General features: G+C 39.7%; 1 protein-coding gene across 1 annotated transcript; it reads right to left on the bottom strand.

Annotated features, from left to right (window-relative positions):
* Positions 1–5758: 5758 nt before the first annotated feature.
* On the bottom strand, positions 5759–80176 carry Cd2ap (CD2 associated protein). Its single transcript, XM_048442720.3, has 18 exons — positions 80039–80176; positions 60597–60757; positions 57793–57946; positions 49436–49536; positions 44431–44551; positions 38428–38612; positions 34551–34629; positions 34071–34165; positions 32172–32276; positions 30075–30111; positions 28688–28750; positions 24470–24635; positions 23987–24132; positions 17402–17514; positions 16651–16752; positions 14212–14387; positions 10780–10843; positions 5759–8988 (listed from the first exon to the last, which is right to left on the bottom strand). Exons 1-18 carry the CDS (start codon positions 80040–80042, stop codon positions 8947–8949), a joined length of 1914 nt encoding a protein of 637 aa, XP_048298677.3. The 5' UTR covers positions 80043–80176; the 3' UTR covers positions 5759–8946.
* Between the last annotated feature and the right edge of the window lie 46702 nt (positions 80177–126878).

Here is a 126878-nt window from a genome sequence, read left to right as displayed (position 1 = left end):
ATCACAAGTTCCAAAGTCATCATCGACTACATTGCAAGCTTGAGGCCGGCCTAGACTATGTAAGACCATGTCTAAAAGAAGAAAAGAGGAGAAGAGGAGAGAAGAAGAGGGGGGGAGGGGAGTGGAGAGGAAGGAAGGAAGGAAGGAAGGAAGGAAGGAAGGAAGGAAGGAAGGAAGGAAGGAAGGAAAAGAAAGAAAAAGATGTGACATATAGTGGGTACTTGAGAGGCCAAGGCAGGAGATTCATAAATCTGAACCCAGGTTAGGCAACATAGATGTTGTCTGGGGTGAAGGAAGTATAATTGGCCCAAGTTATTTGTATAATCATTGGTGGAATAAAAAAGCATTAGAAATCTGTGTAGTGAACTAAAATGAAAAACATAATTTTTATTTCATTTTTCTGTTTCTCATTTCCCTCTATAGCACTGATTATCATGGCAAAACTAAAGAAACAATTCCATTTACAACTGAACACTGTTCTCTGGGCTGTAACAAAATACACAACAGGAGCGACTTAAGAAAGGAGGGTTTTATTGGGGTGCAGGCCACCACAAGGAAGGCAAGATGGCAGTGTCGTATCTGCAATCAGGAAGCAGACAGGGCTGAAAGCTGCTGTCCAGCTACTGTCTCCATTGGATTCCTCCTGGGACCCCAGTCAGTGGAATGGTGCTGTTCACATTTGCTGATTCCTCCCCTCCTCAGTCATCCATCTCTGGAAACAGCCTCACACACGTGCCAGAGGTGTGCCTGCTAGGTAGTTCCAAGACACTTCAAGTTGACACTGAAGATGAATTACCACAAAATCCCAGAAACATCGTTACGAATCTCTGGTTTGACGTCCTGTGTAAAGCTCTGAGCCAATGCCAACTGATACATGTGGGAGTTTTCACTTTTCCAACATGTGTACTTCTGCTAACTAGTTGTGGCAAACTGTGTGACGTCACCTCACCTTTCTGGGTCCTCCTACACAGCGCACAGCATGTCTAGAGTCCCTTAGATGAGCATGTCATCTCTAAGGCAGACTTGTTTCTGACCTCTGTGACCCTCTGATTATAGCATCACCACAAGACAGAAGCTTTAATGTCCTATGGGGATTGGGTTTTTATTATTATTACTATTATTACTTTTTCTTTCCTCTGGGACACCATTTCACTATATAGCCCTGACTAGCCTAGATCAGGCTGGCCTTCTTGCCTCTGCCTCCCAAGTACTTATGTCCTCTTGGAAATGACAGTTATTTCCTACTTGGAATTAAACCAACAAATAAATGTGCTTCTTCTGGCGCTGTCCTGCTACCAGTCTCCACAAGTCACCCTCCCAGAACTGTAGGACACATTACTGTAGGTCCCTGGGAGAAGAAAGGAACAGAAAAACACAAGATGCCCTGTCCAGAAACTCGCCAAGAAGATACAGCATGCCTTATTGTGGGGTTATTACATATGGAATTGTAGAAGAGATGTATTTCCTCTTGGTCAATGCAGAAGTGCATTATATGACAAAATAGAGAAACAGGACCCAGTATGGCAGTGAAAGGTGGTAGATGACAAAGACAAGGCGGAGGAAGGACCGTAAGTCTCTGCGAAGCCTCGGGTTGAAGGCACCACACATCAACATGCCACTGGACTGACAGGACAGCCGGACAGCTTGCGGCTGCTGTGTGACTTGAATATTTTCCTCAAACCTCAGGGCACTTTGTCTGCCCTCTGAAGGCCAGTTTTCAAAGCCACATTGGTCTGATTCAAAGGCCCTCAACCCCATGTCTCTAGCAGTTCAATTTCTGTTTGGGGAGGTAGTCAGGCTGAGAACAAAAAGGCTGTGTTCAGATCTGGGTAATCAATCAGTAGCTGGAGCCCTCCATTGCTTTACATACAAGTACATGGTTTCGACAAGACACACCGAAATTGTTGGGCCTTGACTGCTGTCTAGCATTCATTAATTTCCTTTTAGAGACTGAGCATTTTATCTCTGCTGAGAAAATCATTTGAGTTTACAAAGATGTACATTGTAAGATAAAGAATGTTCTTTAATGCTCTATGTGTGAGCATGCCATGCAGAGTTATCTAAGCAGATTATTAGGACATGGCAAATAACCCTGACAAATTATGGAGGTTCTACCAGTGGAAGATTGAGTTTGCAAAGGATCATACAGAGCAAAAGTGGAAAAAAAGGAAATCTTCCTCCCTTCCTATTCATTCTTCCTCCCTTCCTATTCATTATCCACAGAGAGCAGTGTCAGTAACTTGTCTGATTAGGAGCTCAGGCTTCAAAGCCAGCTCAGGACTCAGAGCTACTGGAGTTCCATCAATTATCAGCTGTGTGGCCTTGGTCAAACCACTTAACTTCTCTGAGCCTGTTTCATTGGCACAGCTTTAAATACACTTCCTCCTTCACGGCGCAGTTAACTTAAGTTTTTCATTGTTAAGGGGTCATATGCGTCTTGGTGTTATATATTTGCAAAATTTTCCTCCTAAAGCATAAGAGATTTTAACAGATGCTTTTGTAGTAAATGAATGTGTTGAAGGAAAGAGACTGGGAGGAGAAACAAGGCTGAAGAAAGATAGAAGGAAAAAAGTTTTATGGAAGGAAAGAGTAAGCAGGAAACAACACTAAACAATAAAGGGAAAGAGTAAGAGGAAACAAACTAAACATAAAAGCACAGGACTTTCTCAAGCTAGCTAAAAACAAATGAGATAAATATAAGATTAGTTTATTAAGTTTACTGTGCTTATTATGTTTAAAGTGTTTTTAAAAATTAATCTCAAACAATTTAAAACTGGGAAAGAGACCCAAGCCAACAGCAGTATAAATTGTAATGTAACAATAAACTGTGCAAGGAACATGAAAAACAAGGCAGTAAGACTCCTAAACTCAGAGACTGAAACAAGTAAAATGGCAGAGTTTAAATGCTCATTGGTGAAAATGAGCAATAACCTAAAAAATGACACAAAAAAGCACACGTATTCATTCAGTCCAGGCCCTGGAGGGGAAAGTCACCAACACAGAAGACAAAGTTAGCAATATGAGAGAAAATTTCAGCAGAAACTGAGATTTTTAAATTTAAAAATGGTATCCTCTATTAATTTTAAGGAGAAAGCATTACTAAGATTCAGCAAGCTGAAGTATCAAGGATGCAGAATGAAGTTGATGAAACAAATATTCACACTGACACTCCTAACATAGTGACACCATGTGTACAGCATTGGGGCCCCTAACTTCACAAACACTCATGGGCATAGAGATGGTGACAATAGAAGGAAAATGGAGCCAGAAGTCACTATGCTAAGCAAAGTTAGGCAGACCGAGATTTTTATCTCTAAACACGTAGTTTAGATTTTAAAATTATGTACATTTGTATATGTATCTTATCATATGTGTGTAGGCCTTGAAAATAGAACGGGGGTAATAGTGTAATGGAATATGTATAAGTAGAAAAAGGAACTGTCTGGAGGAAGAAAGGGAACCAGAGGGGAGTGGTTCTGGGAAGAACAAGGGAGGGGAATAAATGAGAACAAAATATAATAAAATATTCTCAAAACTGTAACAAAAGCCAAGGAGATGGTTGACTCACTGACCAGAAAATCTGTGAGTTCTAGGCTCAGTAAGACACTATTTCAAAAACAAGGTGGATGGTTCCTGAGAAAGGGCTCAACACACATACACCTGCCCCCAAATACACTTACACATACACACGCACACACAGCCACAACGAAACCCATTACTTATTTCACTAGCCTCCAAATTAAAATTACGGTTATGGTAGTGGAATAGAAGGTCATAGAACCGATCCATTTAAGCTGGTGTCTGCTTTCCTTCCAAGAATAGAACTAGACCTAGTGATTCAATCTTCATACAAAAATCATCTGCACAAAGTTGAGTTAGATAATAAATTAATTACCTAACTCAAACCTTGCGCAGCATTTCTCTAAATAGCCAAATTTTGTCCTGTATTTATGCAGATCCAAGGAAGCAATCAGAATCCAAACATGGTGGCAGACCTTGGAAAAGCTGGAAGGCTTCAAATTCATGGCCTACTTGAGACACTGATTCAAAGGACTGGCATTGAAGTAGAGAAACAGCTCAGCAATCCCATGTTTATAGTGGTTCCCACCAGCCAACTCGCAACTGCCAATAAACTCAGGGAGATCCAATGCTCTCCTTTTGCTTCTGTGTGAAGCTACAAAATGCGCACACATAATACAATTAAAGCATTCTTTAAGATTTTTTTAAGGTATCAGGGGTACAGTGCTTGCCTAAAGTGTGAAGCCTCAAGTTTCAATCCTCAGCCTAAAAGCAAAACAACAAAGACAGAACTGAAATTTTAAACTAAGAATCCTCATTTCTAACTTAAAGGAGGCAGCACATTTATTTCCCATACTCTGAATGTTCAGTCTTCCAGCAAACATTTAAAGCGACCTTAGAGACCCGTTTTCAACCATGCCTTCTATGACTTGCTCTTCTCTTTCCGCCAAAATTTCTGCTGCTGGAGATTGAACCCAAACCCATGTAAATACTTGGCAATACTCTAAAACTAAGTGACTTTTACTGTCCATTTTTTTTAACATCTGAACTCTGGGAACTAAGAAATCAATAAACTTATGTGATGTGCTTCACGGGAGCCAAATGTACAACTGAAGCTTCAAGAATGACTGTTCTGAGTGGCAATCCTAGCTCCTCCTCACAACCCCACACTCTACTGAACTTCCTTCTTTCAGAAGAGCTCGCACACTTACAGCCATTCTTACTTCCAGTCTGAAAAATCCCGGACTGAGACCAACCAGAACAATCTAAGTTTTCTCTGAAGGGGCAGCTATCTTCAAATCTGTCCCACAAATGGCGTAAGGAGCCAAACCCCTCCCCCACCACAAAAGGAATGCTGTATTCAAAACCAGAGGAAGAAGCCTTTCAATCTCACCTCATCTGCATCACACTGACACTGGAAAATGCTTCTGAAGAGTAAGATGGCAATTTCCTTTTTTTTTTTTCTTTCAATCTAGTTCTGGACCAAGCGCTCTACAAGGTGCTTCACAGAACCTCAAATTCTGCCCCCATCCTATGAGGTAGGAACTATCTAAGCAGTTTCAAATGAAAGAGATACTCAGAATAGTTCTGTAAAATCCAGCCAGTCAGAACCTGCAGTGCTATAAAACCTGGGCATTTTTTTTCCTTAAAATTCAAAGTAATACAAATAATTCTCATCATCCTTAAAAACACAGCATATAATGAACAACATGGTGGTTTGAATAAGAATGGCCCCCACAGGCTCATATTTGAATGTGTGGTCCCCAGCTGTTAGACTGTTGTGGGAAGGACTAGAGGATGTGGCCTTGTTGGAAGACGGGGCTTGGTGGGTTCCCAGTGTGTGCCTCTCTTAGCCTCATGCTGTGAATCAGGAGCTCAGCTGTTTCTATGCCTTGCCTTTGCCTTGTCATCCATCATGGACTCTACTCTCTGAAACCATGAGCCAAAGCTGTCATTTGTAAGTAGCCTTGGTCATGGTTAACTAAGATAAACAACAACCAATAAAGACTGACACAAGTAGCAATACAATTCTTTTTTATTATTAATTTTTTTGGGAAAAACATGCTTTCATTTCCTTTTTATTCCTGTAAAAAACGAATATACTATTCTGAGAATATATATGTGGATTTTGGAATGTTAGATTGTCCAAACATCAACTGCATCACATTAATAGCTACTGAAGGCAAGGTAGGCTACACAAGGATAGAAATTTTAAAACTAAAAATATTCATAGCAGCAATTTTTGAAAGATGATTTTATTAAAGTCATTGCACTTGGTCATTGTATTGCTACAGCACAAGGCTATTCAACTATAACACTTCTTAATTCTGACTGTAAAGATTGTCTCATTCTGCTCATTTATTTCAAGTTTGAACGTAAGCATAAACATTCATCAAAAAAATCCAGAGTACTTGGAGCGTTTTCCTGTATGTGATCACCGTAAGGGAGTGTTAAACCAGGCCCCTTCTCTCTGCACCTTCCAGCTTCCCAGTGAAGTCTTGCACAGCTCTATGGAGGTGACAGCTTTATAGTAAGAAATAAGCTTAGGGGGTCACAAACACACCAAAATAACATTGAAATCCCATTAGAAACATAGTAGTATTGTGTTTCAAAGAACAGCAAATCTGACATTCATTAGTAATTTGGCAATGATAGATTCAGTGTTGTCTCTTATACATGTGGGGAGGATTTGCCTCAAAACAGAAGTTATAATTAATATCATTTTGTGATATTAACTTTAGGAATAGTAAAAGTTCCCAAATCAAGGGCAAATACTGGCGAATTATTATTTTGAGGAAATCATTTTTTCCCTTTAGTAAGTTCAAGCTTGTTTTTTTTTTCTGAATTCTATAGCTAATGTCAGAAAACCAGACATATAGAAAAAAGGAGAACAAAGTCAGTATGACTTCTCCATTCTGACTGAGAGGGCAAAAGTGTGCACTGCAGCACCCACTACCATTCTGACTGTACAGGCAAGTGCAGAGCACACACTATCACCATCACTGGCGCCAAAGGAAGATTGTTTCCTTTCTAACGGACACTAGGTTTCTATACCGTACAGGCTGGCCTTAAACTCAGTCCTTTCCTTCCTCAGTCTACAACCTACAAGCACGCACTCACCATACATGACTCCAATAAATTTTAGTAGCTCACAAGTATTAAAATATATGTGTTGTCAGGGCCAAGATCATCAAGCAGATAAATGATACACAATAGTTCAGAAAGGAATAAAACTGCACAAATTTAATATACAATAAGGGATTGTGCTTCTATTTTCCTTACTCATGCTTATATCACATAATTTCAGTTTTCTGTTATCTGTTTTTCTATAAGAATTATTTTCCCGATTTTTTACATTTTAATTAGCATCTATGAGCTACATGTTTGTCCAGAAAGCATACACTAGCCACTCGTCTACTGTTGAGTATTTATGTTATTTTTGTATTAAAATAACCTTCAATGGGAAAATAACAAAGCTTGAACTGCTGGAACCTTTTCCATCCAGCATTGTGGGGGAAGGCAAATCTCCAGTGCAGAAAGCAGGGGGTGATTTCTAAGACAGGATCATTTACTTTCATCTGAAAACTGTCATTAAGAGCTAACTTATTAACAAAAAGCAAATTGATTCATTTGACTAATCACTTAAAGATAAAATGAAATAATTCTGTCCACCAATAACCCCTCAGTAGATGAGCTGAGACTTGAAATGGTTAAAACGGCCAGGCACAGTGGTGTGGCTGTCATCCTAGCACATGGGGGGCAGAGGCAGGGGGATCAGAAATTTAAAATCATCTTTGCTACATAACAAGGTTGGCTACAGCCCAAGCATTATAAGACCCTTTTTCAAACAACCAAAAATGCTAAAAGGCACACTTGATGTAAAATTAAAGCTGTCCCCAGAAGTTAATCAAGTGTAGTTTTGTGTTGGCAATTCTACTATTTTCTACTTCAGTTCTCTTTTATTTGAAGTAACACAAGAAATTTCACTTAAAAAGACTAAAATGTAAAGAAAATTACTTTTTAAGAAGCATGATACCTTCAATTGATATTCATTTAATTTAATAAAGTAAACTTTAAAATCTAACTTGATTTTTAACAAATAATACTATTTCCTCATTGTTTTTAGACACGTTGCCCTACAGGTCTGAGCCATGCCACCCTGAATGTGGCTGATCTGGTCTAAGATGTTCCACTATTGATTTGTGATACTGAAAAATGATTAAGCATTCATTCTGAAATGATCTTCAACATGGTCAATTATATTTGATTTTCATAACCCATAATGTTACTATTTGTGAAATACTAACACTCTGTTAACATTTACATAAGTAATAATCCAAAATATTTCCAGGAATTAGTGTGTTCTATTTTGAGAAATTATGTCTGTAAAACTTGAGTTTATATTATAACTTTCCCAATATGGACTTTCATTCTAAAATTTTGAAAAGATCTGGGTTTAGAGGCTTTGCTTCCTAAGGTCATCATTAGTGAAAATTAAGGGAAGGCTACAAAGAGCTAATTATAAGATAATGAGATGAGTAATATTTAGAACTGTAGAATGAACACAAGAATACAGCAATAAGGCGGGTGCTTACATTATTTAACATGTGCTGCAGTGTCTAGACACAAATAAGAATTAGCATGACATTTTTAGATTCCTTAGGCCACATGAATTGAGAACAAAGCTCGTATTTTCCCAAAGATTAATCCAGTATATTTTAACTAACTTTCTTTAATGAATCCTATAGTGTGAGCATTGTAGAACACCCTAGAAGTTTAATTTACTTTTATTATTTCATTAATGATTCACTATGCATGGGTGAAGAACCTCGTAATTAGGAACTCCTATTTTACCACCCAATGTACAAACAGCACTGCAGACACAGGCACAACAGTGTAACCCTGGGTAAGAAGCTAAAAGTGTGTGTGTGTGTGTGTGTGTGTGTGTGTTGCATGTAGTGCATGTATACAACTTTATGTCCTTATGTATTACAGGAAAGCAGTGATTCTAGTTACTATAAACCTAACCCGTCCATCTCAAATAGTTTATCTTACAGCTTATTTGTAAAGATAGTACGATATTTATAGTATAGAACTCTTTAAAAATAATACAAGTTTCAATAAAAAAACTATTGTGAACTTTCATTCCTTTTTATACAGATTCAGTAGTATTTTCAAGCAAACAACATAAATGTTTGCTATCCCAGCACAGTAGGAAATAAGGCCTCTTTTTTTCATATTGGCAAAACAAAATATATATATATATATAAAAATTGTCACACTCCCTAACTTTCCGGTAGATTTCACAGTTCATGTCCTCTCATTTCTTTGTCGCAACACCACATCTGCTGTCTTAACAAGTCAGTTAAGTTCATAGTGTTGCTCCTAAATCACTGGAGCATTAAGAACACTGGATCCATACCACCTTCAAGAAGACAGAAGAACTTTCTTCAGCCTTGCAATTTCCACCTAAAAACAAAACATAAATTGTACAACATAAAACACCTTTAGCAAGGTTTAAGTAAGACTATCCGTACTACATGACCACATTTTCCAACCTCTGAATTCTGATTTCAACATCAAAGAGGGAGGAGGAGAGGGAGTGGGGGGAGTGGGAGGGTGTTGGGAAGAGGGGCGGAAATGGAAACTTTTATAATTTAATAAAATTTACTTTAAAAAAAAATCTAATTCTCCAGAATGCAAAAAAATAATACTGTTGAATAAGAGTGTCAGTACAAAACAGAGCAGTGCAGGTTCCTAAATGGCCAGAAATAAGAAAAAGTAGTGTATTTCTTTTAGCTAGAACAATGCTAAATGATACAAGCATTTAAAATAAGTACTGGAAGAAAACCTGACGTATGTATACACCCCTCACACATGAACACAAGGAAAAATCTCTTGAGAGGAAAGAGAAAATAGAAAGCGTACAGGACCACTGGACCTAGAAAACCTTTTATAGGTGATAATGGAAAAATTGTGACATGCTACAGAAACTGAAGAAGAGACTTAGATCTGCCATCAGCAAGCATAACCTAAAATGCACAGGGTTGAGGCTAGATGTGGTGGCCCATGTTTGTATTCTCGGGAGGCTGGAGTAGGAATATTGCAGGAGGTTTAAGGCCAGTCTGTCTCAAGAAATCAATCAATCAATCAAACAAACAAAAAAGACTGATTTCAAGGTATAGAATCTGAGATGAAAAATGCATGACATTTTTAGGGGTCAGAGTGAGATCTACGTCTGTCTTGTGGCAAATGAACCCCAAATAAAAAGTGAGAACAACTACAGCAGAGCAAGAAAGGCTTTGTCTTTAAATAAAGGGGCACAGGAGGAATCAATGGAGATGTGGTAACTAATAAAGCACCTTCAGGACAACATACACTGGTCCCGGAGAGCTATGGGTGATAAGGACTCCCACGGGGTGAAGGACGAGGGCCATGACTCTAGCTGCATCCCACTGCTATACCATGACTCTAAACCCTGTCTCATGTGTGTAGTAGGGTTAATAATCCTCATTGCTCCTTGCAATATCTAAGCACACTGGATATGGAGCTGAGAAGTAGCCCTTAGGTGTAAGTCAGGAAGTTTAGAAAACACACTTTCTGATCCTCTGGCAAGATAATGAAGTAAGGTAGGAAAGGGGAGATGGGGGTAGTGAGGAAGGAAGAGAAGGCTCAGAAGAGGCGGAACACAGTGAAGAGAAAAACAGGGAGAAAAGTTAAAATAAAGAAATAGTGTAATTTCCAGCTATCCCCAGAAAACAAAATAATGTAACCTCCCCAGTAGCAAATGGAAGTGAGTGACACAACCTGGTTTCCCCTCAAGGTGAGGTGGGGAGGGAGGAAGAGAGGGAGAGGGAGGGAAGGAGAGAGAGAGAGAGAGAGAGAGAGAGAACACGAAAGAAAACAACAGTATTTATTTACTCAGACCCCTCAGATACCAGGTGCTTCTCACATTTTCCTGAGTCAGTATTCAGAAAAATTTCTGAGCTGGGACTACAGCTCAGCACCCGAACCTTTCCTTAGCAAGCACAAAGCCCCATGTGTGATTCTCAAAAACAGCAAAAAAAAAAAAAAAAAAAAAAAAAACAAAACCCAATCATGAATAAAACAATGTTACCGAGTCCACAAGAAATGTAGGAGATTTAAGAAAGGCTGCAGCGCTCATTTGAGGCAGGCAAGCACAATCTGTAGCAGAAGCAAACACACAGTGAAGAGAGGGAACACAAAACCTCACACTTTCTAGAATTGGAAATGCATTACCTCTAGGTTACTCCGCATGGCCTTCTCTTCTTCCAATTCTCTGCGTAGCTTTTCCAGTTCTTTCCTAAAGGCAAACTTTACTGTTCAGTTTTACAGCTAATCAATCTATTTCACTGATGATAACTGGAGCTGTAACTTACACACACACACACACACATACACACAGAGAGAGAGAGAGAGAGAGAGACAGACAGACAGACAGACAGACAGACAGAGAGCGCACTGGGATGAATAATGACCATATTCATTTGAAAATTTTCAAATTCTTTGAGTATTCAATGTAAGATTAAAAACAAACAAAAATGGTACTTTCTACTCTTCCAGAGAATCTGGGTTGAGTTTCAGCACTTTTATGAGGGGCCTTACGACCACTCCTAACTTCAGCTCCAGCAGAATCTGATATCCTCCTCTGGACTTTGTAGGAAGCACAACCACATGCAGAAACATACATTATAATAAGAATAAATGTCTTTGGTGTTATTTTATCCCTCCCCATATAAATAACACTAAAGACCATTTGAAAAAGTCATATAAAGTTACTACTGTGGAGATTTCTAGCTGTGTGAAGGTAGGGGAGGGCATTAAAAGGTTAAAATGGGAAGATGGGGCAGGAAAAACAGCTAAGCGGTTAAGAGTACTTGCTGCATTTACAGAAGACCTGGGTTGGTTTCCAGCACCCACATGAGCATGGCAGAAAACCAGAGGCCTCAAACCAGAACTCACTGCAATGAACATTTACAAGTAAATATGTATGGACTAAAGGGTATACTTTGTGACTCACTGTATCACACTAAAGCTTCCATGATAAGATTTTGCTTTTCGTTTTTTTTTTTAATTTTATTTTTTCTTGGGGAGGGTTTCAAGGGTAGAGGGTGAATATAAAAGGATGGGGAGATGAGTGGGACTAAGATGCATGATGCAAAATCCACAAAGAATAAAAAGTTAAATACCAAAGTGACAATTGAACTTCAAGTTCCTCTCTGTTGCTTTGAACTAAATATTACAGTAAATTCCCCAAGCTAAAATATTCCAGCCGATAATCTATAATCTTAAATTCATGTTGTCACTTTTTCAATTCCTTCTAACCTACATTTTCTATATAGTATTTCTGGAAGTATTTTGGATCATGTCTACACAGCAATTCTATATGTATTTACTTTGTGTTTTTTTTTTCAAAAACTGTTTTGAAATATATTCAAGCTGTTAAATTTTACTTTTATTTTTCGTTCTTTCTTTTTAAAAAAGAGTACAAGTAGTTTATTTACAAAGTAAAAATTCATCCAGATCATAGATAGAGTAAGCAAACTCAAATTAGATAGAGAATAGTAACTGAATTTTTTCACTTTAAGCTGCTATTTGATACTTGAATATCTAGTGTTTTATTGGTTAGTTGCTCTGGGGTCATAGAAAATAAGAAAGGAGAACTCACATCCTAATAACATCACTAGGATACTACAGCAAATTTCTAAATTGACATGTATAGTTTTTTTGCCTTTTAATATTTCCTAGATAAAGTCTCCTAAAGAGCAACACAGATAAATGGTTTAAAAATTCTTGCAAAATGGGATGGAGAGGTGGCTCAGGTATTAAGAGCACTGGCTGCTCTTCCAGAGGACGATAGCTCAGTTCCCAGCACCCACACGGTGGCTCACAACTGTTTGAAGCTCCTGTCCCAGGGGATCCAATGTCCTCCTTTGGCCTCTTTAGGCACCAGGCACACAAATGATAAAGGCATAAAGTGGACAAAACATCCATAAAAGAAAAATAAATTGATTTTTTTTCAAAAATCTATTGAAAAATATTCTTAAAGAAAACATAAAAACCTGGATCTGGCAGTTCAATGTTCAACTTTGGGAAGTAATGACAAGATCAGAAGTTCAAGGTCACCCTCCACTATGCTATGGATATAGGTGTTGGTCCTGTTACTAAAAAAAAAAAGCAAGGGTTTGTTTTTCTCAGTAACCATTACAGCCTCACCGAGGAAGAAGTTCAGGAGCTACTGGCAATTGATGGCTGCTGAAAGAGCAATCAGTTCTCTTCAAGATTTTGGCCTGATAGCTTTTCTATGCTCCACTGGATGACCCTTGACCCTTGTGTACTAACTGGACCCAGTGAGTTACTAAAAATGAGTAAATAAAAGGGTATATAGTTGAGATAAGAACATGAAGGATGATGACTTAGAAAGGGATAATAAGAGAAGAGGTAAATATCATCAAAGTAGTTACATACACATACACACACACTCATGTATGAAAAATACATATAAAATAAAGGAGTGTTCAATTCCCAGATCCCATATGGTGGCTCATAACCATCTATAATTATAGATGTTGCATGCTCACAGTCTCTCATTCTCTCTTCCTCTCTGTGGTAGCCTGAAAGTATTTGGGGCCCATAAACTCATAGGGAGTGGCACTATTAGAAGGTGTGGCCTTGTTGGAGGAGGCTGGATGACGCGTCTTTAAGCCAGACCTTGAAGCTAGAGAGCACACCTTTAATCTGGGCCACATCTTCTGTTGCAAGCCTGTTAGATCCTCTGCCTATATACCACCATACTCCCCACCATGATAGATTGATCCTCTGAACTGTAAGCAAGCCCCCTGAAATAAATGTTTTCTTTATAGAGTTGTAGTGTCTCCTCACAGCAATAGAAACCTAACTAGCACCCACCCTCACCCTCCCTACAGAAAGCAGAAGACGGCACTGTGGAGTCAGTTCTCTCCTTCCATCATGTAGGTCTTGAACACCAAACTCTAGTCATTTGGAGACATCTCACTGGCCCCAAATATATCTTAAAACAGTTTTTTCTTGGTTCCATGTATTTTTAACTTTATATACAAGGAGTAACACTGTATGTATATTTCTGACTTGTTCCCACCTTTCGTTTTACAGACTGACTGATACTGATCCATGTAGCCACAATCATTCATCATTACTTACACACTGTGGACACAGGCCAATGGTAGAAGAGGGCATTAGCACAACAGTTAGCTTGATCCATAATACTAACAGACAGCAACGAATACTTTCAGAGTTAACAGAAGGGCTTTAGCGATCTCTTGTGAGTTGGCACCCATTCATTTTATAACCACCCACTGTAAGTCTAGCAGATATAGAAGTCAAAGTCCTCTAAGAGATAAGTATGAAGATCTGGATCCTACCAAAAATGCCAATGCAGGTTTCTCAGGATTTTCAAGACTGACATCTGTGCCTGGCCAGCTCCTGGCTAAGCACACAGGTATATAAAGACCTTCTAGAACTGAACCACTGGAACAAGGTTTCCAATCAAGGTTTTTGCTGAGAGTGCTATAACAAGAATGTCTTGGAAACATGTGCACTGCTTACTTAGGAGATTAGACCTTCCAATAACACCTAAAAGAAGTCTTTGAACATGTTAGGGGGGTGGCTTAGGAGAAAATAAGAGTTACTTACCCATGGTCCTTTTTCAGTGCCTCTACAATACACAGTAATTCAAGAATCTGGGCTCTAAGTTCATCCAGGGAACTTTTTTTCCCATCATCTGTTTCTGCTTTAGCTTTGAGTTCTAATGGAGTTAGGAAAGCAGATGTATTTACTTTAGAAGCACTTGAAGGTGTAGAAAGAGATGGCTGAAAAACATAAAAATTTTCTCATTACCCTTCTGTTTATATTTAATATTATATTTAAATTCAGAAAATTATGTTTTGTTCTGGTTTTAATTTTTAACACAGATCCACATGTAGTCCAGGCTGGCTTGCTAGCTCCAGATCCTCATATATTAAACTTCTAATCTTATTGCCCCCAACTCCCAAGTATTGAGACTACAGTTTATACATTACTGGGGATTAAACCCAGGACATGCTAGGCAAGCACTCTGAACTACATTCCCAGGTCACAATATTTTTACGAAAAGAATACAAACAATTAATGAAGTATATATTAAGCAGTCCTAATCTGAAAATTCCTAACTTTAAAAATTCTACACCAGACTTTGCTTCAAACTGCAGGCATGTTTAAATATAGTTAAGGAATTACATGAGACAAATTTTATGTTTACTCGTGAATCCCAGCCCCAAAATACATTTAACTACATATCTAAAATTTTCCAAATTTCTGATTTCAAACATTTTAGAAAAAAGATTTTCAACTATGCTTCAAGGTAAATGGGACTCACTGCTCTGGCTGTGGGACTGCTTACAGCATGACTGAGTTCCAACCAGAACTTCAGATTAGGGCATCACTCAAACCTCACTAGACAAGTTTCTTATTGTAAATGGCAATGAAGGCAGAGACCCATATACAGACAATGTGCAGAGAATAAGAGCTGCTGGAGTACTCAGTGCCACTTGGGATGTCTATGTGACACCCCTTCCCTCGTGGTTCAGGGACCTAAGCAGAAAAGGACGCAGAAAGATAACAGGAGCCAGGGGTGGTGATGACTTCAAAGACAGGAAGAGTTTTCCAGACCCAACAGGGCAGGTGCACATACAAACTCAGAGAGACTGGATAGCATGCACAGGACCTGCACAAGCTCAAGCCAGACAAAATCCCAGCTCAGGGCAGATGGGCATATAGTCCCACCCTGGCAAAGATGCTGTATGCAATTAACAGCTGCTAGGACATAGTGAAGCTAAGTGTATATGGACCACACTCCAGGGCAAGTCCCATGCTCAGGTGTAGTTGGCAACACAAACTGGACTCTTGTTTTCTTGTGGGTTGCAATAATTTTGTTATGACAGAAAAAATGTGAAGTTTAGTAGGAAGGGAGGTGGGTGTGTGTGTGTGTCTGGGAAGCGTTGGAGGAAAGACAAGAATATGATTGAAATGTACTGTACGAAATTTCCAAAGAATAAAAAAATTTTAAAAAAGGTAAATGGTAAAATTAAATTCCAAAAGCAGTTTGGCATATTCATTGCAGGGGACGGGTGTATGTGTGAATAATCAATAAAAAATAATCTGAAATCTAGCAGTTTTATTTGTTTAAAGGAAGGAGATAACTACGGGCTTATCTAATGGATTGTTTGCCTAGTGGGGCATCTACAAGTAAAACTCTTTCAACATTAAGGTGCTGTTTCAATCTTTACTGTTACAAATATCCAAAGCCTCTTAAAAGTAATTATGAAGAATTTAGTTCAGTCCACACGATTTCACTAAAATCAGTATTTCTAGAAAAGTTTCAAGAGACTGCTGAGAAAATAGAAAATCAGATTAAATATATTAAATTAATTCAAAAAGTGGCCAAATATTTTGGAATGAAAATAAGAAATAACTAACCTTACTTATATATGTAATTTATAACAAAACTATCTTCAATAAAAATAATTAATTTTAGAAAAGAAACATCACCATGAAATAAGACGGATCCTTCTGCCACTAATTCCAGCACATGCAGAATGCTTAAGAGAATGCCAAGAACCAACTAAAGAATGAATAAACTTTAAACGTAATTAGGCTGAAATTTTTTGGGAGTTGAGCACAATCTTACAGCCTACGGAGGTGGAGACAGGAGGAGTCTGAGGGAGCCTGGTAAACACATGAAGGGACAGACCCAGTCAGGGCCACACTGAAACCCTATCTCAGAACAAAAAAACAAACAAAAAAAAACAGGCCCCACCCCCAAATTATTTTAGGTTAACTAATTCCAGAGTGTATATTCAATAAGAAAATGAAACAATGTACAGACCTATACGTTGGAAATACAAACACAGAGTCCATTTTCTAAGGGCTTCTATTATGGAAAGAGCTGATATGACTGAAGCTAAATAATTGAGAATTACTTTATTTTTTGGCAGAAGACAGAAAATAATCTTTCTAAAACGACGCCTTAAATTTCCTGATTGATGACTATAACACATCTCAAAAATTAACAACCCTAGGCCACAGTGGGTCTACCTTTGCAGAGCAGCTTGTATCCTTTTTAAGTTCCAACGGCTTTAGGTTGCCACTATCTTCTTCTTTTGGTAACTTCAATGTTTTTTCTGGGCTTTGAGTTGGCTACATGTTTAACATAAAAAGAAAAAAAATCAAGACACAGATTTTATAAAAAGGAAATCTTAAGAAGCACGTCCACAATACAGCCAACCACTTAGCTACTGCTGTTCCCACTGCTCACGGCTGCACAAGATGTTATATAACTTCAGACTGAGTCATACTTTTGACATCTGAAGAGCAAAACCAGCTTTCCTCACAGAAACTTTAAAGTTACACTGTGCTGATGAACTAGTATAGTAACGCTGAAGTAGATCTGCATTCCAGACAACAAACAGCATAGAAAGCAGTTCTTCAGCTGTGAGAACAAATCCCAAGACGTGGGTGAGTACCCCTTCCCCGGAGTCTGGATCTGCTGCTCACTTTTCCTCACTGCCCCTGCTGTGCTGAATGAACAAAGTCCCTGCTCCCCGCTGGCCCTGTGCTCTGTGACTGTGGTCCTAAGACAACTCTGTTTTCTGACTCTGGAACCTTCCATGCAAGACTCTATTAAACTGATCGTATCTCTTTTCCTCTATTTTCTTATTCTTAAAGAATCACAAAGCTATCTTTCATCTTTCAAAATTAGATGTGGCTATAAATCCACTCATTCTTATCTTAAAGGGGACTCAGAACTTTCTTCTGTCTACATTTTCCTAAAGTAAGGGAAACTCACAGAATGTCCACCATTGAAGCGGCCAGGCAACCTTCTTCCAGGCATCTTGGGTCTATTTGCAGTGAGATGTAACAAGTTCTCTGAGGAAGCTATGTCATCAAAATTTACAGTATCTAAAATAAAAATAAGTATTACCAACTAAGAGAGTTACTCCTAAAAAGCAAAGAATAGTATTTCTGGTTTCTTACACTGAAAAAAGACACCACTAAGTCAAAAAAAAAAAATCACAAATTGATCAGTGCTTTATATATGCATTTGGAAAACAACACCCATGCTCTAAAAAAAAAAAAAAAAAAGTCAAGATCCTTTAAACCATATAAGACCTATTTCCAGCTCAATAACGTTCATACAGGAAGAATTCTGTACCATAAACGGCAGTAAAACAAAAGCTGTGATTTGAAGTTCTCACATTTTTAAAAACCTATTTAAGTTCTCAATTAATTACAACTTAGAGAAATTTTACATGTCCAATATTTTAAACTTTACATTATGGACTAATAAAAAATTTGAAGGACTATACTGTATCTGACACCCTATTACTTTCTATGCATTCTCAATGTAAAGTGAACTTATGATTTAATTACATGAATATATACGGGTGTTACAGTCAGGACTCAACCTACGACTTAAGAACCATAAGCCAGTTTTACATCTAAGGCAAGTAAGATGACAAGTGCAAGTGCTTCATAGATCACTAATACGTTTCTCTGCCATCAAAGGCTAGTTGACCTTTGACCAAATAAATTGTGTTTATGGGCATATAAGATATATATGGTAATTCATACCTTTAAACAATGGTTTGTAAAGCAGCTAGAAAACCTTAAACAAGTTGTGATTCCTCTGAAGCTCAGATGTCTATACACAGCACTGAATCTTTTATAAATTCCTGATCCAGCCCTGATTGGTCTAACTTCTTGTAGCTCAGATAAGAAACTAGGAATATTACTTACAGTCAAAATATCCCAATCTTCCAAAAGATTCCTTTTCCTTATTACCATTTGTCCGACAGTTGTAAAACTTATCAGACACTTACATGTCCAAATAAAATGATTTGCTGTTTCTTTATAAAAGACCTAAACATACTCATCATGGTCAACCTCTTAAGTTTAATTCATCAAACTTTATATTCAAAGTAATCTACAGAATATTCATTTAAGAGACGGAAAACACAAGGTAAAAAGAGTCATCACTTTGGAAATGTTCACGGTATAACTTGAGTACTAGTTTAATATTAAGTTTTTAATAGATTACTTTGTGTGTTCTACCTTGGACAAATACATCAAATCAAATGCTATGATTTTAAAAAAATCAGTTTAATTGTCTGGTCTTTTGATAATTTTAATTATAAAGAATAGCAAACCATAGAAAGAGATAAACAACATTAGTGAAAATGAATGACATAATCTAGAAGGTCTGGTTTAAATGTTGCATATCTCATTCTGTTTATGAATATAGTAAGAAAAATAATTGGTATAAAATATGTTAAACTGATAAATGTGCATTAGTGACCTATGGGAAAACTCTGAAAAGAAAACCCTAACATTTTGACCAAATAAATAACTTTCAAATGCATATTTAAGCAACTTGCAGAGAAAAAAGAGAAACAAAACAGAAAAATATGGAAGAAATTAAAATAAAATGAAACAGAAAGGGTAGACTGTTTTAAAATGTAACTTTATAAAGAACAGTATACTCATAAAATGCCTTTATATGTCCAATTTAGGGTTACAACACCAAGACAACTTTACCATTCTAAAACTCTCTCAGGTTCTCCATTTATGATATCAAATAAAAGATAATAGTGCACATTTTGGATTTATGACATACCTGAGCCTTTGTAAGTGATGCAAGATTAATTAAAAATGGATTGACACTGTGAAAATGGCATAAAGGCATCAACTCTAACAAGCAGATCTGTCACTCTGACAGAAACTTACACTTCTGTATATTCTAAGGAAGACAAGGACAGGCTTTTAAAAGCCAAGTGACACACCAATTGTAGGAGAAAATCTGATTTGTGTGGTTGTCAATTTTTTGGAGATATATTACCAAAAGAGTATTTTAAATTATAATCAAGAAAGGTTTTTAAAAGTGAACTTCAATTTATTTTAAAATGGAAAACCAAAAGGGTTAGAATAGACAAACAAACAAGTACACTTTTAGCAGAGTTACAAAGAAAAAGATTGTGTGCACCACCTACTTATATTGAATACACTACTTTGATTTCTTTTATAAATTGTTATCTTACCAAAATGGAGAAGGGTAGGATAATTTCCTGACACGTAAGAAGGGAGGAAACATGGCAAACAGGCTAGGAAACAAAATCTGGAAAGAAAAGTCAAGGATAGGAATGTCTAGAAAAAAGACTAAACCAAAAAAATTATTTTACAAAGCAGGAAAAAAAAGAACAGTTGTAGATGAATAGAAGCATATCAATGTCTAGCAACCAAGGTTATCTGAACTTATACAAAATGTGTACTTATTTTAGATTTATTCCTTTGTCTTTCAAAAAAATTTCAATTACTATTAATTTCAATATACATTAAGATTTTTAAGCCACATTATATTACAATACCAAGACAGTTTCTAAAAGGACAGCTTATTACTGTAAATGGCCAAGGGTAAAAACCAAAGTTCTAACATCTCCTAAGATAGTTGTAACTAAACAAACACCATCTTCCAGTCAATGTCTAGTGTTTGCTGCATTACAGTAATTGAGGTGATTTTAATTTTATGACATTTTAAAATTAAAAAGTGCCAAATAGCAAACAGTATCTTTAAATTCTTCACTATAAATGTAATTCAATGCAATCTGTGATACCTCTCATTTTAGAGAGAGAAAGACAGAGAGAGAGAGAGAGAGAGAGAGAGACACTAAGGAAGGTCTTAATGCTAGCTTTTGCTTCTTAAACATTGGTGTTTTAGAAATGTGACTGTTAACTGATAAATAATTGGTAATACAATGAGATTTTCCTTAAAACTAATTTTTGATGAAGCATTTGAAAAAAAGAATGAAATTAAGCACAGGTACTAACAGCTCTACCATCTGTAGTACAGATTATATATATATATATATATGACCACACTCGTAAGGGAACTGAAATTATTTCATGCCATGAAAATAAAACGAAAAAAAAATATTCTAAGAATGCCTTTCTCTTATTTTTTAAGAGTATATATATATATATACATATATATGTATGTATATACACATATATCAATGTTTTATATTATGAAAATGTTTAAATTATAAAATGAGGTAAAAAATCATGTTCTTCATAGATCAAAGCAGAAAAAGAATAAGATGAATTTAAAAACATGGAGGGGCTAAAGAAACAAAGCATTCACAGTATCCTCCACATCCATTGTCCAGGAAGACAGAGAATGAAGAGGCTAATTTGATCACAAGTTAAACAAGAAAAATGATCCGGGGGATAAACCTGCTTATTAAAGAAAAACCACAGTTTTAACACCAAAGTCAGCATGGTTTCAACTACACTATTTCACGCCAAATTATTTAAATGATAATGGTCCTCTCAATAAGGGTTTGTGTATATTCAACATTCTTTTTTGAAAAGATAGATATTTTATATGACTGTGGCTGTGTTGGTTATGTGCACATGAATGCGGTGCTCAGGGAGGCCAGAAGAGGATTTCCTATCCCCAGGGTTTAGAATTACAGGGAGTTGTGAGGGGTCTGATGTTGGATGCTGGGAACTGAACTCAGGTCTTCTTCAAAAGCAATACTCTCTCTTAACCACTGAACCATTATCTCCTCATCCCCTAACTTTACATTTTCTGAGACTTAAAAACCAGGCACTAGCCTAATGCCAAGTCCCAGGTTGTACTCAACCCAAACTCACAAGAGAGGTAGAACATTTATATATTATAAGAACGGATTTAAAAATCCCCCAAATTGAAAACACTCAAAAAAAAAAAAAAGAAAAAAAAGAAACAAGCCTTTGTTTCATGACTCTATCAGTGGAAATTTCACAGTTGGCCTCAAGGTACAGGTAGAAATCATAGTCAAAACAAATGTACACTAAAAATATTATCAAATTACCTTAAGAGAATCCATTTAAAATTATACAAAGAGTATATGAAACTAATTTTGTTTGAAATAATGTTTATAAGAAGCCATTTGCTGCCGGCTAGCCATGACACCTTTATCCTAGCAAAGAACATGTGTCTAGCATACTTCTAAGGCTGTAACAACTGCTAGGTAAAGAATTTGTACTTAATTGCCAAAATTTGTAACTACTGAAAATAGAGCAAAAGTGTGGAACACCAAAAGTTTGCCAAATTAAGTAAAAAGAATCAAAGACAGTTGCTTGAAAGTTTGCTAATTTCCTGCCTTGTGACCATTTTAGCATCTCTATACTACTCTTTACTTACTAAAGAAAATAAAAACTTAAACCAAAAATTTAGCTTTTCACATTCTATTCCACAAGACCTATTATATGAAGAGTAAATAACCACCACTGATATAAGACAAACATGTAGATTTTACTTTCCAACCAAGAGTTTAAAATTCTTACATGAACTGTTTCTGCAAACATTAAAATAAAAAAACTCTTAATAGATGTACATAGAGGAAAAAAAAGTGAAAACTTGAAGGCTTGGAGAGATGGCTCAGCATTAAGAGCTGTACTGAGGTTAGGCACATGCCTTTAAACCCAGCACTCTAGAGAAAAGGTAGGTGGACCTCTGTGAGGACAGCCTGGTCTACACAGCAAGTTACAAGACAGTCAGGGCTACATAGAGACCTTGTCTCAATCAACAAAGTAAGAGTATGCACTGCTCTTGGAGAAGACCACAGTTTCATTCCCAGCACCCAGAGGAGGCAGTTCACACACTACCCCACAACTTCAGCTACACAGGGCTCTGATTTGTCTCACCTCCATGGGAACCTGAACTCACATATGCATGCACACACAAACACACATACATATATGTAATTGAAATTTAAAAAAACAAGTCTTTTTTTAAAAGCTGAAGCTTATTTTATCTAAAGTGTTTTGAAACTTCTACTACTACTTAAAATCAAATATAACACAGAGTCAAGAGTCACACAAAGAAACATGAAAAGAAAATTCTACTCCCAAAGACAGCCATCAAATTTAAGATTTTGTGATAAAGATCACAAAAATTGGGGCAATCTGAAAGATAATACAAATGGATGCTTTTATTAAAAACATTAAATTTGTATAAGTAGCTGGATTTTCTTCAACTCTTACTTTTGAAAACGTATTTCTAGTTATATTTTGAGTAAACATAAAACATGAGCTGTAACAATTCTATCATTTTACTAACATCTATAGAAATAATGAATATTTTAAATCATTTTGTCACTTTTTATTTAATAGTAAATAAGGTCAATTTTTAGCAAGTAAGACACAGTATGTTTTAGCAAACTTTTCTAAGCTATAATTAGCATCACAATTCCCAAATATTTGGTAATGAATATAGCATCATCCAGAGAAGGAAGGATGCAAATAGGACAAAGGGATTTACAAAATATTTAAAGCAGACAAGCCTATGCATTGATGAACTAAAAAGACAAGAAAATTTTAAATTCAATAGCATATATTAGAAAATTATGGCAAAAAGGTCTAAGTGTAATCACCATTGAAGTTTAAATGTAAATATAAAATGTCAGCACTGAAGTCAAAGACTACTATGACACTAATCATTTATCCACATGCAAGGACTTCAGCACTCTCTCACCCACGATGTATACATTGATGTATCTGTACCTGTTTACAAATAAGATGGGGAAACAGCATCTATTTCCTAGGGCTACAATAAAAATAAGGAAAAAAATACATAAAAAGTCCTTTGAAAAATTTAACTAAAAATAATATTCATTACCATAGGGTAATGACTACCTAACACTCTTAGCAGGTAGAACTTCACCAGGATGTCTGTGCTTCTAGCTTTCCACCTTCCAATTATACATGGTTGTTTTAGGCAAAAAAGGCCTAAATCTTAAGAAACACTATTTAGCAAAAGTGAAGCTAGTTGAATAAAAATATTATCTTGTAGATAACAAAAGTTTCTCCAAATGAAGATAAAAATTTAAGTTTTATAAAATATAAATTTTTGCTAGCAATGAAAGTCTGTCATCCTATTATCACATTTTTAAAAGCATGCATGCAGGTGCAGATGATGGCCAGAAGAGGGCTTCAGGTGTTACAGACAGTTGTCATGTAGATTCGAGGAAAGGAGCCTCTCCTTTGGAGGAGCAGCCAGTACTCAGAACCATCATAGTCATCTCTCTGGCCCCTTGTTTTCAAATATTTAACACCAAAATGTACTCAGCTCTGACTAATTTAGGAGATATTGTCATTACATTATGAAGACATAATGAAGTACCAAGCATGTCAATCTTGTTCATTTTTTGCTCATTAGTAAGAAATCCCTGCTCAGACAGAATTATATTCTACCACCTTATTTTTCTACTCTTAGCTACAAAATTTTAAGTCTATTTCAACTAGTTGACATTATTTCATACACAAATTTTGAGTTTCTAAAATCCATTCTAACTCTTTTATTAAAAGCAGTATCTTGTCCATTCCAGCTTACCTGATTCTTTGGAATTTCTGACTATGAAAGCATCAAAGTCTACTGATTTTGGCCTGACTGGCAATTGTTCAGGGTCTAGCTTTGGTTTTGATACTGGCTCAGCTTCAATCTTTGAAGAAACTGTAGTAGAAACGTCTCCATTAATTCTGAAATGAGAAAACAAACATGCAAAAATTACTTGAAAGTAAAATAGTTGACTTAATGACATTAAAGATTTCTGTGTAACATAATACTAATTTCCATATGCTCTGTAGAACTATGCATGAACATAGACTTCTAAATCTAAAACTGATCACAACAAAATCAGAAATGCAAAAACAGTTTTGAAGTGAATTCATTTATCCTGATGTAAGATTAACATTTAAAGAACTAATAGTCTACAAAGAAATAAATATATAGAAAATAGATACTTAAAAAGGCAACAGAGGCCTTCAGGTCAAAGCAAGTAATGAGCATCTAATTTTAAATCAGGTTAAAGCTTACTTGGCTGCTGGTGGTGGAGGAGGAACTGGTTTGTCTGGTCGCTTTGGGTACACTGTTCCAGGAGACTTCAATAAATTATTGGCTTTGGTAGGTGGGGTGGGCTTTTTGGGTGGAACTTGAGGAGCAGCTGGTTTAGAAGGTTTCTGTTCCAGCAATGATTTTTCATCTGATGATTAAAAAATACTTAATTAGTCAAAATGATTTAGGTCTTTTTTTTTTTTCCCCGGCAAAGATTAGCCTTCACAATGCGCATGTGTACAAGCACACAGTTTGAAGGTTGCACTTTAACATGTCTAAGAATCTTTTGAAAAAATTTCCCACTGGAGCCAAAACTCATTAAAAACCTGATTACAATAATACATGCTTTTTGTTATGCTTCTAGCAACCTTGGTTTGCCATTAGGGGTGGTAACGCTATTTGAGTGATTTCTTATTTGACAGAAAAATGCTTAAATAACAGTATTATAATGGTTGTACACCGCATCCATTAAAACAACATCACCAAAAGAAAGGCAAGAAAACACATCCTACAGAAAGCATATCCACTTCCTTATTTTCAAGTACAAAGCACAAATACTTAACAGAACATCTGTGATTACGCACTTCGAATCCATATAGTGGTATGACAGACACAATTAAAAAACAATAAACTTGGGACCAGCACTGAATGACTATTTGTCTTCAAAAAATAATGCATATAAAAGCTTACAAATAATTTTATGAAATTTCCTTAGTCAGAAGCTGGTAAATAATAAACTTGAATCAGTATCACAAGACACAGCACACCTTCTTTAAACAAATTTCACCATAAAATAACAAAAATATAAAAACGTAGGGTCTGGAGAAAAGGCTCAGCAGTTAAGGGCACTGGTTGCTCTTATAGAAGACCCAGATACAGTTTCTAGCACTTAGACAATAACTCACTGTCTGTGACTCCAGTTCCAAGGATCTAATGCCCTCTTCTGGCGGCCATACATACATGTGGGCAAACACTTATTAAATCAAAACAAATAAGTATCTACCTCTATTCTACCATGTATAAATAGAGCTTGTTTTTTTAAAAAAGTAATCTGCTAAATTACTGATCATTATTCAGAAGTCTGTTGTTTTGTTTTTGCTAAAGACAAGGTGTCTCTATGTAGTTCTGGCTGTTCTGGAAATCACAATGTAAACCAAAATATTCTTGAACTCACAGACAGCCTTCTGCCTCTGCCTCCCAAGTGCTGGAATTGTAGGCATGTGCTACCATGCCTGGCCAAAGTCCATTTTTATATGGCCTCAAAATATAGCAATGTATCCCATCCCTATACCACCAGGAGAAAAAGACAAAACTTCCTATTTCTATTTCATAATCAAGTAGAGCCCTTTATAAAGCAACAACTAGCTAAATTTGAATCTCTAGACAATATTAAAAAATATTTTAAGGAAATTGCATATAGGGCTCTTAGCTTAGCCCTCCCTCTAGTCCACTCCCATCCTTGGACATCTTTCTCCTTTCTTAAGAAACTGTCCTATCCTATTCCTAACCATGTGTTCCTGGTGCAATCCTTTGCCCTGAGACACAGGAACCTGGAACTGGTTGCCCTCTGAACTCAGATCTGCAGCTCTGAACTAAGCATGTTTGCCCTGAAACTATGGTCTTTCTCACTGTTCCTCTGACCTCCACATCCACCTTAACCGGCATGACTTATTCTCCACCTCCCCTCTTCCTGGCAGCTGTCAAGACTCACATCATACAGGCAAAGCCTAACAGTAATTCCAAAGCAAATCTCCAAGTGTTCCTTTTGTGCAGAACCCCATAATACTCTGGCACTCTGCACAACTGACTTAAGTATCCCATCCTAAAGGTCTACTCTGTGCCTTCAAGAGCATCAGGTTCTGTCTGACTTTTTTCCTACAGCTTATAACATGCCTTTAGGATAGGCTAAGAAGCTAAACAAAACTCAAAACAGATCACAAACCTAAATGTGAAGACAAAAATATAAAATTTCCTACAATATAACACAGAAAAGATCAAAATCGTCTATTCAAGATAAACTTGAACTTGATAACTTGAACCAACGGTGATAAGGAGAGAACCGACTCTCAAAAGGTGTCCTCAAATCACATGTACAACTCTAGCACTGACCTAGAAATCATATATACATATAATAATTTCCTTAAAAAATTAAAACTTCAGTAAAAAATAAAATAAAAATAAAATTTCTGTTCTATAAGAGAAATAAGATACACAATGGAAAAAGAAATGTTTGTAAAAAACACATGTAATAAAGGGTAGCTACTCAATAAACAAAGAACTCTTAAACTCAGTAAAAAATGAACTAAAAATCTAACATGCATGTCACCAAAGTTGTCAAGCACATGAAAAGATGTTCAATATCAGATGTCATTGGGAAAGTGGAAACCATGTGACATCATTACACAGCTACCAGAATACAAACACAAAGCAGAGAAAACATTACATACTGCTGAGGACACAAAACAAACTTTCACTGCTAGTAGGAATACAACATGAGACTATTTGGGAATAGTTTGGCAGTTGCTTAGAAAACTAAAAATACCCTTACCAAAGGATCCAGTGATTTCATCACTGATATTTATTTAAATGAATTAAAATATATGATCAAACTAAAATCTGCATACATGTTTATAGCATCTTTCCTTATAAGCGCAAAAACTTAGAACCAATCAAAATATTCCTCAGTATACATAGGCAGTACACTCGGAAAATGAAGCAGTAGTAAAAGCAAATGAATTACCAACTCATGGAAAACCATGGGTAGATATTTTACATACATAGTAAATTAAAGAAACCAATAAAAATGATGATATACTACAAATAATGGGAGATGCAAAGGTATAGAAACAGTACGGTAAGGGAAAAGTGACTGCCAAAGGTTAGGATGGAGGAAAATCTTAGAGAACATTCAGAATAGTGAAACTATTCTGAAGACAGAATAGTGGATACACATCACAACGCGCTTGTCCATCCAACAAAATGTACAACACACAGTAAATTCAACTGTTAGAACTCTTGAAGATGATGGCATGTCAATTATAATTGTAACCACCAGTCATAACCAATACACTACGCCAATGAAGAATGTTTATAGTGGAGGAAAATGAACCAGAGAACTCATAGGGGGTTGCACATGGCACAGTACACGTGTGGAGGTCACAGTCAACCTCAATGCGGGGTGGTCCCATAAATCAAACTCAGATCATCAGGTTTGGGCAGCAATGTACTTTTGCCTGCTGAGTCAATCTTGCTAGCCCTTGGCTCAACTTTCTGTGACTTGAAAATTGGGAGGGAGGGAGGGAGGGAGGGAGGGAGGGAGGGAGGGAGGGAGGGAGGGAGGGAGGGAGGGAGGGAGGGAGGGAAGAAAAATAGAAATAACCCTGAATATGCTATGAAATACAAGCCAGACAAGGAGCTAAACTGGGAGAAATCAGTTAAGAAGACACATAATTCAAGCAAGAAACAATGACAGGTTAAACTCTAACAATAGCCAAAGAAATAAAAGCATCCTGAAGCAATATTCCAATTTGTGCCCAATCTATTAGAGACAGACATCATAGATCTTCTTGCACAGGAAAAATCTTATTTTCCCAAATTTAATAACATTATAAAATGTTTTTTGACAAAATACATGGTATCTAGGAAAAACTTCCCAAGTTCATGTACGAGATTTAAAAAATACCTAGTAATCTCTATAGTTAAAGTCTATTTTTTTTTAATTTTCATCAAGTACCTGTTTTTTTACACATAATATGAAACAGATACTACATCTTACTGAGGAATTAATTTACGTTTTGTTTTTTCTTGGGTTTTTTTTTTTTTTTTTTTTGGTTTTTCGAGACAGAGTTTCTCTGTAGTTTTGGAACCTGTCCTGGAACTATCTTAGCTCTTGTGGACCAGACTGACCTTGAACTCACCGAGGTCTGTCTGCAGCCTGCCTCTGCATCCTGAGTGCTGGGATTAAAGGCATGTACCACCACCGCCTGGCCTTCATTTACTTTTTTAATGAATGCAAATTATCAGTATGATGAAAGATTTAATTTTATATCAGTTCTATACAATATTCATTCCTACAAAGCTCTTAGCACTGCAAAGTAAGTATCAACAAGTACATAAAGACCGTGTAAATGACCTAGCGTGGTCATGTTTCTTAAAGACACAATCAAAGGATTTGTTGGATAAGGGAGAAATCGGCCTTACCTTTTTCTTCAGACTTTAAAGGAAAAGCTTTCTTCTCTGCAGCTAACAGGTCAGGCTTTGGAGCTGGTGGTAGGGAAGAAAGTGAATTAGTAACTTTTAAAAAGTATATGAGAAAAGAACAAAAAGATGGTCATTTCTGGTACTCAATTAAACATCAGAATTCAAATTTCTTCATCTGTACTTGGATTAACATGAAAAACCATTAACATTCCTTGATTTGGCATTTTTATCTTATGAATGCATCTATACTCATAAGATTACACTTTATTTCAGTTGCAAAGCCATATAATAGGGATGGCATGATCGTAACACACCTGAAATTGTGGCACTCCGGAGGTGGAGGCAGATCATAAGTTTGAGGCTAACATGAATTATATAGTTAGCTCAGGTTTCCCCTTCAGCTATACTGTGAGATCCTGGTCTCAAGAAACCAAAAGCAAAAACGCAAAGCAAAAGAAATGCACAAAACCGCCAAACTATATTTAGGTATCTAGGAAAACTTTGTGTAAAGAAGCATTTGTTCAAAAACTATGAATAAAAAAGTAGAGTATGGAGACAGGTGTCATGGCACGTACCTCTAAACTCAGCATTGGAGGGGCTATGGCAGGCAGGTCTCTCTATGAGTTAAGTCAGCCTGGTCTACATAATAAATTCTACACTAGCCAGATCTACATATTGAGACCCTGCCTCAAAACAAATAAATTAATCAATCAATTAATTAGCAAGAAAGAAAGCAGAGTAGAGGAGGGACTGATGGCTCAGTAGTTAGGTGCACTAGCTGTTCCTCCAGAAGACCCAGGTTCAATACTCCCACATATGTGGCAAGCTCTTTCAACCATCTTTAACTCCAAACGTAGGGTGGATCTGGTACCCCCTCTGGCATCCATAAGCACTGTATGCACATGGTACCCAGACATGCATGCAGGAAAAAAAATATACATAAAATTTAAAAGAATAAGTAGAATATATATTTCAGCCAAGTCATTTTAAAATAGGTTTAAACTTGATAATTTGTATTAATTCAATATTCCTATTACTGAAATATTCAAATTATCCCGAAGATACTTATTTTATTTTTGGAGACAAGTTCTAACTATACAGCCCAGGCTGGCCTTGAACTTCGAATTCTAAAAGTGCTGGGTTTACAGATATGCACCACCATGCCTAAGTAGGATCCTTATTTTATATAATTTGCACTTTTAAAAATAATGAATAATGCATGTGAACATTTAATTTTGCATAGATCTAAAATGCCTTAATACTAACTTTAATTGGTTTTGCTAATAATAAAATTCAATGGTTTACATTAAATTAAACCTTATTATTTTGTAACTTAAAAATATGAAAAGTAATCAACTAAACAATGCATTTTTTTTTTTTTACAAACCTGGACCCTTTACAGGAGGAGGTGGTTTCTTTGGTTTCTGAAGGGGAAAAAGTTAAAACTGATTAGTTATTTAGAATAAAAATAAATTAATATAAATTATACTGTTTCTCATCTCATGCTTGCCAATAATAAAATACTAAGAACCTAACAACTAGGAAAAGTCACTGAAAAAAGTATTATTACAACAAACAGATTTCTGGATCAAAAGCTAGTCAAATACTTTTTTAAAAAAAGAATTAGTTAACCAAGTAAAGACAAAGAATCTTGGTGAGCAAAATTTTTTCATCTTCATCTAATTAGTCTTAGATTTCCAAACAAAAATCTGCCCCTTCTTCACAGCTCAGGGACAGAGAACAGAAGGGTTAACAACGTGAAGGAAGGTAAGGCCTTGTGCCCACTAGTGCACTAGTGGCATGACTGTATGGAGGTAACCAAGAACCTTCTGCTTAGATTTATGTCTGCTCTACCAGAGGGACTCATGCCTAGTACTACAAACCTGGTCAAAAACACATGGAGTGGGAGGTCATAGGCCCCACAGGGTAAACTACTACTAATATTTTCTATACAGACATGATATAAAACTGTCCTGCAAATATTTCTATTTATACTCATAGAGTAGTGTCATTCTCTGCCTCAAAACAGAGTAGCTTCTGCTTTCAGTAAGTCATAGATAATGCAGAGACTCATAACAGGATAAAGTGACAAGAATAAATGACTTTTCAACACTCAGAACTAAGTTGTCCGTGTACATCACACCCACCAAGGCTCAGAAACATCAAAGAAGTAGGTGCAGAAAGAAAGACCGTAAGAGATACGAGGTGGGAAGGGCATATGTGAAGAGCTGGCTTTTGGATATGAGGAGGGTATTCATCCCATCAGCATCGCACCCATCATGCCCCACTCCCACTGAGGAGCAGCTACAGGCAGTGATGGTTCCTGGGTGTGAGGTGTCATTCTTCTGTGCTGGAGCCACTGGTAATTTGCCCTTCCTCAAGGCAAAAGCAAATAAACCCCCATCCACAGTCAATTCTAATTAAATACAGTTGCTTACAAACAAAAATGAAAATAAAAAGGACTTCTTGGGATGGAAAAGGATTTGCTGAGAATGGGGATGTGATTAAAAAGATAAGAAGGGGAGTGTGATCAATACTTACATGTACAAAACAGGAAAGAATAAGTTAATAAAAACTTAAAATAATGAGAAATTAAAAATAAAAGAGTAATGATAAACCTAGCTATAATTCTTAAGTCTAAAGACCTCTCATAGATAGTTAAAAGTAAAGGCCTCCTTTCCCCTCATTTTCTAAGCTTTCAATTCACTTTGAAGACTTAATTTAGTGTCTTAAAAAGTTTCTAACATTTTTAATTGTGTTGCTCCAAATAACGAATAACTAGTAAGTTATATAATAAAAGCAGGAAAAATGCTCATTAAAGAAAGAATAGAAGTAGACTGGAAGGTGAACCAAAACTGAATGCAATATAGCAAAGGAAAGAACTCAGACAGCCTAAGCTTCTGTTATATAATTGCCAATAATTTACTTGATTAAAGACTACAAAGATTAGCATGCTCTGCATCGGCCTGAACTGAAGGTGACAGCCTATTTTGCTGTGTGCACCTAACTGCTCTGCCTTCTAATTGGTAAGCTCAGGTAACCTCGCATGTGGAGAAAAATGTCAAGGCACAAAAAGGCAAAAGATCTAGTACTAATGAATGATTAGTTTTCTCTTGAGAATTCATACAGAAATATTACATGTCTAAGGAGGCAAGCACCCAGCTTCACAATACCATACAATAAACTGACACTTTTCACTAACATTAAATTTCATTCAGAAAATTAAGAATCTATTCAACTTATATAAACCCAACTTTTTTTGTGAATCAGAAAAGGTAAAGAAGGCACAGCTGGTTTTCAGTAGACATAGAGCCAATATCAAGAACAAAATACAAGACTGAAATAAAATGTTTCACAGCAAACCAAATTTTACTTAAATACACAATTTTATGAAATTTACTCAGCAATATAAAAACTCTATTTTTGAAAAACTATCTGCAAACGTTAAAGTATCATCATCATTAAAAAGCAAATAGACTCTTACTGGAAAGTCTTTATCTAGTTCACTTATCAGAACAGCGAAGTTATCTGGAAACACTCCTTCTTTGCCATTAAGTTCACCCTTCCACCAGCCTGCTTCTCCAGTGTCCTAAAACACAAACCAAGCAGTCACACTAATGTATCACATTTTCTTTTCTTTTTTTTTCTCTTTTGCAGTGTGGACGGGGCGGGGGGGGGGGGGGGGGGGGGAGCTAACCAGGTAGCAAAGGCTGCCTCAAATTGAATATCCTCCTGCCCTTAGCTCTGCAGGTACAAACTAGTAGTTATTAAAGGGGAAAGTTCACAAGAAGCTAGGATGACTTCTTATTATCTTTAAAGGAAACAGATTGTGATGGGAAGTTTTCCCAGAAAAACTATGCCTTGCATACTACTTTTGGTGGTAGTTAGAAACTGGGCTTAATACCTAGGTGTGGTGGCACACACCTTTAAATCCCAACTCAGGAGGCTGACGCTTACAGATCTCTGTGAGAATGAGGCCAACCTGGTCTACACGCCAAGTTCCATGCTAGTCAGAGTGAGACCCTGACAAAAAATTTAAAGTCAAAACAATTTTAAAATGTTTTGTTAAAATGTTCTCATGGGGACAGGGGTGGTAGAGAAGAGAAAATTACAATGGTAAGGAGAAACAGGAAAAACCTAAGAATTCCTAAACTTTTACTATCTTAACATTTTATATGCAATACTAAAAAATCACTTATGCAGCTTCAGAAATTAGCACTTTTAATGATCACCTGTATTAAATTTTATCAATATAAACTCTATGAATATTAAAAATTATATACAGGGTGATGTTAAATGAGTGAACTACAGCTATTTATCATGTAAGCAGGTGGTTAAGCGAGGTGTTGAACATACTCCTTTCACTAACCTTTTTGCTATCTTTTTAGATTCATAATTTATATGCTTTAAAATGTACACAACAAAATATATTACTAAAAAAGGATCACATATACTAACCCAAATGCTAACAGTTAACTTAAAACAATAAGAACTTCAAAACAAAATACTCCACAAGGCTACAGCAAAAGTAAATACTTTTATTCTCTCATAAGTAATTATTACTATATTATTCTGCCCAGACCTAAAACCCAGGAGGTTTTATTTTTGTTTTGGCGGCAGGGGGTTCTTGTTGCCTTAGAATTTATCCTAATTTAGACAATCATTTTGGTCTTTAAAATAGGTGTACCAAGGTTGGTGAGATGGCTCAGCAGGGAGAGGTGCCCGCCATCAAGTCTGATAACCTAAGTTCAAACCCCAGGACCCACAGGGCAGAGAACACCAACTCCCACAAGCTGTTCTCGGACCGTTCCCACAGCAAGTCGAGTCTCATGAATGACGTCAGTCTTACTAATGGACATTTAGGATGTCCAACTCTTGTAGTTAATAAAGGAATAAGAATAAGCAATGTAATCACTGGTCATTTCTCTCTTGTATTCCTTTTTAAGATTTATTTAAGTGTTTGAATATTTTGCCTACATGTATGTGTGTGTATATATATGTGTGTGTGCACTGCACGCATGCCTGATGCCTGCAGAAGTCAAAGGTGTCTGGTCCCCTGGAAGTAGATGTACAATGACTCTAAGCAACCATGTGGGTGCTGAAAACTGAACCCTGGTTCTCTGCAAGAACAGCAACTGCTCCTAGCTGCTGAGCCTCTCTCTAGACTCTATCACTGGTTTTTAGTGTATCAATTAAAAGCAATACAAACAATAAAAACTTTAAAATAAAATCACTTTAAGAGCTTATATTTATGTTCCCAGAACCCAAAATCAAGATAAATCCCAACCCATCTGAAGCTAATATCCTACAGGCACTAAAAGAATTTTGAAAGATATTTCTATGAATGATGATTCTCACACACACACACACACAAAAACCTTACCTTACTTATCAAATAGATTATCTCCCCTTCTTTAAAAGTAAGTTCATCTTCATTGGTTCCTTCATAAGCAAATAATGTTCTACAATATTCCTTAACTGAAATAAGGAATATAAATAATATGACTATATAAATAATGTGACTTATATAAATTGATTAATGCAGCAGATACTTATTAAGCCTCTATGTAAAGTAATATACTCATTAAGCTATTAAAAGTTAAACTATTAATTTTAAAACTTATAATCAATGATAAGAAAAGTTTACCTGTCATTCAAATAATACTCAGTGTCTGAGATGTACAAAATACAGTTTTAACTTCAGAGATTCTTAAATGAACACAGCACTCCAGAGTTCTCAACCTCGTGTGTTTTTATCCAGAAGGATTTAATATTCTGAGAACGACTACAGTGTAACAAGTCCCTCTAGTGAGTTAGCACTATACAGCGTATTTAAACCAGACTGGTTTGCTGTAGAGCTTACCTTTACTCTTACCATCAGTGTCTGGTTTTGTCACCTCCACACTTTGGGTTCTGGATCCCAGTGACGGCAGAATTGAGGGCTAGAAGAGAAAAGGACACTATCAACTAGCTTGAGCTAAAATAAAAATAATAGTTTTAATTAATATTTTTACTTTTCAGGCTCAAGAGACAGCTCAGTGTTTAAGAGCACTGGCTGCTCTTCCAGAGGACCCAGGTTCAATTCTCAGCACCTACATGGTGGTTCACAACCAGAACCAGGAGATCCAAGCCCCTTTCTGGCCTCTGAAGGTACTAGGCACATACTTGGTACAGATACACATGAAAACAAAACACTCAAACACATAAAACAAAAATAAGTAAATCTAAAAGAAGATTGTGTAAGATTTTACTTTAGTTTGTAAATTTATAAGTGTCTGTAAGGTGGGAATGTTCACATGAATTCAGTTGCCCAGAAGACAAAAGATGGTGTTGATCTCTGGAGCTGAAGTTACAGGTGGTTTTAAGTCGCCTGACATGTATATTGGGAACTGAACTGTGGTCCTCTACATGACCAATATGTATTGTGAACTGCTAGGCCATTTCTCCAGTCCAAGAATAATAGATGTTAAACCAAGTTTTCCTTTCCACTTGCCCAGTCCTCTATAATGGTACTTACAGCTAGGTTTAGTAATCTAAAGGTTCAGCAATAAAAATTTAACAATCTAAAAATTTCCTCAAAACATGTATTTCTGTTTTATCTGCATTTACTTCCGAGTGTATGCAGTGTCCATGGAGGCCAGAAGAGGGCAGTGGATCCCCTGGGACTGGAGTTACAGAGGGCTGGGAGTCACTATGCAAATTTAACTAGGAATCTAACCCAGGTCCTCTGAACACCATCTCTCCAGACCCAATAGCCATTAATTTTTTTAAATTATTTTATTTATCTATCTATCTATCTATTTATTTTGATTTTTCAAGACAGGGTTTCTGTGTTACAGCCCTGGCTATCCTGGAACTCGCTTTGTAGACCAGGCTACCCTTGAACTCACAGAGATCTGCCTGCCTCTGTTTCCTGAGGGCTGGAATTAAAGGTGTGTGCTACCATCACCTAGCTAACCACTAATTTTTAAAACTATATTAAAATAATAAATATACTCAGGTATCTACTATCTATTTAATAATAGAAATTCTAAAATAAATAAAATAACCACTTTATATAGACTGAAACTTAATCCTTACAAATTTCTGTAACAAGTAGGGATTGTCATTCTTTTTTATATTAGGAAGCAGTTAACCCATTAAAGCAAAGATTTTAGTTCTGGAGCCCAGATCTGAATCTGCAAAAATGGATACTTAACTCCAAACCTTAAAACTGGAGGAAACTTTTCAATTTATTTTATGTATTATTTGAGAATTTCTTACATGTGTATACTGTAGCTTTGGTTTTCATGTGAGTATTGCATCTACATCATTCCTACCCCACCCAAACCCTTAGATACGAGGGAAATTTAAAAACTTTATACTTCATTACTATCTGAATGAAAATATTTAGGTACTGTTACAACTCTTATGTAGACTACTTAGACATTTCTCCATAGAGTATGGTCCTACACCACCTTCAATGAGTGCTTCCTTGAGTTCTCTACCCACACAGAACAGCACATATGACATTAGACTTCAACAGTTAAAAATATGAATACAATAACTAAGCTACCAATACGTTTATGCGCCTTCCAAAAAACTCACTTTAATTTCTCAAAGTTCTAACCATACCTTTCAATAAGATATCACCTAAAACATAGCAAGTGCTCCCTACTTTATTAAATAATGTGACTTTGAGACTATTCTCACTAATAACTGCGTAGTAGACGTTATGAACTGTGACTGGCAGAATACAAATACAATGTCATTAATCAAAGAAATTATTCAGTACCATCATACACTTTTAGAGCTCAAAGGGACCTATGATCATTTAGTCCAATGTCCCTCAAAAGCAAAAAGCTGTAGAACACCATATCACAAAATTGAGACTCTAATCCATTAATTCATTATACCCTACCCGTTAATCCATTATACCCTAAAGTCTTTTTTGTTTGGGGGGGGGGGGCAGAGACAGCATTTCACTATGGAGCCCTGACTGCCATGGAAATTGAGATGTAGACCAGACAGGCCTCAAATTCACAGAAATTCATCTGCCTCTACCTCAAATGCTAGGATTTAAAGATATATGCCATCATACTGGACTAGATCCTAAAATCTTAATGCCAAGAGTCTCAGAGGTAGGAAAGGGCAAGGCAGGAAGCAGAGGTGCTCTTTCCTAAATCCAACTCACAATTAAATAGGAAAATATGCAGGAACATGCCAGAAGAGAAGACCACCATCTCGGGAGAAATAACAACGTATTTCACCAACCAAATAAGATGTAGCTGAATTGGGTAAATAATGAAATATTTTAAATGTTTAAGAGATAAGGAGATATTAATGAGAACTATAGGTCCTAGAGAGATGGCACAGCTGGTAAGAGCACTTACCCAGGTTTGGTTCCCAACACCCACACAGAAGCTCAATCAAGCACATGTAACTCCACTTTCAGAAGACCCAGCTAATTCTTCTGATATTCTCAGGCTGTTGTGTGCATATCACATATACACATAAACACACAGGTGCACACACATAAACATAAAATAAAGCTATCTTTTAAAATGAGAATTATAAGGATAAAGTTCCTTTCTTCTGAAGTACTTGCTCATTCAGTATACAAACTACAACACTGGGAATCCAAAATACAAACACTGGGAACCAAAACTTCCAAAAGGCTCAAGATTGCAATTATTTCTTCCCAAAACAAAAACTTAAAGGCTTACTTTTTAGCTTTTTATTAGATCTTATAAATTATGGATTGTTCACTTGATTTCATTTGAAAATGCTAGTAAAATGCTAATAAAATTATCTAAGTGAGGTTAGTAAATTAGCTACTGTTGAGAATAAAGAGAAAAATTATGTAGTACTTAAGTAATTTAACATTTTATTTAGAATTCGCTTTAAATAGTTCATTTTTAGGTATTTATTAAATTAAAAGAAAAATAACAAATTTTTAGCTTTAAAAAGCAAAACGAAAATATTTCCCTTTTATATTTACACTGTAATAAAAGGACACTGAAGTTGCCACTAAGGAAAGTCTTGGATTTACCAATTAATAAGCACCCTAATAAAATTATTAGCCATTACAAATTACAAGAAATTTCCCATAAGCTTCCCATTCATAAGCCCCCATGAGCCTCAAAAATAATTAACAGACTTTCACCCTTTTATAACTTAAAAAGAAAATGTTTAGTGATGAGGAGTGAGCTACCAGGAGGATCTTGAGGTCCAGGCCAGCCTGGGCTACATAAAGAATCTTCTCTCAAAAGAGCATACAAACCAAAAGCCAATACCCTCATCCCCAAAATACTATATGAAACAATGAATAAAATTAATCTAAGTTAAATTCATTATTACTACCTGCGATGGTTAACTGTGACTACCTGCAATGGTTAACAGTGACTACCTTTGACAGTTAACTGTGATTACCTATGATGGTTAGTTCTTGTCAACTAGACAAACTATCATCACCTAAGAGGGAAGCTCAACTGAGGAATTGTTTCCACCAGCCTGGACTGTGGGTCATGTCTGTGAAATATCTTCTTGATTGCTGACTGATTTGAAAGGGACCAGGCCTACCGAGCAAGCCCGTAAGCTGCTTTACCCCATGGTTCCTGCCTCTATTCCTGCTTGAGTCCTGCTCTGATTTCCCTCAATGATGGACTGCTTGGACATGTGAGCCAACCAACACTTTCCTCCTTCCAAGTCAATTTTGGTCAGTATGAATTAAAGTAATAAGAACCAAACTAGTACACTACCTTTTCTGTTTTTTTCTCTTCTGTTTCACTACTGGATGTTCTTGTCCTAAGTTTCACAGAGCCTTCTTTAAAAATATCTCCAAATCCAACTCCTCGGAAAACTTTCTTTGGCTGTGTAACTGATCCAGGATCACTTCCATTTCCCGGAGACAGTAATGGTGAGGTAGGGCCAGTCAAAGTTATTTCTAAAAGAATAATTTTGTTTATGAAGAATGACATTCAAAATTACAAAACTCTTTACAACACTTTCAACAATATCTGTAGCTTATACTGGCAAAAAAAAAAAAACAGAAATAAAGACGGTAAGATAAACAACAGTGCTCAAATGTACTTTCATTGATTTTTTTGCTGCTATGTTGAATAAAATAACTATTCTAACTATATTTAATTTTATGACTAAGAAATTCAGAAAAGATTCTTAGCAAGACGCTACTACTTAGATATGGTTTGTCTCCTAATGGTACAGAAAGGTGACAGAACACTTAAGAGGTGACACTCACTAGGACATGACTGATTCATCACCACCTGGGAAGAACTAACACCAGCGTTATGGTTTGCAGCAGCGCATTAGACTGTGAAAGAGCATTTTGCTGTGAAGAAGCTTCATGGCAGTATGAAGTTTCTTCTTTTCCTGAAGGACCCTTTGATGTTAATATAACCATCCTATCCTAAATCTAATATGTCTTACACAAGACTATCAGGTTCTATCTTTCTTATAACCTGTTTTGAGACTCTGATAGTATACTTACCAGCCTAGCAATCTTGTCCATTCAATTTTCAGACCATTTATATTTAATATAATTAATAATATCTAAATTCATTAGCATGCTACTTATTTTTTATTTACGCATTTATTTTTACTCCTCTTTCTCGTCTTGGTTTGTCTCACTACTTATTAACATCTCATCTTAACAGCTCATTAAATACATCTCTGCTCCAGCTCAAATGTATAATCATTGTGTGTGTATGTGTGTGTGTATATCTTACTATAAAATCTGTTCCCCTTTTTTCACTAAATATGTACAATAAAAACTACTTCATGCATACCTCCATGTAGTAACATAAAACAATTTTTAAAATCTGAAGTGTGATTCTTTGTTGAAAAATTACGAAAAAAATCATGAATTATACTGGGTATTAATGAAAAGTAATACAAAAGAGACACCTGATGAAAACACAACATTCAATAGAAACAATCCAGTTTACCATTAATCTTACAACAGCAATCTAGAAGCTTTTAAAGATGGCTCCACATTTCCCTGTGTTTGTGTATATACATGTGAGGAAAGGAAGAGAAGGAGGGAGAAAGAGAGAAAGGGATATTATCTTGATTATCTTTACTTGGATAGTTCCATATTCCCTAGCAGGGCTCTAACTCAACATCTCTAAAGTGAATTCACCATCTCTCCCAACTTAAACCTAGCTCCTGACCATAAACAGTTCTGCATTAACCCAAGGACTAGCTGGTAATCTCTGACCACTCTTTTTCAGTCACTCTCCATATCCCATCATAACTGAATCCTAAATGATACAGAACCTATGGAGCTCTCCCATTCTATTCATGTCTCTCCACCACCACAGCATTCTTCTAGCTTAGACAAACACTATTTCACCTAAATTAACACAACACTCTCAGCTGGGCCTGTCAGTCAGTCGTCTTCAATGCACTCTCCACATGCAACCAAAAGAATCCAGCTTAAAAATAAAAAAAAAAAAAAGATCATGTCATTCCCCTTCAAACTTTCTCTGTGATTTAGTGTTTTTAGTGTCTTATGCCTAATATTTCTCCATCCTGAACACTTACCACCTTCAACTACATAATCCAAAATCTCTCTGAAATGAATGTCTTCCAGATCTTGAAAACCTATGGCCTTTCTTCACTCTTCAAGTTTGCTGAGGCACTGGCCTATTTATTTTGAGATCTCAACACATGACTTCTGCAAAAGGTGTTTTCCCCCTTTATGTACATCTATAGTACTCAGAAGTTTCTTGAGAAAAATATTTCTCATGTCAAATTACATTAACTTTGATTCATTTAATAAAGTCTTTTCTTTTTGAATGGAACAAAAGCTTCAAAGTTGGGGAGCTGCTTGTTATTCATCACTGAATCCCCAAAATCTAACACAGTATGCTGGACAACAAATGCTCAACACACTAAAAGTAAACAAACTACAGATGTTAAGTGAATAGCAGTTTTCATATGTAGGGTTTCCTTCCGGTCTGTAACTATTAAATCTCAGATTTAGTGACAAGCTCCACTAAAATGTAAACGAACTCTCGTATCACTACTCAGAACTCTCAGTCATGACTCGGGAAATCAGAATCCAATGTGCAAACCACAGGGCTGTAATACTAAGAAACGCCTAGTACCTAATTTCCTGTTCATGCCTTCTACACATTAAGTGGTATAAAAGAAATCAACAGCAGCCCAACCGTGATTTACTACTCACTGGATAACCACGTGTCCTATTTCATCACCCTTAGTAAGAGTGACATCAATACCCTCCAAAGTTAAGGGTTTCACTTTCTAAACTGCCTGAAAATTCTCTGTATACCAAAAAGTACTATTCTTTCATTCATTGACTATTGACATGTCACACTATTCCACAAAATAGGCATTTGGCAGTGAACAAAATTTATATATTCTAATAAGTAGTTTGCCTGTGTGTGTGTGTGTGTGTGTGTGTGTGTGTGTGTGTAAATAAGGAAGAGTAAATTCTGCTTTAAAATGAAATTAAAGAGAATATAATTTCAAAAAAGGGGTTGAGTCTTTTGCTTTTTTATACAGAGCATTCAGAAAAGGTATCAATAATGAAGTGATTAATAAGAAAATCATAAACCATCAGAATACTTCAAAGAGTCTTCCAAGAAAAGACACAGTGAGATCACAGTATCCATGAAAGTTCCATACTCAAGAGTTCTGTATCCAGATTAGGCCAAGGGGAAATGTGGTTAGGTATATGATGGCTGCATCTTTACAGACTTTTTCTTGTTTTTCCTTAAACATACAGTGTAATAACTATCTACATTGTTTAAGTTATCATAAGTAAAACTGGAAATTACTTAACATGCATAATCAGATGTGCCTAAATTATATGCAAATTCTATGTCATTTTAGAAAGAAACTGTAGTGTTCTCTGATTTTGATATCTGTGGGGAACCCTAAAAGTCTCTCAGATTCTAAACGAACAACAATGTACCTAATCCACTCAAGAAAAAAAATCAAAGCAATTGGTGTATAGTCTCCAAAAGTCTTAATGCCCAAAAATGCAGACAGAAGATAAAGGAACTGGTCTAAAGATCAGTTTAAAAGGTAAACCATATGTGTGGTCCTAAGTTCAGAAGAAATCATTATAAAACAATAAAAAACAATTAAAGAAGTCTGTAGATGAACTATGTGTGAAACAACATCATCAATATAAAGTATCCTGATTTGATGATGATAATAATATAACTATGAGACGATCTTTGGTCTCAAAAGATAAACAAGATTTTTGAAACAGATGTAGAGAGAACATGAACAATAATTAGACCATGGTGAGTTGTTAACTAGATAAATCTGGGTAAAGGATACATGACAACTCTTTCATTTTTATGTTTCTCCTAGTTAAAAGGAAATGTTTCTAGCACAAGCCTGTAATCTTAGCACCTAGGAAGTTTATGCAGGATTTCCATGAATTTGAGGTCAACCTGGACTATATAGAGCAAGACCCTCTTTAACAAAAAACAAAATGCTTAAAATAGTCCTATAAGGCAACACTTTGCAAATAAAAGTACTCGGCAATTCAAATGACAAAACTCTTAGCAATTTTGATTCTTCAATAAAAATAAAAGCATAATGTCGGGTTTCTCTGCTATAAAATGAAGGACTAGGGGCTGGAGAGATGGCTCAGTAGTTAAGAGCACTTTCGCTCCTCCAGAGGACCTGAGTTCACTTCTCAGAACCCTTATCAGTCAGCTCACAACTGCCTGTAACTCCAGCTCCAGGAGATCTAACTTCCTTTTCTGGCTTCCCCAGGCATGCACATACTCACATGCAAATATACATACCAACAATGAGAAACAAAAAATTAATTAAATAAAAATGGAAATCAATCAGTCAAATGAAATGAGGGGGTTATAAGAACTTTCTAGGTTTCTAGATGTTTCTGAACTTTATCACCTCATGCCTTTTTCTGCCATTTAAAAAAAAAACTAACTTTTCCTCCCAAAATCAATTTTCTTCATGTTTTCTACCATTTAACAAAACGCCTTCTTGGGCTGGTGAAAGAGCTCAGTAATTAAGAGAACTAGCACAGACTGCTATTCCAGAAAACCCAGGTTTGATTCCCCGCATACAAACAGCAGTTAACTCCAGTCCCAAGGGATCCCAAGGCCACTCTTCTGACCTCTGTGCGAACCAGGCACACATGTGGCATACACAAAACAAACAGGCAAAAAACCCCACAAACATGAATAATTCCAAAAAAAAAAAAAAGGCTGCCTGCTCTCTAGGCTTCAAATTTCTTAGGATGTAGTGTTAAGGAAGATACCACCTCATTCACAAGCAAAAAAAAAATACAAAATACAAAATTATGAACGATGACAAAAGTAGCAGGAAATTCTCTTTGAAGTCGGAAACAGTGAAGATAAAAGCAGAACACTTGAGAATAATTTCAAAACAACTCTAGATTTCTTTTATCAATTACATTTAACGCTACTGTAGATAAATTTTTATTTTTATTTTGTAAGGATTTATTTTAATTATTTGTACGTGTGGGTATGTGCACATGAGTGCAGAAACCAGATCCTCCTGGAGATGGAGTTACAGGCTGTTGTGAGCAGTCCAACGTGCATGCTGGGAAACCAACTGCTCTGCAAAAGCAGTATGTACTCTTAACTGCAGAGCCATGACTCCAATCTCAAGTCTACGAAAGTTTTAATTATTATTTGGATTTATTTTCTCTAAAAGTCTCTTATCATTCCGTTCACTAAAGCTCGGAATCCATTCTCTGCACAATAACAGCTTTCATTTCACTTCAAATCATTTGCACATCTGTATATAAAAAAGTCAAAGGAAATAATAGCTCAAAACAATGCACTGCCCTGCAATTGCATATAATACCTTTTTGATAAAATCATTACTCTTCATTTACAAATTAATTACAGAAAAGCAAAGATAGCATATATTCACTGTCACTACTCACATAAACAAGAAACACACACACACCTTGGCATTATACTGACTCTAAAAGTAAAGTAACTGGCATCTTACAGGTTATAGACTACCCCTTAAGATCCATAACATACATAACCAAAAATAGCTATGTATTACTAGGTAATAGAAGCATGACTTTTTAAAATGCTCACTTTATGTACAATCCTACCTGCACTTGAAAATTTAAGTAGTATTTTAAAGCAACTTTCCTAAATACCACAACAATGTTTTTTTTAAAAAAAAAACAGTATTCATTTATAAGTAGCTTGGGTTAACATTTCCTCAAATAAATCCTTAAATGATGAGCATATTAAGATGAATTTCTGTCTCTAATTGGCAAAGAGACCAAATTTATTAAGCTAAACATGGTAGGACACACAATTAGAATCTTAGTACTTCTGAGACTGAGACCGGAGGATTGCTACAAGTTCAAATAAAGCGTGGTCTACACAGTGAGTCTCATGTTGAGAACTTATCTCAAAAGACCAAATAACAATAACAGCAATAACAATTAACTAAATGGCATTTGATTGTAAGGAAAACAGAATCTGGTATATGAATATAGAAAACAAAAGATTGCTATTTAAAATTTTCTCAATTATAAAACTAGGCCATTTGCAAACTAGGTAGTTCAAATAGTACGCTAACAGAACTCAAGGAAAGAAAAATAAACTATTTGAGCAGGTATTTTTCCCCCTTCTGTTCCCATTATAATCTGCTCTTTAAAACCAGGCTAACTGAAACTGATTAAGCACTCAAAAGAAGAATTCCAAGAGATAAAGTCATAGTCAAGTTTTTTCTCCTACCTGATTCGTCCTGACCTTCATGAGTTTCACCATCCTCTGTGAGCTCTAACTCTTTCACAAAGTTTGAGGGGAAAAGTCCCAACTTATTGTTCAGGGTTCCACTCCACCAGCCTTCCTCCACCTGAAAAAGTTCAGTCCAATTGTAGCAAAAACCTCTCTATGGAAAAACTAAGTAAAAATATATGAGCAAGTAGTTAACAATGCAAAACAAGTGCGCTTTAAAAGAAAGAAAATAACAGGGAAATAAAGTTTAAGTGGATGATGTCTAACCAATATTTCTAAGTTAATATTAATTAGTCATGCATGGGATTAATTATATTACTTGTAATGTTTACAACAAAAACTTATCATCAATTACAACCTATGAAACAAATACTTTGTATTAAATGACAAGTAGAACATAACGCATAACTGAAAAAGCACATAGCCCCTGACTGGGATGGCACTCAGGCATTACTGAACCTTGCTTTATAAAAATAAGATAAATTATTTACTTAAAAATTTGTTTAAACAAAGTTTAATAACTCTAAGAATATAATTTCTTGGACCAGTGAAATGACTCAGCAGGTAGAATTGCTTGCCAACCTTGACTACATGAGTTTGATCCCTGAAGCCTACAGAGTAGAAGAAAATTGACTCCCAAATGTTGTTCTCTGGCCTCTATACATGTGCCATGGCATTAGCACAACACACGCACACCATGCATGCTCAGGAGTTAAGAATGCAGAGGTTCAAAATTCCATTCCCAGTATCCAAGTCAGACAGCTCACAACATCCCAGCTCTTGGGGATCACAAACCTCAAGCCACTTCAGGCACCTGCACACATATGTACATACCAGCACTCAGATCCACACGCATACATATAATTAAAAATAAATTTAATGATAAATGTAAAAAAATGTCTAAGGATGTCAAAATGTATAAAATCTTATCCCCCCTTTTAGTTAAACAATGATTATTAAGCAAACTATGAAAAAAATATTTTCGCTTTGTTTATTATTTTGTTCATTTTATGTGTATGGGTATTTCCCTGATGTGGTGCATGTACTACAAAGCATGTTGTAGCCCCAGAGGCCATAAGAAGGCATCAGAAACCCTGAAACTGGAGTTACCATAATATGAGCTGCCATGTGAACACTGGGATATGAGCTGGGGTCCTCTAGAAGAGCAGCCAGTGCTCTGAAATGTTGAGTCATCTCTCCAACCCTGAAAAAAATCACTTTCAAAATTCATCTAATAAGCACCTTACTCCAAACAAAAATGTTCTCATGAACCAAATTCTTTAACACGGCTGGAGAGATGGCTCAGCAGTTAAGGGCACTGGCAGCTCTTCCAGAGAACCCAGGTTCAATTCCCAGCACCCACGTGGCAACTCACAACTGTCTATATAACTCCAGTTCCAAGGGATCTGACACCCTCATATAGACATAACATACAAGCCAGCAAAACACCAATGAATATTTAAAATATAAATATTTTAAATATAAAAAGCCTTTATACTCATTAATAATAAGATGACTCAATCTATTTAAAAAAATCAGTGATTGTTTTCAGACATATAGTTTCTGTTGTTGGACAAAGGATGCTAAAGGGGTTTAGAGAGTAACAGTAAATTTTGTAGAGTACACTGCTGTCATCATTTACTTATCAGCATTACATCACAGCTAGAAATATCTCATTTACATAACTCATTTTCAACACTATCCACCTTAGCAAACTGATCTCTACATAAACTTTTCTGACTATCCTGAAACTCACTAAGTAGACCAGACTGGTCTCAAACTCACAAATATCCACTTATCTCTGCCTCCAGATTAAAGGCATGTGCTACCATTCCCAGCCTGAAAACAAAATTCTTAATGAATAATTAATGCAATGGGGACTCTATATACAAGCCATGATTTTTGGCTGGGAAAAGATTCAAACCTTGTATATGAAAAATCCCTTCCTTGTCTTTGCTGAACAGCTAACCTAGGAGAGTATTAGACTGCAGCAATCCATGCTCTTGAATAAACAATCTAAGAAAGCAGTAAGCACACAGAATGTAACTGCTAGGCATGGTGGCACACCTTTAATCCCAGCACACAGAAGAAAGAAACAGGTCAACCTTTATTAGCTCCAAGTCAGCCAAAACTACACAGTGAATTCCTGTCTCAAAACAAAAACAAGTAAACTAGTAATAATGGAATATAAAAATAAGTGCTGTAATCAAAGTGAGAAAAAAGTCCAATAAGCGCACAGGAGCAGGAGCTGGAAAGTATCAGAACCTTCTCCCCTAAAAGCCAAAGACCAAGAAACTCAACACTAAGCCTAAATGAGAATCTTCTAGATAAAAAGCATGTGGGGAGGTCTGGAGAGATGGCTCAGCAGTTAAGAGCACTGACTCTTCTTCCTGAGGTCCTGAGTTCAATTCCCAGCAACCACATGGTGGCTCACAACCATCTATAATGAGATCTGGTGCCCTCTTCAGGGGTGCAGGTACACATGCAGGCAGAATATTGTATTCATAATAAATCAATAAATCTTTAAAAAAAAAAAAGCATGTGGGGAAAAAATAGTCACATCAAAATTCATGATGGTTACAGACAATATAGCTGAAATACTAATAGCAAGATACAGTATGCTTGGGATGGCAAAGTAAAGCAGCAAGCACGAAGAGCTCAGAGGTTTAAGCAGACCAAAGGCAATATGAAACTGGGCATGAAGACTCATGTCTGACCACAGCACTCAGGGAATAGGACAGGAGAGTTGTTTTGACTGCAAGGCCAGACCAAGCTAAATTTTAAGTTCAAAGAAGTGGGCTACAGAGTGAGACTCTGCCTCAAAAAAAGAGGGAAGAAAGAAAAGGAAAAAAGAAACTAAGATAAAGGACTAAAAACTATAGGAGCCATGTGTGCTATGGAATTAAATATGACAAAATGGAACAGCCACAAAGTAAAAATAAAGTCAGTATTAAACTCCAAATATCAGCAATTTGTTAAAAGTTATTTAAGAAATTCTTGGGAAGAGTGGCAGTGAACACTCATTCAAGCATAGCAATAATGAACTGGGCACGGTAACCATGCCTGTAATCCCAGCACTGAGGAGGCTGAGGCAGGAAAACCACCAGTTTAAGGCCAGACTGAGCTTTGAGACCCTTATTTGTCTCTAAGAAACACAAATAAAAACAAACAAATAAAACGCAAACAATCATTTAAAAACAGACTGTAGTCGAGCCTGTACACACATGCCTGTAATTCCAGTGCTCAGGAGGTGAAAAAGAAGACTACAGTTTGAGGCCAGCCTGAAATACATGGTCAGACCCTAGCTAAAAACCAAGGACCCACTATATACAGAGTCCTGGGTTCAACTCCTCCATGTGGGGGATGGGGGATAGAAAGCTGTTCCAGACAGGCACAACAAGATGACAAACTACACACAATCAAATTCAGGCCACTACATGTCAGGCACATATAAAGTTAAATGAAGATGGTTTCACTCCTGACAGTTTCTAAGTGGTTTGTAAGTAGCTATCATTTCCAAGCCTAGCTTGTAAAAGACACTCCCCCATGTATGCTGAATTGGTTGCACTCAGAGTTGTGAAACTGCTATGCAAATCAAAATTAGCACCTTCTACTAAAAATGTTTTGGATTTCAGACCACGGAGTGTTTACAATAACTCAACCCAAAATCTGAACCTTTTTAATTATTATGCGGGTAGTCAGGAGGTTTCAGGATCTTGATCATTTCAGGTTTGAGATCTGTTATGTTCAGACCAACTACCCAGACACTCCCATCCTCTAAGAAATCCAAGCCAAATGGAAACGACACTAAAGAGCTGTTCAAGTGACAGTTCTAGTTTTCTATGCTATCAGACACAGGTGTAAACAGAGGGACTTTCTCACAAAGGCTCTCACCAGCCCCTTACTTCTGAACCCGTCCAGCTGGGGTCCCAGACATCACAGGACAGACAGGCCAATCCCTTGTAGTCTATCTGCATACCTGAGCCATAAGACCCACAAGCATAACAGTTGTTTTTGCCACTAATTTTGGGGTAGCTTCTTCTGCATCACAAGTAACAACTATAAGCAATGTGGTTCTCTATGACTCAGTCTCTACCTCTGAGAAATGAAAATAAATATCCCCTTCTGTTATAAAGGAAGAAAATCTCAAACTTATTTAGCACAGTACTTTCAAATAAATGTTAACTGTTGTCACCATCAGACAGAGATCATATGGCCTTTTTGTATAGGTATTCTCAAAATTATCGTAGATACCAGTGATAAATGAGAAATCATGACACAAAATCAATTCCTGGTACAATACATTTTATCAAAGCACTCTCTAAAACAGCATCTTCAGTGGCCAGCAAAACTTGAAATATTCCTTCAATGAGAAAAGCAGATGTAAGAAATTAAAAATGTTTTCATATTTTAAAGTATTAAAACTGTGAAAAAAACATACTTGGCTAGAATTTAAATACAACAATTCAAACAAGACAGACTTTAAAGCAATTTCTGCATTGCATTCCTATATCATTCAAAAAGAAATTTTTGTTATTGTTTTATGCCAACAGAGAATTAAGATAAGGCTCTCTGGTGTTTGGGACTATTTAAATAACATTAATTTTACTTTTTTGCATTATTATAATGGTATGTGTGCACAATGCGAGTACGGGTGTGAGCATGTAATGTGCATGCAGAGGTCAGGGGGCAACTCTCTAGAGTCAGTTCTCCTTTCCACCTTTATATGGGTTACAAGGATGGAACTCAGGTAGCCAGGCTTGAGTGAGCTTCTTGCCAATAGAAAATTACATTAATTTTAAGCTTAAAAAATGTTTATTTTTATTAAGACAAACACACAAACAGTACATAGCAAGTACAAGTAACAAGGATTGTCTTTAAATTTTACTGAAAACAGGCATAAATTTTATAAACTTTAATACTCTGACAAAGCCCTCTTCTAGAAGCCACACCACAGAACTGCTATGCTACTGCAAATGCACACAGTCCTTCTGATCCTTACCTCTTCATTAATATCAATGATATCCCCCACTGTCAGCACCAGTTCGTCCTCATTTTGTGGAAGGTAGTCAAAAAGAACTTTACACTGACGCTTTTTTGTCTCTAGAAGAAATCATTTTTAAAAATATGTTAAAAAATATCATTTTTTAACTAGCACCTTTATTCATATACCACAATTATAGTTACAAGTGTGTAAAAGGGAAAAAACAATTTAAACAAGCAATCACAAACAGCACTGGGTAATTTTTAAACACGTCTCACACAACATAACATGTTCACCTCCAGATAAAGTGTTAAGGGTTCTGGTATAGAAAATGGGTACACCTGATCCCTTCAATTACACACAGGCAAAATATCCACAACAACTTTTAAGACTACAAAGACCTTCTGACAATAAAATTATTGTAGACAAGCCCCTCCCAATGGTAATTTTCAGATGACTTGTTAATCAAGGCCTAGGAATATTTAAAATGTGCTACTTTAAGTGACTGTTGAAGGGAAGGCAAGATGGCTGAGCAGAAGTACCCAGCACTCACTTTTTCCTTCCACAGAATAAAGAGGGGGAGGGGAGAAAGGCTGGCAACAGGTAACAGATGTACAGATGCATGTTGAGATGAAAAACTGGCATTCAACCACAGAAAAAGCAAAAGCATTATAAAGTCCCAAGCCTTGGTACAGTTGCATAGTAAAAGAAAAACACTCCAACACCCATGTTCCTAGCTCAGCAGCTTGGAACCCTTTCCCTTGTGGGATAAAAGTAAAAAGAAAATCAGACAATGACACTCTTACCTACTTGGAAGTTTTATAACCCTGAAAGCTTACATTCTAAAGAGAATCTGAATCTACCCACTAGTAGAGTTATAAAAAGGTTTTCACCCAGCAATTCCCCAGGATGTTGTAAGCCAGAGGCTTCTTGAGAATAGAATATTGAATCTGGACTGCCATGTTTCACATGGTCAGACTTAACTCAGTGGAAAGACACTGACAAAAACCCATCAATAGAGCTATCCTGAAAATTCAGTATAAGGGATGCAGAGTGGAGCATTAGCCACAAAAACCAAATGATTGCCGAGCCCACCAACTGAGACAAGGGTATAGTTTGATCCTGCTCAGCTCTCAGTTCCACACAGAAGCTCCTGACTCTAACAAGATGAAGAAAAGAGCTCCCAGACTGTTTCCTCAACACACACAGATAGTTGTTCTGGGGCAGTTTCAAGCAATGTCATTGCACCATCATAATGCTACCCAGCTGGTCCATAGATACTGTGTCTGGATGTGTTCTCTCTCCTTCATTTCCGTCTGTACTTAGAACTACCAGGAATTTTGCACAGCTCCAGTTGCAACCATTCTGGCAATATCCCTGGTAGATAATGGTTTTTCAGAGGAGGAAAAGCCCATCCCAAGCAAGTATGCACACTAGGGGAGGAGACCTAAGGTCCCACTCTTGGACAGGGATGCCTACAGCAGAACAGAAGAATATTTCTGCTTCCATTACAACTACATGTGTCCTCTGTATCAGTCTTCACAATTATCTTGTACAATCACACACTCCTGTGAAGACCAGGTATCAGTGGCACAGCGGAAGTGCTGTGATCTCTGTTGGAACCTTCCTAGAGGACCACTGGACTTGTACCCACTGCCTACTCAAAGAACAAATGTTTTGGACATTATGCTTACTACAACTGCATATTCAAATAACAGAGGCAGTATAAACAGTGCCTGAGAAAACCTCCATGACCTAGGGACTACATCTCCAACTGTAGGTAAGAGTTACTACACAAGTACTCTACCACACAAGGCTGGGCCTGCTACAGCATCTCTATTCCTGTGTCACCAGCAGAAGTGGGTTTCTTCAACTCCATACTAAGCATGGGTTATGCCCACCCTCAATAATCAAACCCAAAGAAACTCTCAGGAGTAAAGTGACAGTATTATAGTAATCAGCTAGAAATAAACTCAATTCTCCATAACAAATTATTATCCCTAAGATTTTACCTCCACTGAAATTGAAGAGATACTGGTTTTACTAGACATGCAAATCTTAGTAGAAATAAATAAAAAAAATATGAAAAAGACAAAGTAAGCACATTCTAAAAAAAAGCTAAATATGCTAAACAAGATGAAATTCAAGACAAAAAAAATTAAGATAGTATGTTGTTGCTGTTTTAAAGCTTAATGAGATCCAAAGGAATATAAATAGAATGACTAAGTAAACTTGGAAAAACAAGGCAATATATGATTAAGAAATTCATCAAAGAGATTTATAAAAAGAACTAATAAGAAATCTAGGAAATGGTGTTCATTGAATCAAACAGAATCCATCCAAAAACTTCAACAGCAGACTTAATTAAGGAAAAAGAAATAATATGAGAGCTTGAAGACATCTTTTCGGAAATAACACATTTGTATAAAAATATAAAAATAAGAATGAAAAGAACATGAAAGATTGGAGGATATCATTAAAAGATGAAATATGTGTGTCATCAACATACTCAAAATTTTAATAAGGACAAAGCAAAACAAATGAAACAGCAGAAATTTTCTCTAATTTTGGGAAAGGCAGGCACCATCAGGGACAAGATTTTGTTTGTTTTTTGCGTTCCCCCACCAACTCCCAAGATAGGGTTTCTCTATAGCTTTGGAGCCTGTCCTGGAACTAGCTCTTATAGATCAGGCTGGTCTTGAACTCACAGAAATCTGCCTGCCTCTGCCTCCCAAGTGCTGAGATTAAAGGTATGTGCCACCACCACCCAGCTTAGGGACAGGATTGTTACATAACCCCCAACAGTCAGAGAATATCCTCTCTACAATGTATGATAGTCAACCTGTCAAAGGACAGCACCACAAAGACTTAAAACACACAAGAGATCACATTTAAGGATAATCCTATTGGACTAATTATCAACAGAGACCCTGTAAGTCAGACAGGTGTGGTAGGTATGGTGAGTGACGAGAGTCAGGCGTTCAAAGTTAAGGTTAAGGTACTTAAGATCTGTCTCAAACAAAACAAACAGTAAGAACCAGGAGGGCATCAAATGAAATAGGCTTTAATACAGTATCAACAGGGATGATTTCAACACCCCACTGTCATCAATACACAGCTCATCCAGTCACAAACCAGAAGACAGAAGTGGAAGCAAACAGATTTTCTCAAGATAGAACTAGAGAAAACTGGAGTGAACCCTTGTCTCAGCGCCTCCCCCTCCTTCAATGCATTAACGGCTTTGGGCAGTGCATACAAATCCCCTGTTCTCTCCTGTATCAGGGCAGATGGATCCATCCTTAGGGTTGACTCTCTTGCTTTTTTTCTTTGAAAATCAGTGATGCTGGGGCCAGCAAGATGGCCCAGCAAGTAAAAGTACTTGTTACCAAAGCCTAGCAACCAGAGTCTGATACCTGGAAATGACACAGTAAAAGGAAGGAAGTAACTCTTCTGGCCTCTACATATGTGCTGTGTCACACATGTAAGTAAACAAATGGAAGAAAAATTTGAAAGTGATGTTGGACAGTCCATCTCCAATTTTAAAAATTTCAGATACACTGTCTAAGAATATAGCTGGATTTATGATACTATTATTTATTGTCTGTGACAGGGCCCTAGTTGTAATCCAGATTTACCTTGACCTTAGGATCCTCCTGTTTCTGCCTCTCACTGCTGGGATTATTTTTAGGTTTTTGAGAAACTGCCACTCTCAAAACAGCTGGACTAATTTATACAACACCAACAGTGTACACATCCTCCTTTTTTCCATGTTTTCATGTTTTTCGCAACAGACATTATAAACAGGATAAGATGGTAACTTGCGATAGTTTTGAATTACTTTGGTATGATATAGTTTTGCATACTAAGCATTTTTCTTTAATTTTTTAAAATTACATTTACTTCTTATGTATGGGAGGTAGTGCTACAGCATGCATGTGAAGGTTAAAGGACAACATGTGGAAGTCGTTTCTCCTACTGTGTGAGTCACAGACATCAGCCTCAGGCTATCAGGCTGGCCAGGGTCTCCTGTGTCCTACAATACCCTGCAACTTGCTTCGTAGTCAAGGATAACCTTAAGCTTCTGATCCACCCCAAACTACTGAATTACAGAATTACTAATTTTTGTATGTTGTCTTGCTTTTTCTCTAGATTTTTCTGACTTTCTCCTTTCTTGCTCATATGTCTGGTATTTCTCTCTCTCTCTCTCTCTCTCTCTCTCTCTCTCTCTCTCTCTCTCTAAACTAATAGCTTTAGTTACACTTCTATCACTATATATATTAAAAACCATGAAAAGCCCTCCATCCCTGACCATGAAAGTCTTATCACCCTTGACTTGTTCCTGACCTTACAGGAAATGCTTTCAGATTTTCACATTCAGTACACTGACTATGCACATAGCCTGCAGTACAATGTGGTATGAGTCTTCTGTACCTACCTTGTCCAGACCATGAAGGGAGGCTGAGTTTTAGCCAATGTTTCCTCTCCATCTATTGGGATGATAATATGATTTTTGTCTCTCATTCTATTTATGTTTATTGATTTGTAGAAGATAAAAACATCTTTGCATCTCTGGAAGGAAATCTGTCATGCAATCTGTAGTATGCCTGTAAAGTTGAATTTGCTAGAATTTTGCATAATTTTGCATTCAAAGGCATTGGGGAGTATTTTCTTTGTTTTGCTCTGTTGGGTTTTGTGACCAAAATAACGTTGACCTTACAGAATCAATTTGGAAGGGTTCCTTCCCGCTCAATTATATGGAATTTCTTGAGAAACATTGATGCTATTTCTTTAAATGTTTGGTTACATTTAACAGTGCAGCCTCTTCTGGTCCCGGGCCTTTTTCTTGGTTGGTAAATTTTATTTCCTGGATTTCTTTTTTATATTTTCTTGAATTTTGGTAGGTCACATGTGTCCAAAAGTTTTTCTGGACATAGATTTCACCTGTGTTGTGCGTATGTACTCTATCTCTATTACTTATACCAAAACTGAGAGAAACTATGGTAGTTTGAATGAGAGCTACTCCCCATAGGCTTGAGTATCTGAAGAATTGGTTTCTAGCACATGGCACTATTTGGGTAAGTTTAGGAGGTGTGGCCTTACTACAGAAAGCATGTTGGGGGTAGAGGCTCACCCCAATTCCAGTTAAATGTCTCTGCTTCACGCCTGCAGACGAAAATATGAGTTCTCAGCTTCCTGTTCCTGCTTCTATGTCTCCCTGCTATGAAGACTCATCCCTCTAGAACTCCATGCCAAAATAAATTCAGTCCTAAATTGTCTTTGATGGTGGTAATTCACAGCAACAGAAAAGTATTAACTTTGCCTGACTCAAGCTGGGATCTACTCCTATAATACTCTTACCTGAAAAAATCAGGGAAAAAGAAAAAACTACCATCCCACCCCATGCTCAGGAACATACACAAAAAAGCTAGTAGTTCTATTTAAGAATCCATAGCCTTGAAACTCTGTCAAACCTGTGCTAAAGAAATGTTGTCTCTTTATAGCGCCACAGAATTAAAATGTAGGGTGTTAATAATGGACAGAGATCATAAATAACTCTTTCAATGGTCTGGAAATTCTTGGAACACAGAAATTGCATACAAAGGTGCAACTCAGTGCTGTACATCTCTACTACTTGGCTAGTCTCCAGAAAGTCCAGTCCAGGACCACTAAAATGGCTAAGGCTGTCCAGTTGAAAGTAGGACAGGAATGTACAAATATTACTTGACTATCACATTTTCGGGAACGCAAAGAATAAAAAAAATTTTAAAAAAAATTTTAATTGGTCTTAGTATCAAGAAAACTTCATTGAGCCAGCAAGGGCAGTGCATACTTTTAATCCCAGGAATTGGTTAAGAAAAGCAGGCAAATCTCTGAGTTCGAGGTCAGTTTTGTCTACGGAACAAGTTCCAGGACAGCCAGGGCTACACAGAGAAAGAGAAACCCTGTCTCAAAAAAAAAAAAAAAAAAAAAAAAAACAAACAACTTTTTCTTCACAAAAATGTTTTCTGATATAACCCTGTGCTATACTGACATGGAAAATAATACACTGTGACAATAAGGGGTCTGTATGAAAACTATTAATGCCCTTACATTTACACTTCAAGTGGGAAACTTCCTTACTGCCAATCATTTGTAACTCCAAAGGGAGTTACAGACCAAAATTTCAAAGATACTATAATCACAATAATCTCAGGTAAGAGTGTTTAAACAATTGTGGTCTGGCAAAAATGACTCATCAGGTAAAGGCACATATCTCCAGGTCCTACAACTTGAGCTTGATCTACAGACTCCATCTAACAGAAGAGAAAACCCAACTCCTACAGCTGCTCTCTGACTACATACACACTACGGCTCACACACAGGATGGATGGATGGATGGATGGATGGATGGATGGATGGATGCGTGGATGCAAGAATATGCATTTTTGCCAGGCAGTGCTGGCACACACCTTTAATCCCAGCACTTGGGAGGCAAAAGTGGACCTCTGTGAGTTCGAGGCCAGCCTGGTCTATGAAGTGAGTTCTACAACAGCTAAGTATTACACAGAGAAACCCTGTCTCAAAAAAAAAAGGAAAGAAAAAAAATATGCATTTTTAAAAATATCAATAAACTGAACTGTCCCACATGAGGTTTAATGGAATTTTTTAAAATAATAAAACCTTTAGTATCCATTGTCATAAAGACTGTAGTTGTTTGTACATGTTTAATGCTTTATATTTGTAAATGGCATTGTCTTTGAGAATGGCATTGTTGCCTCTCTTTTCCTAACTGAAGTTAAAAAAAAAAAACTCAAGTAAATTTAAGTGAGCTGAGGTCATAAAAGAGATTCAGTTTCTAAAATTTAAAGTACGTTGGCACAATAATCCTATAGACACAGTAATGGCACATATACCTTGGTGGCAACCAACAGCTTTCTAAGGACTTACGACCCCTCAGCTAGAGGATTACCATGCCTGTACTGGAAACCTAACTATTCAGTACTAATGAAACCATGGTTTCTGGAAGGGATCGACAACCACTAATTTACTCAGCCAATATAAACCCTAACAACAATCTATAAACATCTGTCTTAACACCCACAGGTAAGTGTGTTCTTCACCTTTCATCAAGGAATCTTCTTTGCAAGAGATGGAGACCACTACAGAAAACCACAACCAAACAAAATGCAGAGTTGTGGAGCCCACTCCCAATGGATTCATATATAAAGCACTCCAGAACCTAAGGCTCTGGAAACATTGCAGAATAGAAGACAAAAAGATTGTAAGAGCCAATTAGAATTAGGGAATTCACTGTGAGACTATGTCTCCTACTAATATCAGAACCTATAACACGTGAAATCTCATCAATATGACCACATAAACATGAGCTGTACAAGAATTATACCAATGAACATGCCAAACTAGATGGGAAAAGGCCATGTGGCCTCAAGCCTACACAAATAACTATAGGCAACTGAGTAATTCTGGGAGCAGGAGAGGTAATCTTCCCCAGGGAAGAGCACACTAATAGGTTGTCTAGTATCAAATGGTCAGACCTGAAAATATACATACAAGTGTATATTATGTGAACTCTGAAGGTTCTGTTTAGCAATATGTATGTACAAGCAAATATATACATGCATGCAATAACAATTAATGAAAAACGAGACCATAAATTTGAAGGAATCGGGGAGGGTATATGGAAAGGTTTGAAGCAAGAATGGGAAAGGAGAAATGTTGCAATTAAATTACAACCTCAGTAATAAAACAAAATGTAAGATATGCAGGACTGGGGAGATAATTCAGTGAGTAATAGTGTTTGATGCTCAAGCCTGGCACCCTGGGCTCAATCCCTATGACCCATATAAAACTGGGAGAGAAACAACTCAAAACATTGTCCCCTGGCCTCCGCACTCAACATCCACACACATAATGAATAAAAAAATTTTTTTCAATAAAATATGGTCAATTTTTTTTCCTAACTTATTTACAGACAAAAACTTTCCAGAGCAGAAGGATCACATATGATGCCAACATAAGCTACTGGGAAAGACCCTATTTCAAAAGAAAAAGAAAAAAGTTATCAAGACATTTCAGACTAGCAGACACCGCAACAATTAGTAAGTACTATTAAATACAATCAATGTGTCAATCATTCAGAGACAGTAAAAGATAAACCCGATATCTTCATTTACAGTTCCTGTATATGGCTACCAGCTTACTCATGCTGGATTATCAATGTTACTGACTCAACATGAGCAAGTACAAAAACTATGTGTGCCAATCATCAGTTCATGAGAGTAAATTAATTACTGCAGTTGACTGTAGAAGACTGAACACGTCTTCCTGAATTTATGAGCAGTCATAACTAAGTAGGTAAGGAATTGTTTACATACTCTTCTTAAGGGTTTTGGTTTGTGGATGTGGCTGAATTCCTCCAGCTGGAAGTCCATAAGTGCTGATTCGCTGTACAAGACTGGCTACATTTCCATGCCTTTCCCGTTTGATGGGTAAATTGTTATCCTTGGGTTCCGTCTCTCGCTTAATTTCCTATAAAAAGGGAAATCAGTAAAAGAGAAAGATACTTAGGTGTGTCTTAACCAATTTACATTCTTAGACATATTTCTGTATTTTTTTAAAAAAATATGTATTTATTATGTATACAATATAGAGAGGGCACCAGACCTCATTACAGATGGTTGTGAGCCACCATATGGTTGCTGGAAATTGAACTCAGGACCTTTGGAAGAGTAGGCAGTGCTCTTAACCTCTGAGCCATCTCTCCAGCCCTGTATTTTTTAATGTAGCCAAGACTAGCATAGAATACACAGCAATCCTTCCACCTTAGCCTCCCTACTTTTTGCTTCTCAAATGTTAAGATGTCAAGACATAGCTACAGTGATTACTAAATAAATCATGACATAACTCATTTTTAAGCTGAAAAATGCAGATCATTTGCCAAGCATAGCATAGAGTAAGTTTACATCTTATTGAAACTGGAGAAAGGGTAAAGAAGAGTTTCAACCTACCCTTACTAACATACACAAGAAAATCCTGAAACACATAAATAAGTAACACAATAGTTTTAAGTCGAGAGTGTACAACTTCTTTCTACAAAGCACTATACACTAAATGTTTATGGCTACTTGGCCATAAAATTTCTTTCTAGTATCAGTTCTGTTATATGTAATTCAAATGCAGTTACATACCTAAATAAACCCAAACATATTCTAAAAGAATTCATGTTAAGTTGGGCATGGTGGTCCATACTTGCAGTCCCAGCCCTTGGGAGTTAAGAGGCAAGAGAATCAGGAGTTTGAGGTCCTCTTCTAGTACAAAGAGACTACAGTGAGTTCAAGGTCAACATGACTACATGAGACTCCATTTCCAAGAAAACGGGGGGGGGGGTGTCTTTTAATTTTCACATATTTGACACATAATTTAACATTCTCTTAATTTCCCCCCTCATGTTACAAATGGGATGAAGCCTATGGTAAACCTAGAAGTCTCAGTTCCTCTGCAGTGGTCAAATTCCATATATCTGGGTGTGAGCTTGACTGCTGTTCAAGGTCTAAGTTAGCAAGGCTGAAATCTCTATACTCTTCTATGCCTCACTTCAGCCAGAAGCAGCCAGACCAAGATGATTCACATCTCCACAGTTATTTTGAGGTCTCGAATCCTTTATTCCTATTACTACTATTAGAGTGTGTGTGCACACACACATGTTGTCATGGAGGTCAGAGGACAACTTCCATGAGTCGGTTCTCTTTTGCCCTGGCAGAGGTAGGGTCTCTCTTGTTGCTGACAGGCTGGCTGGTCTGCCCACAACTTTCCAGGCAATTCCCCTACCTCCACATACCATTTCCCTGATACAAGCAACCTAATCCACTTTAAAAAAAAAAAAAAAAAAACATGGATTCAAGGACCAAACCCAGGTTGTCAGGCTTCTACAAGAAGCACTTTTAACCACTACGTCATCTCACTAGCCTGGGTCTCACCTCTTGAGGAAAGATTGTAGCTAGTTAGACATTAGAAGGTTTAGAGTCACTAAGGATGGACCACTCCCTCATAATCAGCAGCCTATACAACCAAGTACTAAACTGCAGTACTATAATTACTGGTCAAATGAATGGGATCTGAAACAGCAGTGGTCCTTGGTGAAAATAGAAGACCATAAATAGATAGCCAACACTAAAACTAAGTACTGAGATTACTACCTCAATGAAGGCTTTCAAGTCACATATAAGGACACACTATTGTCCCTTCCTCTGTCAATCCATTACAGCACTAAGGAGGCAGGGGCAGGTGGATCTGAGTTCAAGTCTAGACTGGTCTATATAGTGAGTTCAAGGTCAACCAGAGCTACAAAGTGAGACCTAATCTTAAATACAATAGAGTCAATTTAACCAAGCGTGGTGGCGTGCCTTCAAATCCGGGAAATAGGGAGTGAGGCAGAGGCAGACAGATTTGTGATTTCAAGGCCACCCAGGGCTACATAGTAAAACCCCATCTCAAAATAAGGGGGAGGGCTGTCAAACACTTGAACAAGAAAATATTTCTTGGGAAAGCTGTCTGCTATAGAAATTTTACAGATGGTATAAAGTCTGCCTAAAATGTAGGTGGACACATACTCTCCTTGGACACTGTCCATTCTCATTCATTGCTGCAATGATCTCTTGCACCAATGTCCAAGGTCACCCCTTCCAAATGTGCTTTACCCTCTACTCTAATAAAATCTGTGTACCTTTTACACACACACACAAAGAGGAAGAGGGGTGGAAATATATCAAAAGAAGAAAACATGCCACAGAAAATATTTGCAAAGATGTATCTAATAAATCTTACAGAAAAGCAACAAAAAACAAAACAAAAAAAATAGAAGACTTGTGGGACAAATCTAAGACACCACCTCAAAGTGCAACCCATCTGCAAACTCTTATCTATGATTTTTAAAAAAAGGAAAAGATAGGTTGGTAGATACATGCATACAAACATAAACAAGCACAAAGATACACATACATACACACAGCATTACTGGACAGCAGGCTACCAATCAATAATAAAATCTGTATCTGTACCTTTGCTTTTCTAGATGTCAAGAATAGCTTTAAAGTATTTTCATTTCAAACATATGTATCTATTTGGCATATAGAGTTAATTCTGTGAAACAAAAGCAAAAAACTAAACTGAAAATATTTACCTTAACGAAATTATCAGGGAACATCCCTCTTCTCCCATTTAGTTCTCCTTCCAGCCATCCTTCTTCCTGTAGTTTTTTCACATTTCTGATGATTTCCCCAACTCGAATACTTAATTCATCATCATGTACAGCATCATAGTCATACTCCACCATATAGTCAACTAAAAAAAGAGAAAACAAATGTCTAAAATCTAATTTACAAAATTACTATAAACCATATTAACAATCTTTCAGCTACAGAATCTGTGCAACAACAACTAATACTGCAAAGATACAAGGCTTGTCTCAGAGTTTAAATATTTGATCACACCACAGGAAAGTCCTTAATCCTCTAAATTATAGAACATAGTACACTGTTGTGGACTATCTTTTTTGTACACTGTGAAGATTTGTCACTTGGATTGGTCTAATAAAAAGCACAACAGCCAATAGGTAGGCAGGATTTTCAGAGCGGAGAGGACACTGGGAAGAAGGGCAGAGATACAGCCAGATGGAGAGGAAGCAGGATGGTCAGTATAGAGTAAAGTTAATAAAGCCACAAGACCAAAAAAAAAAAAAAAAAATAGACTGATAAAAATGGTTTAATTTAAGTTGTATAAGGCAAAAGACTTGGGAATGATGGCAACAATCACAGGCGTTTAGAAACAATCCATCCACAAAACCCCTGGTGAATACCCAAACCTGTGAATATCCTCACTGTAGTCTCACCGAGGACTGGAACTGGAACTAGCTGTCCTAGAACTAGCTCTTGTAGAGCAAGCTGGCCTTGAACTCAGAGATCTGCCTGCCTCTGCCTCTTGAATGCTGGGATTAAACACATGTGCCACCACTGCCCATCTTAAAGTTCAATTTTAAAAAGCAGAACAGATTCCTTATACAAGATGGCAGATAACCAGCTATAGCCATTTATTTTCTTCCACCTACAACCATAAGGAAAAATAAAAAACAGTTCAACAAAAAATATTAAAATAAAAAGGAACACTTCAAAACAACAGTCACCACTAACGCTCCCATTTCTTACGGATCCTTAATTTTATTTAGATAGCTTGAAACCCTGAGCTTTACAATGTTTCTCGCAGGCCAGGTTAGATCTTGACTAGTCTATATCAGCGTTTCTCAAGCACGAAGTCTAACCGAATCATCTGGGAAATTTTGTTTAAAGGCAGATAGACTAAAGCACGTGTATCTAAAGCTGTTGGTAAGAGACAAAAGTTTAGAGTTAATTTATTCATAATCATTCTAATTCTACCCAATCACACTCAGGATTATGACTTTGCTTTTCATTTGGCCTAAAAAGCAAAAGCACAGAGGTAGGAGTATAGCTCAGTTGTAGTGTCTGGTTATCACGTAGGAGGTTCTGGTTCAATCACAAACATACATGTATCCAAAACACAAGGGCCAGGCACAGTGATACACGCCTATAAATCTACCACCCAAGACAGTGAGGCAAGAGGAATACGACCTTGAGGCAGTCTGGACAACACAGTGAAAGCTCTCTAAATACAACAAGTGAAAGCCTCTAAAATATATACAAGATGTAACACCCAAAATTGCTCCAGTCTGATATAAAGAAAACCACAGATATGATTAAGGCAGAAAATACAGGAATCTGAGCAGATTTATCAAGCTGCTACCCTAACCAAGCCCAATTTTATCTGCAACACCCCAGATTTGTTATGTGACTCACGCCAATTTCTTTGTTTGGTTTTTGTTTTTCTCAAAACAGGGTTTCATGGTGTAACGGCTCTGGCTGTCCTGGAACTCGCTTTGTAGACCAGGTTGGCCTCAAACTCACAGAGATTAAAGGCGTGAGCCACACCACCCAGCGAAGTCATTTTTTATTTAATTTGTAAAAGAGTCTTAGACGGAATTTCTACTGGAGGTAAAGACAAGGCAGAGAGCAGGCAGAACTGATAAAATCAGGAAGAAGTTTAAAGAATTTAGGAGGCTGTAACTGAGAGAACAGACTGCTCTGCTTAACACCAGAAAGGCCAGGAAGATGAAAAGTAGGATGGAGAATAAGAATATTATCAGTCACAATACTTCAAGAAGACAAAATGAGGGCCAGACATGGTGACACATGCCTTTAATCCCAGAATTTAGGTAAGTACTCTGACCTGCTCAGGGTCCTGACAATGTCATCACTACAGCTATGTCCCCTCATAAAAAGCGACCTGCCCACCTCCTCTCCCACCCCCCTTCTCTCTCTCTCTCTCTCCTCTTTGAGGATCTCCAGATGTCTCCTCCCTCCCCACCCCTTTCCCATTCCCTTCCTCCAATAAAAAGCCTTCCCACAAGATGGGGTCTCTCTCTCTCCTGCTGTTTTTTAATTATAACATACCCCACCTCACATATCACTCCCCCCAAAAGACACAGATGTTGTGAGCTACAGTTGAAAGAGCAGCAAAATGTAGATTCCATCTTATGCCCACTGAAAGACTGAAATTTTAATTTTATGATCATAGACTACTATCCTCCATCACCTTTTACAGCTACACTAATACTCCAGTAACAGTGTACTGTAACTGAAAGAATCAAAAGATGCATATTCTATCTGAGTATTTGGAGATACTCAAAGACAAGCAAGGAGATAAACTTAAACACTAAAGGAATCTGAACCCTTTGAAACCTACAGCTTGAATAATCATTTAAACAATTTACAAGTCCAAACCAGGTAAAACATAGCCTCAAACTAAAGACTATGGTGCTCTTTCTAGGCCTAAATACGTATCCCTTAGTAACACTATAAAACACAAAGGTGAATAGTATTGTTTAATGTTACTGTATCTCATTAAATTCAACAAGCCCCTTTTATCAGTTATTGATCACTAAATATAGAAATGAGATAAGTATATCTAGTAATCTTCTATTTGTGTGAGGGTGTGTCTGTCTGTCTGTCTGTTTTTCAAGCAGGATCACACACTGCAGCTCAGATTGTCCTGAAACTGCAACCCTGGCAGTCCTCAAACTCCCAGCAATCCTGAGTGCTAGGATTAAAACCACAATCCACTGCACCTACTTTTTAATTGTGCGTTTATTTCTTTATTTAGATACAGGGTCCTTCCTACTCATTCAAGGTGAGCCTCCACTTTCAGTATTGGGGTTGCAAGCAGGAGACAAGTGTTGGGATTCCAGGTGTGCCCCACCATAGCTTAAAGGTTTATCTAGTGTTATGGATTGAACTCAGGTTTCTGTGAATTGGTTACTTTTCTGGTGCTGTGACTAAACATCTTCAAAACATCAATAAGACTCAGTGAGCAACATTAGAGAAAACATGGCAAGGCAGCTCATGTCACAGTACACAGGACAGAGACAGGAAGATGCCAGGAAAAAGATAACACTTAAGGACCTACCCCAGCGCTACTTCCTCCAACCAAGCTTCACCTCCTAATTTCAACATGTTCCACCAGCTCAGGTCATGTGTGGACAGTTCAGACTCAAACTCTTAACACCTTTCTCTTCCTGTTTCAAGTAGTGTGTAACGATGTATGTACATAACATGTATACTCTGGTCATATTTCTCAGAAGGAAATTTCATCAGATTTTTTTTTCATAGTATTCTATTCTTTCTAATATTACAGATAAAATAGTGACATACCCACAAAAAAAACCTCAAAAAATTATTTTGACCTTACAAAGACTAATTGCTTATAGTCATAACTATAAGCAAAGATATTTTCATATGCATATAATCAATTCCCTCTCCCAAAATAATACTCAAAACCCATACTAGGAAAAAGCGAGTTGGAATAGTCACAAAGTTTCTACATCCTTGTGTGTTTAGGGTTTTTGTTTCCTTTTGCTTACTCCTCCCACTACCACCACCCCATCCCAGCTCCACCCACCCCACCCCTATACACACAGGGTCTTGCTTTGTAACAGAAGCTAAACTCAAATTTACAGCAATCTTGACTCAACCTCCTCAGTACAAAGATTAAAGGTATAGACACCACATCTAGCTCTTAACTTCTCAATTTCAATACTAGAAGTAAGAGTGTTAATCTTCCAAATCAAACCAAATCATACTAATATAAATGTTCACTGAAGTTGTACAGAATTCAGAAAAAAAACAGAAAGAAGATAAAACCTAATGAATACATAAAGAACCTGTAGTAGTTCGAGTAGAATGGCTCGGGAGAGGTTCACAGATTTGAATGTTTAGTCACTGGGGACTATCACTACTTAGAAGGATTAGGAAGTGTTGCCTTGTTGGAGTAGGTGTGGTCTTGTTGGACTAAGGAGGCCACTGGAAGTTTCAAAAGCCCAATCCAGGCCCAGTGACTCTCTTCCTGTTGCCTGTGGATTCAGATGTAGAAATGACTTACAACTTCTCCAGCACCACGTCTGCCTACACACTGCCATGTTCCCCACAAAGACAATAATGGAATAAACCTCTGAAACTCTAAGCAAGCCACAATTAAATTCTTTCTTGTACAAGAGTTGTCATGGTTATGGCATCTCTTCTCAGGAACAGAACACTGACTAAGACAGAAGCAATGTGCAATGCAGTATATTTCTTAAAAATATCTTGAAAGGAGTTTCTCAAACACCTGGACAATATACGGTATCCATCCACAATTTCTAGGAGAGTTAAGTTTGTTTGGATTGTTTCTGTTTTGAGAAAGGACTTATTTGGTTGCTCAGCATGGTCTCCTAGGTTTTCAGAGTAGCTGGTACATTCACAAGTTTCAGAGTGCCAGTGTGGTTAGCTAAGCTTCTTTATTTGCATATAACAAGGTAGTTGTTACAATCTTACTTTCTTTGCTTAACTCAACATTTTTCCCCTTTCCTAAAATGTTTTAAATGTTTGAGAAGACATGCTTTTAAATCAAATCAATGCAAGTCTGAGCCCGACTCCCCTGCATCCTGACTCTAATCTCGGGTAAGCAACATCTCTATACTTTTGTTTGTTTGTTTGCTTGTTTTCTGAAACAGGGTTTCTCTGTAGCTTTGGAGCCTGCCCTGGAACTAGTTCTTGTAAAACATACTGGTCTGGAACTCACAGAGATCTGTCTGCCTCTGTCTCCCGGGTACAGGGATAAACCGCATGCACCATCACCATCTGGTTACCAATCTCTATACTTCTAAGGACTGAAGGCATCAATATTTTTGCTACAATACTCTTGTGGAGATTAAAATTTCAATGCAATACCTAATATGGTAAGTATACGCCAAATGAATAACTGGCAAAACATCACCTAAAGAGAAAAAAGTTAACTTAGAAAAACATAGGAACTTGCTATAAAAGTTCACTCATTTGCTAAGTAGATTTTAAAAACAAAAATAAGTTATACAGACAAATGCAAACACCTCTAACACAAGATGTATAGATCATTAAAATTTCTGAAACAATCAGTTAAATCTCTGTGTACTTCTAGGCATCCTGCAAACACACTTATTTAAAAAAAAAAAAAAACTAGGGCTGGAGAGAGGGCTCAGCCGTTAAAGGCTAGACTCACAACTAAAAATATAAAAAAGAAACTAAATTGTTAGACTCAAAGAGCAAGGAAGCATATAAGCATTATGACTGATATAACACATAACCAATAGCTATTTGTAGCACTGAGCTGAAATATACAAGGAATTTTAAAGTCTCATTTCAAATTTGTTAACTTTGATTTCCAATCAATTTAGTTTTCATATGTAATAGAACACATATAATCAATCATGTTCAATCTTCATTCAGCAAATTTTACCTGGTTATTTCTTTAAAAAAAAAAAAACTTGGTCTAAGCACACTTAGGATACATCTAAGAAAAAACAAAGCTCTCTAAACTGCTGAGGTTTACATTCTACAGTACTGCTTGGATGAGTGAGAAAGATTAAGTAGGCTGGGGATATAATTCAGTGGCTAAGAGCCTGGGGTTCAATCCTCAGCACCAAGAAAGATAGGTAAGGAGACAATAAAAGAAATTCCAAAAACAAGTTACAATCTGGAAGAATGTAAGAAAAATTAGGGCAGGATAAGATCAAGAATGTCTACAACCCGTAACTCAAATAGCTCCCAAGGAAAGAATGAGCTGGTCTACTCTACAGCACTGAGAGTTCAAGCAGTGAAGAGGTCTGCATAGGTCCAAGCCTTGGCCTTGAATTAACTGCCATGGTGTTGCTTTCCAAACTACAAGAGTCATAAGACCAGCAAAATGGCTCAATAGGTATATAGGTGTCCACCACCAAGTCTGATAACCTGAGTCCAATCCCTAGGACCCATGCCATGGAGGAAAGAATCAATTCCAGGAAGTCGTCCACTAAACTTCACACATACACGTTGGAACCTACACACACACACACACACACACACACACACACACACACACACAAAATATAAAAAATGTTTTTCAAAGGTTAATAACAGTACTCAAAAATGAATAGACTTATAAGAATTATACATTCCTTAGAAAAGAACTTTAAAATGTACCTGAAACAGAAATACATCACTAAACATTAACATCAATCCAATACACATTCTTTCCACTGAGTTATCTAGAGAACAAGCATTTTGTCCACTTCTTTTTCCAAACAGTTTCATGTAGCCCAAACTGGCTGTGAACTCTTTACACAGGCAAGAATGACCCTGAATCTCCTGCCTCCACCTCCTGTGAACTAGGATTACAGGTACACCCTATCTTGCTTATACAGTGGGAGGAGACTGGAACCTTCTAGCAACTTAGCTACATCCTTTAGCCCCTTAGTCACCATTTTTTGAGAGCTTCTGTTTGCAATGATATAGACAAAGGTTTCAAAACATATCTGACAAATTTAACCAAAGCATTTACTCATGGGATAATAGCTATCATTACTCTCAAAAAAAAGTATACTATGAATGGTTAAAAAGAACTAGTGCATAGTAAAAGTTAAAAAAAAAAAAAGATGGAATTGTGAAGCACAAACTGCTATCTAACTGAAAAATTCCATGAAAAAAAGTGGTAGAATTGGGTCATACCTGTAACCTTGGCACTTGGGAGGCTGAGGAAGAACTACAGAAATCTGGAGGTTAGCCTGAACTACAAAGTGAGTTCTAGGCCATCCTAAGCAACAGTATAAGAACCTATCTTGGAAAAAAAAAAAAAAAAAAAACCATACATACCATGAAGACATGGGCCCTTTTCTCAAAACAATCCCATCACAAAAGTCCACAAAACATTTTGCATATTTAAATCTGATGGACCTGGACAAGTCAGATGTCTCAACGGATAAAAAAAATAGCACTTGCTTCAAAAGCATGGTGACCTGCTTTTACATGTATCTGTGACCTTATGACACATATACCTTATATAGCACGTGTACCCATGATCACACACAAAATAAGCAAACAAAACAAAAACATGGTGGACTATAAATGCTTCCCCATGTCTTTTTTTTAGAGCATTATTACATTTGTATAAACTAAATTACTTCCTTCTGAGGTCTTCACTAGCATCATTCAGTTGTTACTGAAATATTTCTCTTAGATCTTCCTTTCTTTCAAGAGAGGTCTGGCCTGGACTTTGTGAAATGGCTAAAAAAAACCTCAAAACACACAATCTTCCTGCTGTATTTCCTGAGTGCTGGGATTGTAGAGTGCGAGTGCACTACCATGCCTGGCTCTATGATGCTTTTCTCAATGTAGCTTCTCACCAGGTATGGTGACACATGATTCTGTTCTCCACAGGGGTGGATCTGAGTTTGAGACCAGCCTGATCTCCATAAATTCCAGGTCAGCTAAGGCTACTTAGTAAGACCCTTTCTCAGGTAGGCACAGGGAGGGAGGAAGGGAGAGAGGGAGGGAGGGAGGGAGGTGTGGCTTCCTGCCAAGGTTGGTGGTGATGCACATGGTAATCCCAACATCTGAGAGGCAGAGGCAAGAACATCATATGTTAAGGCCTACCTGGTCTATACTATACAGACAGTTCTGGGACAGACTGAGGAGGTAGGAAAAAAATTATACTCTAACATATTACCAAATAGAGTATTATTAAAGTCAAACCAAAATTATAAACTGCAATCTAGATGTTCTTTAAGAGCTTTAAATGTACTATTATCAAGTTTCTTAAGCTGTGATCACAACCTCAGAGTCTTATAATTGAATGTGCATATCGAAAAATACCTGGCAACAGCAAGGTCTATAAACACAATGATCAAAGATTAATTCAAAAATCAAACAAAATGAATCTAGCATATTTCTGGTGGCACTCACCCCGTTACATGGCACATCTTCAGTGAGCCTTAGTTCTGAAAACATAACATGCTCACTTTGCACTACACATGCCTCCATGCCAGGCAGTGCTAATTAACACTACCTAAACAGACTCAAGACTGTTATTTTTATGAACTGCAGTGTTTAGTACTGTACAAGGTTTCTGTCCCTTATAGATGAAACAGAAAACAAAAGACTATTTACCTACTATCACTCCTCAGTGCACGAGTGTAGGTACACAGGTCTTTCCCCCTTTTCTTTGCGGCGATGGACCTCGGGCTCCCTGGCCTCTCTGCTCTGCACTGGCTTGAGGGTATAGTTTAGAAAGAACTTGGCTCTCTTTTGTTATGGTGATTCCACCTGTAAACAAGGGTCCAGTTGCGGGCCCTAAACGCCTGCCACGCCTGGCTCCCCGAGCTGATTCTGCCTGAGGCGCCAGGCACCTGTAACCTTCTATTGCTCCTGATGGGAGGGGGCCGTGCCCTTTTGAACCCTCTTGCCCACTGGTATAAATACCCGACTTGAGTTTAATAAAGTGGCCATTTACTCTTTGGTAAGTGAGCAGGTCTCTTTGTGTGTGTCTATTTAAACCCTTAGGACAGTCGTCCATTCTCTTGGACCCGAGTTCGGGAAAGCGCGTACCTGAATCGGGCCTGGGTATCCACAGAAAAGTGCGGAGGCTAACACACGAGTATCAAATAAGTATACCACTGAATTGAACTGGATTAGAATGTTTGACCTGAAGAACTGTTTTGAAAATGTTAACTTGCATTTCATTAAAAAAAAAAAAAAGCAAAGAAACCTCAAATGCATTTTGGCTTTGGATTGGAAAAGAATTTCCAACAATTTCTGTCATGGCTCTAAACACATTTCTGCCATTTTATACTACCTATCTACATGAAGTGATCTCCCAGCACTGACAATTACATGATCAAATAGCAGTCCAGCACAATGGTTCATACCTGTAATTCCAACACTCAGGAGGCAAAGGCCAGATGACAATTACAAAATCAAAGTCAACTCAATCTACAAAGCCATTTCCAGGCAAACCAGGGTTATAGCCAGAAATGACTTACAACAACAAAACAAAACAAAAATATCAAACTACCAATGAATCTGAAGATGTTCTACATCATGCAGTATTAAAAATTCTGCCAAGATTTAACTTATGTACATAGGAACTGAAGAAGTGGTTCAGCAGTTAGGAACACTGGTTCCTCTTCCAGAGGGTCTGGGTTCAATTCTAGCATCCACATGGTGGCTTACAACTGTTCAACTTCAATTGCAGGGGATCTGACACCTCCTGGCTTCCTTAGGCACCAAGTATACACATAATACACAGACATACCTGTAGGAAAACACTAACACACAGAAATAAAACTAATCTTTAAAAAGAAGCACAATTATCTTATTAGTATGTAAATTTACTTTCACCTTTAATAAATGGTAAAGTTATAAATACCAAAGAACTATTTTTTGGAGGGGAAGGGGAGGGTTCGGAGACAGGATCTCATTATGTCCTGGAACTCTCTCAGTAGACCAGTCTGGCTTCCAGCTCAAAGTGCCACTGCCTCTGCATCTGACCCCTCCCCCAAAAGTTGGGATTACAAGCATCACATGCTTATGCTCAAAGAAATATTTTAAAATAAATTTCTTTTGATAATTCTCATTAGAGCTTGATTTATATGCAGACTAATTTTATGCCAATTTGACACAAACTAGAGTCATGTGAGATGAGAGGAGGAAACTCCAATTGAGAAAATACCTCCATAAGATTAGGCTACAGGCAATCCTAGAGGGCATTTTCTTCATTAATGATTAACGTGAGAGGGCCAACATCACCGTGAGTAGGGCCACCCCTGGGCTGGTGGTCCTGGGGTCTATGGGAAAACAGGCTGAGCAAGACATGTAATAAGACAGCACTTCTCCACAGCCTCTACATTAGCTCCTGACTCTAGGCTCCTGCTGTTTGAGTTCCTGTCTCGACTTCCTCCAATGAACTATCTGTGAAAGTGTAACAACTTGGTTTTGGTTATGGTATTTCATCACAGCACTAGTAACCCTAAGAAAATTTGTATGGCTATTTTATATACATGTACATATCTGGGGTCATATAAAAATTTCTCAGGAGGACAGAAAATGCCAAAGGAAAAAAAGTTAAAGCCTACCCGAATACTCATGACTGCAAGAAACTGTTACTTAGAGCACAGGATGAAATAAGTCTGAGGCTATTGCATTTAATTTCCATGAGAAAGTACACTTAAGTAGAATAAATCAGCACCAGTTAAATATCTAACAAAAAAATAATACTTCAGAAATATTTTTATACATGCTCCCATAAGGTTCACAAAAACCTACAAACTTCACATTCTAAAAATGCACACTAGGTTCCCCAGTCATCTTTGCCTAGTAAGTGGGTTCTCAACTCTCATCAAAGCTGATCTCGGCAGCATATGCAGATCATCGCAGAAAACCACAACTGGGCAAATTATGGAAAATTTGACCATGCCCAGTTCCAACAGATGTATATCAATGATGAAACTAAGAAAACAAGAATAGTTTAGGCAGACATGCTGATACAAGCCTTTAAGCCCAGCACTCTGCCAAGCAGGTCTCTGGGAGTTCAAAATCAGCAGGGTCTGTGGTCTATGTGTGTTCCAGGCTAGGCAGATTGACATAATGAAACCATCTCAAAGGGAAGAAAGAATGAAAGAAAAAAAGAGGGGAGAGTTTAATTAGTGTTGAGTAAAAAGGGATTCTCATTTTATATGGTGACTGCACAAACAAATCTGCACAGTAAGCAGCAAGGCAAAACACTCTCCAGAATTCAATCTCCTACAGCAGAAAAGGAATTTTAATTAATGCCTACTCCAAAACTTGGATCTTAAGAGAACATTTTTGGTGGTATGTTTGTGCTTGTACATATGGAGGCCAGGATCAAAGTCAGTGTTCTCCTTCATTTGCGCTCAATCTCTTTTTTGTTATTGTTGTTACATTTATTAATATGGAGGGGATTGTTTTCAGTGACAAGGTTTCTATGTAACTCCAGCTGTCCTGGAGTTCAACTTTGTAAACCAACTGACCTAAACTCCAGAGATCTGCCTGCCTGTGACTCCTGAGCGCGAGCTAGTATTTAAAGGTGTGTGTTGTGAAGGGCCGCATCCACATGCCCCATTACAAGATGGCGCTGGCATCCGGTTTCACCGCCAGGTGAACGCACATGTGCTAGATAGCTTTCCACTGCTGTCCCCGCCTACTCCCGAGGCTTCACCTGGGCTAATTGGGCAGTGGACCAATCCAAGGGTGACACGTCCGAAACAAGGACTGCTTCCTATATAAAGGAGGGGTTCCCTCATTTAGGGGTCCCCGGCCATGTTAGCTGATGCTCTCTCTCTCAGGACGCATTAAAGCTATTTCTGCAGAAGAATCCTAGTGTCCTGCGTGGTTCTTGCTGGCGAGACGATAGCGCGGGACAGTGTGTCACCACATCTGGCTTACACTTATTTAGTATAGGGATGGGGTGAAGATGAGGGCTCCAGCATGCCTGTGGAAGTCAGAGGACAACCTGCAAAGTCAGTGTTCTCCTTCCATCATGTGGGCCCTGGAACTGAACTTAGGTCATCAGGTCTTTACTTACTGAGCCATCTCACAGGTATTCCACCTTATTTTCGGAGACAAGGTCTTTCAGTGAACCTGGAATTCCACCAATTCTGCTGGGCACAGGGATGCTCTAACAGTGCCAGGATTACAGGTGCACTGTTTGGTTTGGTTTGTTTTTTTAATACAAGAGTAGAGATCCAACTCAGGTTCTCCTGAGTTTGATTTGCAAGTACTTCACTGAGCCATCTCCCCCAGTTTTCTTCCTTTGTTTGTTTATTTTGTTTCTGAGATTAGGACAGGTCTTGTGTCCAAACTGACCTTGAACATGGACAACCAAGGAAAGATGATGACCTTCAATTCCTCAACCCTTTTCCTGCCTTCACCTCCCAAATGCTGGAATTACAGAGGTACACAAGAAAACACATTTTTAAATAAACTGAAAGCTACTTCAACACAATGAGAATCCTGAGCACACGACAAGTATCTGAATGACCACAGTGGCAAAGCACTTCCTTAGCATGTGCTGAAGCCCTGGGTTCAACTCCTAAAACATGGGGCAGGAAGGACACTATAAATATTTCATAAAAAAAGTAAAGTTATCCAAATTAAAATTACAAATATAGAAACTTTTATATTTAAAATTGAAAATGTTCTGTACTTATCAATTACAGTAATTGTGAGTATGACACTCTTATAGCTCATATTCAGTCTACAGACTGGAAATATTTCTAGTATCATCTTTATTGAGGTACCCATAGGTCATCAATATCCGTAAGACAGTCTTACTACTTCAAATTTAAAAGGTCTCTCAAAAGGATTACCTCAAGCAAAGCCTTGCTTAATTCAGAAGATGTGATGCCAGAGGAGATTTTAAAAGTAACCTGCTTACTGTTGCTACAGTCTGGATCTTGAATGTCCCAAAGACTCTTGTTTTGAAGGCCTAGTCTCCCACCATGACCCTATTAGGTGATGAAAATTTCAGGAGGTGGAGCCTAATGGAAGGAAGTTAGGTTTATTATATGTCCTTTAGGTCACCTCTTCCTGTCTCTCCTTTATGTTTTCCAACTATTACGGTCTTAGTTAGGTTTCTATTGCTATAGTAAACACTATGACCAAAATGGGTTTATTTGGTTATCACAGTCTACAATAAAAGAAAGTCAGAGCAAGAATTCAAGGCAGAAATCTAGAGACAGAAATTAAGCAGAGGCCATGGAAGAACACTGCTTACAGTTTTGATCTCTATGGCTTCCCCAGGTCATTTTTCTACATAACAGAGGACCACCAGCCAAGGTGTGGTGGCACTGCTCACACTGGGCCAAGCCCTCTCAAATTAATCATTAATCATTAATCAAGAAAATGCGCCACAGCCTTGTGCCTACAGGCAAGTTGATGAAGACATTTTCTTGATTGAGGGTGTCTTTTGCAAGATGTCCCTAGCTTGTGTCAAGTTGACAAAAAAAAATAATAATCAGCACAGTCATGAAGACAACAGACTTCCGGCCCTACAGCAAAGTCAAGAGACTATAAACTAAAGTTCGGTATTATGAGCTAAAGTAAACCTTTCCTCCTAAGTTGATTATCTCAGGGGTTTCTTGCCACAGCAAAGAAACAATCACATCTGTCAAGCACTTGCTTTATCAGTGATCAATGAGATGAATAAATCCTACTTCCTCCTAATACAAAATTTCTTATTATAGCCTTTATTCTTCTCATTACATTTTAACATTTTTTATACTAGAACACAGCCCTAAGCCCTTAAACCATCACAATCGCTGGTTTGGTTCTAATGAGGTTCCATGTTGTTTCATTTCTATTGTTACAACCTATTTCTAGTACAACACTAATAAGCCATACCAAAAAAATTTATAGCATTAGAACAGGAAGAGACAGGAACATTCTTATCAGAATCCAGGGGTTGTGGGAGTTGTTGTTTTTTTTTTTTTAAGAAAGAAAACAATACTTAACTAATCTCTTGGCAGCAGCTCCTTTCCTTGACATGACCTTGCATTAAACCTTTCTTGTTTGAGTGACCATACAAATTCACAGCCCACCAAAGCTAGGTTAAGTACTTTAACACTGAGCACATTCCCAGCCCCCACATTATTCTTGTAACTTGGTGGCAACTGTGCGTTACTATAATGAAACTTAGTATTTTTCTACCTGAAATCCCTAGAGATTAAATGCTCCACAGTCACTCCCTTGGAAAACAAGTTACCTGGACACTGAATCATCTTGAATAACCTAAAATACACCCAAAGGGTATCTGGCACATTCAGACTGCTTGTGTTCAGAAGCATCCTAGGGAACATAAAAGGGCACCCGGTTTCCAAAGCGGAGTAGGGTGGAAAGCAGGTACATCAAATCACTAGGATCAAGTAAGAGAGGATGCCAGACCGTGACAAAGAAGTCTCAAGCATTTTGATAAGCAGAGAATCCCTTTAAAATCCAAAGCTATTCATGATCACTATATAAACATTCAATCACTAATGTTGACTAATAAAATCTTAAGATATATACTGTGCAGTATAACATCCATAACTGAGAGGCATAAGCATTATGTCAGTGATACTTTTGGGCTCATCTGAAACAATTTCAGTCAGTAATCAGGCTCCTGTTCCTAAAAAAGAGACAGAGAAAAAAAAAAAATACTTACCTTGTAATTCTCAGAAAAATACTGGACCTAGCCAGGTGGCGGTAGTGCACACCTTTGAGCCCAGACTCTGGGAGGCAGAAGCAGGTGGATCTCTGAGTTCAAGGACAGCCTGGTCTACAGAGTGAGTTCCAGGACAGGCAAGGTTACACAGTCTCGAAAAGAAATTAAATTTATCTTTTCTCCCCACCCCACCTAGAAAGACTTCCTGCTTGCCTGCTATTTATTTGTGTCAAATCTATATAGTAGATACTAATTTTACAGAATCAAAGGTGTTCAAACTTTTAAAAGCTTTAATTATCTGATCATAAACACAACATACTCTAAGGAGTAGACAAACTGTTGTGATTCATTTTTGAAAGAAAACTTCCTTTTCATGCTCTGAAACTGCTTGGTAAATCACAAGATACCAACTTACAAATATCATCTGTATGAATGAGTATTATTTACAAAGGAAATAACTCACTAAAAAAGTACATTTATCTTCTAAACCAACTGTAAATTTCTATTAAAACAACTTCAGTCAAGCAAAGTGGCATTCACCAGTAATCCCAACCCTCAGGATGATAAAGCAGGATGGTCATCGTGAGTTCAACACAAGCCTGATCTACACAGTGAGTTCTAAGTCAGTCAGAGCTACAGAGTGGAAATCTGGTCTCAAAAACTAAAGAAGTAAATTATCATTGGTGTGTTTTATACACACATAAAACACTTTCAAAACTAATTTCATATTTAATCTTAATGCTGTAAAATAGCATCAATTGTCTGTCCCACACAGGCTGCCTTGAACAAGGTAAAGTGCATGCTTGCTGCTACCACAAAACCTTCAAGTTTTTGAAAAAACAAAGTATTTATCTGTACGTCTTCCAATCACAAATTTCTGAACAGTCTTGCTATGCAGCAGCAGCTCCCCTGGAATTCATGATCACCTCCTACACCCACTCCCAAGTAGGTGAGAAAACAGGTGCCTATCACCAGCCTTGACTGCTTAACCCTGAAATTATGAGTGTAGAAGATCAGGCCTCTGTCTGTACACAGAGGCTAGAGAGATGGCTCAGCAGTTAAGAGCACTTGCTAAGCACTCCTGAGGCCCAAAGTTTAGATCCTAGCATGCAAAAAGCAAACTGGGGCCACCACAAGCACCTATAACTCCCAAGGAGGCAGAGACAGGAAAAATGCTGAGGCTTACTACTGTCTTTAATCCTAGCCAGGAAAACATGTTCCCTTAGGGTTCAGAGAAAGACCGTGCCTCAAAGGAATTGGTCTGGGATCCACACATGCACACGGGTACAAGCAGGCCCCTCACACACAGCTTATGGGCATTCAAGTGTACACACGCACAGACACATTTTTACTTCACTCTAAAATGCATACCTGTATTGGTGGGGGGGGCGAGAGAGATGACTCAGCATTTAAGAGCACTGACAGCTCTAACAAAGGTCCTGAGTTCAATTCCCAGCACCCACATAGAGGCTCAGGACCATCTAGAACTGTAGTGCCACGGACTCTGAAGCCCTCTTCTGTTGTGCAGATGTACATGCAAATAAAATACATAATTTTTTTTAAAAAGTATTGTCTTTTATATTTCCCTAAATGTATTGCCTTTCTTAATTCCCTACAACCTTTTCTTCCTAATTCCTTCACACAGGCCCCTTAAAAGTTGACAGGCATTTCCCCTACATTTAATGTAGAAGCTAAAAACATTAACAGAAAACTTAAATGTCTCTAGTAGTAGAAATCCTTAAATTTTTCTCAACAGTTAAACATTTCAAATGAATAAGTTTCTCACAGATTGTCTAATATTGAAAAACCATTTTCGTCAAGTTATACTATACAGAATTCAATTTCTGTGTTAACACAAAATCATCTTACTGATCCTTGAAAGACAATATTGTTTTTAACAACTATCAAACTTCACTCCCAAATTAGAACTGCAGAAATCTTTTGAACACACTAGTCAGCATTATTAGCTCACTCATTCTTCTAATAACCTGTGATTGGTGCTTCTCACCAATTTCTAGATCAGGAAACTCAAGCACAGACAAGCTAATTAACTTTCTAAGTTGCAAAGCTTGTTGGTGAGACTAGGAAGTCCTTGCCCAGGACCCTTTCCCCTCTTTCAGCCAGGAAGGCCTTGAATAAGCTTTGTAAACAAAGCTGGCTTAGAATTAGATACCTGCTTCTACTTCCAAAGTAGCTGCAGGTCTAAGCTTCAGAAACTCTTAGCTACTTAAGAGTTATATGTTAAGATATATATCTTAACATATATATCTTATATGTTATACATATAACATATATATCTTAAGATATATGTATCCCTTAAGTGTCCTTGTTCATCTCAAAACAAATATAAGACTTAGAAATTAGATAAAACACTTGAGTATTTTAGGCTGCATCTTTAAGTATGTGTAAGTGTCATGGGGTGGGGTTGCCCTCAGAAACCAGAAGAGGCTATCAGATCCCTTATGTGTTAGGGGCAATCGTAAACCACCCAATAAGAATGAAAGAATCAAATCAGAGTCCTTTGAAAGAGCAGAAAGAATTTGAGAGCTGTGCCATGAATTACAAGAAATACAGACAACCAGCTAGCTGTGACAGCTAAGACCTATAATTTCAGCAGCTAGGTGGCTGAGGCAGGAGGATCACTCTAAAATCAAAGCCAGGGAGCACAGGGTGAGGAGATGAGACCTTGTCTTAAAAAATACAAGAAAAAGAACAATGGCAGGTAGTTAAACAAATTATATATTAAAGGAAACTCTTTTACATGAACTTGAGGATTTCAATGACTGCACAACCAACAAATTTTAAGTACACATTCTTCTGCAAAAGATTTAAAAATACTATACAGAAAAACAATGACAAACACCCAAAATAACAGACCTTAAAAGCACATATTGAGAGTATGGTAAACAACTTTCCCAAGATACTCTAGCAACTCACCTAAACAGACCAAAGCAAGTCACAAAAAAAGGGCCTGTGAACAATAAATATAGCTATTACATTGTATAATACTGTTCATTTACTTTTCTTAAGAAAAGACTTTAGCTGGGTATAATGGCTCACACCTTTAATCCCAGAACTTGGAAGTTCTGAGTTCAAGGCCAGTCTGATCTACAGAATGAGTTTCAGGAGAGCCAGAACTACATTAACCTGTCTTGTTTTTTTTTTAAAAAAAAAAAAAAAAGACAATGACGACCTTATATTCAAGTTATGGGTCCACTGATTTCCACTATGATAAATGACAGATTTAAATTATTTCCACAGTTTGAAAAAAAACCCATTGAGAAAGAGGAAGGTGAAAGTAAATACTGATCACAGGTGCAATACTGTGCATCCAACAACAGGAGAAAGTGCACTTAAAACAACTGCAAACTGCAAAGGGGTAAGTCTGTTCTTCAGCAATGGGCCCAACAGTCTACACAGGAGCCAAGGTGGGCCGGGCAGCAGTGGCTTGCGCCTTTATTTCCAGCACTCTGGGAAGCGGAGGCAGAGGCAGGCGGGTCTCTGTCAGTTCGAGACCAACCTACTCTACCAGAGCTAGTTCCAGAACAAGCTCCAAAGCTGCAGAGCAACCCTGTCTGGAAAACCCAAAAAGATGCAAGGTGGTTAAAGGGTTCGCAGCAAGTCAAAGTCACAAAATGATGATTCTCGAGCATCAAAAGATGTTTAATTACATTCTGCATCCTGATTTACAACAGATAAGAACTGTATACTTCGTTTTAGCTGTTCATCCAAATCAGTTAAGCTAGTTTTTGATGCTTAAATAAGCCTGCAATTACCCCATAAACTCAACTAATCAAGTGGAAAGGAATCCATTTGAAGGTCCCCAGCAGCAAATGCTTGGCTCCTGGGTTGAGGAGCACTTGGTATAGAAAAGGTACACAAAGAAGGAGGGAAGCAGAGGGAGCATAAAATTAGAAAGTCTAAGAAAACAGAAAGGCAGTGTCTGTAAACACTAGCTAAATTCGTCTCCCACGGAACAAAGTGTGGGCACAGGATGCCACATCAGCAAGACTCCTGTTCTGGTCGTGCTTCTAAATCATCCGTTTGTTTCATGAATTATTGATTTCAGCAATGGTTGAAGCAGCACCAAATTTCAACTGAGTAAGAGATAACCTCTTCCTGATTTATACCACAAAACCAAATTCGGGTTTCACAACTTACTAAACACACACTTGCCTTATGGTGACACAATTCTGATTTTAAAAAGGAAAAAAACAACACTATCTTTAATTGTCTTTAAAAAAAAAAAAACCAACTATTTCTGTTAATTTGTAAATATCTGAGGGAGTTAGTGCCTAGCCCAGACAAAACTTTGTTATCAAAAGAGAACTGTTACACCACTTAACAAAACTCCTTTTCACAGAGCCCTGCAACACACTCAACCTTCTCTAAGGCCAAAAGAAAACCCCAAGACGACACAGAAAACAACCTTGTGGGCCCTGTACTTTTTCTCCCCGGCAAGGAGGAAGTCTTGCTCCAAACAGGAAACTGCTCCCCCAGAGGTTCGGCTGGGAATCCTAGAAGACCGAACCCCCAAGACAGCCCTCAGGTGGAAATTCGACGGACTGCTAAATGCCAGCACACCTGACCGGGGAGAGTCTGCCAGGAAAACACTTCCCAAACTACCCACGGAAGGGGAAGGAAGAGGAGGCACAAATCACTGCCAACCCCAGCCAACGGCAAATGGCAGACTTAACTATTTTCTGCGCTTCCAGCTCTCGACGACAAAATGTCTGTGTGGGCATAATGGACGTGGGGGTGTGAGTGCTTTCTTTCTTTCTTAAAAACCCAATGTGTGCCCCGCCTCGGAGGAGCAAAGCTACCAGCGCCACTTTGTCAAGTTCGCGATCGCCCTCCCCCCCATGGAAGCCGGAGGCTCCCGGAGGGCGCGGGACGGCCGGTCAAGGGTTCGAGCCCCGCTGCCCCGCAGAGGACCGCCAAGGGGGAGCGTCCGACCCGACCCGCCCCGACCCGCGTACGAGCCCCGTGGCCGGTCAGCGCGACGATGCTTACCCATGCTGCGACTCTGGCGGGGAGAGCGCGGCCCCGCGCGCGGCCTCTCCTGTGCACCGGCTCAGGCGCGGCGGGGAGGCGCCTCCATCCGCCCGCAAGCGCGCTCCGCCGCTCCTCACGCCCGGTCTCTGCCGCGGTCCCGTCAGGCGGGAGCGAGCGGCGTCCGCGCGTGCGCACGCGGCGCCCTCCGCCGCGGTTCCCGGTCGCTTCCGCTCGCCTCGGCGGCACCGGCTGGCCCGCCCCGCACCCACTCCAACAGACGCCGAGCGCGCCCCGCTCGAGACCCGGGTGCAATGCACGAGCCGGTGCGCCGAGCGCTGGGACCCGGCTGGGGCGAAATCTCGCGAGAATGGTATGGGATTTTTTTTTTCGGCCACGCCCCCTGGGGCCCCCGCGCGCCACCCCGGCTCCCGCAGCTGGTGCCAGGTGCGGTGACGTCACGACGGGGGCGCGCGCCGCCCTCCTCCAGGTGCGGCGAGCTGTGGGCGCGGGTTCTGCGTGGGGCGCGCGGCAGCTGGCGGGCGGGCGTCGGGTCCCAGACGGGTGCCGAAGGGGTTCCGCGAAGTGAGCCTGGGGTGTCCTGCTCCTCTTTCTTGCAAGGATGTAACTGTGGGAGATCTAAGAGGAGAAAACGAGGGGAGCGAGCGCTTTGATTTCGAAGTTCAAGGCAGGCCCGGCAAACGTGGGGACCCCACAGTCCACCTGCAAAGCACTGGCTCTCCTTTGCGGGGGCTGGAGGGGGCACGAAATGACTTCTTTCATAGGAATACATTACTGTATTCCTTGGCCAAAGACGACTTCCCAGTCCCTGTTTTGAAATAGAAGTTATTCTAAATTAGGCATCATGGTTTGAAACATTGCCAGGCATTTTTTTTTTTTTTTAGACTCAACATGAAGGTCGGCTTAGGACCATTGTAATCAGACAGGAGCTTTCTTCGAATTATAGACAAATTTTATTAATTCAGCATAATTTTCTTTTCTTTCTTTTCTCTGCTCCTAATTGAAAAACAAAATCACCTTCCACTCCTGAGCGAATATGTGGAGCAGCATGTGTTGGCTGCCGCCTGCTGTGCCAGGTGCTTCTCAGAGAAATTAAGTCATGAAATTCTCACAGCTACTTGACACTTCAAACTGTCTTGCCCTTTGGGACCAGGCCAAGTTGGGTCTCTGCAACTCAGCCCTGCCATTTATTTTTGTAGGTCCTTGAGTTAAAGAATCTGATTCGCACTTCAGCTCTTAAATGTGTTGAAAGAAATCTGTGCAGTGTAGCACAAGTACCTGGCTGGAGTAGTAACTTTGTAAATATCCCTTCTCACTGGCTCCCATAGGCCTGCTACGGGCATCATTCCTGCCTCGAAAGGGTTGCCTTGGCGATTGTGAAACAGGAATTGTTAAGATTCACAGCGGCTCAAACCTTTACAATTACTTCTGTCCAAGCAGAACCAAGGAAAACATTTAGTTTGCACAAGTGAGCAAGATGCCAGCTGCACAGCATTGAAAGCACAGAACACTGCCTTGCTTTAGTCAACGAATATTTATTGAGCAATATGTTCATTGTCTCCTACCAAGCAAACAACACGGATAAAAAATTCATAGCCCTTATCTTCAGTGATAGTTGCATTCTAACCCAAAGGCAGAACATAAACACATAATAAACAGCCTGAAATACACAAAGTCGGGTGCATAAGAGCTTTAAAAAATATATGTTATGAATAGGACAAGACTCAGGGAGAAGAGCAGAACAACAGAGAGGTAAAACTGAAAAGTATCGGTCTTAAAGACAGTAGTGTCTTCCAAAGACAAAGCCATGAACGCCGGAAATGTATTTATTTTTACATGTATGTGTGAGTTCCTACATGTTTGTGTACCCGTGTGTGCCAGTGCCTGTGGAGGCTATAAAAGGTCAATAAATCCCCGGAAGCTAGAGTTACAGGCGATTTTAAGCCACCAGAGGTGGGAGCTGGGAACCAAACCCAGGTCCTCTGTGTGTGCAGCACACCCCTTAAACACTTGAGCCATCTCTCTACCCCCAGAAATTTTTTTTTTGCAGAAATTTATTTTTAAGTTTTAAAAATTATCTGTAAAAATACTTCCTAAGGTCAGCAAGACGGTTCTTTGAGCAAAGGCACATGCCAAGACTCCATAAGTCCCTTCCTTCGGACACTCATGCTCCTAAGGAAGTTTGTAAGTACTTCCTAAACTTCTGAGTGTGCAAAAGTTAGTTATCAATTCTCCACTCTTTGTTTGCCAGGGCAAGGGATTCATTTCACTCTGATCAAGTATCTTTTTTTTTTCCCTTTCTATATAGTGAACATGTTACTCTAGCTTCAAGAATGTTGCGATCTCTGTGACTGACACAATTTCCGACCAATCACATTCTTGCCTCTCTACCATCGTGTTCTTCTGAGTTTTCTTAGGCCACGGACAGAAAATGACAGTGTTGAAATATCATCAATTGTTTTCCTGCTGGCAAAAACTACTTTACAAGGACCAGTATAGTAAAGAAAGAAAATTAAATGTTTGTTTTTAAGTACTTGTGGAGCTCAAAAAGTGCCAGAAACTAATTCTTTGTTACTTTGTTCTTAGTTTCAAAATACTAGGCTTCCTGAGCAGTGTTTTATAATCTTGTTTGGCTTGGCTAATTTCTGCTGCAGTTAAGTTTCTACCACCTCAATCTTTTTTTTAAAAAAAATCCCTTTTTAGAAAACAATTATAATTGTAGGAAATTATAATCTTAATCATGAAGACTATACTGTGTGTTCAAGAAAAAAGTAGGCATCCAGCCTCTTCCCCACATCCCCTCCCCCACGCTCTGCTAAAGTGGTCCCCTATTCATCAGCCTGTGACAGGATCCTGTTATTCCCCTATAGCAGTTTAGGGGCTATGCGGAGACCTGTGACCACTCTGAGCATTTTCCTATTGTACTTCTTTTAAATGTTTTAAACTCTAGGACTGCTGGGGAGGCCCGGTGGATTGCTTACCTAGTGTGCACAAGCCCGGATCCCCAGCTCTGAAAACTTGTCTTTAATTCATTAATAACAATAAAGTAGAGAGAGAAAAAGCAAAATCCTGCTGGCCCCATTCAAACAAATGGCCATTCTGTGTACCGCAGGGATCTTTGTAAGGATGCTATTGGCCGTGGATTGGAGGCCAGTGCGGTAGGCAGGTCACAGGAGCCCAGAGCTTCCACGGGAGTCTCTTTCAAGATCAGTCTCCCAGATGTTAAAGCTGTTTGTCAGTGACAGGCTCTCACTTTGTAGCCAGGTTGGTCTCCAGCTTGAGACCTTGCCTCGTCTCCTCCCAAATGCTAGAACTCCAAGTTATTCTACCTTTCTAAGCTTTTGTTTGTTTGTTTGTTGTAACTATTTTTGTTACTCAGAGATCCTCCTGTCTTTGCTTCTCCAGTGCTAAAACTAAATGTGTAGCTACCATGCCTGATTCTCCATGCCTGGTTCTCCATGCCTGACTTTCCACGCCTTGCTTAAATCTGGCCCCTGCTGACTGTGAAATACTTTTTTTTATTTTTTGAAGATTTATTTATTTTTTCTGCATGAGTATTTTGTCTGCATATAATTAATTTACTGTAGTTTGAATGAAATCCCCTATTGCAAAAAAGAAAAAAAAATGCTGTCTTTAGAATCAACATAGCACAGACCAAGAAAATGTGAACTCTCCCCTCTTCCTCCACCCTTGTTTGTTTGGTGTGGTTTTGTTGTTGTGTTGTTTTGGTTTGGTTTGTGTCTGTTTTGTTTTGTTGGTTGGTTTGGTTGATTTTTGAGACAGGGTCTCACTGTGCAGCCATGGCTAGTCTAGAACTCACTATGTAGAGCAGAAGAGCCTATAATTTACAGAAATTAAATTAATTTCCTGCCTCCTGAGTACTGGTTGCTTTGTTCTGTATTTTCATTTGTGTACGTTTGTTCTACATATTGCTACATTACATGAGGGCATTTTCATATACGTATACAGTATGTTTGGATCTTATTTCCTCCTATCGCCTTTCACCTTAATTCCTTTCGTTCCTCTCGAGTTTCACTCCTATCTTCATGTCATAGTACATGCATAACTTCACATAGCTTCATAAAATCTAAGAATCGCAGATGGGAGAAACCATGCAATGCCTGTTTTCCGTTTTCCTGAAACTGACTTCCTTTGCTTAGTATTGCATCCAGTTGTACCTGTTTTCCTGTAAACAACATTTAACTTTATTTTTATGACTAAAAAAATCATTGTATACCTATGTGTATATCTATGTGTATATGTGTACACACACACACACACACACACACATATATATATATATATATATATATATATATAATCCATTTCTTTGTTGATAGATGCCTAGATTTGTTCCATCACTTAATTATTGTGATTAGTACTACAGGAAACATTGATGTGCAAATGTCCCTGTGACGTGTTGGCTTGGAGTCTTGTGGGTAAATACCCTTGGTGGCACAGTTTGGTCGTGTGGTACATACCTGTTTTTAATACTTTGAGGAACCTCCATGCTGATCTCCATAGTTGCTACACTATTTCATTCCCATCAACATGGTATGGGGTTCCCCCACTTTTGTTTTGGTTTATTTTTTCTTCCTTTTATACCAGGTTCTCACTATATGACCCTGGCTGGTCCAGAACTGATGATATAGACCAGGTGGACCTGAAATTCACAGAGCTCTGCCTGCCTCTGCCTCCCTCCTGAGTGTTAAGGGTAAGTCACGCGCTACCAGAGGCCCAGAGAGGTTCCCTTTTTTATTGCCGGTTATTTCGTTTGTTTCTGAGACAGGTTCTTGGACATGCCAGTCTGGCTTCCTGCTGCTCTGTAACTAAAGATGATGTTTATCCGCCCACCTCTAGCTCCTGGATCCTGTGATTATGGCTTGGATGCCTTATTATTGTCTTAATGACTGCCATTCTGACTGGCTTGAGATGGAATATCAGCGTCATTTGAATTTGCGTTCTCTGAAGACTAGTGATATTAAACTTTTTTCATATATATAGTAGACATCATATTTTAATCTTTTGAGAAGCGTCTTTTCGTTTCATTAGGCGATGAATTGGTTGAATTGTTTACAATGAATGCTACTGTGTTGTGTTGTCCATAAGTCTGGTAGGAGCGGTGCATATCACAAATCACTGCACTGCAGGAACACCTTCTACAGAGAATAATATTGCTAATTTGTGTCTCCATTGCTCAGGAACTTCTATAAATTACACAGAGCCAGGCATGGGTGCTCATGCCTGAATCCTAGCACTTGGGAAATAAATTAAGGAGGATCAGGAGTCCAGATCATCTCAGCTATGCAGTGAGTTCGAGGTCAGCATGGGGGGGGCTAAAAAGCCAAGAAAGGAGGAGTAGGGATGAAGCTCAGTTAGTGAAGTGCTTGCCTGGAATACGTGAAGCCCTGGGTTTGATTCCAGTACCAACACAAATTAGACATGGCGGCCCACATTTGTAATCCCAGCACTCATGAGACAATTACATGATAGGGCTTCTTTTTAAAATAGTAGCCCAAGGGATTCTGAGCAGAAGATCCCATCCATATGTGCTCATTATCCCCTGGCCAGCGGCTGACCTAATATGGTACTAAAAGGTACTCATTCAATTAGTGTATCTCTGTGTTTCTGCCTAAATGTCATCGTCTGTTTCTAAAACAAGAAGTGGGAAATTTTATTTTAGGTCCCCACTTAACTTCCCCAACTGTGCCAAGGACAGAGAAGATTTTATCTCTCATAGGACACTGGAACTTTGAATCAGTATCTCCCCCAACCCCATGTATGAGTGTGAGTGTGTGTGTGTGTGTGTGTGTGTGTGTGTGTGTGTATGGTACTGTAGACTGAATGTGGGGAATGAGGTTCTGGAGATTAAATGTACATGTCTAATACTGGGTAACTAATGTGTGTGGATAGAGGTGGGAGTGTGTGTGTGTGTGTGTGTGTGTGTGTGTGTGTGTGTGTGAGACTGTGGTACTGAGCACTGCATGACATTATTTTGATGCCAACAATTAAATGCCTGCCAAAGCAGAAAAAGCTCATAAACCAAGATGTTCCCCTCTCTTTCCTGAGCCTTCACATTCCATTCTGCTGGTTTCCGGCCACATCTCGCCACTCCTACAGCCGCACCACATTCTATACGTGGCTTGTCAGCCAGGCTCTGCAGCCTCCAGTCAGCCCACGCCTGCTCGGCCTTCTCTCACAGGCGTTATCTACAGAAGGCAGGGCTCCTTTACCTGAAACACTTGGACCTTCAAGGACACTTCCACCTCCTGGTCCTCGAGGCATTTACTTATACTCCGACCTATAACCAGGGAACTGGGGCATCCTAAATGCCCCCTACACCGCTGTCTACTTCCTTACAGAATTGCTTCTCCTTGGACATGGTCTAAGTCTTCTCTTCTTCTTTGCTTTCTGCTGTTAGGACAAAACATTGACCAGAACCAGCTCGGGGAAGAAAGAGCTTACTTGCCTTCCAGCTTCCAATCTGTCATCAAGGGAAGTCAGAGCAGCCGCTCAAAGCTAAAACCTGCAGGCAAGATCAGAAGCAGAGGTCATTTCCTGTCTCACTTTCCACGGTCTGTTCAGCCTGCTTTCTCACCCAACCCAGGGCTTGTACCTCTCACAGTGGGCTGGGCTCTCCTGTGTCAATCATTAATCAAGAAAATAGTTGGACGTGGTGGTGTACACCTTTAATCTTAGCTCTTGACAGGCAGAAGCCAGCAGACCTCTGAGATTGGGGCCTGCCTAGTCTACATAGTGAGTTCCAGGCTAGCCAGGGCAACATAAGTGAGACTCTGTTTCAAAAAACAAGGAGGGGGGAGGGAGAGGAGGAGGAAGAAGGAGAAAAGAAATATACATAGGACAGATAGAAACAAAGGAAAGAAGGAAGAAAGAAAAAGATAATCCTTCACAGACACGCCTACAGGCCAATCTGATGGAGAAAATTGCTCAGCTGAGGTTCCTCTGTGCAGCTGACAGAAATAACCAACACACCGTCTTTCCTCATCAGAAGCATGTCTCTGACTTGGGCTGGGCTGGTCATTCCCCTAACAACTGCATCTCCTAGGCCTTATCTTTCCCCATTTTCCTTTCTTCCATCCCTACTTTTCCTCACTAACTTTTAATACTCTCTAGATTGCCAATCCGGTTTTCCCAGTTTAGTAAACCCTACCTACGTGGCATATTTTGGATTTTCTAACCTTTCCTCACTACCAAATACATTTTCACAGAATACCTTTGACCTTAGTCAGGCGGCTGTCTTTTTCACAGAGTAATCCTGGACCCAACTGCAGCCACTCTAAATCACTGACCTTTCACAAGATAGCAGCCTATAATAGCGATGTGTGCCTTAAAATCAATCACCGAAGGGAGAACCGCTCTGTCTACCTTGACAGTAGGGGCAACAATGACATTCAAAACAGCAGCCATCATCTGGCCTCTTGGCCGCTCAGACACTGTCAGATACAGTTTATTTTCTCCTCAGATAAGCCTCTCACTGTAGCACTGGGGGCAAGCAGTAGGACTGTAGGGAACTCAAAGGGTAGTTAAGTGGCCAAAGATCACATGACCTTGAAGCGGTAGAACCTGAGCCAAGACTACAAGACTAACTCTCCAGCTGACGCTCTAGCCTGTTCTAAGTCAATTTGCTTCTTGAACTGGGATGTCTTCCTTTGTTGAAAGAAGAGGAGGGAAGGGGAAAAGGGGTGGGCAGAAGCACGGAAGGACTGACTCCTCCCTCGTTCTTTGTTGTGTGAGCCAACCAGAAGATGGCCTGGCACACATTACATACCATCCGTAAGCCGAACAGTTTCCCACTCACTGAAGATCTACTCTCAGCCAGGCACTGAAGAGGTAGCGAAAGATAGGAAGGAGGCATCATTCTTGCTGTTGTGTAGCTTAGGTTTAAACTAAGAAGCCAGGCTAGATATGGTAGAGTAGGCCTTTAATCTCTGCACTCAAAAGATAAAACCATGTCTCGATAAAATAAAATAAAAAGGTAGCTCAGTGGTAGAGCGCTTGCCTAGTATGTACAAAATACAGAACACTTACAAATAAAGTCAAATAAAGAGTAGCAAGAAACGGTGTTTTACACCGCGATCTTAGCCATCAGGAAGGACAACCTGGTCTACATAGTAAGTTCTAGGCCATCCTGGGGTACTAAGTGACACTTGTCTCACAAAACAAAAGGCCTGCAGAGATGACTCAGTAGCTAAGAGCACACGCTGCTCTTGCAGAGGATCCAGACCAGGAGAGTTAACATCTATAACTTCAGCTTCAGGCGCCTGCGCTTATGTGTACTACCCCCCCCCCCCACACACACACAATTAAAAATAAAAACAAATTTTTTTAAAGGGTAGGCCAGTGGATAGAGATATAGACAGAACTGGATAACTGGTGTGGGAGAATTGTCTGTATTCTGTCAATCATATTTTAAATAAATGCTGATTGGCCAGGCAGGAAGTATAGGTGGGTCAACCAGACAGGAAGTAGAGGCGGGGCGACGAGAATAGGAATATTCTGGGAAGCAGGAAGCTCCCTCAGCCATTCCTGCCCAGACCACCGAAGAGGCAACATGTGAGCTGTCACACTGAGAAAGGTACTGAGCCGTGTGGCTAACATAGATAATGATAATGGATTAATATAAGTTACAAGGACTAATAAGAAGCCTGATCTAATGGGACAATCAGCTTTATAACTTATAGAGATCTCTGTGTGATTGATTTTCTCTGGGACTTGCCAGCTGTGGGGTACCGGGCGGGAACAGATACCCCAACAAGCCGGCCCTCATGTTACAGGATACTTTAAAGGCCAAGCATAGTGGCTTACACCTGTAATCCCTGCATTTGGGGAGTTTAGGGTGGCAGATCATTATGAGTTCAAGTCCATCCTGGGCTACATAGTGAGTTCCAGGCCAGCCTGGGCTAAAGATTGAGACACTGACTCCAAGGAACAAAATAAACAAATAAAGAATAAATAAAAAAGGAGTCCAACTTCATTGTAACCCAACTCCCCTCTCTGGTGCTTCTTGCCCTCTTCTCCATGACTCTCTTGAATATAATTCTCATGCCTCAAAAAAAAAAATCTGTGTTTAAATCTCTTCTGGGATACTCAGTGCATTTTCTCTTGTAAAAAAGTTATTTTCATAGCGCTTTCATTTCCTGTTGTATGGGTGAAGCCTGAAACGGTCCCACGCATCTCTACCATCTCACTGGTTATGTGCACGTGGGAGGCTCTCAGTAGCGGAAGGCTAAGAAGTTAACAGGGCTGTTGGTTGTTTAGTGGGGACCAGTTTCCTCCCTTGGGTGTACAAGATTCTAGGCATCTAGTAACAAAATAAAACAACAACTGCACTAAATACAACAGCATTTGAAAGAATAAAAAAAATATTTCTTTACCTCTGAAGATTTCAGATCGGCCAGTTGTGGTGGTGCACGCTGGTAGGATTTGCTGAAGGAATCAGAGGCAGGAGGAGCACGAATTCAAGGCCAGCCTGGGCTACACATTCAAAAAAGAAAAAAAAACAAACAGATTTCAGATCAAGAAATTATTTCTTCAGTACTTACAATTAGTATTCAGGTATCTATACTGGCTTCCCTTAGGGTCCTGACAGGATACGTCCTCAGATGCAGTCACTAAGAGCACCTTTAGTGCACATCTGTTACGGTCCCTTTCAATAGAGGGGGCCTTGCCCACCCTCGTCTTTTTCTCTCTCTTCCACCACTCTTGTCCACACCCTCTCTCTCTGTTTCTCTCTCTCTTGCTTTCTCTCTCTCTTCTGCCACTCTTGTCCCCAGAGACTAGTCTCTGCCCCCTCTCTTCTCTTCCAGTAAACCGCCTATGTGACCCCTGTTGCAAGGTGTGACTTCTCTTCTTTTTAAATAAATTACAACATTTACAGAAAACTGTGTTTTTGTGAGACCCACTTAAACTGCCTTTAAATTCTCAATCCTCCCACCTTAGCCTTCTCCCAAGTGCTGGGCTCACAGCCACACACGGCCATGTCCGGCTGCAAAGACTTCTAATGAATGAATGAGACTTAATAGCAAATTCTTGGTGGAGATGTAGCCTAAGCTATGATCACTCATGATTCACGCTTACTTTGAATATATTTCAAAGTATTATATTATTCAAATATAATATTTCAGTGGAAATATTATAGATTAAACAAGTAATAATGTAAAATTATTTTTACATATTTATATTCTATTTGAAATACCATTCCAAGGACTGGGAATATAGCTCAACCAGTAGATTGCATGCCTAACATGCACAAGGCAGTGGATTTGCTTCCCAATACGGCGTAGAGCAAGAACGGTAGCAACACACCTGTTAACCCAGCCCTTGAGAGATGGAAGCAGAAGGATTTAGACTTTCAAGATCTTCTGTTACAAAGAAGTTTAAGGCCAACCACACTAAGCTAATGACCCAGGTAAGAGGGAGAGGGAGGGAGGGAGAAAGGGGGAGAGAGAGAGAGAGAGAGAGAGAGAGAGAGAGAGAGAGAGAGAGAGAGAGAGAGAATATGAATCTCAAAAACAGTTGTAGGGAAAGTTCAGTGGTTAAGAGCACTTGCTGTACACTGGGTAGTGGTGGCTCGTGCCTTTTATCCCAGCACTTTGGAGATAGAGGCAGACAGATCTCTGTCAGTCTGAGGCCAGCCTGGTCTGCAGAACAAGTTCTAGGACAGCCAGGGCCACACAGAGAAACCCTGTCTTGAAAAACAAAACAAACAAAAAGCAAGCAAAGAGGACTTGTTTTTACAGAGGACACAGACTCAGTTCCCAGCACCCATATAGGGGGTTCACAATTATCTGTAATTCCAGTTCCAAGTTTTCCTTTAACCCTTTTCTGACTTCTGTGCCTATGAGGCACAGACATAGAACACAAGTATACACACAGGCAAAGCATTCATACACAATACAATAAAATAAATTTGGATCTTTAAAAAGCCTTTAATCCCAGCAATTGAGAGGCAGGGGCAGGTGGATCTCTCCTAATTCAAGGCCAGCCTGGACTACAGAGAGAGTTCCAGGCCAGCCAGGATTACATAGTAAGACCCTGGCTCAGTAAATAAATAAGTACAATTTTTGTTTGTTTGTTTGTTTTTTGAGACAGGATTTTTCTGTGTAGCCCTGACCACCCTGGAACTCTCTGTGTAGAACAGGCTGGCCTCTGACTGAGAGATCCGCCTGCCTCTGCCTCCCGAGTGCTGGGATTTCAAGCATGCGCCACCACTATCACTGCCTGGCAAGTAAGTATTTTAAAATGCTTAAAATATATTTAAAATAGATCTTTTTTATTATTATTAGGTCATAAACTTTTCTAAACTACTGGGTACAAAGGGGGGTACGGAAGTAAATGCCTTTTGTGTGAGAATCTGGGTGGGTCTGAGTGCACTGTGCTCCCCATCCGAGCAGCCAGTCCTGACAGAGGAAAGCTGGCCTTGCAGAGACCACTGTCTACGCACACAAACACATATTTGTGTTTACACTTGTGTGTGTGTGTGTGTGTGTGTGTTTATCTACCACAGAACCGCCACCCTGTTCAAACCTTACCTCTCACCTGTTAGAAAGAAAAAGCAAAGAATGAAGAAATCTAGCTTCTGACAACATCACGACCGCATACCCCAAACATCCAAGAGTCACGACCTTCTGCTTAGAGAAGTAGTCAGTGCTTGTGTGGTTGAATCTAAAACCAGATGTAAAAGAGTAAGTCGGGTGTTTCGGAACCCAAGTTGGCAAAGACATGGGAGAGCTGCAGAACGGAAAGGAGGTCTCCCAGTCACCACGCGTCAGCGCTTTGCCGAGGACCCAGGAAATGACACGGGTGAGAAACTGCTGGCAAGGACTTTCCGTGTCTAACTTAAGTTCCAGACCGGCGTTTCTTCCCCAAAGGAAAGTATCCACTGGCAAGTTTCTGAAATCAAAATGAAAGGGAAAGGGCTTTCCTTGCTGACTCTTCGAAGAGACAGGAATTGAAAGTACCGGGGAAAGCTTTGTTTGAAGGGAAAGAACCTTGAGAAAGAGGAATTTGAGTTTAAGCAAATTTAGTGTGGTAGGGAGAAATGACAGGCAGCTGCAAGCCTACAAGAAAATCACTTCTAATCACTCAGTCTGACAGTCATTCATTTGGGGAGAGGCGCCCTGGACTGAGACCAGAACTTCGTGCACACTATGTGCACCCCGCACCACTCAGCCAAGCACCCACAGCTCTCTAGCTCAGTTTCAGACTTTTCTGATCAGGCAAAAACTATTTCATGAGGGTCCAGAGAGAAGCCCCAACAGGAAAGAGCACTTCCTGTCTTCCAGAGGAGTAGAGTTTAATTAACAGCACCCACATCACAGACTCACAAAGGCTTAAAACTCCAACTCCTAGAGATACAACACCCTCTTCTGGCCTCCCCAGACATATATACACATGCACATACCTTCACATAGATATAAGGAGACATAAAATCTCAAAAGCAATTTGCCTGTTGATCAAAATTCAAACAATGCACTCCAGAAATAGGTAAAAAGACAACGTTCTAGATATTCCAAAGTCCTTACTTCTTTTTCCTATTTATTTATGTACATGTGTGTGCACTCATCCCCCCACCCCCCGCAGCCTCATGCAAGCTAAAGAGAGAAAGAGAGAGAGAGAGAGAGAGAGAGAGAGAGAGAGAGAGAGAGAGAAAGACCGAGCACCACAGCACTCACGTGGCCATCAGAAGGCAATTTGGGGGAGTCAGTTCTCTGTCCACCATGTGGGTTCCAGGCCTTGCACTCAGTGAAAACACTTCTCTTTAAACCAAGGGTGCTTTCATCATCCATGATGCATTGCTTCTAACTTAGGCTCCCATTTATTTCATCCCACCAGCCAGTTCCCACATAATGACATGAAAACTTCTTATTAATTATAAAAGCTCAGCCTTCTCTTAGTTTTGTAAGCTTTGGGCTCAGCTAGCTGATCTGTTCATTGGCTGCTGGGATAGCTCATCTAACTTTGTCCTTCCAGTTCCTGTGTGACCAAGCTATACTTGTTGTACCTACCAGAGCTTCTTGCTGGCTTCCCAGTTCTTCCCGGGGCGAGTCTCATATTTGGTTGTCTTTGCTGCAAACACTTGGAGGAGTCTTTCTTTTCCTGGTTGGACCCTACCTGATGTATTCAGTCACGTATGACTTGATTGAGGTTTAATGTTTGGGATTTGTTTGTTTGGTTGACATTCCAAGGTGCTTTTATGCCATTTAGAAAGTTTAACCTGGCGTGGTAGCACAGGGATCTACTGGCAGTCCTTGGGAGATAGAGAGGCAGAAGGATCCAGAGCAGAAAGCCAACCTTGCTTTATAGAGTTTGGGGTTAGCCTTGGCTACATGAAGAACCTTGTAACAAGTTTTATTCCATCCCACCAGCCAGTTCCCACATAATGACATGAAAACTTCTTATTAATTATAAAAGCTCAGCCTTCTCTTAGTTTTGTCCCACTATCTCATTAACCCATGTATACTAATCTATGTTCTGTCGCTTACTGTCCATCCTGTTTCTTCAGCGTCTCCTGGTGTCTCTCTTGCGCCTCCATGATCTCCTCCTCTTCCTTTCTCTCTCCGGAAATCCCGCATATACTTCCTGCCTAGCAATTGGCCGTTCAGCTTTTTATCACACCAATCACAGCAAATACACCTTCATACACTGTACAGTATCCCACAACAGAACTTGTCTCTAAAAAGAATAGAAGAAAAAAACCATAAAGCTGCATGTCGCTCTGTTATCAATATTTTACAAAGGTTTGGAAGCTTTTTGACATGTGTTTATGTGTTGTGTGAGTGTGTATGTGTGTGTACATGTTCACCTATGTGTGGGCAGAAGTACACGCACATGCATGCGGCTCTCAGAGGCTGATGTTTGGAATCATCCTTGGTAGCTCAACATCTTATCCACTGAGACTGAGCTCACCAACACCTTAGTCTAGTTATCAGTTTGTTCCAGGGATGCTGTCTCTTTCTTCACATCACTAGGCTTCTCTATGGGCTGCCGTGGATGGCTGGCACTTATAAGGTTCTGGGGATCTGAACTCAGACTCTCACAACAAGCACTTCAACCGCTGACCAATCTTCCCAACTCCCAAGACTTTGAGATAAAACTAGACCTCTTAGCTTTGTCTTGCCATGCTGGGATAATATCCAGGGCCTTGTACATTCTAGGTGTATACTTACACCCCTAGGAAATTTTTATCTATTCTTAAATCTTTCATTTTAAAGATATTTCTTATATAGTATAATATATAACCATAGAAGTATATATTTCATAAGTATAGTTTGATAGGTTTTCTCTCTTTTTAAAAGTTTTTTTTGTTGTTGTTGGGCAGTGGTGGCACACGCCTTTAATCCCAGCATTTTGGAGGCAGAGACAGGCAGATCTCTGAGGTTGAGGCCAGCCTGGTCTACAGAGTTACTTCCAAAACAGGCAGGGCTACACAGAGAAACCCTGTCTCAAGCAAACACATAAACAACAACAACAAAAAGATTTTATTTAAAAGATTATTTTATTTATGTGTATGTGTATATGTGGGGGTGGGGAGAGGCAGGTGCCTGTGAAGACCAGAAAAGGGTATCAGATCTCCTGCAGCTGGAGTTGCATGTGATTGTGAGCTGCCCCACAGTAGTGAGAACCTGACTGATGGACTCTGAGACAACAGGAAGCGCTCCTAACCTTTGGCCATCTCTTCAGTTCCCCCTTTATGAAATTATGTGTACATTCAGCATGCCTGTGTGTGTGCCTGCATGTGAATGCAGGTGCCTCCGAGGCCAAAGGAGGGTGCCAGATCCCCTGGAACTAGACTTACAGTTCATTTTTTATAGGTAAGGTTATGACACCTCTAGATTTGATTTGAGAGCACATAGATCAAGACTTGTTTATTCTCTTCTCAGTGACTACTGATTCATAGTGTTTGAGAAGATACATACATACATATATACATACATACATATTCATATACATACATATACATACACACATATACATACATATTGTGTGTCACCTCATGGTACTGGAGAGATGGCTCCTTGTTTAAGAGCTCCTCCTGCTCTTGCAGAGGACCTGGTTTCTGTTCCTAGCAACAACATGAGAACCTGGTTTCGGTTTCCAGCACAACATGGGGGCTCGCAGACATTTACAACCCCAGTTCCAGAGGACTTGACATCCTCTTCTGACTTTTGACCCACACACACATAGCGCACATAGAAGCATACAGACAAAGCATTCATACACCTAAAAGTAAAGAGTGAATAAAATAAATTACCACCATATCATATACCTAATTCTGCATATAACTGGTCAGTTTCTGGACTTTACTATATCTCTTCATATGTTCATGTGTCAATATTTTGTGTGTGTGTGTGTGTGAGTGTGTGTGTGTGTGAATGCACACATGTGCGTGCGTGTGTGCGCGCGCATGTGTGTGTATGCACGCAAGTGCGTGCGTGCATGCGTGTGTGTGCGTGTGTGTGTGTGTGTGTGTGTGTATAGGCCAGCTTGACCTATAGAGCAAGTTCCAGGACAACTAAGCTTGTGTGTGTGTGCATGTGTGCATATGTCACACACACACGCACACATACACACACCCATATAATGTTGGTTTGAGACTTTCTCAATATGTAACCCAGGCTGACCTTGAATTCACAGCAGTTCACCTTCCTTCAGCCTCCTGAGTGCTAGAATTCCACGCATGAACCCCACACCCAGCCTCACTGTTTCACAGTGTGTAATCCACAGTTGTGTTGGAATCTCCTCTTGCTGATGACTGGCCATCAGAGTGTAAACTGCTTTAAGTGTGTGGAATAGCAAAGGGGACTTGCCCCTGCAAGACAGAATGAATCAAAACAGAAAAACAAACTCAATGCCAGGTAACAGAGAAAGTAAACGGTCTTGTATAACTCTGAGCTGATGTCACCAGCCCATCCAAGTTCTGACATATGTAAATATTCAATAGAGAAGTAGCCTGGCTGAGCATTTTAAGTCCAGCAAATGCACATTTTGGCTAAATTCCAGGTGGAGTGGTAAAATCAAGTTTTAGCAAAAATGATCATTGCTGGATGTCAGTATCATAGATTAAAATCCTGTTGCATTAGAATAAAGGCAAATTTGTTGTTAAAATTATCATTCCAATTTCATTATTTAAATTGTAAGGGCCTGGGAAATGGCTCAGTAGGTAAAGTGCTTGCCAAGTAATCAATGTGGATCCTATTTTGGATCCTTGGCACCCATATTAAAGAGAGGCTTCTGCGGTGACACCTGTAAGCCCATTGCTGAGGCCGTAAGAGGCAGGAGGATCCCTTGGACTTGCTGGCCAGTTAGCATAGCTGAGTCAGTGAGCTCCTGGTTTGGTGAAAAACTCCTCCCCAAATCAAGACTGGGAAGTGATTGATACGGAAACTTGTGGCTTCCACATGCAACCTGCATATTCATGGGCACCTGCGCTTGCACTCACACACACGAACACAAGCACACACATACACAAAATAAACAAGCAGAGGGCGGTGACGTGGCTCAGTGGCTCAAGGTTCTTTTCACCAAGACCGATAATCTGAGTTTGAGTTTCAGACCCTATGTGATGAAAGCAGAGAGCTGACTCCATGGGCTGTACTCTGACCCCCACGTGTGTGCTGTGGTGGGCAAACACCTAAACTCATACACACACGTCATCATGCACACATACATTGTAGAGAAAAGCACAGTTTCTTGTCACTCTCACCTACTTCAATGCTCCTGTAGTCATGGTAACGTGTCTCTACAATGTTGCAGGAAAGCACATTTTAACAGTGGTCTGTGGATGACTAGGATCCAGGCTTCCAATGGCCTTGCCTGGTTAGGGAGCTCCCGGAATATTGCTACCAATTTTATGAGCTTCCTTATTTTCCCAGTGGTGATTGATAAGGACCTGCCTCGTAGAGCAAAGTGTAGGCATTGACTTCCCAGAACGCTTTCTTTTCCTACTTTGAGACAGACTCTCTTGTTTTTGTATTCCAGAATTTCATATCTTCCTGCCTCAGCCTCCAAAATACTGGCATGACAAGTATATGTCACCTTGAACACCTTAATTTTCCAAGCCACACAATTATTCCTAGAAGCATCAATTTTTTCATAAAATTCATAAATATATGAATGAATAAAAAGTAAAAACTTCACTGATTTGGAAAGGATAGGATGTTTCCCCCAAACTCTTTCTCAACACTCAGCTTTCTCTGAATGGAGTTCACTTCACTTTTTCTCCTGGAATCCTGCTCACATTCCTTGGCTTCTGTCTCCTTTCTATAGCCTTGGGACCAACGACCTTGCCTCTCTCTTGTAGAGCTTCAATCCTGCTCTGACCTTCCTTCCTCACATCTATGTAGGGGGCACAGGTAGAGTGTTGGCACATGTGCACATGGAAGACAGGGGTCAGTACTAGCTATCATTCTCGGGAGTCATCAATCTTAGTTTTTAAGACAGGGTCCCTTGATGGAATCTTCACGTGTCTCCCTGCCCTCTGTTGAGCTTCAAGTATGCAACACCACACTGGTTTTTGATGTGAGTGATGGGGATCAAACTCAGGTCCTCATGCGTGTGTAGCAGACACTTTACTAACTGAGCTGCCTCCCAAGCCGCTGGATAAACTTACTATTCATTTACCTTAGCTTCCCGAGTGGTATTATAGGCTTTTATCATCATAGCGGCCTCCTCCTGCTGCTTCAAAAGACACTTGGAATTATTTTAGGCCCACTGTAATAATCTAGGGTGCTAAATTTAGGAACCTTAACTCCCTCTAAATTCCCAGTGGCCATGTAATATGTCATAGTCTCAGCTTCCAGAGATTAGGATATAGACAACAGGAGACATTACTCTGCTTACCATGTCGAATGTATTTATGCATCTTGTAGATCAAAATTATCACGGTTCAGTTGTAAAGAACATAATCTACTCTGGGCTAAGCAGAGAACTTGTTTCAGGGGCCTTGGAACTGTTGGCTGACTAATTAACTAAACCGAGCTAAGCCTCCCGCAGTCACTTTCAAAGAATGCAGTGCAGGGCTAGGTGCAGAGTTGACTCTTGTGCCGTAATCTCTGGAATCTTGAGCCTGTGAGGTGAGCAACTGTGTGCGACAGTCACATCACCTCCGCTACTATCAAAATGCTACATTTGGCTGGGGGATGGGAGGTGCCCTCTCTGAGCTGAGGCAGGAGGATGTGAGTTGGAGGTCAACCTGAACAACACAGGGAGACTCTAAAACAAAAGATGCTGCTGAACCACGTGACACCTGTTATAACCCACTCCAACAGAATGACACCTTCCGCCCCCACTGTCCTCTTTCAGCTCAAAAACAAGGGTAAAACAAACACATCCAAGTAGAGAAAACCCAACGACATCAGGAATTTGGATTTTGAAGGAGGGTGGTGGTGGTGGTGGTGGTCTCTGTGTAGATCTGACTGTCCTGAAACTCTCTCACTCTGTAGATCAGGTTGGCCTGGACTCAAAAATCTGCCTGCCTCTACCTCCCAGGGATCTGAATTCTGATATTGTCTTGGGTTTGTCTTTTGAGCTCGCTAGCCTCCCAAATGCAGTAAAGGTAGGGACAGATGCTAAACCTAGCAAACAAGATAGCTGCTAGAAAGTAGGTGCTTGTGATTCCTGCTATGTATTACGTCTTTGTGGAGGAAATCTAAGACACCAGCACAGTGCACAGAGCCAGGGGGAACCGAGGGTGGGTAGAGGGATATTTTATTCTCACTTTGTAGCCTTTATCTATAACTGTTGGAACTTGTAACTTTACATGTGTGCTGCTTATTCAAAATAAGAATTTTTAAAACGCATAGGGTAAAAAAGAGATCTTATGTGATTATTTTAGCTTCTTGTGTGTTATTTTTATTGTCTGTGCATGATACATGTGTATGGGTATGTGTGGCCCAGTGTGCCTGTTGAATTCAAATGGAAACACTGTGACCTTAGTTCTCTCCTTTAACTTGTGTTTACTTGTTCTTATTATTATTGTTATTTGTTGATTTGTGTGTTGGTTTTTTGAGACAGGGTATTTCTGTGTAGCATTGCCTGCCCTGGAACTCAGAGAGCCTCTCGCCTCTGCCTCCCAAGTGCTAGGGGTTAAAGGCAAGCATCACCACTGCCAGGCTGGCCTCAGACCCATAAAGAACCACCTGCCTCTGCCTCTCTAGTGCTCTGATTAAAGCTGTGCCCCACCGTGCTCAACTTCTTTACTTTCTCTTCAAAAATTGCATTTACAGGTTTACCTTGGGTAAGTTTATCTGTTTTCGAGCCACAGCCTGTGTGGTGGTCAAAGGAAAACCCTTGAACGTCAGCCCTCTCCTACCTTGTGGATCTGGGCAATCAAACCAGGGCTGTCAGGTATCCAGCCGGCAGCCCTCACCACAGAGTCAGCTGTGGTCAACCCATTCTGAAGACAGCCCCTAAGCAGAAGTAGAAAAATCAGTTATGGAAATTTAAATTTAAATTCAAAATTTAAAGAAAGGACAAGAAAATAGTAACATCAGACACAGTAACCAAGACAGCCGTCGGACCTTCATTAGACAGCTCTTCATTTGGGCAGACTTGACCATGCATCAGTGCACATTCTGATGTGGGAAGTGGGTAAGAATAGCAATCTGGGGCTTTTCCCTCCGCGGTGAGCTTGAAACGACCCTTCAGTCGCAGTCCCTTATAAGCATATGTCACAGTAAGAGCCTCTGGGCTCCCACAGGCTACAAGAACCACGTAGAAAAGTTTACCCCACCCTGGGTGACCAGAGCTCTATGCCGGGGCACACGTCAGGGGACTTCCCTTTTCTAGCAAAGGAGAGCCTGAATGGGTGGGAATTGGAGACAGCAACCTTTTTCTTTTTTAGTGTGTCATTGAGAATGACAACCCTTTGTTACTGAGCAAGGGACTGCTTTGAAGAAGGGGTATCTCTCTCTCTCTCTCACACACACACACACACACACACACACACAGAGAGAGAGAGAGAGAGAGAGAGAGAGTAGAAAAGTCACCTGCTGAGTTAATGACTGACTAGAACCAGGAAGACAGCCCCTCCCTGTTCTCAGCGATACCCATAGGTCCTTGGGGGAAGTCAGCACATGCCCCAGTGATTCCACCAAGTACACACTGACTGTGGAGGAAGAAACTACTTAACTTCAATCTGTGATCTGACCCGTGACCAGAAACCTAACTCCAGCGAAGGATGCTTCCACAAGACACTGTATTAGATACACTCTCCACCAGTGACTGGGGGAAAAGGCCAGAGCCAGGAAAAGGGTGACAGGCCTGGGGCGGAGAGTCCAGGCCCTCAGTGACTCAGGCTTGCCTCAGAGTGACTGCAGAAATGCTGGCTGCTGGAAAGTTTCCTAACCTGAGATGCCTACGATAAAAATTTTGCCTTGTCAAGAGATCTCCCTTTAGGGCCAGCTAGATGTCTTGGTGGGTAAAGGTCCTTATGACTATGTCCGATGACCTGTTGACCTGAGCGCAGTCCTCAGAACTCACATGGTAGAAAGAGAGAACTGATCTCTGCATGTTGTCTTTTGTCTCCCGCTTGAGTAGCATTACACGAAATGCCTCACCCCACACAATAAACAAACAAACACACAAATAATGTGAGGACCTGAGATCGGATCCCTCACTACCATGTAAACACTTATTGTCTGGAACACCCAGATCGGCAGACTCAGCTCAGTGGCCTAGTACTTGCCTAGCATGTGCATGACCATAGCAACACAGATGCACACATGTGAACATGGCCACCAATGGCAAAAATAACTAAAGACTCCTCTGTTTCTTACACCAAACCCTCCTAAGTGATTCATTCATTTATTTTAAGGTAGTACAACCCTAGCCAGCCTGGAACTTTCTGTGTAGACCAGGTTGGCCTTAAATTCATATTGATCTTCCTGCCTCTGCTCCACAAGTGATGGGATTACAGGTATCTACTACTTTGGTCTGCTGAGAAGCTGAGATTCTACTTGGAGCTAGGGGGAAGGAGGCTAGGAATCAGACTGCCAACCTGTTTCGCATGCTGCTGCTGCATGAGAAACATGATGATGATGATGATGGTGATGATGATGGTGGTGGTGATAATGATGGTGATGATGGTGGTGATGATGATTATAAAGATGGTGGTGGTGATGGTGATGATGGTGGTGATGGTGATGATGGTGGTGGTGGTGATGATGGTGGTGTTGATAAATGATGGTGATAGTGATGATGGTGGTAGTGGTGATGGTGCTGGTGATGATGATGATGATGATGGTGGTGATGGTGGTAATAATGATAGTGGTGATGATGATGATGGTGATGATGATGATAATGATGATGGTGATGGTAGTGATGATGATTATAAAGATGGTGGTGGTGGTGATGATGATGGTGGTGATGATGATGATAATGATGGTGGTGGTGCTGGTGATGGTGGTGGTGATGATGATGATGGTGGTGATGGTGATGATGGTGGTGATGGTGATGATGGTGGTGATGGTGATGATGGTGGTGATGGTGATGACGGTGGTGGTGATGATGATTGTGATGATGATAATGATGGTGGTAGTGGTAGTGATGATGATGATGGTGATGATAGTGGTGATGATGGTGGTGGTGGTAGTGATGATGATGGTAATAATGATGGTGGTGGTGGTGATGATGATGGTGATGATGATGGTGGTGGTGGTAGTGATGGTGGTGGTGGTGGTGATGATGGTGATGATGATGGTGGTGATGGTAGTGATGGTGGTGGTGGTGGTGATGATAGTGGTGATGATGGCGGTGATGATGATGGTGGTGGTGGTAGTGATGATGATGGTAATAATGATAGTGGTGGTGGTGATGATGATGGTGATGATGGCGGTGATGATGGTGGTAATGATGATGGTGTTGGTGGTAGTGATGGTGGTGGTGGTGATGATGATGGTGGTGATGATGATGGTGGTGGTGACAGTGATGATGATGACATGACTATCAAAGGAAACTCCAGGCTCCCTGCCAAAGCTGCAGGAGAATTCTAAATAATGATTGAAAAAGAAGGTATACTAGGGAGAGTAATCCTAAAGTTCCCAACCCTAAGCACAGACTATAGACTAAAACCTCCCGTGCCCTCATTTCATTTCAGATGCCTGGTAGACAAGATACAAAACACCATTCATTAACACCAGCAAAGACTGGTGATTACTCCAAAGGCAGGCACTGTTTCTTACCTAAAAACATAGTACCCACTGACACATTATTGAAGCTCTGGAAAGTTATGAAAGCCGTGGTTGAGAGTAAACAGACGCTAAGGACTAAAGATTAGTATATATACAACCGGATGATGGCGGAAACCTGGGGGACAGGACTCTGGGAACACCGGCTGACAGGAAAAAATCCTTTATCTCGACTATTTACCTTTCAGCTCAGATGAGTCAACTGTGGTCAGGAAGTGTCCATGTGCTTCCTACATTCATAAAGGAAATAAGCTTATGTTCACATGTGTAGTAGATCGCATGAGTGAGTTCACCACACTGCAAATGACCTCACACTCTTTAGGGCCAGAGGTGGGGGTGAGGTTGGAGAGCAGTGTGATTCAGAGTCATTATTGACTGGGTGTAATGGTAGACCCGATACTCCCAGGCAAATCTCTTCCAGGCCAGCCTAGACTACACAGTGAGCTCTTGTCTCAAAAACAAAACAAAAGTAAAACAAAATGTGTGGCTTCATGTGCGATTTAACCAGGAAAAGAGTCCACGAGCACAATGATCAGAAGGCGCCTTTCCTCCCACAGCTGCAGGTGTGGCTATGAGATTAACCTCACCTTGTTATGCCCGCACCCAGGAAACATTAGAACATTCCATACAGCAGATCGGTGCCAAATGGCACACTTTCAAAAACCCTGGCTAGCTATACGTTCCAAGCACAGTAGATTCTGGTTAGATAGTTTCCTTTTCAAAACTTAGTGCCAAAGCAGGGGATTAGGGAAGAGGAGGATGTGCCAGTGCTGTGAAATGGAACTTGGGACATGGCAAATTGGAATGCAGTTCCTTTTCTGAGGTGGGCCATCCCTCTGTGTGCTGTGAATATGTTTTAGTACCATTAGTTAATAAAGAAGCCACTTTGACCTATGGCAGGGCAGAATATAGCTAGGCGGGAAAGTTAAACAAGCTAGTTAATAATAATCCTAAACTCATAGGCCAAACATACGTAATTAACATCAAGCCTCTGAGTGGTTATTTTAAAAGCGGCTGTGGGACCAAGTGGGATGAGAAACCCCCAGTTGCACATTTCCTTCTTTGACCAGATTACTCTTACTGATCCGAGTCACAGCAGACAGAAAGATGGGTGGCAAAGATGATAGATCTAGGGCTGGGTGTGTAGTTCAGCTGGTAGAACACTTGCCTGGTGTACACAAAGTCCTGGGTTTCATCCTTGGTCTCTGTAAACTAGGTACAGTGTCACATGCTTGCAATCCCAGCAGAAGGTAGAGTTACATGGAGAGTTCAAGGCCTGCCTGGAACACAGAAAACACCAAATAACAACATGGACGGATGTGCTTACGCTGACAGGGGACTGTGTGGCAACTTAGATGAACTATGTCACTCACTCACTCTTTTCTTGCCTGCAAGAGCAGAATATTTGCATCATGGGATCATTATTATTTTAAATTATATTTATCACTATTGGTGTGTGTGTGTGTGTGTGTGTGTGTGTGTATCACATGTATGTGTGCATGCACAGAGGTATACACATGGAGGGCAGAAAAAAGCTTTCTGGATTTGCTTCTCCTTTTCTGACTTTTTGTGGGGTCCCAGTTTCCATTTTATTGCTATACTAAAAACATTCTGATTAAAAGCAAGTTGTGGAGGAAAGGGTTTTTTTGGCTTTGATGTCCATGTCCTAGTCCATCACTGAAGGAAGTCAGGGCAAAAATTTAATGCAGAAACATGGTGCAGAAACCATGGAAGAGTGCTGCTTACTGGTTCCCTCAATGGCTTATGCTGAACTAGATTTCTTCTAAAGCCTAAGTCCATTCGTCTAGGGATGGCATCACCCACAGTGGGCTGAGCCCTCCCACCTCAATCATCATTTAAGGCTATCTCTCACAGACAGGGCCACAGGCTAGTCTGATCTGGAAAATTCCGCAACTAAGGCTCCCTCTTCCTAGGTGACTCTAGGTGTGACAAGCTAGCAATCAAAAAGCTTGGGGGATCTGCTGTGGGACAATGGCCTTATGTAAAGGTTTGTCAGTTGTATTGCTTTGATAAAACGCCGATTGGCCAGCAGACAGGCAGGAAGTATAGGCGGAGAGTTCTGGGAAGAGGAAAGACTCAGTTTGCAGTCATAACCCAGATGCAGAGGAAGCAAGATGAGAATGCCTCTCTGATAAACGGTACCAAGCCACATGGCTAACACAGACAAGAATTAAGGGCTAATTTAAGATGTAAGAAAGAGTTAATAAGAAGCCTGAGCTAATAGGCCTATCAGTTTATAATTAATGTAGGCCTCTGTGTGTTTCTTTAGAACTGAACGGCTGCAGGACTAGGCAGGACAGAATCAGTCAACAGGGATTAATTTCAGGGGGCCTGGGTTGTGTAGCAAATTGCTTTACCCACTGAGTCATCTCATCAGTCTTCATAACAAGCCACACTCTTGGCACAAAATCTAGGATGAGGACAAATATAGTGGCTGCCCAACTTGACAAGTTAAGTGACAGAACTGCTTGAATAGCAAACCTATGTCATTCCTATCGTATGTGTTATGATATGCCATTCATACATACGAATGACAGCACAACTTGTCATTCCTATCAAACTTATTAATTTCAAATTTCTAAGACTCAATACACTTTTTAAGATTTATATATTTTATTATGTGAATGACAGTTTAGCCTGCATGTATGTATACGTTATCACATGTGTGCCTGATGCCCTCAGAGGTCAGAAGAGGGCATTGGGTCTCCTGGTACTGGAGTCGCAGAGGGTGGTCAGTGGCCATAAAAGTGCTGGTAATTGAGCCCTGGTCCTTCGCAAGAGCAACAAGTTCTCTTAACCATGAAGTCAATTCTCCAGCTTGTCTTATTTTGCTGTTTTTTTTGAGTTGGGCTCTCAATACAGAGCCTAGGCTGGCCTAGAACTCTCTGCAGACTTGCTGGTTTCACAGTCCTGATCCTTGTGCTTCAGGCTCCAAGTATCAGGATTAGAGCCATGCGTCACCTAACCTAAAGTAAAGATTCAGCGTTAAACTGCTCTTAGAGGTCATTTTTGTTTGGTTCCACTTTTGTTCATTTGTTTGGTTTGCTTTGCTTTGATTTTTTTGTGAGACAGAATCTTACTTTGTAGCCCCTCTGGCCTGAAACTCACTATGTGGGCCAGGTTAATCTCAAATGCAGAACTGCCTGCCTTTGCCATCTGAGTGCTGGGATTCAAGTCATTCACCACCATGCTCAGCCTGATAGGTGACTATGCAGACCAGGCTAGCCTCAAACTCACAGTTTTGCTTGCCTCTACCTCCCAAGTGCTGGGATCAAAGGCATGCACCACTACATCTGCTACAATAGGATGTTTTTAAGCAAGAAAATTGAAATTTGATTGATCGTTTCTATTTATTAGTTATGTTGCCAAAGTCTTAAAAGAAAGAATTGTGTCCAGCAATGCATAAAATGAGAATCTGAATGTGACCTTTTTTACTTTGGGGGAACAAAGGCAGTAATATAAGTTGACACAGTGATTTGATGCTTGTCAGATCTAAAGTTGCAAGCAATCATGAAAGCCCCACTTCCCCAAATGGTGAACATGAATTTTCTATTTAAGGAAGAAACATGGTCTACATTCTCATAAAACGTGTCCTAAGTAATTTAAGAATGTGGAAGCTGCTTAGGAAGTGCAATTACAAATTACTGGCAACAAAAGATTCTAAGTATCAGCACCCAGGCATTCAAAGCTGGGCAGTGGTACACGGGAGCTACTCCCAATGGAAGAATGCATGAAGCAGCCAGAAACTTTGAGTTACAGGTAGGAGGACAAAGGAAAGGATGGAAATCCTCATAGCCTACTCTCAGTGACATATTTCCTTCAGCAGGGCAGCATGTCCTAAATCTTCCCAAAGGATACCACCAACTTATAAGGACTAATTTCTCTTACTTCAAGCCTAACTTTGCTTTCTCTTTACATGATTCAATTCATGATGAAGAAAAACTCTGTGAGTAAGCCATAAGACGCCTCCACTCCTCTTTGACAGGAATGAATGCTTAAAGGAAAAATGTTTATGAATGATAAATTGTTTGAAAATTTGTTTTAAATGTAATTATGTGATGTGATGTGGTGTGTGTGTGTGTGTGTGTGTGTGTGTGTGTGTGTGTGTGTGATGTGAATGTTCATTCTGTATCCTGAGAAAGTTAACACCTTGGATCTTCTTGTAGCAGGAATTACAGGAAGCTGTCAAACATCTGACCTTAGTCCTGGGAATGAACATTTCTTAGTCACCAAGCCATGACTCTAGCGCTGTAAATATCTTAAAGTCTATAGCACTTTGAAGTCTGAAAATAGGAAACAAACTCTTAAATAAGAAAGCCCTGTTTATGAAAACAATTGGCTAATGACTTTAGACATCACAGTTGTCTTTAGCTTCAAAAAAATTATTTTTCATCATAGCCTTTAAGGAAGTAAATTACATACCATGGTCACTCAAGACTGGTGGTAGAGATCATTGCATCGTGGTTTCTATTTTGAAACATTTGAGGTAGGTACTCGGGTGTGCTATGTGTGTGGCAAATCCATTTAGTGCCATTTATTTTGTAGTCCTTATATTCCTTCTATGGCTTTTGTTCATCTTCTATTCAGCCTTTACCTAGTGATAGGCATTTTTCTGCTGTAATGTATAAAATGGTATCCCCATCATCTAAGCATCCCATTGGTTATTAAAATATCAGGCCATGTGTGACCATAATTTTCACAAAAGGGTGGTGGGTTGTTGTTCCTGGTTTGGATTCTCATCTTTTCACAAATTCCCTTGAGATTTTATGGTTTGTTATTCATCCTAGTTTGGATGTCAGGAAAGATTCAAGGATACATTTGAACTCATGATGCTCATGTATCTTCCTCCTGAGTACAAGTCCAAGGCTAGATGATGAACTCCCAGTGTGTGGTGTTTTTGAATAAAATTGGACAATGTTAATGTTAAAATGTTTTATAGAAGCCCTTATAAGAAATATTAAATACCTCATGTGTGTATTCAAAGAAGTATTTTTATTTATCTGGTGTATATATATATATATATAATAAAGATATATAATAAAGTAGTATAATAAAAAAAGAAAGGAAGGATTGAAGAGCAGGCAAGATGGCTCAATGGTCAAGGTGCTTGCCATTAAGACTGATGACCTGTGTTTAATTCCTGGAACCTTAAGGTGGAAGGAGAAAACTGATTCCCATACATTGTCCTCTGACAGCTACACAAATGCCCACCCAGACACATACAACATAAACAAACAAACAAACAAACGTTAAAAGAAAACCGTCTAAGATGAGGCTAGAAGGAGAGCCAAGAATGTAGGCTTTACTGATACAAACGTCAACTTTCACTTCATCCTACCAGGCCCAGGGTGACACACCTGTCAAAGCAGAACTCAGGGCTGAGGAAGCAGGTTCAGGATGGAGAGTTTAAGATCAGCCTGGGCTAAAGCACAAGAAGAGAAGGAGCAGAAAGGCAAGCAGGGCAGGTGACATGCTTTCTTCACACTATGCATGGACCGCTTGCCTTGTGGTCTTTGTCCTGTCCTAACATCTCTACCAATATGTGCTACCGCATATGCGCCATTGATCACAGCGAAAGAAAAATAGGTCTTTCTTTCCTTCTTCTTTCAAATCAATGACAAGTATTTCAAAGTTTTTGAATTTATATGACAGTAATTGAGATAATTGGTTTAAATTTGGTTTTTGGTTTCAGGAGGAGGCATAGAATGCAAGCTGACCACAAACTCCTGATCTTCCTGCTTCTCCCTCCCAAGGGCTTAGATCGTCAGGAGTTCTAGGCCAGCCTGGACTAGAGTGATTCCTGCCAAAAACAAACAGAACAAAGGCTGGTGAGATAGCGTGGGTGGTGAGATAGCCACCAAGCCTAATGACCTGAGTCAGATCCCTGAAACCCACATGGCAAAAAGGAAAAGCCAATCCTTGAAAGTTGACCTCTGGCTTCCATTTTCAGGCCAGAACACGAGTGCTCCACCCACGCAAAACAAATAAATGAATGTTATTAAAAAAAAAAAAAGGTCGGTTGTGGTGACGCACGCTGGTAGGATTTGCTGAAGGAGGCAGAGGCAGGAGGAGCACAAGTTCGAGGCCAGCCTGGGCTACAAGAGCTAGTTCCAGTTCCAGTCTCGAAAAACTATGTGTGTGTGTATATATATATATATATATATATAAAAGTTATGATAGACTTTATAAGCATTTATTTTTCACAATGCTGGAGGCTGAGTTCAGAAGGTAGCGCAGTCAAGTTCTTGGTCTATCCGTTCTAGTTTCTAGAGGGCCATTTTCTTGTTGAGTCTTTACATGGCGACAAAGAGGCAGCTAGTTCTGTACCATATCCCACTCTCAAGAATTGTCTCATTACTTAGTGCCGCCTTGCTACGCAGACTGGACAGGCAGCAAACTGATAGATACGCCTGCCTCTGCCTCCTGAGCGCTTCAAAGGCGTGCATGGCCAACCCGGCTGGCACGTAGCCCGTACCTGAGCCCTCTTCCCTGGCATTCTGCATACTCCCCAAGGGCCCCACCCCTATTTGCCATCACACCGAGGTTAAGATTTCAGTAGATGAGTTTTTGGGCAAACGCATTTTTCGTCCATTTGATAGGAGAAAATCGAAGAGGCCCAGGACTGTCTCCTGTAGATTTCTAGCAAGACACACAGCTCCTGCATTGACCGCTACTTAGCCAGGTGTGTTGGTACATGCTTGTAAACCCAGCACTGAGACTGAGATAGGAGGACTGATTGTGAAGTCCAAGTCCAGCTGGGTGTACAATGTGAGACGATGTCTCAGAACAAAACAAAACCAAAACCCCTCTTTTTACCTCGTTTTGTCTACTTTATGTGTTCTCGACGAAAAACCATCATTCTATTATTATAGGATCTGAGAAGCTTAAATTTCATAGAGTTTTTTTTTGCAGAATAAATATGTTAATTGCTAACGTGTTGTTTTTGACATCAGGCTATTTAGATGTTTAATTAAAATTGAGCGTGTATCCCCCCCTTTTTTTCCTTTAAGGCTGTCTCTATGAAAATACAGTACTATTATTTAATTACTTAGTATGTAGACGTTTAATTATATGTGTGGCTGTGATTGATGGAGGCATATTGCAAAAGTCACCCCCTTTCCTTCTCACAGACACGGACGCTGGTCTGCAGGAGAGCCCACAAGGGGAGGTGTTTATTTTCCATTAAGGAAGAGCAAGTAGAATGTCTGAAGTTATTACTTATGCCCCTCCCACTACTCCAGCATCCTCCCTCTCCTTTGTACACAGAGTCTCCAGTCATCCAGGCTGCTCTCAAACTCAGTAAGGAGTGGAGCATGACCTTAAACTCCTGAATCTCCTGCCTCCTCCCAAGTACTGGCGTTACCTAGATATGCTATGCCCCTGATTTTACTCAATGCTGGAAATCAAATCCAGGGCTTTGTGCATGCTAGGCAAGCACTCTACCAACGGAATTACATTCCAGCCTCCCATATATTTTTTTCTTAAAGATTACAAAAGTCAATTATAAAAGTTATTATAAAATTACACAAGTTATGTGTGATGTTGGTCCATGCCTTTAGCCCCAGCATTCTTGAGGCAGAAGCAGGTGGATCTCTAGGAGTTTGAGGCCAGCCTGGCCTGCAGAGTGAGTTCCAGACTAGCCAGGGTTACATGATGAGATTCGCAAATATCTAAAAGTAAAGAAATAAAGTAAAGTAAATACTGAACATGGCTCAGCGGGTCAGAGAATTGAGAACATGGACTGCTCCTCTAGAGAACCCAGGTTTGATTCCCGCCTCCCACATGACTAGTCACAACCACCTGTCACTAGACACACACAGAACAGAACAAACGTCCATGCTATAAAGTTAAAAACAACAAAAGGCTAAAAATGTTAATTACTAAAGTGCTTTTTTTTCATTTTCAGTAGTGCTTTTTATAGGTTAATTTAATGTTTAATTAAAACAAAAAAATAATAAGTTGTCCTTTTAGAACTGAATTAACTGAAGGTTTTAGTTAATTCCAAATTTTAGTCAAAGTCACAAGAAACCTTCTCAAGGGTTCTGTGACATAGTCAGGTCACACTTGGGGAGGATTAGTACTCAGATATTTAGGAGCAGTGCTGACCAAACATTCAGAAACAGACCTGCGGTGGAAATAGCCTTTTGTACACTGCTAAGATGCTTTGTTCTCATTGGTTTAATAAAGAGCCAGCTGGCCAATAGCTCTGCAGAAAGAGGGTAAGTGGGAGAACCAGACTGAGAACACTGGGAAGAAAGGGGCAGAGTTGCCAGTCTGACACAGAGAAAGCAGGAGATGAATATACCTTGCTGAAAAGAGGTAGAGCATAGAGACGAACAATAGATTAAATTGTAAGAGCTAGTTAGTTACAAGTCTAATCTATCAGCTGAGCATTTATAATTAATAAGTCTCTGTGTGGTTATTTGGGAGTTAGTAGGCAGGGCAAAAAAAAAAATCACCTGCAAAAACCCAGCCTCATAACCCATAGTCTTAATATCCTTGACTTGAGAAAAAAATATACAGAATTAAAGAGAGAAGACAAGACCAAAGAAGAGAAGAAAATCCCTCACGTTCCGGTGGCATCTCCTCTTTGCCTTGTAGAACCTGATTTAGCGGCCAGTATGTGCTGTAAATATTCCGACTTTACTAGTGTCCCTGGGTGATTAAGGCATGTGGTGGTTTGAATGAGAAACACCCCCACCCCAGCCCCTGCCCCCGCCAATAGGCTAGAGGCTTTGATCACTTGGCCCCCAGTTGGTGGCACTGTCTGAGGAAGTTTCAGAAGTGCCATTTTGCTGAAGGAAGTGCTTCACTGAGAGTCAATTTTGCGTTCGACGTCTCTGTTTCTTCTCTCCACTTGCGGATGGCTCAGCTTCCAGCTTGTCAGCCTGTCTGCCACTTGCAGTGACGCCGCTCTTGCCACTGTGGATTCGAGAACTGTAAACTCAAGTAAAACTCTGTTCATAAGCTGCCTTGGTCATGGCGTTTGATCACAGAGACAGAGAAATAACCCATACAGCGCAATGCGCCCCCAGGCTCTCCATCCGTGATGATCACAATCCCACTTTCGGTATCATTTCAGGCCGTGTGATGAGCGCCCTCCCCTGCCGCCCGTCCCGCAAGAAATTACGTGACAGTTGTTGTACTCAGCTCTTTGTTCAGCACATTTAATAGACCAGGCCACATGCCAAGAATTTTGTCCAACGTGAGCTTCTGGTTTCTTGTTGGGACTGGCAATTACATGCCTGAGTGCCTGTAACATGGAAAGCCAATGGTAACATGAGATAGAACTCAAAAGTTCTGGGGGGGAGGACTATCACAAGCAAGGAAGAAAAGGGCATTTGAACAGGGCTCTGGAAAACAGAGTGATTTGGATGTGCTGAAAATTGGCATGGGGAGCATCCTAGGCAGGACCAACATGAACCAGGGAAGGTGAAATGTGTGTCTAAGAAATACCAGATAGCCAAGAGATGCTCTTGCATAAAATATAAGAAGGGACCTGAGGACTACATCAGAGACAGGCTGAGCTGGTGAGAAATGGTCAGATGCCAGACTATTGAGTTATGTAATGTTCTGTAGGAAATGGAAAGCGATTTTATTTTATTTATTTATTTATTTTAGACTGGGTCTCTCTACATAGCCATGACTGTCCTGGAACTCACTATGTAGACCAGGCTGTCCTTGAACTCACAAAGATCTTCCTCCCTAGTGCTGGGATTAAAAGTATGCACCATCATTACAGACCCGATTTATTATCCTCATATGTTTTTTATATGTATGGATGTTTTGACTGTGTGCCACGCTTTTGGTTGGCCACCATGGCTGCCTAAAGAGGGTATCATACCTCCTAGAACTGGACTTACAAATTATAGCATACCACCATGTGGGTGCTGGGAACTGAACTCAGGTCCTCTGTAAGAGCAGCAAGTGCTTTTAACCACTGAACCATCTCTCGAGCCTGTTTGTTTCATGGTTGTCTTTTTGTTAGTTTGGGGGGTTTTTTGGTGTGTGTGATGGGTCAAAGATGACTGGATTCTGAATCCCTGCCTCCAACCTCCCCAGTGCTAGACATACACTCCTGTATCACTAGCCACACTTTGCTCTCCTTCAGTCGTGATTCCTGACTCCATTGCCTTCCCCGGGGCGCCTGTATTTGAGCCTCATTCTTATTTTTCTGCTGTCGCGCACTAGTTTTCTCCTGAGCCCTCTGTGCTTTGACTCCGCTTTCCATTCTTGGTTTACATCTCGGGGAGATACAGGATGCCACAAACCCAGCCTTCGCCCCATAGAACACACTCCCACATTGACTGATGAAAATTCACAGCTGCAGGCAGAAACAACTTTAGGTCAGTCAAAAATCCTGTGAATTGAAGAACAGGATTTGGTAGCAACAGGCAAGAGAGCCAGGATCCAAGACCATGCGGCTACTGTGTTCCTGAAAGGATGTTGCTCTGTTACCATTCTTGGCAGACAGTAGGTTGCAAGGGCTGATATTCCTGAGTTGTTTCTTCCCAACCTCAGGTCTGTGGCTATGTCTATTTCTGTCTGTCTCTGTGTCTACGAAACACAAGAGTGAGCAGGAATGGAGAGATGACAAATCTTAGGAAACTTAGTGCTTTTTTGTAGACGTCCTCATGGTCCCGGGAGAGTCCTAGAAATGTCCTAATTTGCAGGAGATGTTGCTCAATGAGTAGAGCATTTGTATAGCATGTGCTGAGGCTCTGGGCTTCATCCCCAGCATCACATACATCAGCAGCGACATGTGCCTGTGTCCTAGCAATTGTGTGACAGAAGCACTAGGAGCAGGGGTTCAAGGTCACCCTCAACTACATAGTGAATTTGAGATCATCCTGCTATACATGAGACTTTGCCTCAAATAATAGAAAATAAAAAGTCTTAGGTTCCATAACATTTTTGAAAGAATGACATTGTAACCACAACCTTTCCCCTTCACTCACATGTACTACACTTGCACAATATTGTAAGTAGAGACTTGCAGAGATTAAATAAAAATTTTGTGAGCTATAACAAAGTATGATGACTCACACCTACATTATTAGCATTCACGAGGCTGAGGCAGTAGGGTCACCATGAGTTCAAGGTCAATCTGTACTACTAGTGAGTTTCAGACCAGCCTGGGCTGCAAAGACCATATTACAAAACACACCACACCACACACACACACACACACACACACACACACACGAAGTTATAAAGTGATCAACAATTTAAAAGGTTGACCAATTATAATAAAGGTAAAGTATCTTTCTGGGCCAGAAGATGCCACGGAGGACAAAAACACTTGCTTCCAAGCCCGATGACTTGAATCTGATCTGTGGAATCCATACAACAGAAGGAGAAAATGGATTTGTTTTCCTTCACTACGGCATATGTGTACACACATACGACAACTACACACAATTTGGGGCTGAAGAGATGGTTCAGCACTTATGAATATTTACTGTTCTTACAGAGGACACAGACTGGGTTTCCAGAATCCACAAGGGCAGCTCAGAACGACCTGTAACTTCAGTTCCAGGGGATGTTTATGCCTCTGGCATCCATTGGCACCTGTACGCACTTCATGCAGCGAGACACATATACATACACATAATTAAAAATAAAATGAATCTTTAAATACAATCGAAAAAATAGCCAAGTATCGTCTTATTCTTTTTTTTTTTTTAATCAAAAACATGCAAACATCAGACCAAGTAGAGTGTAGTTCTCAGATGTCTAGCTCCAAAGAAGCATCATTCACCTTGAGTTTGTTTGAGCAGCAAGAAGAAAGAAAAAATTGTACATGCTGGTCGTGGTTGTGTTGACTGGTTTTGGTCAACTTGATACAAGCTGCAGTCATCAGAGAGAAGAGACCCTCAGTTGAGAAAATGCCACCATGGGATCTTCTGTAGGCAAGCCTATAGCTGCATTTTCTTAATTAGTGACTGATAAGGAGGGCCAAGCCCATCGTGGGTGGTGACCTCCCTGGGTTCAAGGCCCTAGGTACTACAAGAATGGAGGCTGAGCAAGCCATGAGAAGCAAGCCAGTAAGCAGCAGTCCTCCATGGCCTCTGCATCAGCTCCTGCCTCCAGGTTCCTGCCCTGTGCGAGTTCCTGCCTGACTTCCTTTGAGGATGAAATGTGACGTGGAAGCTGAATAAACTGGGTCCTCCCAAAGTTGCTTTGGTCAAGTACTTCATCACAACAATCATAACCCTCGCTGGAATACTAAAATTTTGACTTCTTTTGGACTCACAATCTGTGACTCCAGTTCCAGAGCACCAGACAATGCACACAATGGATGCACAAGCATACATGCAAGCAAAATACTCAAACACGTGAAAAATTCAAATAAAAACAACAGAAAACAATAGAGAAATGTACATCACATAAACAAACGTTGTCAATGGCATGGACATGTTGAGGCAGGTCAGTAAGGGAAAAAATGTCTCAGGGATTCTGAGCAGGAAACCATGAAAAGAAAGAGAAACAGTGTTCTGGGGTAAAGGTTGGAAAGCCGGTCTTGGAGGAGCCTGTCTGTCTGGAGCACTTGTCTGGCTTGTGTAAGGCTTTGGGTTCAATTCCCAGCACAGCAAAAATAACATCAAGCAGAGGTGGGAAAGTATAGTAATATTTCATTTGTATTTTAATAACTAAAGCTTGCCTGAAGGTCAGTGCAAAGCAAGCATAGTAGTCAGCCATCCAGGCCAGGCCATGGTTGCACACACCTTTAATCCCAGCAGCCACACTAGTCAGCCATAGCGGCCGGGCAGTGATGGTGCACGCCTTTAATCCCAGCACTAGAGAGGAATATAAGTGTGGCGGTGGGGGACGGAGGGTTGAAACAGAACTTGCTTCTCTTTCAGTCTGAAGATTTCATTGAGGTAAGAGCTCTCTAGAGGCTTGGCTGCTTTGCCTTTCTGATCTTCAGAAAGATCTGTCTCTGGGTTTTTATTAACCGTGCTACAGAAAGGAAATTATGTAAGGAGGTAAACTAGGAAAGTTGAACACCTATATAAACAATCAGGGTCTTGACACAGAAATGAAATGCCTCCCCCATTTTACAGAAGACTGCTCTGTTGCAACTAGTTTGCCCTGATTCAAAGATACTTCCTTCTTAAACAGCTAGTTTCAAGCCTCAGAGCTAGGGTATGGTGGTTCTTGCCTATAAGTGGCACTTGGGAGGCTGAGCCTTGAGTGCTGCTGTGGGTCTGAGGATAGCCTGGGCTACACAGTGAGTTCCAGGCCATCTTGAGCTATTGGACCTCAAAACAAACAACCAGAAACCAAAAAACAGACTGTGCAGAACTGTGAACACCTGTAATCCCAGGCCTAATAGGATAGGGTAGGAAGCACATGAGTTCAAGGTTGGGCAGTGAGATGGCTCAGTAGAGAAAAGTGCTTGCCCTGTATGCCCGACATCTTGAATTCGACTCCCAGAACCTACGAGGTGGAAGAAGAGAGTTCATACCTGCAAGTTGTTCTCTGCAACTCTTCCTCCACACACACCACACAATGTACACATCAGCATACACATGCAGGCATGCACGCAAACACATGCACACACAAATACACACTTGCAAATTAAGAGTTTAAAGTCATCTTCAACTGCATAGAGCTTGAGAGCAGCCAGGGCTCTGTAAAAACTTATCTTAACAACAACAACAAAGCAGAAAACAAAGTGAAGATAATGTTCCATTGAGCAAGAAAGGAATTGAGGGAGAAACTGATTTTTGAGAAGGGAGTGGATTTTGGAATGCAGAAGGATTGTGAGCTTGTTTTTTTGAAGAGCAGAAGAGATAGGGGAATACTCTATATTTTAGGGTAGGCATTTCTTGCCACAACTTGCCTCTAAAGGAATAATTGCAAGAATTCTAGCTTCAAGTAAGCCATTTTAAACAAATGGCTTGGGCTGGGGATGTAGCTCAGCTGGTGGAGTGCTTGCCTTGAATGCATGAGATGTGGGGTTGATCCCTGGCAGCCCATAAACTGGATTTGCTGGTACATATCCATGATCTCAGCACTTTGGGTGTAGAAATGGCAAGTTCAGGAGTTCAAAGTCATCCTCAGCATCTTAGGGAGTTCAAGGCCAGCCTGGGCTACATGAGACGCTTGTCTCAAAATAAGATGATATAATCAATAAAACTAAATAAGATAAAATTCAAAATAAGCTCCTGAGCACATGAGAACATTAAGGGGGGCTGCAGCACTTCCCTGCCGTGCATGTACCACAGGGCCCATCAGAGGGGTTCCCTCAGAGAACAGAAAGCTCAGAGCTTAGTCAGGGCAGGCTGGCTGCCGATGGGGAAGTGGGGAAGACTGTGCTCTGTATTGACCTTGTTCAAATCGCCTGACACAGGAAAGTGACAGAGGTCGTCAACTTTAATCACATAGCCTGACACAGGAAAGTGACAGAGGTCGTCAACTTTAGTGACAAAGCCTGACATAGGACAGTGACAGACAGAGCTCATCAACTTTAAAGGCAGAGGTGAGGAAGAACTGAGAATTCTGAACTAGGAAAGAATCTGAAGCAACCTACATGTGTATGAAACAGTCTTGCTGACTTTCAGCAGTGGGGAGAAAGAGCAACGCATTTGTCCTTTTGTTTTGTTTTGTTTTGAGACAGGGTCTCACTACACAGTCTTGGCTGGTCACTATGTAGACCAAGCTGTCCTGGAGCTCACATAGTTCTGCCAGTCTTTACCCGCCTCCCCCCGCCCAGTGCTGGGATTAAAGGCATGAGTCATCAAGACCAGCATGAAGGTTTTTGATAGGCAAACTTTTGATCTAGAGAATTCCAATCATTAAAATGTTTCATTTATTTTAGTTTTTATTAGCATTTATCAATTATATACAATAATTGGTTTCATTCAATAGTTTCATATATGTATGTAATGTAGTTTGATCACATTTACCCCCCATATCCCATTTTTAGGAGAATAGGGCATTGATGTTTTTGTCTTCTTTCTCCCTCCTTTACTAGCTCCTCAATGCACTTCTGTCCCCTCCCTCCCTCCCTCTCTCCTTCCCTCCCTCCCTCCCTTCCTCCATCCTTTCCTTTCTTCCAAGTCAGGACCTCACTGTGTAACTTAGGCAAGCTTCAAATTCCCCTGTAACTCAGGCTGGCCACAGACTCATTGTGCATCCCAGGGTGGCCTGGAACTCACCGTGTAGCCCCTGTTTATCTGGAACTTACCCTTAAAATCCATTTTTGATCCCTTTCCTCTTCCCAGTCAGACTTCTTGGTCTGTTTTTATGGTCACAATGTTTAATTGGGGATGCTTACAGGAGCATGGGTGAGCGGCTGTTTACAAACACATAGTACATTATCAATGCCATGCCACTTGGAAAATATGCTTCCCTCTTCCAGCAACCATAACCACATCTGTATCCTCAGGTAGGATACAGGTCCTTGTGATCCCTCCCCACACTGTGACAGAACACTGACCAGCCCTATCTTGTGCTGTTGCCCATACTCCTGAGACATCAACAGAGCAATGGCCATGTAATACCCAGGCGGAAACCTTCCACAGCACTCCAATCTTCTTCTGGCTCTTGTAAGTCTTTCTGCTCTTCTTTCTTGATGTTTTCTGAGCTTTGGAGAGGAAGAGTTTGAGTGTGTGTGCGTGTGTGTGAGTGTGCACGTGTATGGAGAATGGAAATCGGAGGACAACTTGTGGGAGTCGGTGGTCTTTCCACTATGTGGGTCCCTGTTGTGGAATAATCTTTCTGTACACTGTGAAGATGTGTCAGTGTGTTTGGTTTAATAAAAAGCTGGATGGCCAATAACTAGTCAGGAGAGCATAAATGGAATTTCTGGGGCAAGAAAGAATTCTGGGGAGACATCAAGGCGACACTGAAGAGGCTGGATATATGTCCAGAGTAGAGGTAACAGCCACGTGTTAGAACATGAATTAATAAAAACAGATTAAGTTATAGGAGGTAGTGGGACAAGCCTAAGCAAATGGCCAAGCTTTCATAATTAATAAGAAGTCTCTCTGTAACTTTTGTGTGGGCTGGCAATCTGACCTTCAGGTTGAACCCCAATTTCTGTCTCTAGGTTTTTATTAATCATGCTTCATTTCTACTCTTGTTCAAGGGATTGTAGCTATGCAGTTCATTTTAAAATGTAGTGTAAATGTCTAGTCCTTGAAAGTTATTATTACAAACTATTTAGGATAATAAAAATACAGGTTAATAGTCATCTATAACTATCAAACTTTTAGTCATGCTAGGTATGTTTTCAAGGCCATACAGAAATATATTTTAGATAGGTGATCATACTTCAAAGACCTACAGAATATGGTGTTTAAAAGCCTAAGGCTTTTCATTACATTAAGTCACATCTGCTCCTGACAGTACCAATCTACTTCATAAAAGGATGATGGGCCTTGAAGAATCTCTAACATATGGCACTTGCTTTCTTTAGGCAAAAGCTAGCCATTTAGGCAAGAAACTGCCCTTGTCTTGACTACTGACAGTATACAGTCCAAACTAGACAAGCAGGATACAAGAAAAGCATTTGCCAAACTTGCCAAGACAAAATAGGAAAGTCAGATATTCTACATCTGTAGACCAAATATGGATGCCCCAATGTTGCAGAGGAAATCTGGGGTGACTGTCCAAGCAGCCAGCTGCCTCTATCATTTCTTAGTTTTGGAAGTTGTTTACTCTGTGTTTCCTATTTACTCAAGTAATATTATATCCTCCTGGGGTCTTTAATAGAACTGAAGACTAGACAGTTATAGTTACAGTTTTCCTTAGTTATGATAGAAGGGAAATGAGGTACAGAGCTTTGGACTCATGAAGATAAAATAAATAGTTGAATATTTTCTCCAAATATGCAAAATACAAATGGACTGAACATTGTAAATATAATTCTTACCTGATAATTGTTCTTATTGTTTATAGTTTTATTATGTTATGGTTAAAACCTTTCTTTTTATTTAAAGAAAAATGGGGAAATGTTGTCGAATATTCCTATACACTGTGTGAATATATGTCATTGTGATTGGATTAATAAAAGCTAAATGGTCAATAGGTAGGCAGGATTTTTGGAACAGAGAGAATTCTTGGAAGAAGAAGAAGGGCAGAGATGCCAAGAGTTGCCAGAAGAAGCAGAAGGGGCAGCATAGGCAGAACATAGATGAGGTAAATGGGCCTTGGGGCAGGACATAGATTAATAGAAATGGATTAATTTAAGTTATAAGAGCTAGTTAGTAACAAGCCTAAGTTATGGGATGAGCTTTTATAAATAATAAGAAGTCTCCACGTGCTTATTTGGGAGCTAGTTGGCAGGAGAGAAAAAACTACCTACAGGTCCCCAGGATTGAGCTCAGGCGTGATTCTAGCTTGACAGGAGGTGCCTTTACCTGCTATAATGACTATTCTCGGTTGTCAGCCTGGCTATATATGAAATTAACTAAAATCTAAATTGTGAGGGATTTTTTTCTTAATTAAATCATTTGAAGTAGGAAGACCCACTTCTTTTTGTTTTGTTTTGTTTTGTTTTCCAGGAACTAACTCTTGCAGACCAGGCTGGCCTTGAACTCACAGAGATTCTGCCTGCCTCTGCCTCCCAAATGCTGGGATTCAAGGTGTGCACCACCATCACCCGCCTAGGAAGACCCACTTCTAATCCAGATCTTTGGAGGTGGGAAGATTCAGCTTTAATCTGGTACCTGCTTCTGCCTGTAGTCTGTATACAGAGGACATGGAAGAAGGAAGCTTGCTCTCTCTGGTTCCTTGCTCCCACCCTCACTAGCAAGTTCCTTCTTTCACTGGCGTTAGAGCCTACATCTTTAGGATTCCAGCATTTAACGAAGACTAGCTGAAGCATCCAGCCTTGTGGACTGAACAGCTACTGGATTTTTGAACCTTCTGTAGGTAGGCAGTCATTGTTGGACTATCCTGTAAATCATTCTAGTATATGGTGTGTGTGTGTGTGTGCGCGCGCACATATGAGAGAGAGTTGTTGTTGGTTGTTTTTACTCTTAGCTCTTACGGCTCTTGGTTTTTTGCTCTTTGAGGGGCCTGCCATCTAGCTCTCAAATAATCACACACAGAGACCCTTTCTTCCTTAGAAACACCCAGCCTTAGCTTGGATTATTTCTCACCAGCTTTTCTTAAATTATCCCATCTACCTTTTGCCTCTGGGCTTTTTCTTTTTCCTACTTCTGTGTCTTACTGTCACTCTTACTCCATGGGTGGCTGGGCGGCTGGGTGGATGGGTGGATGGGTGGATGGGTGGCTGGCCCCTGGTCTCCTCCTTACCTTCTCTTGCTCTTTGATCTTCCCTCCAAGATTTCCCCTTCTATTTATTCTCTCTACCTGACAGCCCCACCTATCCTTTCTCTTGTCTTGCTATTGGCCATTTAGCTGGTCTTTATTAGACCAATCAGGTGTTTTAGACAGGAAAGTAACACAGCTTCACAGAAGCAAACAAATACAACATAAAGAAATGCAAACATCTTTGCATCGTTAAACATATGTTCCACAGCATAAACAAGCAAACCCATCTTAAAATAACATTCTACAACAGTCATTCTCTAAGTTCTGTTCCTCTAGAGAATCCTGACAAATAAATCTGCTGAGCCATCTCAATAACCTGGTAGAGTATATTTTCACAAGGATAGTGAAGTAAAATTATCAAACAATACCTATAGAGGTTCTCTAGCAGACTTCCAATTAACCAGATCTTCACAATACCTCCTTCCCTTCCCTATTCTTTTCTTTTCCTTCCCTTCCATTTTCTTTCTTTTCTCTCTTTCTTTCTTTCTTTCTTTCTTTCTTTCTTTCTTTCTTTCTTTCTTTCTTTCTTCCTTCCTTCCTTCCTTCCTTCCTTCCTTCCTTCTTTTCTTTCTTTTGTCCTTTCTTTCTTTCTTTTCTTTTCTTTTTTGGTTTCTTTTGAGACAGGCTTTCATTGTGTAACATCCCCGACCATCCTGGAACTTGGTTTGTAGATCAGGCTGGCCTCAAACTCACGGAGATCCACCTCCCTGCCTCCCAAGTGCCGAGATTAAAGGTACGCTACCACCACCCATTCACATTACCCATTCTTCGGTGATCTTTTCCCAGGCAGATACAAACCAATATCTACTTGCCCCAGATAGAACACCAATGAGAGATCAAAGTACAATTCCAACAAAGTCCAACTTAATGAACCAATGAGCATTTTGGATTTACTTAGAGAGCACGGGTAGCTGCATCACTGGGAAGTCTCAGCCTGCCGTGGACAGCGCTTCTCCACACTGCACAGGTGGAGTCGGCCAACTTTCTACACTCTTAATCACCTTCCGAGACCATGGACAGCTGAGGCCGAATTATATACACGTAGCAGGGAGGCACGGGGTGGGGAGCAGCTGGAATCTCAGGGGAGAGTCCGGGGACCCTCCCCACCCCTTCTTCTGTGAAGGAGTGTCAACAGTCTTGAGCATGAAGGTTTCTTGTAAGTAGTCACAGTTGCTCCAATGAAGATAATGGGCTCTTATGCTCAGTCTAGTGTTCTGCAGCACTGGCGGATTTGCACAAAAGTATCCCGACAGATGCCTATGGGTACCACTGTGCACATTTCCCATAGCTGATGCCTTCTCTCTTTTTTTTAATCACCACACAAGCAATATTTGAGCAGCTCAATCATACTATATAACTCCCCTCCCTTCCCTTCTCTTCCTTCTCTTCCCTTCCTTTCTGCTCCCTTCTTGCCTCCCTCCCTCCATTCCTGCCTCTCTCTTTCCCCCTCTCTCCCCCTCTCTTTTTTTGTTTTCATGCACTCATGCATGTGCACATGAGTGTGCATTTTGAGACAGAAGCTAGTTCTGTAGTTCCAGCTAGCTTGGAACTCACTACGTAGCCCAAACTGGCCTCAGATCTATACTGATCGTCCTGTCTGAATGCTGGGGTCATACTATTATTCAGCCCGCGTCAGTACTAGCAATTGATACTGTCAGAATTTGAAAGGTATTTTATTTTGTATTTTGGAGATAGTTCTTATATCTCAGTCCCCTGGTCTTCCTGAATTTATCTCCTGAGTCCTGGAATCAGCATGCACCACCATGCCTGGCTAAGGCAGTGCGGAAGAATCAGGCCAAGGCTTTGTACATACCCTATCCCCAAGCCATTAAAGACAGGTACCCAGTCATGGTCAATTTCACAAATGGCTAAATTTATATGCTAATTTGCCATGTCTCCTTCTTTTGGGAAGTAAATGGCAACCAATTTTTAAAAACATACTTTCACAAACATGCTCTGTACCTTCTCTTTCTGAACCTCTAGTGGGCAGAGGTCAGTCTTTGCTTTTATCTCACAGGCTCTTGAGGATCAGTTCATTTTTTTTTAAATAATATTACCTGGTATTCCTTGGGAATGCTCTTGGGAGTTCTTTCTCACTTTTCCTTAATAAATCTGTTCTCTGTGTTCAACAATTATCTCTGTTATTCAAATTGTATAATTTTCTCTACTTATTTTCACATCCACTGATTCTGCGTTTTATTATAGCTGATATCTCTCGGAAGCTGGTGAGGAGTTTGGCTCAGTTATTTTATTTTTTTCTAAGGCTTCCATTTGTTTCTTCCTTCTCTCTTTCTTTGCAGAGTCTACCTAGTTTTCTTTTCTTTCTTCTTCCTCTTCCTCTCCTTACCTTTTTGGAGGTGAGGTTTCATGTCCCCAAGGCTGTCCCTTAAATGGCTATGTAGCTGAGGATAGCTTTGAGTTCCTGATCCTCTCCTCCACCTAACAGGGCCTGTCATTGCAGGTGTGCCCTCCCACACACGTGACACAGGTGATCTCCCCCAGGGATTCACGCTTCCCGGCTCAGCTACATTCCCTGCCTCCTCCTTGTTTTCTATTTGACTGAAAAAGCATGTTTGCTATTGCTTGTTGGGAGCATTTTACAATGGTTACATTAAAGTCTTTATGAGTTGATTCTTTTAAAATTTATTTTATTTAATTTTTTTATTGGAATATGGCAGTTTTATGAGAAATGTCCTTCTGGGCTCACATAGTTCAACATTTGGTCTCCATTTGTGATGCTGTTTAAGAGGGGCCTCGATCCTTTGGGAGGTAGAGCCTTGCATTACAGGGGCCAGGCTTGAGGGTTTACAGCCTCTCTTGTACTCCCAGTTTGCCCTCAGCTTCCTGCTCTGGCCACCTGCTACCATGCTTCCCCCACCATTAAGGACTCACCCTCTGGAACCTTAAGCCAAAATAAACTCTTTCTTCTCCCATAAGTCACATACGATAGCAACAGAAAGTAACAAACATACAAGCATATATTTTGAGTATGGTCCCTCATATCCTTTACCCACACTTTTCCCTTCCTCTACTTCCATTTTCTCTTTGTTTCTCTAGACACTGTCATTTTTGCTTCTCTCTCTCTCTCTCTCTCTCTCTCTCTCTCTCACACACACACACACACACACACACACACACACATACATTCTAAGAACCACAAATGAGGAACACACATACATTATCAGATAATTCTAACACCTATATCATCTTGGAAGCTGTTGCTTGTCCTTTCCAATTCAAGTTGAAATTTTATGATTCTTTGACACTGAGTAATTCTGGCCTGTATTCTATACATTCCCAATATTGTGCAATAGGATGCTGGCTCTCATTTAAATCCTATGTAAGTAAGCTAGCCATGGTGAAAATCCTAGCACTAGGGAAGTATAGGTAGGAGAATCATAAGTTCAGATTTAGTTTCAGCTACATATCAAGTTCCAGGCCAACCTGAGCTTCATAAGACCCCGTCTCACAAATACACACACACAGAAAAATCCTACAGTGGGGACTGAAGATGACTCAGATTAAGAGTGGTTAGTCATGCTTTCTATTGCTGTGAAGATATGCCATGACCACGCCAACTCTAATAAAGGAAACATTTTATTGGGTCTTGCTTACAATTCAGAGGTTTAGTTCATTATCATCACGGTGGGACATGGCAGCATGCAGGCGGACATGGTGCTGGAGAAGGAGCTGAAAGTTCTACATCTTGATCTGCAGGCAACAGGAAGCAAACTATTTGGCACCCTGAGTGCAGACTGAGCAGAGGAGACCTCAAAGCCTGCCGTGTGCACACACAGTGACACACTTCCTTCCACAAGGCCACATCTACTCTAACAAAGTCATACCTCCTAATAGTGTCCACACCCTTTCGGGGCCATTTTCTTTCAAATACCACAGAGTGCTTGCTTGCAGAGGTTCAGTTCCCAGAACCCAGGTTAGATGGCTCACGACTGCCTGCAATTCCAACTTCAGGGAATCTGATGATTTTTCCTGACCTCCAAGGACATCCTACACACTTGTAGCATATACACATAGTCACACATAAACATAAAATCATCTTTTAAATTCCCAGACTGTATGCTTGGATGGCCTGGCTAGAACTTGTAATATAGACCATGTTGACCTCAGGCAGAGATTTGCCTACCTATGCCTCTCAATGCCAAGAGCTAGGATTAAAGGAATGTGTCAGCACCCTCATCAAATATTGCTATTTCTGTCTTAGCGGGCAACCAGTCTGGTTAGGTCCTGTGCTGGTTAGGTATTGCGAATGTGATGTAAGCTATACTCATTTAAGGGGAGGAAACCTCCATAGAGAAAATGCCACCATCAGATTAACCCGGAAGTAAGTCTGTAGGACATTTTTTTTTTTTGCTTTTGTTTTCATTGCAACAGGGTCTTGACTGTGTGGCCCTGGCTGGCTGGGAATTTGATTTGTCGACTGGTCTGGACTTGAACTCACAGAAATCCCTTTGGTTCTGCTTCCTAAGTGCTAGGGTTAAAGGTATATGCCACCAGGCCCAGTATTTTGGGTATTTTATTGATTAATGACTGATGTTGAAGACCAAGCAAATCCACTGTGGGAGGTGGCACCCCTAGGCAGGCGGCCCTGGTCAGTATTAGAAGACATAGCAAGCAAGCTGGGGAATGTGGTATCACACGCAAACATCATTCCTCCATGGCTTGTATTGGTTCCTGCCTTGGCTTCACTCAATGAGCTGTGTCCTGGGATTTGTAAGCCAACGAACCCTTCTCTGACGGAGTTGCTTTCCATCCTGGTCTTTACAACAATAGACAGCAAACTAAGGTGGATCCAGTTAGTGATTTTCAATGCAGATTCAGTGCTATCCTTCAATAGCAAGTCAGTTCTCGAAGGCTCTGTGATGTTGTTAGACTTGTCCTGTGTGTATTACGCAGTGGTCAGCAGCTAGTGCCACTGGTAAGTTCTCAAAGTCTTCTCACGTCATATTCCGGAAGCATGCCACAGACTGTGTGCTCACCTCTCGTCCACTAAAGAGCAGCTGGATTGTTTATAGTTTATGGCTATTATAAATAGAACTGCTATCAACAGCTTTTGATAGGGCAAAGTCCACACATACGTAAGCATTAAAGTAAACACAGCATTTATAAATAACTTTTTTTTTTTTTGGTTTTTGAGACAGGTATTCTCTGTATCGCCCTGGCTGTCCTATAACTCACCCCGTAGACCAGTCTGACCTCACAGAGATCTGCCTGCCTCCTGAGTGCTGATATTAAAGGTGTATGCTACCATGGCCTAGCTATAAATAACATTTTTGTACAGGCTATCAATATACAGTCCAAGCTTGCCTTGAATTCATGCTCCTTCTGTGCCACCCTCTTTATTACTGAGATCATGGGTACATACCACCTCATCTGAATTTCACTAATTACCTTATAGAATCACTTTTTTAAGCCCTTCTTTCCCCTAGACCTCCTGGTACCCCCAGATTTCTTGAACTCTTCTCTTTTTATTAAATTACGTATACATGGTATTTATTTATTATATATGATATAATATCTGTATATACATATGTGTCTGTGAACGTGAGTGTAGTACCTGAGGAGTCCAGAAGAGGGCGTCAGTTCCCCTGGAGCTCCTGCTACAATCAGTTCTGCCCAACCTGGGTGCTGGGAACTGAGCTCACATCTTCTGTAAGAGTCATACATGCCTTAACCACTGGGCTGTGCCTTCAGCCCCTCTCATCTTAAAAAAAAAAACTTTTGCTTTTATTTATTATTTGTTTGTTTGTTTATGTGTGCATATCTGCATGTATGTGAGCATGAGTTTGCCTCTTTGTGGGAGGAATCCGTTTTCTCCTCCCACCATGTGAGTTCCTGAGAGAGAACTCAGATGGTCAGGCTTGGCAGCAAGCATATTTATCCATTAAGCCATGGCTCTGGCCCAATTCCCATCTTTTTTTTTTATTATTGACCTAAAACATTTGGTGTTTTATCAGCTTGACAGAAATTAGAGCTATTTGGGAAGAAGGACCCTCAATTGAGAAAATGCCTTCATCACATTGAAGTTTGTGGGCATCTCTTGATTGGTGTGGAAGGGCTTAGCCCATTGTGGGTGGTACCATCTCTGGGCAGGCGATCCCAGGCTGTGCAAGAAAGCAAACAGAGCTAACCGAAAGAAGCAAATCTGTAAACAGCAGTCTTGTTTGGCCTCTGCTTCAGTTCCTGCATCCAGGTTCTTGCTCTGCTTGAGTTCCTGCCCTGATTTCACTCAGTGATAGACTGTGATTGAGAGATACAAGCCAAGTAAATCCTTTCTTCCCCCAAGTTCCTTTTGGTTATGA

The sequence above is a fragment of the Myodes glareolus genome, chromosome 18 (assembly GCF_982192425.1).
Source record: "Myodes glareolus chromosome 18, mMyoGla1.1, whole genome shotgun sequence".
In the NCBI taxonomy this organism is placed as follows: Eukaryota; Metazoa; Chordata; class Mammalia; order Rodentia; family Cricetidae; genus Myodes; species Myodes glareolus.
The sequence above is the reverse complement of the archived record's forward strand: the minus strand, read 5'-3'. Positions and strand labels throughout refer to the sequence as shown.

Excerpts from the sequence above, each read along its gene's own strand:
- Cd2ap (XM_048442720.3), bottom strand. Across the intron at positions 57,947-60,596 it reads TCCCTGATAATTTCGTTAAG|GAAATTAAGCGAGAGACGGA; the intron begins GTAAATATTTTC and ends CCCTTTTTATAG. Across the intron at positions 24,133-24,469 it reads CCTCCACCACCAGCAGCCAA|AATTAATGGAGACGTTTCTA; the intron begins GTAAGCTTTAAC and ends TTCTCATTTCAG.